The sequence below is a fragment of the Corapipo altera genome, unplaced genomic scaffold (genome assembly GCF_003945725.1).
Source record: "Corapipo altera isolate COAL_440 unplaced genomic scaffold, ASM394572v1 2b, whole genome shotgun sequence".
NCBI classification, from domain to species: Eukaryota; Metazoa; Chordata; class Aves; order Passeriformes; family Pipridae; genus Corapipo; species Corapipo altera.
In genome coordinates this window covers 36437301-36579860 of record NW_020884874.1, presented here as the reverse complement: position 1 = coordinate 36579860, position 142560 = coordinate 36437301, and the positions used below count along the sequence as shown (strand labels likewise).

Below are 142560 nucleotides of genomic sequence, written 5' to 3'. Positions count from 1 at the left end.
TTATTATTATTATTATTATTATTATTATTATTATTATTATTATTATTTTGAAAAGGATGGTTTACATTTGGTGCTGCCCTGATCTAAAGATGTCTATCTCTTGTGAGCTGGTCCAGCTTCCAGCACATAATTAAATACAATCTAGCTGACAGCAATAGCATTGAATGAAAGCCTGAATCCTGCCATTTGAGTCTCTGCTGAGACCTCAATTGATCGTTCTGGCTAACTTTGCAGTTTTAAATGCTTTGGCAGGTAGCAAGCCACTGACACATCTGACACACACTAATATTCAGTCCTGGCCAACCAGACAACTCACACTAAAGAAAGAAAAGCTCCAGGCTTTAATGATATGGAGAAATGGATGAACTAAAAATGCATCTAAAAAGGAAAGCAGAATTATCTTAATACTCTTCCCATGTATCCTGGGTACATTTTAGGGTACTTATTTTGACTTCAATGCCATTGCTGCAATTTTACACACGTGCGAGAATGCTCTCAAGCATAGATATCTTCAAGGTTTTGGAAGCAGTTCTCACAGTCAGCATATGTTTTCCAGGTTGAATGGAAGCTACGAGGCTCTGAAAGGTGGCAGTACAATAGAAGCCATGGAGGATTTCACAGGAGGTATAGGAGAAATGTATGATGTTAAGGCAGCTCCTGACAATTTCTATGAAATCCTAGAAAAAGCCCTGAAAAGAGGCTCAATGGTGGGCTGCTCTATTGATGTAAGTAAATGGGATCTGTATTTCTCAGTTTAGTTTTGGGGATTTTGTGTTAAAAAACTCTACTTTTTAAAGACTGTTAAAATGAATGAAAAGTAGATGCATATGCACTTAACTCTTCCAATAATAGCTATGAACTGGTATATATGTAATATTAATGTAGTCCTTAGTACAGTTTTTCAAAAGAAAAGAAAAAACTAATAAAAAACTAATATCTTTTCAGTAGGTGATGTCCAGTGTATTTAAGGCAATAATGACAAGCACTTGGTGGGAGTAAATTTTATTTTCTCACTACTTTGGTCACTTAGCATTAAAATTGGCCATAGCTTTTTTGAAGGCTTACTGGTTCCAGAGGTTACAAAATTGGGGGATTTTTCAGCCCTGAATTCTTCAACACTTGTCTTGAGTTCCAAGTCCCCACGACTTTCGGGGATCAGTGTGTTTGTTTGTAAACAGAGTCTGTGTCTTAGGATATTTCAGTTTTATCTCTCCAGTTACTAAAACCTCCAGCTTTCACAGAGAAAAAGTTGCTGGTGGGTAGTACCTACATAGGTTACTTACACTACTCTGCCAGTGTGTCAGACCTGGGGTAAAAGGAGCTGTCTACATGTCTTTGGCTTTCTGGTAAAAAATGCTTGAGCTGCTCAACAGCAAGAGTTTCTGTTCCTTGCTGACTGTGCTCAGCAGGAAAGGCAGTTCAGAAACAAGTGTGTGCCAGGCTTCTCCACCAGAATGAGTAACTGGAGAAAATGGTTTCTGAGCAAAGGCAAATTCCCACCAAGCACAAAATGTTTCATTTCCCTTTTGGATCCTTGTAACAAAGGCAAGGGAAGTGCCCAGGCTGGGGTAGAAGGAGAGAGGCTTTCATTTGCCCTCTGACCCAAAGCCTCATGATTGAAAATATGACCAGGCAGAAGGAGGCCTGTTATGTCAAACCCATTGTCTGCCTGATTGAAAGGACGGCTTTTCCACAAACTTGCTCTTTCACTCAAGACTATACCCTCAACTTTGGGCTTCAGTGTTTTCCGATTTGAATTTCACTCTTTCTCCAAAAGAAGCTTTGCTGCTTGCAAAGACTAGTTAAATATTTATTGGGATAGACAGAGAGTGTGATATTTGTCTGGGTGATGGGACCCTTAACCACCACCACTGTCCATCGTTGTCTTTGTACAAGAATTGAGACCATATCAACACTTGATCTCAGTCTGAGAGCACTTTTTCCTATCCCTTAGCTGGCACAAACTATATTTGAATGGGAGTTAAGGATGAGATCCTGGAAATGTAGATGATGCTGAAACAAAATCATGGGGCAGAGAAGGAATTCCACCCTGGAACCATCTAATTTTTTCTCTGAGTAAACAATGCTTTAAAAAAACCCATATCATTTCCTAAAAGGGCACCATTCCACCATCACTCCATGCACTGAGCAGAAAGGTTTCCTGCTCATAGTACTGGTTAGCCACCTGCTGCTTGAAAAGGACCAGGGGCACCACTTGCGATCTCACTCTGAAGAGAGATTCACATATTTTTCCCATATTTCAGACCAGCAGTGCAGCCGAGTCAGAAGCCCGAACCCCCTTTGGCCTTATAAAGGGCCATGCTTACTCTGTGACTGGCATCGAAGAGGTACGTTCAACAGTGTGGGGGGCAAGGAGAGACCTAGGGAAAAAATAAAGGAGTGTCTCCTCAGGTGACAGGGGAAGTTATGCTGGGGAAGTTACCCAAATTCCCATCCACCTTTCCCTCCCACATATCCTGTGGCAGTCTGCACCTTTTGCCCAGCTGTTAACACCACCTTGCCCAGCCTCTACATGCTGGGGAAGTCCTGCTCCCCAAATACTGACACTTGATATTTTCTCTATTTCCTTCTTCCTCAGGTGAGCTATCGGGGCCGGCAAGTGCAGCTCATAAGGATAAGGAACCCCTGGGGACAGGTCGAGTGGAACGGTCCTTGGAGTGACAAGTGCGTGTGCTGTCCCATACACTCTGGCCTCACGAAGGCCAAATCCCAGCTTCTGCTCCACACATAGTTTTCTGCAGCCTCAGCTATTCCACTGAAAATTAAATCAAGAGTTTGCACATGCATAACAGTATTACTGCCATTCTAACTTGTCTCCCTCAGCGTTTTCAAGGCAGTTCAACACAGGGATACTGGCAAGGTTGTTTAGCCCCAAAAGCCTAGCATTAGCACAAATTATACATTAATACAAGTGAGGTAAGTTAATTTTAATAGACTCCCAATTGTAAGGTAAAATATACGAAGTACTTTCCCCCAAAATGCCAAGGCAGTGGAAAGGTTTATTTTGGAGGCCAAGACAGTAAAATCTTACAAAAATCTCACAGTGCTACAGACAGCATCAGGCCTCAGAGAAAAGGCCAACCTCCTGTTCGCTCCTGAGCTTTATCATCCCTGGCCCCCCCCGACTCTCCTCAGGCTGCAGCAGCCCTGTTGCATTTCTGTAAGCATTATCTCTCTCCTCTCACATATCAGAGAGAGGGGCTGAGAACTTCCCTTGGAATGTGGGGGAAGGGAAAGCATCAAAACTGCCTTTGAGAAAGTTACCTTTTAGGCAGAAAGCCTTTCTAAGTGAAACTCTATCTCCTCGTATCAAAATCTTTCAAAAAAGAGTATTCTATCCTCACATCAATTCTAAAAATTATACATTTGGAGTGATCTTTTTGTTTATTTTTTACAAACCTGCTGCTGTAGTACTTGTAACACAACATCCGTACTTTGTGTCCTACTGCAAATAACCTGAAACTGATATTGTATTACCCCCTCTAAACAGCTTATGAGTCTCTAGTTGCATTTACTGTTTAGGGTTTCTAAACACATCGGGAATAAGCAGAAACCTGTAAGGTTTCTACCTATATATAATAATATGTGACCATTAAATGAGACCCTCTCCACGTGGTACCCACCAAAGTGGTGAAAGGACACAAAAACATAAAACAGGATTAGTCTGAAAACCAATCTGGTTTTACTTCCAAAGTTAAACGAAGTGCAAACAATACAAAATAAAAAAAAAAAGGTAGTAAAAAACGGCACTAAATTCCTCTCCAACGTACGCTTTCCAATATATTTTTAGGTATATGCGTGGCTTAATTTTTGTTTCATTTTCTTCTTCTGAGGTTTGTTTTATTCACACAGATGTAGAGGAGAGGAGCCGTAACCTGTCTGGCCCTTTAATATTCCTGAGACATGCAGTCATCTGTGGGACTACTTTGTATGTCCCTGTCCTTAGCATGACTCAGAAATAAATGAAATATGTCCACAGCAGCTCTGATTCTTTGTTATCGTGAAGAAAAATATGGATAATTGGCATATATAATGACTGCTTAAATCTGAAAAAGACACAGAGGTTATGATCAGGACAAGCATCTGCCAATTTGTGCTGTTTATTGAAAAGGCTGTCTCTGCAGAGTAAAGCTCTGACTCTGCACTTGGGAGGCCTTCTGGAGCTCAAGATGCAGAGGGGCTTGCAGGTCAATACAGGAAACTGTATTAACATTTTGCAGTGGTTGCTGGAATTAAAAACCTCAACACAAGGTGCCTGCTACTCTCTGTTATGTCAGATTGGAAATGTAGTAGGGCACTTCTGGTTTTTTAAAAAAGCTTTATCAGGTTATTTTTTGTTTTGATCTGCCACAGCTGGTGTTGTAGGGGTGTTGGGTGTGGCTTACCAAAATCTTGAGGTTTATGATTAGCCGTATTATATCCAACCTGAACATTTGACAGCAGTCCCAATTCTGAACGCAGGCAATAACTCATGTTAAGACTATTCTGGAGAAGCTTTGGGATCTTTGACCTGGTTCTGCTTCCAGCTACATTAGTTGGGTCTCTGTGACCATGAATGTCAGCAGGATTGGGAAGCCTCTTAAATGCATCTGCATCTGTGTAAGCTGTACAAATAAAATACATTTGGAAGAAGAACAGCCTGGTTCTATGCCCAGACAGTCATTCTGAGCCAGGAAAAACTAATTGCCACATACCTGTAATAAAGCTTGGTTTTGTTTTCTTGCAGCTCTCCAGAGTGGCGTTCAGTCAGCCCGTCAGAGCAGAGACGCCTATCTCAGGCAGCACAGGATGATGGAGAGTTCTGGTAAGCCACAGATTTTTAAAGTGTGTGATTCTAGTCAGAAATCAAGGTGCAAGTGGCCAAAACAAGCAATAAGGAAGAAGTCTCTGTGTGAGGAAATTCTGCCTAAGTTTCTGTCTAAGAGAGGGCAGGTAGAATGCTCACTTGGTTTTCTGTGTGTTTCATGTGTGCCTGTATCTATTTTAATAACAAAAGTCTTCTAAGCTCAGTTTAGTTAATGGCATTAGTATATTTCAAATACTCTGTGTGTCCCATGAATGTAGTACCCTTTAAATCCTTCCTGTGAACAAAGTCAGGCTATAAAGAAGGGAGCATTGTATTGTATTGTATCAACTATGAAATGCCTTCAGGGTTGATGCTAGGCATACACTGGCAGAGAAGGAAGTCCTGAGAAGCAATACTACTAATTGCAGAAAGTAAAAGAACACCAAGATATGTGTGAAATGATGGAAAAATTGAAGAAAAGATGAAATGAAAGCGAAAAAAACCCCACAACATGGTGGAAATTGCTTTAGAAGTGTGAAGTGTTCTTCATGCCAAATTCATGATCTCAGACAGAGCAGATGGCTGACTTGCACACGATCCCCCACTATATCAGCCACACTGTGCGCTACTGACAGTGTGTCTTATCACATCTTCTAGGGCCAGATGCTCATCTCTTTTACACAGAAGTAAATCTAGAGAGGAATGCAGTGCTGCTATTCCAGATTTGTCCTGCAAGTTAAACCAAAGTTCAACTTCAGGCCTGAAAAGTTATTTGAGATAGACAATGTAGCACATTAAGTCCTATACTGTAGCACATAAGAGCTGTCCCAACATTTGATAGCTCTGGAGGGAGGTAGGTAAGGTGGCTGCTCCATTACTGTATTTTTATATAGGATATTTTGAGTTACTTTGTTATTGACATTGCAAATGCAATAGGGCATTTCCGGTCTCTCCAGAAAGCTTTTGTGTTTGTTTGGGTTTGGGGTTTTTTTCATCTGTTTTTGACTTGGCTACAGCTGGAGCTTGTGGGATGAATGAAAAAGAGACAAAGACTTTACATGGAACCCAAGTAACTCCTGGAAGCCTCTCAATACAGAGCATAATTTAAAGCCTGACTCTGTAATGGAGGTAACAGTGTGCAAGTAGGCATCAAATGGACAATGAAATTCATGAAAAAGTCATCTATTCAATGGAGCTAAGCTGAAAGTTAAGTAAATCCTCAGAAGGTAAATAAAAATTTATAAGTTTGAGCTACCCAGACAAGTGCTGGCTTTCATCAACCTGCACCTCAGCCATTCAGATCAGAAACAAAAGCCATTGGGACTGAAATTTCCACTGAAGGGATTAAGTGGACAAAAATCATATGCAAAAGATAAGAAATGCTTCCAAAACCAGTCAGACAAGTGCAATATCAGTTAACCTCTCCACCCCATCCATCAGACTTATTTTTCTTAATGCTTTTTGACTTCTGTGTATTTCTCTAAGGAGTGTTTGCCTCTTTGCCCTCTCTAAGCCACACCTTGATGGTTTCTGCATCAGGCTTCCTATAAAGACTTTGCATAAGCAATAATGTGTCGTATCCCTAAAGACATTAAAATTATCAAATGAGGAAAGCGATGAACATGTATTCCTCTACAGCTGTGCTGCCTTGTTGCATTGACTGAAAACACTCAGATAATATGACACTTATCTTGCATGGGATAAGTCAGTCAAGGCAGGAAACATGGTCTGATAAGACGTTTTGTCCCTTTTTTAGTTTGGATTTGTGAGAACTGAAGAAAATCTTCATACTAACATGCTTAGGGCCTTCTGAGCTCATTAACTAACCCAAAGATATTTTGGCTACATATTGGCAGTTCAGATCAGTCTTGTCCAGGTGCTTCAAACAGATGCGAAGAGGTATCTTGCTGTTGGCTAAGAAATCAGCTTCTCACTCACCCTAGTCCCTTCCCTCCTGAAATCAGAGGGTCGGAGTCTTCTCTTCCTTTCATAAGTACAAACCCAGAACAGCTCTAGAGAAGTCAGAACAGGTGTTTTACCTCTTAGACATCAAATCTAATCTATAGAGTGCAACTCCTTCATCTGCTTTGCAGCACATTTCCAAAGAGCCCAGAATTGCATAGTGTGGCCAGGAAATGGAGCCACTTAGAGACAGATTTTACTGTGCTGCCCCTGCTTTAGTGTACTGAGCAGCAGAGTGATAATTAGCTGTGCCTGAGGCCAGCAATACATGGGAATCACTGACAAGAAAGAGGACAGAGATCAGGATAACAAACCCTGCTGTTTCTTCCCACACCAAAACAAAGTTGTAAAATGGCCCATAGCAGGTGTAAATTAATACCACCACAGACATATATTTCTTGTAAGGAAGAAAAATGAAACTAGCCATGTTTGATGAGCCACACTGGGGGCTAGCTGGGTTGTATCTGCCACTGCTGCATATAAACTCTGCTCTTGGGGGGCTTCTGCTCTCTTGATACTCCGTTGTTGTTAGACACTAGCCACAGGACAAAAAGGATAGTTATAGAAGTTTGTTAATGGGGAGATTTATTTCTGTATGTTATTTCTATAGTCCGTGGAGATACAGGGGTTCTTATTGATAGTGATTCAGAGCAGAGAACACATCTGGATGCCAAACTGCCCTCAGGAAGGTCTAATACCTCCACGCATTTACAAAGGGAAGTTCAGCCTACCAAGGCTACCCTCCGTCTTATAGCTTATGGTCCTCTTGTCCTTATAGTGCAAATCATGCAATCTGCTGTCTCTCAGACAGCTTCACTGCTCTGTTCCTTTTGCTCAGGGCTGTACACCGTGCCCAGTGGTGCCTGGCTCTGGCTGTCCCTTCTCTTGGCTGTTTGCTGAGTCCTGAACCAGGCTCATTGGCCAGCAGGACTGTTGGTATCTTTTTGCCCTTCTACTTTCTAGATAAAATCACATGGCTTATCTGCTTCTTGGCATGCTGGGCTAGTTTCAACCAGCCCAACCTAGCAGCTCAAAACTACCCATATTGTGACATTTGCTTCCTCCTTCCCATGGCCATGTATATGTCTCCACATTGGGTATAAAATATGTGTAGTGTAATCTACATGACACAGTAGCAGACAGCAGTGTCTATGCCACCTTCAAGGGCAGGTTGGAGCCATTTCTAAAGTCCAAACACACTTTATCTGTCATATTTGGTGTATGTTTTTGCTAGGACAACATCCTAGGCACCCACAGAGGAGGGGAGGGTGAAGAGTTTGAACCTAGGAACCTTAGCAGAGACGCAAACGTTACTTTAATTGCAGTGCAGACTGGTAATCATACCGTGGCTTGACTAATCCATCACCATGTGACCCTTGTCGTGCTATCATTGTGGCTGGCATTGAACACAGAGATGACTTGTTTGAAAACTTAGTTCCTGCACATGCTTGATATCCTTTGGTTGGGTATTCAGCTATACAAGTGCAGCCATTGAGGCTAGGATGGTGTTGGTGGAATAACTTGTGCCAGTGTCACACCCATTTCATCGTATACTCAATTGTAACTGAATAAAGTCAACAGAGTTATAGTATAGAAGGAAAAGTGTAAGAGATGCAGACAAAAAGGGCGCTTGTGCTTTACACCACAGTGAGTAAAAGCTAGTTTATGTCCTGCTGTATGCTGGCATATATCCATGGTCACCACAACTACTCTACACGAGCTGATGACCTGGCCCTAGAACTCTGGGGAGTAAATACTTCTGCTGGCATCCTTCACTGAAATGAATGACTGCCTGTTCCTTTCCATGTCTTTCGCTCAGGATGAAGTTTGAAGACTTCAAAGTGCATTTTGATAAAGTTGAGATCTGCAACCTGACTCCAGATGCCCTGGAAGACAACACTGCCCACAAGTGGGAAGTGACCATCCACCAGGGGAGCTGGGTCCGAGGATCCACTGCAGGAGGATGTAGAAATTTTCTAGGTAGGTAGACAGTAGTTTGAAAATGAGAAGCAGGCACGGAAGTCTTTACCCACCCTCAGTTACCTCTCCAGTTACACCATCACCAGAACCATTCCACCTCCTGTGATTGGATGATTTGGATGAACAAACCAAGAATGAGGAAACTCAAACCGTGGGCTTTATGACTGGGTGATTTGAATGAGCAAACCAGCAATGAGCAATGAGGGATAAATATTCATATGGTCTCACTTGAGACTTTGCAGTACAAGAGTTGCTTTCTTTGCTCTCAAGTTCATTGGATCTGATTTACCTCTCACTGACATTTGCAGGAGCAGGACCAGGTCCAAATAAGTCAGTTCAACTGCAGCAGTAAGTGTAAAATGAGAAAAAAAATCCAGCTCAGCCAACACGTTTATGTGGCTCTGAAGCAGTGTCATGGATCTGAACTGTGTTGCTGCAGACTGGCAGCAGCACTGTGGAATCATTGTAGCTATACACTTTTAACAAAATCCCATCTGACAATGTTATTTAAACCATGGTAACTTAAAGCACTGGGCGTAAAATCTTTTTACACCTAGTTCCATGAAGGACTTTGGGATTTGGCTTATTTTCTGCAAAGCTTAGTGGAAAGAAGCTAGTGGAAAAACTAAGTTTGAGTGAAACCTCAGCTTAATTGTCGTTTTTCATCTTTTTTTTGGTCTTTTTTTTGGTCATGGTGGTTTATTATTCTTGAGGCAAAAAACTCTCTGATGTTCTTTACATTGGCAGAGACTTTCTGGACAAATCCACAAATCAAGCTACATTTGACAGAGAAAGATGATGGACAAGATGACTGCACATTCATAGCAGCCCTGATGCAAAAGGGCCGCCGCAAACTCAAGAAGCTTGGCGCTGAAATGCTAACCATTGGCTACTCTATATATGAGGTGCTCTATTGCTTTTACAGTGCAGTAGCCACATTATTGGTATTCAAATCTTTCTCTGGGTTTTTATCCCTTCCAATCATCATGTATTTTTAGGGCCCTTGCTCTTAAAATAATCTTCTCAGTGATGTCAAGCCCCATGGAGGATGGAGTCCTCTCAGAGGAGGATTTGGGAGTCTGTATGGGGCCATGGGTTCCCAAGATAGACTCCTCAGGCCCACGATTCTGTTATTCCCTGCCTGGCTCACAGAGAGGGGATGTTGCTTCTTCTGAGCCTCTTGGGGCACATCACACACAAGGATGCCTGTCACTGAGTGAGACTGAGATTGGCAAGTCTGTTATTACTGCTCTGTGACACCCTGTCTGGGATGGTGACATTTAACGGCAGGGAATGTATAAGTAGAAAGACAATGTCCCAAAGTCATCTGAGACTGCCTTCTGTGTGGGAAAGCACACTGGTAATAGATCCTTGCTGTAAGGTGGGAGCTACATTGCTGTGAGCACCTGGGTGAAAGGATGAGAGTCAGGATCACAGTAGGGGGTGAGTGTCAGGCAGGGTTTGCCTTCGTGATTAGGAAAGGGGCAAGTATAGCCTCCAGCACACCCTGACCAGTGCAGCATTGCCTGTTGTCTCCTCCTAGAGCCCCGGCAGAGATGGACACCTGGGCAAAGACTTCTTCAGGTACCACCCCTCCAAGGCCAGGAGCAAAACCTACATTAATTTAAGGGAAGTATCCAACCGATTCAAGCTGCCACCAGGTGACTACATTCTTATTCCGACCACGTTTGAACCTCACCAGGAGGCAGATTTCTGCCTGAGGATTTTCTCTGAAAAGAAGGCCATCACTGAGTAAGTCAGCAACAAGCCCTGGGCCCTCCAGTGCTCCCTTGCACATGGGATTGGTGGCTGCTGGGGAGAGTCTGGCTGCTGGGCACCCAGCCCTACAGCAGAGACCTGGCATGACAGATCCTGATGGTTTGGGGGTTTTCCACATTTGCCCATTTTTCCTAAACCTGACTTTTTTTTTGAGAGGAGTTTAGGAGGTAGGGAAATAGGGTGTGTCATGGTGAATCTGCTGTAAGCTTGACAAGGAAGCATTGCTAACTGCCTGATACTGTTTGGGAATCTGTGTATGCAGCAGTGTTTGCTTCCTCTTTGTTTCCTCCCAGAGTTTGTCCGAAGGACAATTTTATATTAAGAGGGAAAAGTGTGTTCACAATGAATAAGGAATGTTTTTAATTCTTTAGCACCCTTCCTAAATCTTCGTTCGCGAAGCCTAGCCATGATGATGATGAATTCTTTAGCAGACAACATGCACAGCTGTGCTCTCTCGGAGTTGTGCTTAAAGTCTGTTTCAGGGGTTTATACTAAAATTTAAACAGTGCAAAAGTCTGATTGTCTGATGAATTTTATCTGAACTGAACCTGTTCAGTAAAAGAAACCGTTTTATCATTTACCTCTGGAAAATGTAATAAGCAAGCTTCCACCCCAAGGAGATATTGAATGTCTTCATATACCGAATAAGGTTTTGTTTTCTCCAGGGATCTAGATGAAAATGTTGCCATTGATCTCCCTGAGGTAAGTCTACAGACTGAAAATAGCAAGAGAATAGCTCAGCAGAAGCCCGCATACATTGCTTTTACTGTCTTTGGTTAAAACACGTTCATTTCACAGGAATGTTACACAATTGCCAGCTTCGTGTATGTCACTGAAGTATTCAGCTCTGCTGAATATGGTAAAAGAGCTGTAACAATCACAGTCATAATCATTAGCCTTCTGCACCCACTTCAAGGCGGTCGTGTCAACCAGCATTAGAGGTGGGTGTCAGCCACCATGTGTGCAGTGAAAGCACACTCATTAGCACTGGAACTACATTCCTTTTGTATACAAATAACTTTATTTTACTTCTCAGTATCTTCAGGGCTTGAGAGGGAATGCTTACACATGAACGTGCCTACTGAAATGAATAAATTCTTTTTGGTTTTGAATGGCTTGGTCTGCCTGCTGAGCACTAATTGCAGCTGAGTCTGAGTCAGCTCCTGTTTAAGAGTATCCCTGCAAATAAACCATTAGTTGTGGTGTGCCTTTCCGTGGAAACAAGCTAAGCCAAGATCTCGTTTGTCCCTCTTAAGTAAAACTCTCCTCCAGGGACCAGCTAAACAAGTGCATCTTCATTTCTGGGATCTCAGGGCCGTGTTCAGTAGCAAAATAAATCTGTTCACCTGCACCAGTGTCATTAAGGAACTGCATCCTAACTTGAGCATAAGGAAGTGGGGAACATACATACAGTCATAAAATGTGTGAGCATCCAAGCAGTGTCACCAGAGCGTTCTAGAGTGCACTAAATAGCACCCATGTTGCATCTTCTATGGGTAGAGAAAACAAAGCTCGATTCTTTGCCTCCTGTGCTGTGCTGTTACCTTGTTTTTCCTCTCTCTGTCCACATGGTCACCCCAACCATAGCAGTGGCTGTACACTATTCCACCTCTGTGTTCATTGGTGTGGACTGAAGCTTGGACTCTATGCTCTCACAACTGCACTCAGCTGGCAGCCAGCTGAAAGTGTTTCTAAGCTCAGGATGGTGCTGGGTTAATATGCTGAAGTGCAGCCTCTTCTGGCTGGTGCTCTCAAGAAGAGTGAGAGGTTCCAGGATGATGCCACTGGAGAGAACTCAGTAGAGCTGTGGTTGTTGGAGGACCAGGGAAACAGAATGGTGCAGGATTGGGATGAGAGGAGAGGTGTTTTCCAGGATGGGTGCTCTTGTTTTTGATATGGCTGAGACAATGGCACACTACACACTCACCCAGGTGAAGGAAACGAGGAGGTGAGACTCCTCTTGGGCAGCTAGATGACTGGGAGGCCTCAGACCTAGAGTCGTTCAGGAGCATATGTACCCTTATTTTAAGATGTACTCTGGTCCAGTGCACAGAGGGGCTACGTGCAGGAGAAATCTCATGTTTTACAATTCTCGTAGTAACCTGCGTGGTTGGTGTTTCAGCCTCTGCACCCAACACCAAGCCTGGAAGAAACTGAAGAAGAAAAGCAGTTCCGAGCACTGTTTGAGCAAATTTCAGGAAAGGTGAGTGCACAACCCTTGCGGGTCAGAACAAGATGTAGAAAGAGGGGAAACTTCTGCTCCCACATAGTGGCAGGTGAAACAAAACTGATGTTTTTTGGGAGTAGTATGTTTAGTTGTAGTGTGTTGTTTGGGCAGCAGATGTCATCATGTCTTAGGTCTAGGTGGAGAAGGGTGCAGTCCCTGGTGAGCAAGCAGGATGACCAAATCTAGAACTCAAAGTCTGAGGGAGCCTACCTGTTTTAATGTTCTCCTGCAGTTGATTTTTCTTTGAATCAGCAGATCTCCTGCAGACAGACTTATGCACAGCAGCACTCCCTGTATTTTGCCAATTCTTCAGTTTTTAGCCTTTTCTGGGTTTTGTATGGTTTTCTTTTCCTGAGTTACGATGAAGTACAGATGGGTGATGTTTGTGTTTTCTGAGGTTTTTGGTATGTTTGATTACAGAAACATTCAAGTAACAGATGCTTCACTTTATTCTTAATTTTTTATTTTTTTATGTTAGGACATGGAGATATCTGCAGAAGAACTTGAATATGTTTTGAATGCTGTACTAAAGAAAAGTAAGTGCTGATAACTTCTAAGTTAGGAGCTGTACAGAACTTTATAAAAGCTATAATTAAATTAATTTACAAATAGAAAAATAAAGGCTGTGCTACAACCCCTGCCTGATGTCCTCCAGCCAGCCAGGGCAGAGCCAGGAAAAATCTGGTCCATGATCTAACCACAAGTGTGCCTTGCCTCCAGCAAGATCCATGTCAGCTCTGTTGCACTACTGCTCTGCTGGGAAGAGACAGGCACTGACTGGGCTGCAACTTTTAAGACCTTGATGTAGTTCATGACCCTGCTACAGGCCCTTTGTAGAATGGGAAATCTGTTACTCTCTAAACCTTAACTCCTGATTTGGACAGGATGATATTTCCTGTCATGTCTTCTGTCTGGGCTATGACTTCTCTGTAGTGAGAGCTGTCTTCATCTTCCAGTGCACAGGTCCTCCTACAATGAGGACTGATAGTCAGCTATTGAACAGCTCATGAATCCTGTTTTCTACTTTCAGTTCATAAAAGACATCTTTGCCCAATGACTTCTTTTCCTATTATTGTTCTTTTTCAGCAAAGAACATCAAATTCAAGAACTTAAGTCTCATTTCATGCCGAAATATCATTTCTCTTATGGATGTATCCTTTCAAATAAGTGCTTGTGAGGCTAAATGAATACTGAATATAGTTGTCCATAGCATTACCTGTCATGGGTATCAGAGATGAATTTGGTAATGTCGTGGCAGAACATTACCCAAAGAAAAAAATATGTGAAAGTTATATCTTGATTTTTATTTTAGAAATGTGCAGTTAGCAAATTCAAGACAGACTGTTTTCTACTGCAGACTTAGGTGCAGATGCTTTAATGCTGAGCACCTTTAGAAGTAGATCTCAAGTTACTTCTGTATAGAACAGTGCACTTTTTCAAGCTGTGGTTTATCTGAAAAATGCCTAGAAGACATAATTCAAGTCTGTTGTCTGGAGAATTAAATTACCAGACAGAGTTGTGCATATAAGTTATGGGTCAGAAATTAAGGTTCAGCAGAGTGTTCAGAATTGCTGATATCAAAGCTGTGGCTTTTTTGACGAGTCTGAAAACTGGAAAATCTGGTCTTTCAGCTAGATTCTGGGACTCCAGGAAACAGACATGTGGGCGAGAGTTATCTGTCCAAATTTAGGCATTTGTGGTGTAGGTGTCTACATCTAAGCTAGCTTTCTAGTCTTCCTTTGTAGATAGCGAAAAGGATGGTGTAATTAATTGTTCTGGGTGTACCTAACTGAGGGATCCTAAATGACTAATCAGACATTAGATGAGATAAATCACAGCCCTGGTACTTCCCCACTAGATTCGTCCTTTGCAATGTTCTGGTGCCTGTTGAGTTTGCTTAATATGGCTTCTCCTCAGGTAGAGCTATTTTTGCAGTACGCTTTCCCAATAAACAATTTCGTTACATGTGAGACAAAACAGATATAGTCCTAACAAAGCAAGTATCTAACATTTGGTTTAGGTCTTACTTGTTCAGCTGAGATGTTCTTATCTTTTGATTTTGTTGCTCCAGTCCATGACAGAGGTAACATCCTCTCAAACATTTCTAATAGAAAATCAAAACAGACAAAACTTTATCCTGTCTGTAATATTAAAATTCAGTGCAGACCAGTCACCCTGCACATGCAGTGAGAAATGGGGGACCAGTCCTAAATTTCCTCCCTTAAAAACCAAGCCTCAGTAGGGAGCTGGTCCATGTTCACATCTCATCCTTACATGGTATTGGCACAGAGCCAGGGTCTGCACTTGACCCAGGAGCATGGCAGGAGTCCTAGGTTTAGTATTTAGGATATAACTAAATAGTTTCCATGATTTGCAATGCTTCCAAGCAAATTTCTGCATAGTTTTGAACAAATGGGGAGGTATCTCTTCCTCTGCTTTGGAAGCACAAGGAACGCAGACACAACCACCCCATTCTGGACATGCTATTTGGAGCACAAGGACAAATGCAAACCCAAGTCAATGCTGGCAGAGTCTCTTTTGTGTCACATGCTACTGAATTCCTTGGCAACAGTCACCATGTTGCAGTGAGGAGCAGGGACAGAGTTTTACATGACTCCAAGAAGAAAAGCCTGGCTGGGTAAAAAGACAGAGTCTTTGCAGAAGTGATAATGTTCTTGGGATCTGTGGGTGCCCTCAATAATGTCACTGGTGTAGATGCCTAAATAACAGCAGGCATTAACTAGACGCCACTTGACATGTTTTGACTTTTGTGAATGCTTGCTGAGCTAGTGTGCATCTGAGCGAGGGCTTTGTCCTGGCAAGATGGAAGAGGGAGGTGGAATGGGACCATTCATTATTTAGCATTTCAGAGTAGGTGCCCCGTCCTGCAAGTGAACTATGCATGGGGGACATCAGTAACTCAGTAAAATAAGTCACTCACACTTCAGGGAGGGGAAAGGCCAGCCAGATCTAATCACTATCTCTCAGAACTGCTATACAGACATTTCAGGTCATAAGGACTAGATCTCACCAACCTTACCCCGCCACTCCCATTAATTTTTGGTTGAGGCATTGTAACAGAGTCTGGTTTCTAGATAAAAATACTGAATAGCACACTGGTTGACTAACTCCTTTGGGTACAGTTGCAATTTGTTTTAATCAGGTAATTTAATTCTCTGAATCATTTATATCCCATTTACATCCAAAGCTGTTCTTGCCTTAGAACAATCTGTCTTTCTTCCTCCTATGAAGTCTGAATTGCTCAGCTGTGTTTTTATATCACATAATGTTCCTCAAGTGTCACAGCCACAGCCATGACTGAAGCTGCTGGAGCTGTACCTCATGAGAAATCACAATACTAATTTCAGCAGCACCATAGGCTTTCCAGTCAACTTTACATTTTCTGCTTGAAGGAACAATGTTGATAAGTTCAGACAGAATTTGGGCCTTCATATAACAAGTCCTTTTCCTTAGTTCAGATTACCAGACCAGTGGCAATGGGAAACTGGAATTCAGTGAGTTTAAAGTTTTCTGGGAAAAAATGAAGAAATGGATAGTAGGTGACATTATTAATTGTATTTGTTTCTTCATTTCATGAGTTACTTCCTGCATAGTTTATTATGTATGTGCAGACAAAAATGGAGACAAGAGTGTTTACAAGCCACGAATTTTAACACAAAACAAATGTTTTAAAAGCGTAGGGGCTTGTTTTGGATAGTCAAAGACATTCTTAGCTTTCCCTGATGCTAAACCATAATGGTTTTCTGGAAATAACACAGATTTTTGTAAGTAAATCAACTATGTTTGGGATAAAGAATGCAATGGGCGCTAATAAGCAAGCCAATCAAAATGAAACTTAAGGAGTTTCCATTACTGCTGTTGTACAGAAGAAGAAAGTGATGATTCATGACTAGTGGAAACAGTGATTTCCTAAGTCACTGCATTTTCATTACTGATCTCTCAGGAGTCAACTGTACCAAAGTCTGGGAAAGTATTAATTCTAATTTTAAGCACATTTTCACTGTATATGGCAGTAATCAGGCAGTATGTAGAATCAGGCCACAGACTGAATATTCAAATACAGACATCATAATTATTTCCTTATGGCCATTAATAGGTTTTTCTGAATTTGTGCTTCACCAAAGCATTCAAAATATGCAGTTCTTTGTTTCTTGTCTAGCCCATCAGAGAAGGCAAACACTTTTTCTGGGTACTAACGCCACATGTCTTTTAACAAAGGGCATATTGTTTTTTAACAAGGGGGCTTGAGAAATCCTTGGGTCCTGTAGGAAGATTTGCAAGTATATTTGCTGGAAAATTTTAGGCTGAATGTGACAACATCTTTAAATAACTCATATTCCAAAGGAGAGTCATATTTGTTGTCTCATTGAAAGGATGTAATTTAACTCCAGCTTAAAAATTCTTTAAAATTTAGATAAAAATTCAAACTGTTTGACTAGTTTTCTTGGTAGTACCATGAATGTGGCTACTGAGATCTTTTATACCTAGAAGTAAATGAGTAAGGGACAATCTTAGCTTCATGTTAAACAATTTGTCTCCAGTGTTCAGAATTATGGAGAAAAACTTAAAAGGAGATTAAGAGAATTTGTCAGTTTACAGTTAAAAGACAAAGAAAAATACATTCTTTCCAGATAACATCACCCTTTTTTAAATAATGAAATTTTTAATGAAGAGCAACTCATAATTTCTTAACTTTTGGATTTGTCAGAACTTGTTTAAGTCACAATGACCTATTCATATGACAAAGAGAATTGAGACTGAGATTTGCTCCTCAATTATAAAATCAGACTGGATGTAGACCTAGGTCTTGTCAGCTTTCTTAAATGCTTATACTATGCAGTTAGAGAGAAACACCTTGCCTTTCCATACCATATCTCTGTGCTCCCTTTCATATTCCAATACTGAGCTTCCCATGTGCTCCTTTCATAACAGAGTATCTTTCTTCAATTTGACTTCGATAAATCTGGCTCCATGTCCTCTTACGAGCTTCGTGGTGCTCTTAAAGCTGCAGGTGAGACAAGCACTGCATTTTATCTGGCAGATCAGCTGTGGGTAAAGGGAACAGAATTCAATTACAAGGCCAAGTGCTCCTGAACACAGGGGAGGTTTAGACTCCAGAGAGGACCTGGGCACATTGAGCAGACTAATCTTAGCCCAGGTATCCCCAATCCTGCAGGGCAGTCAGTCAGGGAAATCTTGAGCTCTACTAAACTCAACATGTGCAGGGTTATACTCTGAAACAAACCACTTCTCAGTCCATTTGCACTCAAGAGTTGAAGGAATAGTGAGTAAGATGCTTGTTATGAAGAGCACTCACTGAATTAGTATTTCATCCCAAATTATTTTTATTAAAGCACATAGTTTTGCAGAAATCCCTCCAAATTTCAAGAAGGCAGAATGGTCTCATACATCACAACAGGAATGGACTAGAAACTGCACTGACTGCAAAATTTCTTGTTCAGAGTTTATTACTCATTGCAAGCTTAAAGACTTTTGTGGTCAGATTGTTTTCCGGAGGAATGTGTGCCACAGAGTATCCTCCCACTAACTGGTTTTCAAGATTAGTTAACAGAGATCTGTTGATTCCCCCCGGCCTACAAGATTGCTCACTTTTTCTCTGTGCGTGTGTCTTTGGGAAGGGTACCAACTCAACAACTACCTGCTGCAACTCATTGTCCTCCGATACTCAGATGAACAGTTCCAGATTGAATTTGATGATTTTCTGAACTGCTTAATTCGCCTAGAGAATGCAAGTCGTGAGTATCTTCTTCCTCTGGAATTTCTTCCCCTTTGAAAGAAAAAAAGTTCCACTTTCAGCTGTTGTTGAGTGTGTTGCAAAATATCCAAAATGAAGTGTGTACAAGACTAACAGAAAGGAGCTCTGTTTAGCATTTGCTTTTAGGATGGCTTTTCTCCTGTAAAGTGAAAATGTTCTGCTGCTAATGAAAAATTTCCCCATGTGAATAGAGCTTGCTTCACAAACTCTACAGTAATGTAGAAGGCATGTGAAGAATGCTGGCAAAGTCCATGTTATAGCCCTTCTTGTGGCTCACTCGGGAGCTTAATTTGGGATCACAGAAGTTCAAGGTTCAAGTATTTCTTGTGCCTCATGTAAAGAGACAATTGGCATGCATTTGGGCAAGTATCTCCTGTACCTTTTAGATAACTTGTCCACTTTTGGCTGCAGATATGTTTCCCTGTACATCAAGGCACCCTAGGTCTCAGTTCATTTGTGCACAGGTCACTCTCGTTCCGGAGCAGCAGTAGTAGAGATAGGTAAAATGGCTGGATATATGCTGAAGTGATCATTATTGCAGCTCCAAATTCAAATAAAACACAACTCACTCTGAAAAGCAAAGGTCAACTTTCTTGACTGATTCTTTTTTGTTTTGTTCTTCTCTTTACATTCTGGTTCAATCTGTAGCAATAGAAGTATTAAGATACTGAGAGATAAAAATTAAATAAGATATATAAAGAAATGCAAATTGCTTCATTTGGGAGAATCATCTAAATCTGACTGTTTAGCACAATCAGGACACCTCTTCCAGAAAAGTCCTGAGGTGAGACTTGCACAAAGGCCTTAAGTAAGCAAGACATTTCCTCTTGCAAGGACTTGCTTTGTCAGAGCAGCTACCAGCACCACGCAATCCTAAGCAAGCCGCCTTTGCGCCAGGCCTTTCCTCTCCTTGGCATGGCCACTTGTCATTGTGGGATGGAGAGCTTGTGTATGAATATGAATGAGGTGTATTTATAGCACTGGTGTCCTGTTTTTCATTTCAGGAGTATTCCAAGCACTGAGTGTGAAAAACACGGAGTTCATTAACCTGAATATAGGCGAGGTATGAGCACAGATTCATAAACACTGACAAAATGATGGGGTTTCTATAGAGCTTTGTCCTCTTGTAAGAACTGGAGTATTTCTGCGTGACACTTCAGGTGACATCTATGTCTGTGGGAGTGCAGAGGGTATCAGCCATAGGTTTCAGCAGGGCTAAAATTTTACAGCCTACACACTGATTACATCTCCTCCTTGCTATTTCCTTCCTTCCTTGCCCTGTGGCATATTGACAGCTTCCCATGTCCCTTTCTAGATTCTCTGCATTTTTTACTTCCTTAGCTGCCAGGTTTCAGTGGGGGAATGGGGAAGGAGCAAAAGGGGAAGGGGGGTCTTTCACTCTCCCTGAATCCCCTAGGACTTCAGATCAGCCTGTCCTGTGCATATCCATCATCTGCTTCTTATACTGCTCAGCACAGGTTTTTTTATTTCCTTGTGCTCTCTTTGTCTCCCTGTTGTGTATGACCCATCTCTCATTTTACTAACTCAAAGCTTCCTGGGGTGAGGCACAATAAATTTCCAGGCAAAAGAAATGTGGGAGCCTGTGTGGACTGCTGGAATGCAAACAAAATCACTGCTGTTACCAGCATCTAGTATTTGGAGAGCTCTGCCTTCTTCCTTCCAAACACAAAAGTAAATGCTGGCTGAGGTGTCTCTTTTTGGCTGCGTGGGGTCAATTCAGAGAAAGGCACTGCTTTTGAATGTCTCTAATTTGGTGAAAGAGATGGGAAGGGAGAAGGGCCTGAAATCATTTATTGTACAATTGATCTTTCTTCTGATACTAGTTTATCAATCTGGCAATGAACATCTGAAGAAGTCTGACTTGGATGCCGGGAGTTTCTTGCAACATTGCTGCTCAGACTTCTACCCCAACAGCTGAGGTCCCCATTACATGCAAACTTTACCGAGATTTCATGCAGAGGAACATGCATGCTGCCCACCCTTTCTGATCTCCAGCCCTGTTGATGGGTTCAACAGTCAGATCACGTTTTTGTTTTTGGTAAAGCCTGATACTGGATTTGTCACTGGATAGGGCACACATGCTTCTCAAGCTGACTGAAACTGATGTTCCTGAGTGACCACAGTTTTTATAAAATAGGACTGTATTCAGTTTCAGCACAGCACAGACTACAGTGATTAAAAGTCTTTATTGCTGCTTGGCTACATTTTGCTGTAAGGTTCTTTTGAAAATAAAAGCTGCACAAAACTTTGTTCAGTTTGGAATTTATTTCCAGGCATACTGTGTGGCTGCATAATGAGTACCCTGTTGTAGCCATATGAATTTCAGTCTGGTGAACTGTGTATAAAGGAAGATTAGGGAATGTATGGGTGAAAACTCACCTTTGAGTAGCTTTGACAAAAGTCCCTGGTCCACACTTCCTTAGAAGAATGCTGGAGCTAAGATTTGACATTCATCACAGATTTAATTTAGGGAAAAGTTGTTGCATCTCACCTTTCCTTAGTCCTTCCTCTGCTAACAACAAAGTTTCTCTGCTTCACACTTTGCTCTGTGGCCAGAGCATGTCCCATAGGCCAGTCTCTGCAGAGTTGCACGCACATCGTCTTCATCTTCAGAGAAACACATGGCTCTGAGAGAGTGAGCTCTTGCATGGGACTATTTTCCTCCAAGCAGTCTGAGACTATGTCCCTCATCAATCACGCTCCAGAAGAGCAACTATAATCATTTTAGATTAATTAAATGTACCTGTTGGTAAGGTCCTGATCTCTGCAGCTATTGCTATTTTGCGTCTGTGACTTAAGCAGTGTCATTCATGTGATGTGGGTAGCCAGTACTGACTTAAAACATAACAGTAAGAGCAACAAGGAACTCAAGAGGTCTTCGTAGGATTTGTTTCCATGATTATCTTCGTAACTTATGTCTATTTTATAATGAATCAACTGTTTGGATTTGTTTTCTAGAACCTTTCTTGCAGTGAAACAAATGGCCCTAGGCTAGACTTGCATTCCCTACTGTCCAGGATCACTGAGACAGGCAGGGTTTTGTTTTCTCTACATTTAGACCTAATAAGCAATTCTGGAAGGAAAGTCAAGCTGCTGTAAAGGTGAAGTTCAAACAATGAAAAAACGTAGGAATCATGGTGTTTAAAATACCTATTTTCTTTTTTCTAACAATTATAATCTTCTAACTATGCAGAAAATACTCTGGAAGCTGATCAAAAGCTGATGGTTGCAGTATTTGATTAACTGAGGTACTCAGCCCCATGAGATATATTGATTTTCAGATGTGCTGATTTCATGCCTTTTTGACAGCACCAGAGACAACTGTCCAAATTTGTGAAAGTTTGGATGAAAATCTAGACTGTAAACATTCAGGCACATACTTGAAACAAAAAATCACAGATCCATAATTGGTTCATTGTGCAAGCTTAGGTGTGGATACAAATTTGTTGTAATATAGCATCGCTCACAAGCATGCAGAAAAAGAGGTGTCTCAAAACCTGGAATCACCAGAGTAGCTTTCTGTTCCTCTCCACAGAGCTGGGATTGTCTTGTGGAAACAGAATTGCTATAAGAATGTGATAAATATTGAGGTGAAAGCAACGAGGCACAGGCAAAATTTTCCTCTGCGTTCAAAAGAAAACTCATGCATTTAAGAAAAAAACCACACTGGAGAGTTTTCTGCCCACTTGGAGTAGTTGACTGCTGACTGTATCACAAGGAACTTGACAGGTAACATCTGAGTCCTTTAAGAATCAAGTGTCTTTCCTGGCCAGCTAGCTCTCTGCAGAGAACCAAGTCCCTGTCCCAACACCCATAGCCACAGCAGAGTTAATGTAAGGATGTTAAGCACATCGAAACCTGTACATACAACATCACTATCCCATGGCCACTCAGAGTCTGTTGCAGCAGAGTCCCTATCCCACAACTATAGGCTATAAGGATATTATGAATGCTCTGTGCTGAAACCCTTGCTAACATCAAGGTGAAGGACAGCAACTGCTCCTCATTGTCCTGTGTGCTAGAACATTTTCTTTCTGCATTGGAATGACACCCACCTTAAAAAGTAACCTTAGAAGTAAGTGCATGTGAAGATGGAGGATTACATAATCCCTGGTAAGGTGTTTTTTTCAGTCTGCTATTATACTGTTCATATGAGTGACTGAGTGGGCGAGCGAGACATTTGACATCACAGCCCTATCTGAACCTGATGGTCCTTTTCAGCACAGGACTCACCCAGTGTTTGAGCAGGAGCACAACTCAGTGCCCAGAAGCAGGAGTTTGGGCTTGCAGTTCTTTTTTTCCTTTAATCGAGGATTTTGGACTTAAAGCTAGATCTTGCTGCCTTCTCTGATGTGAGATGTAGGTATGTTTGGCTCTGTTGCATTATAGGAGCTATGGCAAATCACTTACGGTGCTCTGAAAGCTATGTGAGTGATACATTCCCTAATGTGGTACACACAGACCTTGTTAGCATGAACTCGCTCATGCTGGGAAGGCCTGCCTGTCTGCTAATAGCAACATTAATGGGGAACATGAAAGTCATTCATCATAATTATACTACTGGAAAAAACTAGGAATTGCTTAATTACAGGATTGCAATCTGAGCCTGCTCTCCCACTACCTCACAGAATGAAAAATCTCACTCTAAACCTGCTGCTAAAGGTTTAGCTAAACCTGCAGATGTTAGCAAGGGCTGGCTGCTGCCCCAGAACTGGTTGTCTGTGCCTTCTCAGCTACCTCATCTCCCCAAGATGTTGGGCAGTGCTCATGGCATGTTTCTGAGTTTATAGGAATAACGTCAACTCAAGCCTTTTGAAAGGGTATTCATTTGGAGTTTGCCCCAATCTCAGCCGCCTCCACTACCCTAACCACCCTGATGGTAGATTTGTCCATGGCATTTTCTTCTCTTGAAGTAGATTTTCTTCCCAACCTGTTGCTGAGGCCAGAAGGGATCTAGTTAGTGAAAACTACCATGAAGAACAGCCATAAAAATGTAAAGAAACTGAAAAACAGAGAAATTGCATTCTGCTATTTCTCCATGCAGAGACAGAAACTGTTGATAAACGTTTTAGACAGAAGCACCCCATGTTTCCTCAAAAACTCCTAGGGAGTGGCTCAGCAATGCTGCATCTTCAGCAGCAATAGTTGGCTTAGAAAATAATTTATTTTTTTTACAGGTCTATTTTAAGCCTCTCTAGGTCTTTCGGAGGCCTGCACACTCATCTGTGAGCATAGAGGATGCATGAGGCATTGTGGAGGGGCAAGAGGGTGGGAGAGAAAAAAAGGTGAAGTCTGGGCATCCCTCTGCTGCAAATCCTCCATATTGTGGTGCTGTGACATCAGGAAGGGGAGATGCTAAAAGTCATGCGGCAGTTCATCCCATTTACAACAGTTGTGGTTGCTTCCAGTCATGAAAATTAAATATTTGTGAATAGATAACAAGTTATCTAAATAATTTTCATTTCAACTGCATTATCTCCCCACTGCCCCCCTCTTGCCGCTCCCCCCCCCCCAAAATATTTGAGTCTTTGAGCTTTTTGACTTGTGGCAGTATATGTTTTGGAAGCACATCAGAGTGCTGAGGGCAGTTTGTAGTGTTCCCAGCAAGGCCGGAACTTCAACATTTTAAAAATTAATTATAAATACTTGCTGACTGAGGTAAACACACAAGCTGTCAGCAATTGCCAACAACTATCTTTTGCACGTCAGCCACTTATAAGGGCAAGTGTGTATCAACTGCTCTCCTAAAATCTCTGATTTTCATCCCTTGCCCTTTGCCTGACCCTTCAAGGGAAGTGAGCTCTGCTGAGCAGGATTTGGCCTCCTGGGTAGCCTGGATACCTCTTTGAGTATTATCTGCAGAGGCAGAGGACTCAAATAGGGTAAGGACAGCAGCAGGCATCAGACACATTCTTCTGGTCCAAAGAATATGTAGCCATAACTCTTTGTTGCCGTTTTTTCTAGTTAAAATGCCTGAACCAAAGTAAGATGGTGTGTTCATCCTCATCTTCCCCAAAAATATAGTCAGAAATGGTGGATATTTTCAGATAATTCAGGAGAATATTTCAAGTGTGCTTTTTTCTCTGGTCCTTCAGAGAGGAAAAGGCATTTATCTACTCCGATCTGAAGAGTGTCCATATTTCATCTGTCCCTGGGTTGCAAGCAGCCAGAGCAGGCAGAGCTACTTGCATGCCTTGCTTGCAGTGTGGCATTTGCCATGCATGAGGGCCAAATTTCCTCGCACTTTGAGAGAGCCCAATGGGGAACAAGGACAGGGATGGGGTCCCTCCATGAGTGCTATGTGGTCACCTGGCAGACAGCCCCACCAAGGACACAGTCCTGCCCCTGTCCTGGTAAGGAGGGCAGTGCCAGCATTTTGTGACAGTTTTATCCAGTTGCTAAGCAGCTAGGTCCCAGGGACACAAATAAAGTGAAAACAAAATGTCCCGAGGGAAAATGGCTGCTCTGGGAGGGCACTCCATACCTCTGACCCACATCTTCCGCTCCCCTCCTCGCTCAGCCGTGCACAATTTTCTGGGACTGTGCCAGGAGCAGTCTCAGGGCCTGAGTGAGGGTGATGGCATGTGCAAGACTTTGGGAAGGGATTCTGGTAGATAGGGTCCAAGCTGAGCTGGCCTCTGCTCAAGGGGGTGGCAGTCCTAGGCTGCCAGCAGAAGGCTGAGGGCACAGAGCTGGCTCTTCCAGCCCCTCAGTTGTGGCTGTGTCTGCACAGGGCAGCATAAAGCACTGCTGGGGCTAGAGAGCAAAGCTGTGTTCAGTTCTCCAGCACAGCTCTCAGGGCACCCACTGCTGGGACGCAGGTTCTGCGCCTCTTGATAGCTAAGTGTTTTATGGCAAATGTTCTCCTTGTCCTACTAGCAAGACCAGCAAATCATACTTTTAAATACTTACAGACTCCTTTCACCAATCTTGACCTCTCAAAGAACTGCTTTGTTTCAGCACAAACCAGGTAGGTCCAGCACAGGGAGCTGAGAAGACCCCTACCACCACACCTCAATGTGTCCTATCCAGTGGTTAGAGCAGAAATCAGAGATCGAGGTTCAAAAATCCTTGAGCAATTCAGATAGCATTTACCTTTCTCCAGTCTATTCTGGTTGTTAGATACTAAGCCTTTCTGCATCAGTTTAGCATCAAAATCCAAGGCTGTCAGCCATTCAGGAATTAATGTGTGAGACCTTACAGCTCAGACAGATTGTGGAGTCTTCCTCACTGGAGATATTCAAGAACTGTCTGGACACAATCCTGTGCCATGTGCTCTGGGATGACCCTGCTTGAGCAGGGAGGCTGGACCAGATGACCCACTGTGGTTCCTTCCAACCTGACCCATTCTGTGATATATCAGCAGGTATTTTAGGACACAATACAGTGTAGCAGAACCATTTATTGCACAAGGGGGAACCAACACAAGTCTTCAGGGATGCAGTCATATCGCACTACAACCCCCTTGGTCATCCAGCAGGCTGCCAGTGTGGGCATCTCAGCATCTGCTCCAGCTTGAAAACAGATTATCTGGTGCCACAGAAAATGGACTTATCATGACTGATCCCATTCATTTCCTAGAGGACATGCCAAGTGACTGAAATAGAAATGGGGTCAGCAATTAATAGGGTAGCTCTCAGTCACTGTCACCATATGTTGATATGATGATGGCTGGTTTATCTATTTACCTGATAAATAGCTTACTGCAAGTTTTATCAGGATACAGGTCAAGGATAATGGAGACAAAACTCTCCAGGCCATCATACAGAAACTGACATCCTCACATATTCCTTCTCCAACATTGAAGCTTGCATAAATATTTCTCCCGTTTTGGGGAAGGTTTCTTCATGTCCCTGGGGAAAGGAGAGTGGATAAGTCACAATCAGCTGCAGCCTCAGTTTAGCCTTCTGCCTCACCAGGTTCAGATGGAGACTCTCTGACTTTATTCCTTACAGGGACCTCATATATGCTGTGTTTTCTTGAACTGGAGTAGGCAAACTTTGGAGCACAAGAAAAAAAGCTTAAGGAAGCTGCCACAATGGCAGTGGCCAAGTTGCATCTTATGTTGGAGCCAGGAGCTCTCAGACATCTTTAGTCCTGCCACCACAAAGGCTGTTTAAGTTTCTGATCCTTATAATAAGTCCAGCCTTCTCTGCAGCTCATGCTTAATACCTCTCCAACAGAATCCATGGCACTCTATTTTAGAGAGATGTTATTCCTTCCTGAGGCAGGAAATTTCAAGCTTGTCAAAGCACTTTTCTGAGCCAACAAGAGCTACAGTAGAATAATTTTGATTGAAAACAGGTGCAAGGCTGGCTGGACAGCTGAAAAAGTTTTACTGTGCAGTTTGCATAAACCCTGAGGAAAAGATATGTAATTCAGTGTGAGGAAAAGAAACTGAGTGTGGGATGGTGAGTCTGCAAGGAGACAGTGATGGCTCCCTCAGCAGCTCGCACTGCGTCCGCAAACATTTCGTTGCAAGTCTGGCTTAACTGGGTGGAATATAGCTTGCCTAGACCACTAGGGAGCAAATGTGCTGCTCCCTTCTGCTGGCATCCTTTACAGTTGTGCTGTCAGTGACATAGAATTTCATCTTCTCCAGAAGCCTCTGAGAAAGTGAGATTTGTCAGCTTTTTTACTGGAAGTTTCAGCTTTTGTGATTACAGAGAATATCTATAAAATGGCATTTGAGCAGGCCTTAAGGCTTCAGAAAATGGAATACAAATAAAGATCAATCCCAATTTATTATTTTTGAAGTCTAAACCCTGTTAATAATTTTAATGGCCCTAACTCATGTTTTGTGAATGTCTTGATGTGTTGTTACTGCTCCTGACATGAAATAACCCTGTGCTGGCTTTGTTTACAGACAGGGATTTCCTTCCCTAATAAATGATTGAGAGTGTTTGGTCAATTAACTCTCCAAAGTTGTTAATTTAGTAGTCTCCTGATCACTAACAACCAGTTCTTGAAAAGCATTAACACCAAACTACCCCAAGAGTGGGAATTTGTCGTTGAGACCTTCGAAGAACTAACATTGGTTTTCTAATGCTGCATTGTTTAAGTGAGCAGTATTTCTTTCCTCTCTGTAGCCTCTTTGCTTTTGGGCACCTCTCAGATGCACAAACAAGGGAGGGAGATATCAAAATCTATTGCTTCAGAGGCATATCAATATGTGTGCTAAGTTAGGTTTATATACATTTTATAAAATATGTAATGTAAATAATTGTATATGCACACACACACAGGTATTTTCATCTACATGTTGGACAGCTTCTATACAAGGCTTCAGTAACAAACCCCAGTAGTGACGCAGCTCATCCCCTGCAGGTACTGATGGCCAGCTTTTGGTTCTCCATGCATGGATTATCCAATTTCACAGTTAACTGGGAAACCGTACCAAACCCCCAAGCCTGCTCTGCACAGACAATTGCCTGTAGTCACAGACTCACCTCTGTCCCAAGGGCAAAATTCTGTTTCTCCAATTACTCCGTAACATGGCAGGCAAAAAATTTCCTATGTGTTTCATAGACCTCTGAAGGGAAAGACATAGGCATGTATGTGTGTATCCACATGGGAACCCTGGTGAGGTGGCTGTAAGGAAGAGCCCCCTGTGGCCAATGTAACAAACCCTGTCATGACAGACCTATCAATCTTGCACCACTTGTTTTGCTCTAAATGGGAGCCTGACTTCAAACCTCTGAATATTAGCCAAGTGGTTGGGCCAAGCAGGCAACAGTGAATACAGAACTCACAGTAAGATGGTTTTTTTTTCCAGTTGGTCCCTTTGCTGTATAAGTGGTGAACGCCTCTAGAAGGTGCTTGGTCTTCTTGAAACAAGGAACCTCCTTTCCTGGCCTCCATCCATAGACCTGAAGAATGCTCTGCACCCTGCAGGTATTTGTTGCTTTTTTCCATGCTTTTAGCTTTCACCCTGCATATACATTGCACATGTAGATTTCTTCTCAGTCAAGTTTGCATCAGACAGCACAACAAAAATATCCCAGGCATTTTTGTCTCTTTTTTGTGTCTCGCTTAATTCCCAGTCCCTACAAGCCTCAGACACCCTAGGTAACTATTGAAGGCAGACACCTTCAGCTCCAGTAGAAAACATTAAAAATGTTAACAATTCCTTTTAACATTCAGCAGTTAGCCTTTCCCATCTGAAAGCCAGCTTTAGGCCAAGCAGCATTGACTTAAATGATTTATCAAGGTATGTGGCAACTCAAGAGGGCTTTCAGGGCTCTAGAGGCTAAAATTAGATGTGCCAGTTACACTTTGGCATTGTCAGTGCACGATGCTCCAGCTGGCCCTGCCAGCTGTCACACCAGGGTGACATACTCTGCAGTGGAGTGACTCCCAGAGCCCAGCAGTGCTCCCCTGAGCCAAGGGGGTCTGCTCTGCAGATTGCTGTGAAAGCTGCAAAACTGACCTTCAGTGGAACATCATTAGTGGAGAAACCTTGTTAGAGTCTCCGGGCAATGGGCAGGATATTTAGCTGTGTTTGCAAAGGAGGTTAAGAATAAAAAGCTCTAGATCCATGAGTAGGAAGTGCATCCAACAGTGGCTCCAAAGCTGGCCCACGTGCACACCATGACAGGCATTTTGGAGGTGCTACTTCTCTTTATGTCAGCCATCACCACAATCATGGGTGAAATGCCGTCTGCCTTCCCTTGGAGGCACAATAAGCCCGTTTTCCAAGCAGGAACACATTTCTATTTCAGGGCAGCAATCACCTGCCAGCAACACAGTGCATAGAGATATCAGGGAGAGAGGGTCCCTGTTCCCTTGCTGAGAGCTGGGAAGCCCTCCTCAAAAAAGGGCCACCACATATGCACAGATGGGATGTGCCAGATCCCTCATCAACTCTGTTCCCCACTATGTGTGAGTGTCCTGAGACACCCGAGGGCTATAGGAATATCTTTCTCAGGTATGTTTGACAACTGGGGCCACCTTTTCTGTTTTTAAGTGTATTTTGAATTTAAGTTTCTCCATAAACTGTACTGAGAATGAATTCCTCCAGCAAAGACTTGCCTTTATTGCACACCAGTGGGTGCCACTTCTGCAGGACACCTCAGTGTGGGAAATGCTTTTGGGTTCCTAGTGGTAAACTGGCCAGCCACAATTTCACAGCACAGCAGTATTCCTGTGCAGGTGCCGACAGGAGCCTATCACTGCGTGGGGACATTTATTCCACCTGTAACTTCATCTAATGTCCAGAAAGACATCTTTGCCACCACCTCAAGTGACTTACAAGGGTCTATTTCTTGCACTTCCCACCATGAGGCTGCTTCAAAGTGACTTCAGCTGATGTTTTTTGCAGCTTTTCAGGAGGTTAAAATGATGCTTTGAGCTGTGTGCACCAGCTGGAGGTGATGCCAAGATCAGAGCCCACTGCTTTCACTGGAAGTCTCACAACAGGAGTCTTGATGTACTTTGCATTATCAAGAGAATATCTGAAGGATTTCAGTGCAGAAAAGTTCTCTGGAATAACTTCAACACTGGAACAAATGATGTCCTGTAATAATAAAATTGGCAAGTTCATTTACTAGGCTACACCTCATACAGTTGGTTGAGGGCAGCTCTCTTTGGCACGGGTGCTCTCTTTGGCTCTTCGCAGGGAAGAACTGTGTCTGTGAGTAATTTGGGAAGGGGAAGACTGACATCACTATCTCACTGAGGCTGAGATGGGCCATGAGGGCCATGAGCACGTTGTCTTTATCATGGTTATTAGCAATCGCTTTGGGCAGGAAGTTTTCATATTCTAATTTCATTTTCTATTTCATATGTAAAAAATCTAATTCACAGGCCTTTATCTAGCTGGTCCTCAAAAGATGACAACAAATGTCAGTGTTACTGTCCTTAGACTTGTATGTGCTTTACACACACACACGTGACCAGCATCCCTTCAGGACAACCTGTAAGGGCTTCTCTAGATGAAGCTAGCAATCTGAGGACATGCCGAGTTTGCAAAGACTTGAGCAGAGGTGTACCATAAGCATTGCCTCAATCTCTGCAGCTTGGCTGTCCATGGCTTCCATTCCCAATCACCCCTTTGGCACTGGAGCAAGAGGAGGTGCTTCAGGGTGGAAGCCCAGCACTACTGCCAAAAGGGACAGTGAAGAGCTGGGCTATGCCACAATCTGCTTTGGAAACAATGTGACAGATGGAGCTGACTGATCCTTGGAGTTTTGCTGAAGGCAGAACCACTGGCAGTTTTTCAATGTTTCAGTTGCTGTTATTAAGAGTGAGCATTTCAAAGCCCCAGTTTCTTGAGTTTGAAAATACATGTATATACTAGTTCACATCCTGTTGACACTTGGTGTTCTTCAGGAGTGTGAATGCACCTTCCCTACAACCACCACTGATTTTGAGTTGTGCTGTCTCCTGCAATGACTGGGCATGGAAACGTTACACAAAAATGGATCAGCCATGAGGGATTTTGAACTGGCCACATTCTGTGGGTAGTTGGTTGCAAGTGCTGAGGCTGTTAAAAGCAATTTTACATGTGGCAAGAGTAACTTGAAGCTCATCAATTTTTAAACAGAGGAGCTCTGGGTCAATTAAAAATCTTTCAGTGCACCTCTCCAGTAACAAGTTGTTTACATGCCATGTGCTTTCCCTCTTTCTTTAACTGTGTTATAATCACTCTCCTTACAAAACTGTGTGGTGAATGCATTTGCATGTCTTGCCCACTCTTTTTGAGCCAGTCTGACAGCAGGAATCTGGTCCTCTTATTTCAAGAGAGTGACAGCCCTCACTGGGGTGGGTTTGGAGTGTCTCAGCCATGAACAGGCAGCTCAGCTGCAAGAGCAGAGCAGAGACTGAGCTCCATCACCTGAGTGCCAGGAGGATGCTGGAGCAGTTGGGTCCTTTTTTTTTTTCATTCAAACTGTGAAATATCTCAGCCCTATCTTGGGGCAGAGGGAAGCTCTGAAGTGCTGGATCTTCCCCTTTTGTGAGGCAGGAACCTGTTTTGCTCCTCCACTGTTTCAGAGCTTGACCTTCGTCTCTCCAAGGTGGGTGAGGATGTGGGGTGAGTGCTGGTCTGGAAGCTGAGACACTGTGGGTAGTGGAAATCACCTCTCACAGCTCCAAGGAAGCCACTGGCAAATGCAACTTCCCTGAAGTCCAGGTGTTTCAGCAGAGTGCTGGTCAGTCTGGGCTGCCTGTCCTAGGAGTACCCAGAGAGACAGAGCTCTGGTCCATCATGGTCTGTGGGCTGGTAGTGTTACAGGGACAGGGAGAAGCTGCAGAAGGGACAGGATGGATGGGTGCTGCTGGCTGGGTGCAGCAGCATAGCTGAGCAACCACTTCAGAGTCCCTGTGATGGATGTAGCGGGGAGGCTGCTTCTGAAACACTGGGAGCAATATATCCTACAAAAACATTTTTTAATTGGAAATTTAATAATTTCTTCTCTAAGTATTTCTACTGCCTGGCCAAAAAAAAAAGTGTCTAAAATTAGCTTTCCCAGATAAAGACATTTTTGTCATATTTGGTGCATTGCTATCTGAACACTGAAAGCCAGCTGTTTGGGCTGGGTTACAGAGAGAAATCTGTTTGTAGCTATACTGATCTGGCATTGTTAGCCCTAGAATTAATAGCTTTTTTATCTTTCTACATCCTAGGCTCATTTTTTCCATACTAAGAGAGTGCCAGAGGAAGCATTATAAGGGCTATATAATTAAAACCAGAAGAGTCTCCCAGTGAACTTAACTGTAAATGCTAATGGCATTTCTAGCAAAAGTAATGCCCTGAGGGACTCATTGCAAATGAAATAAAAAGGACTCAGTGCTGTTGTCTTTATGGATTTTAACTGAATCTGTACAGTTGAAATGAGTCAGGATTTGGATTTTTTTCATGTCAGTTGAAGTCCTCTGTAACTGAGGTCACCAACTGCTGGGTAAAACCTGTGAGACCAGATTCAGAAGCCACCCTTGATGTTTTTTATCTTCATGTAACTTGCCTTACCAGGACATTACCATCACAACCCAGTTTTTCCATCTACTCTTCTGGCTCTGCACTGGTGAAAGTCATTTGGCTTCAGGGAATGGAGTGAGAAAAGAGCTGGGCTTCAGTGTGAGGAAAAAGTGGAGGGAAGCTGGTGACCTGGCAGTTGGGCTGATGCCAGCAGAGGGACCAAGAGCTGGCTCTGAACATTGTAGGGCTCTGCACCCATTAGGGAGTAAAAAAAAGATGTAGGGAGAGACGAAAATAACATATTTGAAGAATGCCCACAAAAATCCAGTGGTCTCTTAATGTCCACGCTTTGCAAATACTTCTGTGCCTGATTTTCCAGGCACATGTGAGAAGCTTGCACAGGAGGGTTTAAACTGAGAGTTTTAGGAGACTTTGCTGTACTGGTGAAGCCTTCCTGTGGCCTCTCCACCGAGGTGCTTGCTGCAGGGGTGGGGACTTTGGGGGTAAGGCAGTAACAGCTCAAAATGAAAAGTTTTGAGCCAATAACAGCTCAAAATGAAAAGTTTTCTGCACTGAAGGTCAAGGACGGCACCAGTGGGCTGCAGGTGGGCTCTGGTGCCTGACTTATGACCTACTGACAGCCAAATGCCTCTAAGAAAAAGTGTCCTGTCCTGGCACAGGGCCTTTTGCTAAGCTGCTGCTGCAATAACAATCTGTACTGCTGGGGAGTCACCTCGCAGCCTGAAGGGGAAAACTTCCTTTAAAAGGGCAAGCCCAGTGCTGAAGCAGGCTGGGCTGGAGGATGGCAAGCTAGTGCCCACCTTGCCAGCTCTTGGTTCCTGCTCCGTCCATCAACATCAACCCTCTCCTTGAGCCCTGGAGAGCCTGGATATCCCAAAATGGACAGCTGTCTACTAGGAGTGACCTAGACCAGTGACTGTCTGGGCAGGGAGAGGTCTCCATCACTGGCTGTAGGTCTGAGGGACCTGGCTTGGTGCTTTGGCACATTCATGCCGTGTTGGGAATGGGGAGAATGAATGTCATTCCTGTAAGAGAGGTGCTGGATGCATCAGAAACACGGAACTGCATGTGGTTACAGGGTAGAAGCTGGTTCATCTAACTCATAAGCAAGATTTGCTTGCTCCCAGCCAGGACTGGTTTTGAACCAGCAGGTGGAAAGAACATACAGGAAGGTACTTTGCTCTTCGCTAAGCTTGTTCCTAGTCATCGGTGCTCCTGAGGTGTTACTGGGAAATCCTAGTGATGAAAAGCTTCCTTGGGACTGTTGTGGGATTTCTGTAGAGTCAGTTGATTTGACACCAAAGTTATTGGGTTGACTCAAAGCTTGTGTTAAGGCTGATGGTAGAGATATGGTACAACTTGACCAAAGATTGGGCACTCAGAATTACTTGATCTGGGATTTTTTCCCCCCTTTCTCAACTCCTTTTGAGGTTCTTGGAGGAAAAGCAGCCAGGATCTTCATGAAATTTAACATGCCAGGTGTGCCCCAGTGAAAGAAAGTCCCTGATGCCTAGCTATGTTATTAAAATGTCTTGCAACTTCACATTTTCTCACTAACAAAACACTTCATGACATTTCATGACCGCAAAACTATTGTCTTGGTGAGATGAGAGCCAGAGAGATGAAACAGAGGACAAGCAAGAAGCAGTACTCCTGTGTTGGCAGGACAGTGGGCCAAGAAACTCTCACCTCTTGGTACTTTTGCAGTGACTTTGGCCAGACAGTTTATGGAGCCAGCTCAGTGTGCCTCAGACCGCAGGTCACTGGTCACTGCCTGCACTGCTGCCAGCCTGGTGGGAGCTTCTACGTGCCCTCCTAGGTGCCCTAAATCACTGACAGCAGCTCAGTTTCTCCAAGATGGAGACGTTAAAAAAAAAAGCTGTAATTACTGACCACAAAATTTGCAGTATTCTGTGCCTTGGAGGAACTGAGCTGCAGCCAAACAGGGGTAGAAATGAAAGGGATCAGTGCAACACTCGGGCCAGAGCAGGGTTTCTTAAACATAAGCTTATAGGCACACATCAGAAGTTTCTTTCTTGGCAGATGTAAGCTCTGAAAAATATGGCAAGGAGAGCAGGATGTTCAGTCACGCTTTTAATAACAAACAGCTGTAATAAAGTTCAGGCTTCCTCCAAGGCAGAATAAATTTTGCCACCAAGCTTAGTGGAGCCAGTGCTTCAGCTCACATAGCTTGGAAATGTCAGAGTGGAGAGGACCCACATGGTGAATTTTCTCCTCCCATCTGAACTTTGTTCCTTCTTCTGTCACCTTTTCTTCTTCTCCCATCACCCCGCCACCACATCTTTTCACAGCAGCTGTCATTTTACAGCAACAAAACCAATCCTCATAACATAATTAACACCTATTACAAGTGGGAGATTTTCAAAGACTACCTTCAGCTCTGGTTATCAGGCTTCAGAGAACAAGCTCAAGAGACAAATGACCCACTGAACTTCAAGGTCACTGGCACTCTTTACACTTCTGGTAAGAAGAGAAACTAGGGCTGAGGTCAGGCCTTTGTGGAAATGTCTGGTAAATCACTGAAGTTTAACTGTCCAAAAATCACAGAAGACTCTTTCCTTCCCCCATCAATTTTTTGTTCCATTCCCTTGTTCGTTTTGGAGACAGGCATTACGGGAAAGCTACAGTAAGCTATTTTCAGGGCAGTTACATGCTTTTTGATTTGTTGGCATCCCAGTAAGGTCCTGACCTACCAAGAGCATTTAAGCCTGTATCTTGGTCCTGTATGAGGTCCAAGTTTCGTAGCCATTAGGCAGCAGAGCTCACAAATGCCGTGATTTAGAGGTTGCCTAATGAAATCTTTTGCACCAGAAGACATTCAGAGTAAAATCCACACTGATGCTTACAGAAAAATGGTAAGCTTTAAAGGTAAAGTGTTGGGTTGAAAATGAGTAGAGACATGGCTGCCATTCTTCAACCAGGTTTGATTGTTCATCCCAATAGCTGCCCTAGTAGAATGTACCTTTACTGTGCTAAGCACAGTAAAGAACTTGTCCTGTAAAGAAAATCAGGCTGCTGGTGAGAAGCAAGATGAGCTTCACCCTCTCCCTTTGTCATCTTCAGTATGAACAGCAAAAAGAACAGGAAGGAGCAATGACCCTGGTAAGGAAATCTTAGGGGACCAAAGGATCTGTTGAAGGAGAAAGATGAGATGGTGAGGTTTTCTTCTCTGCTCCATTTATGGAATAAACTTGGTCTCAGATCAGCATCTTTTGGGTGCAGTCTGCAGTACCACTGGGGAACTGCAAATTAGGGATTCAAACAGATCTTGTGATCATCTCCCACCCCACATTCATTGACTTGAGGTGCTGTCAAGGCTCCCCAGATGGTGGGAGGTCAGATGAAGATGTAGCTCTTTGTGGTGAACTACTTGGTTACATTATATGTTGAGGGGTAAAGCCCACTTGTGGAAAGGGGACAGTAACAGAGACCTCAAAAAGAAGCACAGAAAGCACTGTTGAGAAGAATTGGCTGTGCCTGGCTTACCTGCTCTGTAGAGGCATTAGCTCATTAACTCACACATAGGACAGCCAAATTATGGTTTTGTCCTCACGGTAACATGAACATACTGAATTAAGTGGGTCATGAGCCTGGGGCCTTGTCTGTAAATAACGCCTACAAAGTCAGGTTTGTATCTCAGGGAAATGACTTGTGAGCTCTTTGGAGGACGCTGTTGCCAAGTGATCAACAGGACTCTGCCTGCTGGGTGCTGCTCCCATACCCACAGTCATGACCTCAAAGACAGCCCTGTGCTGTCTGAGCACCCTCAGCAATGATGGCTAAAGTCACCAATAAATAAAACAATCGCTATCCTTTGACAGGCAACCAAAGCGTCTTTTCTACTCTGCCTTTACAAGTCTTCACTCAGTAATGAGACCTGCTGGCTCCTTATGCCAAGACAGTGCACAGATGCTGTGGATTCGCCTTTATTAGAGAGAACTTTTAAAAGTTGAGATGGAGCTTAGACAAGATTGAAGCAAACTACATGTAGGCCAGATCCTAAATATAGTTGGAATACCACCCCTTAATTGGCTGTCGAGTCTTTCCAAACCAAATTCTTCTTCAAATGCCTTTTTAGTTGTTGTTGGAAATTCAGCCCAAGTGTAAACCAAATTGTTTTTCAAAATACATTTTTGTAGATGTGAGCAAGCAGAAGAAAAACTATTCTTGTAGCTGCACATTTCACTTTCTTACACTTTGAGAACTTACTTCATAGGACAAAAGGCAGAAAGTGAGACTACCCAGTGGCCTCTGCTAGCACCTTCCTTTTTGTGACATGCTTTTAAAACCCATACATAACCCATTCTCTCCCCCATCCTGCTTGGGGGAAGTGAAGAAACAGCTGTGTGGTGTTTAGTTGACAGCTGGGGCTAAACCACGTTTAGAGTTTTCAAATTGCACCTGCAATAATGATCCAAATACTGCTTTGGATTACCTGAAGATATTGAGGGGAGAGTGTGTGTTAGATTTAAGTCTATTACAGTGAAGTACAAATAGATTTTAGTCTTTCCAAAATCTCACCTTGTCCCCAGCTGTCAGATGAAATAATACAGCAAGGATAGTTTCCCAAAAGATTCACTTAACACCTTGAAAAAATAGCTGAAGTGTGTTGATTTCTTTTATCCTGACCTAAAAAATTCAGCTTGTAAGTTCTAGATCAAATCATTCTTGGCTGCCTCTCAGGAAGATTCAAGATGCCCCAAACAACTCCAATGGCACTGACAAAAGCAGAGTATATGGGACATCACACAAAGCACCGCAATAGCCTCGAACATTTTATTTAAAGTGACTTTATTAAAACACTGTTAATATAAAATGTGACCAAGTACAATTTTTTTGTAAGAATGTTTAATAAAAACATATTCAAGAAAGAAGGAGCATCAACTCTTGTTAAGCACAGAAAAAACCTACCAGGATAAGTAAAAAGTTCTGCAGCATGTTCTACCAGCTGGTCCCAATGTGTCTTAGGGTCAAGTTAGCCAATGGAAGAGACAGGCAGTCAAGGTTCTTCCCTAAGAAGCTTTAAGGTATTTATCAGAGATTTAATGTAACACTCCTCAACAGTAGAAGACTTCATTTTCAGATCTCCTCAAATCACAAGAAGATTAGAATTTGCATCTTCATTTTGGATTTAGAATTTTCAGCAGCTCAATGTACAGAAAACTAGATTCACTGGTAACTGTAAACTGCAAGATTAACATTTGTCAGCTTTGAAAAAAGGTGCGAGTCAATGCTAATTATACACCTAAAGAATTTGTGCTAAAGTTGTTCTAAGCTATATTAGAGCTGGATGCTTGTAGCAAATGCTAAAAAAGTGCAGCTAATTAAAAAACAGCAGAAAAGTCCAGGATGGTAACAAGTACTTTCTGAACTGCTGAATGCAGAGATAATATCCATGAATTACAGGAGTTTGTACAACTCAGGAAGAATGTAAATATGCTTTCAGAAGTCTGTAAATAAGACTATGCAATGACTTCCACTCTGTGGCAATCTTCCCCTTTAGCTAAGAAACCTCTTAAGAAAACACTAGAAAAACTGGAAGGTTTGGCCTTGGTGGTTCAAGTTTTTGGGGGAGTGAGGGGTTCGAGGAGGAGTGGAAGGAGAGACATACTTACAGCATTTTCCTTGATCAACAAGTAAGTTTTAATGCTCTATCAGCACACTCTGTTTGTTCAGAGAAAGCAGCACACCAATTAGAGGTAAAGATTCTTCCAGGACATTTCAAACTCTTCCTGTAACAGGTAGAAAGAAGTCCTGCTGCATCCAATTCTGCACATGTAACTGCCCCTGGCACCAAACCAAATGTCAATTGCTAATCCATGAGAAGCCTAGCACAACTATGGTCTAGGAGATGGTGACCTTCTTATAGCCTTGGCTGGGACCATTTAGAGCCCTGTGTTTTGCCTTCTACCCCAAACAAATGCTATGGGACTATTGCTGAGGTAAAGGGAAAAGTCAAACCTTTGGCATTGGAGCAGACCAGTCACTGGCTGTGCGTAGGGGAATTAAGGCTTCAAGGTGAGGTAAACACAGTGAGAATCAGTGTGTAAATCATGCTGCATTTCAGAGACGACAGATTCAAACGACAGCTACTCTTGTTCTCTACATTTTAAACACCAAAGATCATTCAAAAGCAGAACTGGAGGCAAGACTGCTGAGGGCCACCTTGAGATGCCTCTCTGCACCTCAGGAACAAATGTAACCCAGATGTTGAACACTAAAGAGAATGTACCCACAAGGAGGAAAAAGCACCAAAGTTGATGAGTCCTTGAGACGATAAGCTGCTTAAAAACAAAAAAGCCTTACGCTGCTATGACCTCCCATAAACATAGTGGTTTCCTGACATAAAGGTAATCTACACTCCAGAAATTCTCCAGTGCTGTAGTTCCAGCACTAGTATTATGAAGAGTTATGCTCTAGTAAGGAGGCAGTGAAATTGTTAGGCTTGTGTTCCCTGAAGAATTTTGCCAATTCATTAGTTGTTGTTCCATTCCCCTCTACCCACCCCCAAGTCTTTAATCCAGAGAGCAGAAACACCTGTCATTTCCACATATCATTTTTCTAACACTCTTATGTTATTATAGCAGATTTGTAGGGTACAAACACAGTGCTTCTTTGGATCCATCATTTTGGCAATGCCTTTGCCCTCTTCAGAAGAAAAGTGTTTTCAATAAGTGGTACAAAAGTAACTTTCAAACAAAACAAAATCTATAAATCAATGCAATTCTGTATGTTTGTTTTTCGTACTACTTTGGTTAGCTATCTGAAGTATGGAATGATTTTCTTACTTGGAACCATTGCACATGCAACACTATTTCTTACAAGCCATGCTAGCAAGGTTTCGATTGAAAACAGCAATCTGGTCCTGCAGGTTCCATTTGTAGGATACAGAGACTCTCATTTATGTTTCTTTAACATGTGTATGGTAACTTCTCCCATTCTCTCAATACAGTAGCTACCAAAAATTTTAAGAGATATTAAAAAAATATCCAAATGAAACCACACTTCTATCACTGTTTAAAAAACAAAACTGCATATGGTGTTACAAAAGTATACAAAGGCAACATTTAAGAGTTTGAAAGTTACTTCTAGAAAAAGACACAAATTCTAGTAAATTAACATACAAGGAGAAAGGTATTCCACTCCTTCCTCAAAATTGGTTTGATCTGTTTTGAAGTATCTTTTACCAGTTGTCCAGAAAATCAAAGCCAGTCTTCAAGATAACATTGCTTGTACTAGTCTGGAAGGGGAAAAAAAGAGAAATAATATGTAGTTGTTAATTATGGTATTACGAACTCAGTATTTGACTGCCTGTCTACAAAATAAAATTTAAAATGTTGTCTGCCAATATGTCAAGGTCTTTGCCTTGCTCTAGACACCTAAAAACCTACACCATAAAATGCCAGACATGGAAAAATACTCACAATGGCCATTTAAAGGCAATTGCAAATAAAAACAAAATTCTTTTCATGGGCTACAGGCAAAAACTTATTTTTTTCCTTATGGAAAAACTCATAAAGATCAATCTTTTAGACCAGAGTGGGAATTGCAGAGAATGAAACAAACACAGAAGAGAAGCATCACTAATTCAACAGATTGTCTGTTGCAATTATAGTCAGTTGTTTCCAGGAAACTACACAGTTTAAACTTTGATGACAAGTTATTTACTAGGCTATCAAGAACATGCTCACTCCTGCAGTGTTTCACTTTTAGCCATGACATTTGAAGTGATTTTAGTGTTCAGGAAAAGTATTCAAGAGGCACAGGTGAGTCTCTGCATTATCTTCCTAGAGCATGGCTTCCCAGAACAGGGAAGATAATTCAGAGAAGAGGAAAGGAAGAAAATTCTATAATACATAAAATTCTCTGATACTCTGTTCATATTTTGACATGGGGTGTGTGTTTCTCCACAGAGAGAAAAATCAGGCTTTTCAAACTGTTTCAGTTAGCTTGAAAAAATTCCCAAAGGAATTAAAACTAGCAAATCATTAATTTGTAGGAAAACAAGCTAAAGCCTTTAATTAAATTAGAGGACTACCATGGTCACAATTTGCAGCAGAACAGCTCAATAAGCATTATCTCTTAGCTTCAGAAAAAATAACTAATCATAGGGCTTCAAATACTGAAGTGGTTTAAGTATTGTTCTCTCCTAAGTGCTGCCACTTCTCTTGCAACGAGCTACCTCATTCTGTATCTTTCTGACCTTACATAATCTTGTTCAGAATTTAAATAATCACAGTTCAGAAAATAAAGTAGAGAAAAAGTTATGCCATGTGCTGAAGATGTACAGTAATGTGTCAGGCTATTGCCAGAGTGATGCCACAGATTACAAACAGAACTGCACAGTTCTGTTTGAAGAACCGCTCCTCTTCCCTACTTCAGAGTTTTCAGGCTTCAGATCTCTTTCTTTTCTTTCCTTCACTATGTCATATCCTGCTGATCCCTTTCTTTTCTCACAGATCAGCATCTCAGCATCTGCTTTTAAAATAGCTTCAATTGGCTATTGAGCTGCTTAAGGTTATTTTTTGTTGTTGGGTTGTTTGGGTTTTTTAAATAAAAAAACATTCAGAAAGCTAATTCTGGAAGCTCACTCTATTTCTATTTTGGACTTTAAGAGAAAACACATTTGAAAGCAGCGCAGCTGCCTGGGACAAAGCACTGGGAAGTGGCTGTCAGGCTACTGCCTGAAACAGCTGAGAAACTAGTTCACCATTCACCACTATGCTGTGTGCACCAATAAAGTATCCTAGCCTAGACTCCAGCTTATCTACTTTTCAAGTTAAAAATTTATTCTTTCCATTAAGTGTTTTGCTGTTTCAAAAAAACCCTAAAAGCAAACCAAACCAACCAAACAAAAAAATCCCCCACACTCAACCAAAAAAAACCTGCACAACCTCTTTTACTTTATATAGCACATTACTAGGTAGCTTGCTGTCAATTAGCCACTGGGTGCCTTGTCAGCATTTCTGGTGTTGTATTTAAATTACGCCTTTATCCTATGTGTTAAAAAATATTTAATTCAAGTTAATGTGTTAAACTTTTAAACAAAAGGTTAAATAGACTCCTTCACATTTGAAAGATAAAAAGCCATCAAGCTTTATGGAGTCCCTCATCTTTGAGAGTGGCCCTCTCAGATTTTAACGTACTATACAGTTTTTAAATCTAAGGACAGTGGATATAGCAGTACTTACCTGTCCAGGCATTTGTGGGTCTGTAAGTATAGTACCATCAGTATCTTCCTTGTTTGTCCTAGATGATGCCAGATCCTGTGGTGGGTCAGGAAGAAAGAAGTCATCTAGAGAACTAGTGGGGAGTTGAGTAGGTCGAGGTTTCTCCCATTCGAGAGATACGGAAGGTAGGCTGGGGGCGACAGACTTCTCTGGTTTAGTTATGCTCGGCTTCTCAGCTTTTGTCATCTCCTTTGGAGTAGACTCTTGTCTGTAAAAAGAGGGAAGGGGTTTCTCTCCTTTCTCCATGGACTTGATCTGGCTGGGGGTCAGGGACTGGAACTCAGACTTGTCTCCTTCAAACTTTGAGCGCTCTGCATTTATCTTCCAGAAAGAGGACTCCTCTTCCTTTCTGGGTGCTATCAACCCATCAGAGCCAGGGGTCTTATTGGCCTGAGAAGATTTAGGGACTTGGACGCCAGGTGCTGCTTTAACAGGCTGCCTCTGTTCATTTTGCATCTGGGCACCACCTTGTTCTTGTATGGACAGAGATGCAACGCTGAACTCCATCTGACTCTGTTCAGGGTTAAAGAAAAACAGTATTTCAAAGCCCCTCACGAAGACAGTTTTGACCTTCCGACCTTGATGCATATAGGTAATACCTTTGCCCACAGTGAGGCAACTCCCAGACAATAGGTACACAAAGCTAACTTATTTTCTCAATAAATGTCTATTTTTGTAGTTTCATAAAAATAACAATTTTTAAAAGTCTGAAGTGCAAGCAAATATAAGAGTCCTAGACCTGCTGCAGATTAGTCAGAGAAAGCAATCAGGCAATCATATTCGAGTTACTCAGTGCATGCACAGCACTAAAACATTAGAAGAGTGACACTAAAACATCAGAACAGCTGCAGATGTATTTTGAAAATCATAGATGTTTTACATGAAAATATTAAGCAAAAAAGCTTTACAGTGTAGTTTAAAAGACAATCTTCCACTACAGCCTTTGAAATAGTTGGCTACAATTCCACCTACTTCCAAGATAAAGGATTAGATGTAGTGAGTATGCACAGGCAAGTCATTTTACAATTCTAATGCGCCTCTGAAGGAAAAGAAACAACTCCAGCAGGACCAGTTCTTCACCTATTCCAGAACCTTGTTTTGTTTTTACTTGCAGTGCAAATAGCTAGTCCTTTCTGATAGGTAACACTGGGTCAAGGAAGCAAGTGTCCACAGTTGCATGATACAGATCTTGCAAAAGTCACCTGAAAGCTAACAGTACTTCAAAATGTTCATTTTACTTACCACCACTTCAGTAAAATGATTGTCAACTAGTTGCACACTCTTTAGGCTAATAAAAGTTAAGCCTTATTTCACTCTGAGAAACATGTAACCATCTTTAGGAGCACAGACAGCACCATAGCAAGTGCCAGGAAAGAACAACCTAATGTCTAGACTTTTGTTTGCAAAATGGAACAAATAATGCAAAAAAAAAAAAAATTGCATTTACTGTTACAGCTATGCTGTTGCCTGACTGGGTTTGAAAAAACTCAGACGAGTTGTAGCTTTTCCTACAAATAGTTAATAGATACTTTAGAACTTCATTACAGATTTGTGATGTTTTTCCCATTCTACTTCATTACCCAGCCTTTCTGAATAAAACTTCAATAGTATGTATGGGCCTGATTCTAAAACAAGTCCCAGTTGCATATCATTTTCACTAGAAATGTTTGATCTCGAGTCCTACATTATTGTGCATGTTAAGTTCAAAGGGACTCTAGTTCTAGCAGGTCTCACATGACTAGTAGTTAATATTCTGAAACTTCTCATCCAAGAGCAACTGTTAACCCAGCAACTGATTATTTATAAAACAATTTTTTTGAAACAGTCAGCAGCTGCCTACACATAATTTGACTCATAGACTTACTTCTGACCTTTCTAAAGAATTAGATATATTATTTTTCAAAGGTTATAGGCAAGGAAGCACCAAGCTCCATGTTTTCACTAAGAATATACTGTTATCAAAAGATGCAGAACATGAATAAGCTGGAAGTAATTATAGCTCAGCTAGAGTAAGGAGTGCAAGGATACACACAACTCTTACCAAACAGCTCAACACCCCATGCTGCCTGCAAAAAACCTAAGAGGAAAACCGTGGTGCTCCAATTTTTTTTTTCAACAAAAGTCATGACGTAAACCTAAGCGCAGAAGATTTATCCTTAGATAAATTTTGCATAAACAAATTATAGATGCACTGGTGTTGAGGATTATTTACAGTGACTGCCATTCTTTACATTTAAATATAGGGATTTATTTGCCTAAGCTCATTTGGCAGCAGTACTGAATAGAGATTTATCACCCTGAAGTTAAGACGCTTTACGACTTTAGAAATGATAAAATTCCAGCTTAAAAAACCCATAACACAATATAAAATAGACCTGCACTTCTCTACTATCCAAAAGAAAAAATAAAAGACAGATTAAAAAAAAATTCCATCTTGGAAAGCCTAAATTGTGTAAGACTTGTCATGTAGGAATTAAAACAGTGCTACTTTTTATCCTTCAACAGTCAGCTGCCTTCTGAGTAGACTGTGCCAGGGCTCACACTAGGGATGACAGTAGCTAAAGGCCAGTACAGCAGGAGTCACTTTCAGTAAAATGATTCCTTCACCCTCCAGCCCAAGAGAGAGGGAAGGTCAGTGCCCAGAGGGCAGAGAGGCTATCACAACCCCAGATCCACCAGGACAGTGTTGGAAATAAAACCCAGCAAAAACACTGATGGAAGGGAAGCAGGGGTCTGTTAGAACAAAAATCAGAAAAAGTAAACCAACAAGATGCCTCTGCATTTCAATGTCAGTAAGACAGACAAGCAAAGCCAGGCCTCCTGAGAAGTTCTTAGACTGTGGAGCTAAAGATATATTTTATGTTCTTTTTTATGGGTCCAAATATCAACTCAGACGTCTGGTTTGGAAGTGGCACATCACTTCTAGAGTAGAGTGTGGCACTGCAGCACAACTTCAAGCAGTTGTGCCTTTCCAACGTGCTCATGGATGCATGTTCTGAAGAAGATGTCCTTTTTGTCCTCTTAGTATGGAGATCATGGAGTGTACCTTTCCATTTCAGAAGACAGGGCCACCTGACATTTAAGGTTGCATACTTGTATCATGGTATGCTTTGGAGATCAAACAGTTCATAATCTGACATGGAATAATCCAAATTAAAATATTTCTTCAGGAGTTCGCGTTCTCCCACAAGGAAGGTAAAGAAGATAAGATTACCCTGACAGGTTCTGAAAGCACTGCATCTCAGCATGATGTAAATACAGCTCCGTGAGGTCAGATGTATAATTCTACTTCTAGCATTTAGCTCAAGAAGCCAAGAACTTCTGTGGACCAGCCGCAAGATATTCTGTATTCCTTGAAATATATAATGCTTCTATTTGACTTTTGAGGTTACTTAACACAACTAAGCCCCTAAGCTAATGAAAGAAAATGATTAATAGGCAGTATCTTTCAAGTAAAAAAATCGGCAATAAAACACCCTCCCCCGCAAGATAAAACAAACCAAATAACAGAACAGCATCATAAGTAGGAAGATAATTTCACATAGAGATGGAGAAGACCCATGTGTGAAACACCCTATGCTGACATCTAAGTAATGAATAGTGCTGTACACTCTAATGAGTCACTAGACACTACAAATGTGATTTTAATTAGTGTTCTGCTCTCAGTTTCTTACATCAGATTGCAAATTGGCAATTGGTTGCGTCAGCAGGAGAAAAAAGGAAACAATATTTAAAAGACAGTTACCCCCTGAAAAAAGCATTTCCTTTTCCTTAAGGCTTGCCAACCATGAGAGTAGCATCTCTCCTGGCCCCAGTCAATATTAGGGCAGCAGCTCCCCTGTCAAGGGTCATACCATGCGCTCGCTTTCCTCAGGCTGAGGCACAGTTGCTGTGAGCTGCACTGGCATACGTAGCATTCAGCAGTGGAAGGGTGCCTGTGGCACTCTACTAGCTGCCACCCTGGGGAAGCAAACACTGAACACTGGGATATGCTTTCATGATCAAAAGTGAATTGTCATTTAGGCACTGTTTGGGATTCTAGAGAGAGGGTTTCTGTCCCCCGGTGCTTTCATAGATTTTGTATGACTTTAAATGAGCTGAAGTTTCTGCACTTATAATTCTCTACCTAAGGAATAAAATAAAATTATTTTCTTTTTCCTATCCTTTGTCCAAATTGTATTCCTGGGAACTATTCAGCCCAGAAACTCTCAAGAGTTTACAGACAGGCTAGTGAGGTCCCAACTGCAATTTCTAGAAGTTATCGGAATTCAAATAAAAGCTATTAACAGCAGTAGTATTTTCAAGATGTTGCAAGAGCAAATCTTTCTCAACACATTAAGAGAGAGGGGGGAGAGAGAGCATGTGAAAGCATGCAACTATGCAGTATTTTGAGGCAGAGTAAACCTGGAAGTCTGTGTTCTTTTTGGTCTTATCCCTCTGGTCCCAAACCACTGCAAGGGTTCAAATAAAGGATGCCCTGTCTTGATAATTTTTCTGAATAATAAATATGAATAATATTATAAATTGCAGTTTTTAGGAAGCTGTATATCCATCTTTCCTTAAAAATATGATATTAAAGTATTTAGGAATTTTGTTTATTGGATTAAAAAATTTAGACTAAGCTTCAGTCTTAAGGCAGCAATAATCCACCAAATCATACTAGTGGCTGTATATACTCATGAGAAACAATGTATTCTGAAAGAGAGGCACCACACACTGAGAATGTCATGATTTAATAATACTGTATAAAATCAGGTCTCAGTTCATAAGTCTATATTAAAAACAAGATGACCACAAAGAACCCAGGAACTTTTTAAGCATCTTATTCACTCACCAGGAATGTGTAGTATTTTACTAAGCAGTCACGCAAATACAGCCAAAACAAATTGTTTTCCTTGGCAGGCTGAAAAATCCAAATTGTTGAGAAAAAACTGCAGAAACACTGTCAAAAGCAACTTGTTTTAAGCACAGACTAATAAATGCAGAGGTAAGAAAGTCAACTTTAAAAAGATTTAGAAGATGACTTTGCTTTGCTGAATGGACAAAACCAAAATAAATATGGGACTCAAAGTAGTTGCAGTTTTTGCTTTATCTCCTGTGCACATCGTGGGTGTTTTTAGGATCTTTTCAGTCAGAAAGAAATCGTTAGGTCAGCAGAGGCAAATTGCAAGGGCAAAAAATAGAGCCAAGTACTCAAAACCAATCTAAGTAATTTTAGTCCCTACAGAAAGACAATGCCAAATATATATAGCATGGATCTCTGAAGAAATTACATTATATACTCTTTTGTGATATGAACTGCATTCTAGTCTGCCACTGCTACCATCTAGCTCAAGCCAGCTGATGCTGACAGTATCTGGTACATGCCTGGTTTTATGCCCAAAAAGAACTGTCTAAAGAGTGATCCAGGTAACTGAATCCTTAGCTGAGAACACTTGGCCATGCAGAATAAAATAAACATTGAACACAGCTTCTATTACCACAAGGTGGGTTTTTTTTGCTCAAGAACTAATAGTCAACAGTGGTCTTACAGCACCGTGTTTTAAATGTGTTTTAAAGGGAAGGCTAATCCCAAAACCTCAGGGATCACGCTTCTTTCCTTCCAAGGAAGCATTGCCATTTATGCCTGTTTGGTAAAAATAATTATGCCAAATTATAGTTTATAACAAACAATTTTAATATCAGGCTGCTAAGCGAAGGAAGGAAAAAACTCTTTTCTTGAACTTTTTTCCTATTTAAAACAAAACAAAATCCTCCACAACTAGGACTTGTATGAAGAAGGATACTGAAGTCTCTCTTTTAGTTTTAGATAAGGGAAACAGTTTGCAAACTGTGTTTCTTTGTAAGTGGAATTTTTCTCTTCCTAAATCATTGCTAGGATTAGATCACTTCTGTAGCAATATAATTAGGGAATTAAGACATGGAGGCAGCAAACAGATTATTGAAGGGATTGAAGCTTGACACTTCCTTGTTTTGCTTTTTTTGGTTTGTTTGTTTAAACACACCTTGAAGGCTTTTCTTTTCAACAAATAGCTGATGGTCTGTTGAAAATAGAAGAGAGCTGCCAATTATTCTACCTGTATCAAAAAAACCAAATTTTTAGATATGCATGTGTCAATTTCAAGCATTTGGAATAAAACCTGTTTTCATTAATAGCATGAATTAGAAATAGATTCCAATTTACTCCCATGCTGCTCAGGGCAATCAGTGTGTTAACTGAGGTGGCAGACTGAAATTATATTTTCTGCCCATTATTAAATTATTAAAAAAACCCCAACAAACAAACCAAAACCACAAAACCCACAAAGTTCTCAGTTCAGGAAGAGTTGCAGAGAAATTTTATTTCCAAACGCAGGCATGATTTTTGTTTTCCATTTATATCTTGAGGTCCATGCTGAGTTTCACTGAATTTTTACTTCAAACAAACCAAGAAACCTCAAAGGCTAAACTCAGCCAAAATGTTGTCTTTCATCTCATGTAAACCTGAAGCCATAAATAGAATGCCCTGAATTCATAAACCTGGCTAGAGCTCCATTTAAAAATGTAACCCACATTTCAAGACATTATGTCCATGAGGGCTCCACCCATGAACCAAATCACTCCCTCCAATTCAATCTCTGGTTTTAAAATGTCAGCCTATTTGCAGTGCCAAGAGAACTCATTGCTTCCTGAGTAGTTTTCCTTCCGAGAAGTGATATCATTATCTACTAAAAATATTATTTTTAATGCTGTCAAACAGCTAACTCAGCAACTTACATGGTATTTCTACTTTGATTTGTTTGAGGATTTAAAAATAAAAAGGTAAGACAAGAAATACATATCAAACTGCTAAAAATACTGGAGACACTCATGCAAGTGTTTGCTGTGATAAGATGACTTAAGCCGTATCTCACATTTGTGTTTAAAATGAGAACAAAGAAAGCTTATTTTTGACACAAGTGAAGTTATCAAGCGCTTCAACAATATTCTGTCCAAAATGACCGCAATTTAGTACACTGTTCTCTGGGTAAGTTTGACAGCCATGGAATTAGGGAATCCATTGCACTAGCTCCTGTAAGAAAAATTTATCCTTACCTAATCCTCTAGAATCCCCTATCTTTACCTAGAGTCCCCACTGGCATCACTGTAACACCTGAGAGGCTTCATCTTGGGAGAATACATGCTCTCTGCTCTTCTCATTACCCTCTTAGTTTCCCTCACGTTAGTTACAAATACTGATTTTGCTGCTTTATTTTTCTGACTCTCACTGTTAAAAAAAAAAAAAAAAAAAAAAAGCCTAGTGGTTTTACTTATTTACATCTTTATTTTGCTTTGCAAAAGCCACATTACTTTCCTTGGGTAAAACAGATCACATTCATGCACATTCAGGCATTAAAGTGAGATCAGGGGAAAGAATACTGTGGAAAGACTAACCCTTCATGGGATAGAGCTCATGGAATGGAAAGAGCCTGATGGCCTTAAATAACAGGAGGAACAGATTTGGCTCACAAGACATTACACGTGCATTACAACATATCAACCTTACTGAACAGCTCATTCAGGTTTCCTCACATGGGACCAGTTCAGCAAGGATACTTTTTCCTCAGCTGGTACCTCATGGGAAAATTGCCTTCCAGTATCACCTTATTAAAGTACTGGTTAGGGAAGAGATCAGAGTAAGCATGAAGCAAGATCTCCACCTTTAGAAAAGGAAGACTCAGCAGCTGAAGGATTTGGCTGAAAGACTGATACAATATGAGGCACCGAATTAAAACCAAAAGGAAGCACCCACAGAAAACAATCAACCCACACCCTGTAAAGCCAGACAAAACGGATTCCCTAGAGTTTTGCTAGAGAAAAAGGTCAGGCAACTTGTCAACCTACAGCTGAGGCACAGCTTTTATCCCTGGTCAGCAAGCAGGGAGCAGGGGAGAGGGAAGCACAGCTGCATCAGCCATGACGATTACTTCTAAAGCAGCCTCCTCCCCACCTCACTTCTTTTCAGCAGCCACACGGGTGTTCCCATATCATTCCATGATCCTCCATTCATTACAGTAAAGGATGAAACTAGCGCATCTATCCACTTGGGTCCCTCAGTTTGAAACAGTAGGATGACAGCAGAAATAACCTTAATCAGCAAGTGATAAACCACAGGCTGGGTTCACAAATCCTTCACTAGACATTCAAGATTAAAAAGAAAAAGAGTATCAATTAAAGAGAAAATCCATTCAAATGCAGATGCATCTCAATTTGGATCACCAGTCAGTGCATTACACGAAGCATTATCCTCCAGGAAGTTCAAGTATTCAGAACTTACAAAGTATTATCAAGACAGAGCATATAAATATGATTGCAGCTGCCATGTTCCCAAATCTGAGTTTTTGGATTCATACCGAAAAACAGAGGAGACACAACAGTGCTGTCTCCAACATATGATTTATTACACCTTATTGTCAATGAGGTCCACACTTTTCTCACAGCTTTTCCTTTCTTGGCAGCTTCACCCAAGTACACCCATGTTCAAAAGCCTCTTTGATATTATACTAAGAGCCAGTGGCTGTTTCTTCTGAAGATTCTGAAAGACAGGAGGGCTTGCCTGAGCTACTAGGCTTCCACTGCAGGAAATTTTCCACTGGTTCCTGAACCATCACAGCTTATAAGGGAATTTTAAGGCAAGTGAAGACTGGCATTGGTTTCTCTTAAACCCCGGCACTGTAGGCTGCCGGGACCCAGGAGCCACATCAAGTTAGAGGTCAATCAGCTTCTGCAAAGCACAGATGGGGCGCTAGCTACAGGCAGTGACCTTGAGCAGGGAGGGCGAGGGTCAACCAAATTAATTTAGTGTTCACTGGCATTTCCAAATAATTACTCTGCATTAGGCTAAGATTATATTCATAAGCTCATACATGATTATCTACATAGTTCAAGGGCAAAAAAAACCCAAGCCAAAACAAAATAAAAACAGGGAATAGGGCAGAAGCAGCTTTTTCTGACAGAGAACACAAAGTCTGAAATGTATGATTAAATTAATATGTTCCCCATACACAGCTGAGAAAGGCAATGAGCTGTGGTTTTGCTCCCAGAATTTCTTCAACAAGAAGAATTAAGCTTGATTTTCCACCACAAACATGGTACAACCATATTTCCTCAAACTGCATGTTCAGAAAGATGGAGAACTCTGGCTCCATGTTAGGCATATGAGAATCCCATCGTAAATAATACTTTAACAAAATACCAGCAGTAAAGTGAGAGGTGAAAAACAGCAACACAACAACTCCCAAACCAACTCACCACAGAAAGAAAAAAACCCCACCACATTCTTTTTTTAAGGAGATGCCTTTTGGAGATGTAATAACATAATGCTTGTATCATAGCCTCAGGTCAACAAGTTTCATTACATTTGTTGTAGGACCACATTCTAAGTCATAATAAAAAGATGAAGCATAAGACAGGCCTTAAGAAAAAAATCCAATCAAGTTACTAGATACCTGCACCTTTCTCACCCCATTTCCTAGTTAGTTTACTCCTGCCTGCCAAAGTGAAATATGGTTATATTTATACAATATCTGATAAACATGGAAAGTTGATTAAAAAGTTTGCCATGAAAAATCAAATAATTTGTAATTAATCAGTTTTACACCTGCACTTGAAGCCAGAAGCTTAGTTCATGAAGTCCCATTTTGTGTTTCTGTTGATGTAAATCAAAGTACATCAGTTCTGTATCATTTGCAGGATAGTCACTTTACACAGCTCTCATAGAATAAAGGTGATAATAGTCTATCAAGTATAAAAATGAAGACAATAAATGCATAAGGAAAAGTATAAAATGACAGACCAACATTAAAAGTAAAATTGCTGCATATTTACCTTCGTCTCCCAGGAGAATGGAGCTGAGTGTTCATCTTGCCAAGTTATGTCCTGAAATAAAATTCAAGAATGACTAAAAATCAGAACAACAACTTTACCTGCTGAGAAGCATCATACAGATGGCATTACATTACACTGCTGGAACTGTAACAACTACTACCACACAACTTGCTAAAAAGTGAAAGCCCTACTTGAAGATGGCGCTGATTACATTTTAGGACTGACTGAAAGCAAGTTCTTTGAGGGGAAGGTTATCAATACTATACCAATTTAATCTACAAAATATACGAAAGTTTAACCTGGTCTAAACTACTTGAAATGGCTTCTCAACAAATAGCTTTAAGATGTATCATATTTCCAGTTTTCTACTAGGCATTTCTTTGGTAGCCACTAGCAACACACAGGGATAGAAAAAAACAAAAGGAGAAAGGGAAATAAAGTCCCATTTCCTCCCCTTGGCAAACCGAAGAGCATGTGCACAACCAGGCAGTCACGTGGCAGTGAAACAGCTGTGCAGCCATCAGGACAAGCCACAGCTGGATCCAGCCCTGACAAAACACATAATCATGCCACTTCAATGACGGCTGGTCTGAAGTAAGAATTCAGTGGTGTTGAAAGAGCCACACGACATCCACAGAGTAAAATCCCAATCTGAAATCAATTCTTTTAAGAAGGTATATTTCTGAAAATAATCCCAATTTGAGAAATTTAAATAATCTCTTCATACACGGCATGCCCTCCAGAAATACATGACCCACATTGAAAAAAGGAGGAGTGAAATAATAAAAAAAATTACTGTATTTCATATTTTTTTAAGACTTAAAACAAAACTATTGCATTTCTATTCCTAGTCATGGCTGGGTCTCACTGGTACACTGGACAGTCATGCTGGCAGAGGCTGTGAGTTGCACCCTCCATACTGAGTATATCCCTGTTTGGCCACCCCAGTATATAAGAAAGGAATGGGAGTTGGAATACCATATGGAAAGAGAAAGGCCAGGAGTAACCATGCAGGACTTTCATACTCCTGCTGTTCAGAGAATAACAGAACTAGACCGTGTTTTAAGACAACACAGGAACCCCACATCTCACTGTGACTGCTCTTTTCTTCTTATTTGTGATCTCTGCCTTTATATAAATGTATTTCTCAGACATCTGATAGCATTCTCTTGATTTGCCATCTTATTTCACCCTAGGCAGATTTTGCTGGCCAAGAGCTATGAGATCACAATTAAAAATGTCTGAAACCACGTCCTAAACATGAAAACATGTCATTCTCCAACTATTACTCATCTGTGAAGCACAGGGTTTCTCACAGCAAAGCATTTGCTCTTAGATCCCATGTACTTAGAAAGAACTGGGCTGATAGAGATCATCTAAGAGGAAAAGCCTGGACTCTGCTGGATCCCACATTCTGGCCAAAAAGGAAATTTGGTAAAGGAAATTTTTGCCAAGAACACAAATGTAATACCAGGTTCTCTCATTCCAGGAAACAGATACTCAGATGTACTAACATTTAAAGAAAACAAAGGCGATAAAAGTCTGCTTTTTAGTATCTATCAGTATTTGCACTGTGCTGCTGACCGCATGGGCATGCCACACCACTCAGTGTGTGATCCCTCACAGAAGGTGTATCAAACTATTTCAAACTCATTTTAGGACTATACCATTTGCCTCTGAAGCACATATGACATGAATCAAAGTCTGAAAGGGAAGAGAGATGGGACAACCCAACCACTGGATTGAGTCTCACACACAAGGCAGGACTATAACCCTTCTGTCCACATGGGGTCTGGAAAAATCAGTACTTGATTTCAACCACAAGGACACAAATGAAGTTCAGAGAACACTGTAACACTCCTACATGCTGTCACAGCACCTTAAAGCTCCAGACATGTAGGCAGAGCTGCCAGTGGGTTTTACCTTAGGAATTTAAAGGAAGCTCTGTCTTCTTGCCATTTACAGGACAAGCAAACCAGCTGTGGACCAGTTTTAAACTTGGGTGCAAGCCAAGGCCATCCTTGTCCTTGATGCAAGACATCCAATTCTTTATTTTCCTGTATCTGAGGCAAGTGTAGACAGCACTGGGAGGGACCTCTTCACCCAATGCTCTCTGCACACTCTCAACTCAGTGATGACACCACTGTTGTGAGGCTGACCACAGAGGGATAGTAAAGCAGCATGGAAAAGGCAGAGTGAAGGTATGAGATCATCATGCAGCAGGATACATCACTCCCTACAAGGCAAAGCAAGTCAGCCTCCCATTTCATAGAATCTGATGTCTTCTCAACCATCATTGCACCTGTTGGAACCTCAACTTGTAACCTCAACCTCCAGCATAGGCAAGCAAAAAGCTCTTGAAATGAATTAACAGTATTTTGGTACCAGTTGTTAAAAAGTTCAGGTTAGAGATAAAATCTAAGACTTTCATAGACTATTTCAAAAGATGGAATTAGTAGACATTTGTTAGGCATGAGCAGTTCCCTAAAAGAAGAGGACCATAGATTTGTTTTTCTTAAAAGGATGGCTCATTGTATCTTGGACTGCACAGCCCAGCACACCTCAGAGCCAGTAAGTCTGAGGAGCTCTGTCCACTTTCAAGAGATCTTCCATAGGACATAGCAAAGAATAAAATAGGATAAGACATGGTTTGAGGATACAAACCTTCAAGGAGGTGATGTCTGTGGTTATTTGACGTGTACTTCAGGGTAGGATGAAGGAGACAGTTGACGAGTTCTGTCCATTGCCAGGGAAGGGAAGGAAGTTTGTGGCCTCCACCTCTTGTGCCCTCACACAGAGGACATGAAGAGGAACAAGTGAGAAGCCAGAGATTATACTTCAGTAGTTGCCTACCTGAAGTGCCTGATTCATGTTTGTCATCAACAAAATATGAGAAATAACTTCGATGTAGAATAAACAAATTCTTATACATTTGAAAAAACTGGAAGCAAAATAATAAACTATTTCGATATTAACAAACGAGAATTATGAGTGAAAATTCTAGAGAAAAAGGCCTCAAGGCTATTTATCATCAACATAGATTAGGAAAGATCCATATCTGATCAGCTTTTGTTTCCAACACACAACAAAGCCTTCTTCCAGAAAGAAGGCAAATAAATAAACTTTTGTTCACCAGTGTTAAAGAAAGAACCTATTTGTAAGAAATGGGGCCTCATGTAACATATTTCAGAGCTGAAAAAGACAAGAAAAAAAGAGAGAGAGAGGCAAAAATCTGGTCATACACTTGACTTCAACAACCAGCTGCAAAATATATAAAGAATCACAAACTATATTTGCTGTATGTAGGCAGCTTGTTGCAAAACAGAATCTGAATTTCAAAATGGAAGACACTGGTAGAAAAATGCCTGCGTATCTGACATGACCATTGCTCAGTATAGCTGTCAGTAAGTGGGAAAGTCACAAACCCACCAACAAATGCATCTTGGAAGTATTATCAGAACAGGACTTGCTGGTTTTCGGGGTTTAACTGCACTCAAAAGCTGCCCTGCATTTTTCGTTTTTTAAAAAGCACAACTCTCTAACAGGCCCAACATAAAAGTTTTTGCTCTATTGACTATTTGTTGCTTTAAAGCATTTTTAAGTAGGGATGTAAAAGGGTTGATCCTTTGCTTGGTGCCAAAGTTCTTAAGGCTAAGCAAAACAAAATACCATATCTGTCTTCAGGTAGATTAAGTCAAGCTTCCCTATTAAAAGACAATCAATGAAGCTAATCGAAGTCTCCTACCTGTCTTTGCTCCACATGAAATGCTTACTACTTCTTAAAGCATATGGCATTTACTTCAATGAAAAATTTAGTTATTTCAAGTCCAACTCTTTGAGCTACTGAATACTGCTCAAATATTGAATATCCATTTAAAGAGAAAAAAAAATTAAAAAAAAGGAAAATCAGACCTTGAATCCATGCGAATGCCACACACTTATGGATAAAGAGGGACAGTATTAAGAGAACAGTGAGAACTTGTTGTAAACTACTATCTAAACTTTCACTGAATCAAACAGAGGATCCAGTGGCACCAACTAACACCAAACCAGCCGCTTAACAAAGGCTGACCACTACAGCAGGCAAAGGGTGGTAGCCTCTTATACACTCTGGTTTTCCACTGGTTCCTCTCATAACTTATGACACATTTCAAAAATAATCAATTTTTATTACATTCATATTCAATCCTGGTTTCTATTTTCAGATTTTCCTCCATTCAGTTAACCTTCTTTTCTACCGCTGCGGGCATTAGACATGAATGGAGAAATGCCAGTAATTGGAGGCTTGTTAGGAAAGAGGAAGCTCTGTTTGAAGGTCGCAGCCTCCAAAAGCCCTCAGTCAAGAGGTCTAGACTGTCTAGATACAGAAAATTATGGTGAAGCAACAAATAATCTCCTGGTGCTGGGCTCATGTGTGATGGTAGCAAGTCAATCTTCAGGAAACAGTACAAAACTTATTTCATGGGGGTGTTAAATGACGCTGCCAGCCTAGAAGAAACGAAAAATATGACCTAGACCAGCCAACTCTAGAAAACCGAACAAGACAGAGAGGTAAGGGATGTTGGATTTTTCTAGCAGGACGTGTTAGAGAACACCGGGTCCTGCGACCCCATCAAGGTTATTGAGCTGATGTATTCTGGGGTTCATCTCAAACAGAAGTCTTAGCTTGACACTGTGAGGCTGACGGTGGACATGTAATGGCTGGTTAGTGCTTGCATGCACCCTCACCACGACAGCGTGGTGCCCACAGGTACAGCTGCCAAGCAGAACTGGGTGCCACCCAATCCAACTCTGCTTGAGAGAAATGCTGCTTGGGGAATCAGGGAGCCTAACTCCTGTACTTCAGTTTCTTTCATCAAGCTTTTTGAGACTTCTAAAAATACCTTCAGTTCTTTGACAGCAATATGGGAGATTAAAAGAGCAGCTCTGGTGTCCTGGCACAAATAGTCTTTGGGACCTGCTTTCACAGTGCCTGCACAGCTTCAGTTATTAACTCCATGGCTGGTGATGCTGCAATGAGCATACGATAACAGAAGAGAAGAAGCAGTGGCATTCAGCTGACTTTAGGCATTTGCTAAGAGTCACACATGGTGCTGCAGTGCTCTAACATTACGAAATGACTGGATCATGGCTGCAGGATGCCATGGTCCTGTTACCGCACATCTACTTTCTCTAACACCCTTCCCACACAGCCAACATACTGAAAGGTGTTTTGAAAATGTAAGAGATGCTTATAGTTTGAGAACTTACAGTCCTGGGCTATCAGTTCAGGAGATAAATTTGGTGTTAGAAAAGATATATGTGAAATGGTGGGAGCGAGAAAGAGAGAACCAACTGTCCAGAGATACGAGACCACTACATATATCCTCTGGACCACCTTATGAAAGTGGTCAAATGCATGAAAGTGGGACTGAAATGGTGAGAGGCCTGGACGGGTAAATCAGTATCTTCATCATTCATCCTTGGTTTGCTTTCTCCCTAGACCTCTAAAGAACATGAGGTGAAAGAGATAAAATTTCCATGCTTAAGCAAGCACAGGTAGATCACTACAGATTTCAACATCAGTTAACAGGGAAGATGAGCTGTGGCTGGAAACTTGAAACCTTTGGAGCAGGTGTCAGCAAGAACATCACCAGATCAAAACACTCTCACTGAAAGTGCTGCAAAATCAACAAGTGATTCTGAGGCATGCAGACTACTCTCCATTTCCTTGCCTTGGGATACCATACATCAATAGACAGGGACAGCAGCCAGGACCAATCTAATTGCCCTGAGCAAGCGCTGGGTGACCACAGTACATGTAGCAGTTACATGTCTTACAAAGACAGCAGGAGCACAACTCAGTAAGCTCTTAGACCAGAAGACAAGAAGATAATAAAGCTCTGTAGACCAAGCACTTGTAAGCCTGGAAAGCTGAACTGAAATGGCAAGAGACTGGCCACAGTAGCTCTGCAACAGCAGGACAAGGAGGAACAATTAGTGAGCCAGGGCAAATGTCCAACAATCAGGTCGAATGCCAGCAAGGGAGCCAGGGGAGAGGAAGCTATCAGATGAAGAGCCAGGAAAGGTTCCAAGGCTCAATAGTGCAGTTGGAAGAACTAAAATGGAAATCGAGGATGCCAGAACGAGTGGAATCTCTTTTCTTCAGAGAACCGATTTATATTAACTTCTGCTTAGAAGTCAAGGAGGAAGTCAGTTGAGGTGGATCCTTCCAAAATGAAACACTTTGTATCAAGTATTTTAATGAATTCTTTGATTAATGGCAACAGAAACACTAATACTATGCATTTTGTAACTGCATTTGGGGAAAAGACGGGAAAGAAAACAGCTTGCTGAATTTCAGATGGACTCTCTAGCTGTTTTGTCAAGTGGGAAATTATTATTTCTACACAGTACAGCACAACAGCCTACAACACGCTTGCTTTCCTTCCAGACCCACATAATTCAAAGCAGAAAGCATACCAGAGCTCTCTGAGACTGGGAAAGCTGAACGTATTTACAGTCATTAACCTAAATTCTTTCACAACTAACTTTTAAATTTCCCTTCAAAGTTTGTTTGCACAATCAAATTTGTTGTCTTGTGTTCTTCTATACCTCTCTTTCACCATTACTATCAAATATTTACCTAGAATTTTGGGTATCACAGACTAAACAAAACTGAGCTTGACCCTGTGTTCTCACACCTTCCTGACAGGTGAAACACAGGGAGCAGTCTTCTAGCACAAAGCTCCTTGGGAACCATGATGCCCAGAATCAATGTGCCTCATATGCTTCCTATAGATCCTATTGCAAGGGATACTGGAGAGGAGGCTAAAAGTAGCACTGTTCTCTTTAAATTGGATTGATGATTACAAATGCAGAAGCAGATTATGGGGTTTTTTTTCTGGTAGAAGCCACTTGAGTTAATTAACAATAGGTTGCTGTAAGTTATTATACGAACATAGGGAAAGAGACTGGCTCTGTAATCACACAGAAATGTAAAAGAAAAGAAAACAAAGGGAAACAATACACAGAATAAGAGACACAATATCTGAAGAGCACTGTCAGGTTTCTTCAAGCATTATTAGACTTTCCTCTTTAAGGGATCGCACTCGGTAACATGACCCACTGCTCCAGACCGCGTACCCTTATACCTATGGATTTCCAGAAGGGCTGCCACGCTTTGCCATTAGATAGACGGCTCTCAAAAGGTTCGAAATCCATACTTTGTGCCATCTATCTTTCCACACCCTTGTTTTTCCTGGCACGTGACATGGAGCAGGCTGCATTTTTTTAAGGTGTCAAACATGCCAAGAGCTGGAATGTTTTCAGTGTTGTATTTTTAACTGTGTCTAAAACTAGAAACAAAAAGGAAGAGACTTAATTCAGCCTATATTCCCTACAGCCTATATTCAGCAAGGGACTATGCCCAGTGCCAGTCAGGGCCATGCCCCGCTGTCGGGGCAGCTGGGACTGGCCTCTTCTCCAAGTCTCCGCTCTGCAAAACCCACTCCAGCGTTACCGTCGCTGGCGCCTTCCCTGCTTTTACAGTGTGACCGAGTCCCCCCGCGCGCGGCGTAACATCCCGCCCTCGCGCACAGCCAGGGAGCCGGGAAAGGAATAAACCTCATCACCGGGACAACTCCCCCCAGTGAGGCGAGGAACACTCGCGACCCTCCGCAGCCCAGCGCCGGCGGCACCGGCGAGCAGGAGCAGCGGCAGCCGGGGCAAGGCTGCGGCCGCCCCGCCCGGGCGGCGGAGCCATGGGTGGGGAGCGCCGCTCGCCCCAGACCCGCCGGCGCCCCCTCCCCTCGGTGCCCTGTCGCGGCGCGGCCCCCGCGGTACCTCGTCTCCGAAGCGCACCACCTTCTGCCCGGTGTTGAGGCGCAGGCTGGGGTAGGAGGGGGGCGGCGCGGGCGGGCGGGCGGCGCCGCGGTGCGCGGCGTAGCGGGCCTGGACGTGCGGCTCCACCAGGCACTTGTCGATGATCTCGTCCTGCTGCCGGGGCGGCAGCCGCTCCCACTCGGGCCCGTAGCGCTCGCGGATCCGCTCCTTCTCAGCCATGATCTTGCGCGCCATGGGGCTCAGCGAGGAGAAGTAGCTGAACCGCTTGCGCTCCCGCTCGTCCAGCGGCCGGTTCCCGTTCATCACCGCCGTGCGGGAGGCGGCGATCGCCGCCGCCATGGACGCCATGGCCACCCCGCCGCCAGCCCCGCACTCGCACGGCGGGAATAGGAATGGGAAGAGAACCGCCCCCTCCGCTCCCCTCCGGCAGACGCCGCCTCCCCTCGCTCCCTATAAAGCCGGGCCCGGCCACCGCCCCGCGCTCCCCGCCCCCCGCACGCCCAGCGCCGGCGGCATTCCCTGCCCGCCTCCCCCGCGGCGCCGCCCGCCGCTCCCGGGTGGGGGGAGCCGACCTTCCTCCGTCTGCCTCGCAGCCGGCCAGGGACAGAGGGAAGCGGGGAAGCCACCTCCCGGCCTTGCTTCGGTCTCGTTACCGTCGGTAGCCTGGGGCTGACCGGGCCCCGCTGCCCTCAACTGCTCCTACCGTAGCGCTCGTCTCCCACAGCCCTTCCCCTTCTTTCCAGAGGAGACAAGTTTCAGTATTCCCACGCTGCCAGGGCCAGGAGCACCAGGAAACGATTTGCCTCAGCTGGCAGAGTGGGCCAGAACCAAGAACCTGCCTTTCCTAACTTCTGAACAAGTATTACATGTTTCTTAACACGATAGAAGGGTGAGCAGCTGCTGTCAGAAGGGACATGATGCCTGGGATGAGCTATTTTATCCAACTCAACAGGTTTAGGGAGCAAGATGGTCTAAAGCTTCTGTATTATTTTGATAATACAAAAAATTGCAGCCTAAGTGTAACAAGTCCATGCAGTAAGCATTAGTTATACTGGTAAAACAGTATAACTGTACTGAAGTAACTAGGTTTTCTGGTCTCTTCCTTCACTGTACAAATGCTCTCTTTTCCTGTAACAAGTCCTAACTTTGGCAAAGCATTCACAGAGGTACCACACAAACTCACAAAAGACGTCCAAAGTCTCCGGGGGTGGGGACACATAGTTCCTCTTTCCACAAAAACAAAGCAAACTTACCTAAGACAGGCAAATATGCCAGAAGATTTATGTGAGGCTAAATCTATTTTGATTTTTGGCCTAGGTACTTGCATGTGAATTTGTACTATCTTCAAAATAGATTACACAGTCACACAAATATTATGATTTAGATTAATGGTTTTTCATTGCTTAGCCAATTTTTTTTCCTCACTAAGCTTTCTTTGACATTATTCTTAATCGATAAATGGTTGGGACTGCAATACATTAATGTTCCCATTTAAGAGTTCAAATGATATCGCTAGACCAGCTGTCTAAGATGACACAGAAGAGGATGGAAAATGATAATTAGATTTTCCACATATTTGGTTCTTAGGAGGTAATTAGTTCCCCAAGTCATCACATACCAGCCCAGTTATATAATCCTGTTTTGTTTGTTAAACTTGTTTGAGAGCACTTGACTTGAGCTCGCTTTCTTAGTCATCTGCATCACGCCCAGAGAAACAAGCCTTTGAAACACGTATGTACACACACACACATTCACAGTGGTGTAATCCATGTTACACCTACCCTTCTTTGATGTCCCATCAATCTTTTCCTCTGGCATCAGGGGGTGGGTGTGAAGTCAGTCACAGGAATAAGAAATGAGGAGAAGGAAACCCAGACATTGGTACATGCTTTGTTTGCCCAGGCAATTTTTTTCTTCCCCACCATCCTTTCTCCACCTCCTCTGGTCTAATCCCTAAAACAAGAAACCTCTTATTTTACAGTTCCAAGGACTGTCTGGTCAAGTGCCAAAGCTGACTTCCCCTTTCTCAATGAGTAACACAAGTTGTAAGAAAACTTACAGCCTTAAAAGAAAGATCACACCATTAGAATACAATCAAGGCATAAAGTTTGGCATCTCTTCCAGGCTACTGAACCCATTTCTCCATTAGATAGGCAGAAAGTAACAATTCCTTTTCTCCATAATTAAGTCTAGTAGAGGTTTTTGAAACTTCTGGACTTTTAAACAGAAGAAGGAAATAGTGCTTATTTCTGGTGGGATAGAGGAAGGTACTCAAGCAACAAAATGGTGGAAAAATACCTTTGTCACATTTGGAAAGCAACCCAATAGTTTCAATCAAAACTGACAAGCCTCCTTTATTCTTACTTGGAATGAAACACCTACTTTTGTCCTTTACAGAAATTCTGATCAGGAAAGTTTAAAATGCATGTTCATTAGTACCAGCCAGACAAGTGGTCAAATTTGCTTTTATTATGGCTTGGTTAATGAACCTTAGGTCTGCATAGGAAATTCTGCCTTTTTTTTTTTTTTTCTGATGAGTTTTACTTACTCAAAATTATACCTATCCTTCCAAAAACATAGCAGTGTTACAAAGCGCATTACTGCTCACTAATGGCAAACAACTTGGATTCCAAACAGGTGTTTCCCCAGTTTTCTAGATTTCCTTGTGTTTTGGGCACTCAACTGTTACACATCCCTGATCAGATATATGTACCTGAACTTAAAAAGCAAACAAGCAGGAGAAGAGAAAAAGAGGCTTTAGGGAAAATGCATTTAGACATGGGCACAGCATTTGCTTTCTGATATTTGCAAAGCAAATGTTGATTTCTACACTTCGAGATATTGCACATTAGATCATTCTACCCTTGGCTGGAAGTTGGGTCACTATTTTTTAATCAAATCTAACCATGTTATTATCAGTGCAGCTCCAGTACAGTCCATGCAAATTTTGAAATAGATTCTAGAGCTACTCTCAGACATACTAGAATCAGGACTAAAAACACTGAACAAAATATCTTCTTCATACAATGTTACTTCTGCTGTGCTTACAAGTCTGGTAACACTACTGCAGGTCAGCATGGCAAGAAGTTAATACTCTAAGAGTCTGTTCTTAGAGAGGAAGAGTTACTACATAGCAACATTTGTTTCAAGTGGAAGGAAAGCATGTTATTTCCCTACCATTTTGTTTTCAACATACAATCCTAGAATATGAACATTCACAAAAAAAAAGTTCTCAGAGGTACATACACACTACTGGTTTAATTTGAATTGGGAGCACACTTGTGAAGCAAGTCTCTCATTTTCTTCACTTGCCACAATTTGGTTCCCAGTGCAGAGAGGTAGGTTTCAGAATACCTGTAGTTTCATCCAGTAGAAGTCCAAACTGGAAGTTGCATTGCTGATGTCCTTGCTATATCCAATGAGCAGCCAGTTAATAAACTAGACCAGCAGACAAATGTATAACCTCTAAAACGCATATCACGAGGGAATTGAGCTATTCACATTGGGTGGGATGCACTGCTTCCCAATGAAGACACATCCACCTTCTGAGATTTATTTTCTATCTCTATGAAAATCCTTCATACAGAAACTCTCAGGCCTCTAGCTGCCCATAGCTGTCCTACTCTGCAAATAAAGTAACAAATACTGAAATCTAACTTGAAACCAACATGGCTTTTCATACAATGGACGTCAGTATTCACCGCAGCTTCTAACTTACTTTATGGCACTTCCATCCCTGAACTCAAACACACACACACACACACACACACACAGAGCCCCCTATGAATCCAATAAATAATTCTGTGGAATAATCAAGAAAAGATCCTCCGTTCCATAAATCCACCCTATTATAATCAGTCACCTGTATCAACATTCTTGATGCTTTGCTGCATTTCTTTCTTCATTAAAGAAGGGATTGAGATTGCACTGTGCTGTAAACAGAGAAATGCAACTACACCATTGGTACTGGCACACTTTGGGGCATGCAGGATGTTTTTGCCTCTTCCTTCTAAATAACTTTAGTATATCTCATGTTACACGGTTAGGCCAGGTATTTGCCAGTGCCCAACAAATCCCTAACCTCTGGAAAACTGAAAGAAGCTAAGTAAAGAATACAGTATTTGTGTAGAAGAATCACAGCAACAGAATCACAGTTTAGACCATCAGTATTATAGAATTGAAAGCTGTATCTGAAACAAAACAGTTCTGTGGTTTTTCTGAGATACTGAATATTCAAGCAGGAAAAAAAGTTGATCAAAGCTACTGAGGAAACCAGACGTTTGACCTGCTTGCTGTTCCTGAAATCACTTAAACCTGATAAAGAGCTCTGAAGTCATGGAGCTCAAGCTAAAATGTGTGTAATTCAGTAAAGACTCACCAGAAATATCATAATCATTATTACAATCAGAAATTGGTTCATAGTATGGTCCATGTTATTTGGACTGAAAGAGCCCTGCCCTACAGGAAGTCTGCCTTTCCAAAACGCTGCCAAGCCCATCCAACAAAAACAACTGAAGGAACCCTAGCTAGCTCTCCCAATATACTGTAAACCCACTGATAAGTTTTGCCAACCACCACCACCAATGGGTACTTGGAAAGGGAGATTGCTGAGTTTCTGACATTTACTCACCAAGAGCCTAACTCCAGATGTGTAATTTGTTTGGTTTTGTTTCCAGATGATGTTTCCCTGTAACCCATTCTTTTAAGCTGACATCTGTTCCTTCACTGGACTGCATTACATGAAATACCTATGTATTCACCAATTACTCACATAGGTACAGCTCAAAGTTTTCCCCGCAGAAGTCAGAGGCTTTGAAAAAAAAACAATGGGAAGTAGTAGAGTGGTATTTCCAACACAGATTACTTTTCTTTCCTTTTTTTTTAAATAAATTTTCACCTGCAGTATGTTTGGTTCATAACTGTGATCCAGTTTCCTGCTGCTCTTCAGTTTGGCCCTGAACTACTGTATTTCTGTTAGAGTGTGTCTTAATATGAAAAATCAGTTATTCTACTTCTTTTTTCCTCTTCAGTATTATTGGTCACAGACGGATTCCTTTTACTCTAGTGCTAAATAGTCAAGTAAATTTGTTATATTAAAAAAAAAAAACAAATCAAACTCTTTTGACCATAATTTGCCATTCAAAATAATTTATGAAGCGGTACCTCTTGGCCTTTTATTTATATAAATTATACAACAACTATAGTTTTTTTTAGACAGTGAGATGAGTCTGTGTTTAGTACTTCAATCATTGTTCTCAGGGTTGGAAAAGTCTCTGATACAGACGGTAGGCTCTTGTAAGAAGGTGAAATACTGAAAGAGATAAAAAAAAAACCCAACAAAATTATTTATCTTTTGATGAATTCTATGATTTACCAGAAAGTTAACACATTAGCTTATACTTCATCCCTTTCTCCAACACATTTGGAACCTGAAGTCAACAATCGGCCCCAAGCAATGCTACAGGCTTGGGGCAGAGTGACTAGAAAACTGCTTGGTGGAAAAACAGGGGGTGCTGGTCAACAGCCACTGAACATGAGCCAGCAGTGTGCCCAGGTGGCCAAGAAGGCCATTCACATCCTGGCCTGTATCAGGAACAGTGTGGCCAGCAGGAACAGGGCAGTGATCATGCCCCTGGGCACTGGTGAGGCCGAACATCGAGTACTGTGGCCAGTTTTGGGCCCCTCACTACAAGAAGGACGTTGAGGCGCTGTAGAGTGTCTAGAGAAGGGAATGGAGAACAAGTGAAGGGTCTGGAGCACAAGTCTTATGAGCACCAGCTGAGGGAGTTAGGATGTTTAGCCTGGAGAAAACGAGGCTCAGGGGAGACCTTATCACTTGTTATAACTACCTGAAAGGTTGTAGCAAGGTGGGAGTTGGTCTCTTCTCTCAGGTAACAAGTGACAGTGCCAAAGGAAATGTCCTCAAATTGTGCCAGGGAAGGTTTAGATTGGATATTAGGAAAAATTTCTTCACCGAAAGGGTGGTCAGACACTGAAATAAGCTGCCCAGAGAAGTGATGGAATCACCATCCCTGTAAGTGTTCGAAAGGTGGGTGGATATGGCACCTGAGGACATGGTTTAGCGATGAACACAGTAGTGCTGGGTTAGCAGTTGGAACTCAATGATCTCAGTGGTCTTTTCCAACCTTAATGATTCTGTGGTTCTAAGAATCTGCTGTTCACAACCAGCTCTTGCTTCTCATAACTCCTCAGTCACTATACAGAATGAAAACAATGACTATATAGAAGAGCTTTTAAAAGTAGCAGAAGTTAAAGAAACAAATTATTGCTTTAAGTCTTCCAGCCTTATTTACCGTACCCACTACAATTCATCTACCACAGACAAATTAGCCACTCAGGTTAATTACCTTCATATTATTACATTAAGTCCTTTGGGCTGTAGTTCTTCAAATGTTTTTCTCAGCATCAAGCAAAGCCAACTTTAGCACTTTCTCCACTGGCTCATTTCCTCACCTATTATACTTCTCTCACTTGAGCCAGCAATACTTTAGGTGGTACCATGCTATGAAATGGTCTTGATTAAAAATAAATTTTTATTTTGGTAAAGTTATTTTTAACACAAATGAGTTGCCTGATGTGGTTTGATATGGGTCCTACAAGTTTCAATGGTACAACTGAGGGAGTCGGAAACACATGGATAGCACTGAAATGGCTTAAACTGACTTTGCTCTCAAGAGAGAAGTTTCTCTTTGGTAATGTCTTAAAAAAAAAACAAAACAAACACAAAACCCAAAACCAACATGAACAGAAGATTAATAAAGAAGTAGAGTACATAAGTTGGGAGATTTACAGTAGAAAATTATGGGAACCATAAATATTTTATATTTCCAAGGCAAACATGTCACAATATTTGTGCAGGCTACTTACAATAAAAAACACTACTTGCTACTCTGTAGTTTAAAAATGTCACTCCTTAATGAATACTGAATTTGACTCATTTACAAGTAGATTTTTAGCCTGAGTTTGACAAAGATGTCCTCGAGTCTTCTTAATAGCCTTCTTCATTTAGGAAGGGATTTTACATTCTAGTGAAACTCACCAGGCTGAGAACCCCTGATAATGAAGTTAAACAACACTAATCAGTATGCACTATTTGGCACTAAGAGCAGCCTGCAGAGTTCCTCAGGCTCTCAGAATAACTCAGGTTGGACCAGACTGCAGGAGGTCTGTGATCTAACATCCTGCCCAAAACAAGGTCAACTGAGTAGTCAAACCAGGGTGTTAGGGCTTTATCCTGTCAGATCTTGAAAATCCCCAGGGATGAAGAATGCACAGCGTCTTTGGGCAGTCTGTTCCACTGCTTGACTACCTTGAGAATGAAAAGATTATGCTCAGTCTAAACTAAAGCACATTGTCTTTTGTCCTCTCACCAAGCACTGCCTGGCTCCATTTTCTCACAGGTACTGCAAAGCTGCTGTTAGGTCAAAGCCTCCTCTTCTCCAGGCTGAACAAGCCCAGCTCTCTCCTGTTAAGGTTTGTGCTCCAGCCCCCTGGCCATCTTGGTGGCTCTTTACTGAATTTGCTCCAGTTTATCATAGTCTTTACTCCAGCTGTATTTTAGGTGTGGTCTAAAGCGCTGAATACCACCTAAATGGGAGTATCCAAACATCCTTTTAATCCAGCTAGCTGTCCATTCATCCAGACCATAATGTGTGATCTTGACATGAGAGTATTGTGGGACTCCTTGCTGAAGTAAAAATAAACAACATTGATTGCTCTCTTGTCATCCCCAAATCCAGTCGGTTTCTATCAGAGAACAATCATATTGAGTCACACAACATTTGGTGAGCTCATGTTGACTGTTTTCTGTCACCTTCTCCTTCATATACACTGAAGTGTATATGAAATGCACTTTATGACTTTCCCAGGGACCAAAATGAAGCTGACCAGCCTACAATTTCGCTAGGCTGTCCTTTTGGCCTTCCTGAAGATGAATGCAAGATTTCCTTTTCTGCAATCAGCAAGAATGTTCCCTGATGTGCACCACCTTTCTGAGATTACAGAGGGCCCTGTTAAGGACATCGGCCAATTCTCTCAGAACCCTGTAAGTGTCTTGACACCGACTTGAAGGATACCAGAACTGGTGTTGTCTTTGATTTTTAGATTTTGTATCGGGAATAACCACTAAGGGACAAATCAAATGCAGCAGATTCATAGTATTAGTTCCTCGTCAATGTATTCAGTATTCAAAAATCAATTCATATGCAAATCGAAATTTTTAAGCATTGCACAAAAGCCATGCACCTATACTAAGTAATGTAATTCAGTATATTCAAAATGTCCATCTACTTTGGAAACACTTATTCTCCAGATCAAATCAGCACTAAAGGATAAATAAATGACTGATATTTAGTTTGAAGAGATTCATAAGAATGAAAAAAATCAAAATTGCCCCCTGCTTTGTTGACTCATTGCCAGATTTACTAATGCTAAAAAATAATAATAAAAAGGCAAAATCAACCGCTGGACAAAATAAAGACAATATTAACCCAGATAATTTTCTCAGAGGATAACACTCACAATAAGTGAATATGTAGACTACTAACTACTCTGCTAGAATAGAAACACACTACTGTGTGTGTAAATACAAATCTTGTCTTATCAATTCCTAAACAGTGTTAAAAAAACCACTGAATCATTTACTAAACTCATAATTTCTAAAAACCATTTTTAGTGCATATTAAATTTTATATTTAAAGTTTTCCATGTTTTATTTATCCATTCCCCATGTGAATAAAAATATTTACCTTTTTAGATTCATCCAACTCCTTGCTATTTTGCTAAAAGCTTCAGACCCTGGTGCTGTCATTGCTTCAAAATCAACCAGCTGAAAATGCAACAAAATAAAAAAGATATTAAGAAATTACAGAATTTTTAAGTTCTCTAACTTCACGAAGAGCTCTGAGAGCATGCTACCTATATTCTTGGTAAGACAGGAGTAAGCTTACTAACCAGTCTGTGCCCAGCCTACTTTGTCCCTCATCATCAGTTTGGAAGTCAGCACTAAACATCTCTCTGGGTTTGCACACCCCATCACAACCAATACTGGAAGCTACACTGGCTGTGGCTACTGCCTACCAGGCAATAACAGGACTCTTGACTACTGTGCATCTTTGACTTCAGAATAGTCTGAAAATGCATGTTGTCATAAGCTAAGGACCAGCCTAGCCCTTCCAAGGAATCTGGCAAAAAAGCTCATTCAACAGGGGAAAAGAATTTCCTCCAGGTGGTGAAAACTTTCAAAAAAAACCATTTATTCCAACTCAGCCACTCTGTTTCAGGAAAAACTCTCAAATGTAAAGATGTCTCAAGTGTTCCTGTAAGTCAGAAATCCTGAAACTCTGCTTGCCTGCCTAAACTCAGTCAGCAAAATACACCACCCTATCAAGTCCTAAGTAAATGCTTAAGAAACCCACATAAGTGCTTTAGGTTAGCTTGAATGCCCGCAGAATGGGGAAGATACCAGATTAATGGTATACTGAAAAGGAAGCTTTCTGGCTACTAAGCAATTGCAGTTTGCTCTTAAAAGTTACTAGGAGTTCACTGTACTGAAAGCACAAACCTCACTGTTTTCAGGGCCTTCTAGATCAAAAGGGAAAGTCGCCCTTTCTTCAGTTATCCATGCAGGATATTTTCTTCAACAACTTGGATTCTCACTGCAATTTTACTGATTTTTTAGACAATACTTTAAAGAGACAGAGGTGTTCTCACTCCTTTCATGCTGAAAAGGTAACACAGCTAAGAGCCCAACAGCTGAAGAAAACAAAACCCTTTATTGAGCAAGGTGGTATAATAATGAAATGTAGTCACTAAAAACTAGGACTTACCTTAAATTAAGCAGAATAAAAAGCGGAAGGAGAAATCAAGAGAAGTCGCAAATACATTTCTACTTACCAAGCCCTAAATGCTCTAGAACACAGTGAGAGCAGAGACAGAAAATTTCTGCTGTGTGCCAGAAGCATCACTAATTCTGCCCAAGTATTCTCAGAACCCTTCTCAAAGAATGCTGAAAAGAACAGCTCAGCACACCAGAAATGCTTCAGTTACAAATATGCAATGCTTGTGGGACCAAACTGCTACCATTTCACTAATGCAAATTATTGCACATACTATCTCCAAACCTCACCTGCTGTCAGAAGAGCGATGAAATTTTCAACACTCTCTCAGGCTGCCAGACATTATAGTTGCAGCTAAACCATCTCCAGCAAACAAGCATGCAGTTACTGTTTAATCTTACAGCTCCTTCCTCACACTTACAAGAATTACTTCCTCCATCAAGGCTGAACCAGTGTATTTCAATATTTTTGTATTTTGAGATATTTTGATACTTGCCTTTCCTTTAGGGATTTTTCCTGACACTTCTTTTCCACTTGCCATTAGTGCTCCCATGATCACTGAGTAAGCTATGACACTAAAAGATTAAAAATAAAACCAACAAATGAAGTAGAAGTCTTTCCATGATGTTAAACTACAAAACAAATAGAATATAGTACTGTTTCATAGAAGGCTAGTAAAAACTAATGTTTTAGTTATTTTAGAAGCAAAACCAAGCACAAAACACTTAAAAAGTGAAATCACTGTTACTTTCCAACACCACTAAAATGAAGTTATGAACCTATGGAGTGTAACTACTGTTTCTACATTAGTTACAATCATGATTTCAGACTTTGGAGTTCTTAAGACTCCAGAGAGCTGAAAACAAAGGAAGCTCCTGTTCCCAAGAAGCTTAGCTGCAGCCCAGAAGAGTTTATGAACTCTACTGCAATAGAGCTAGAGGGACTGTTAAGCTATTGAGTGACTTTTTTCTTGATTTTTTTTTTTTTAAATTACGAATCTCAGACAGAATTTCTGTTAATTCATTCTGTAAGATAAATATAAAATCTGACTATAAAACTCTCACGGTTTTTTTTTTTTGGTTTTTTTTTTTTTAATGAACTGTGTTTAGTAATAAGCTTAAAGATCTTAAGTGCTTAGTGGAACAGAAATTCATAATAGTCTTGAATGTAATGAGGTTTGCATTAAAACAGAATCTCAGTTAAAGAGTTCTGTGACATATGGAACTTTATACTACAGTTTCATTTGGTGACCCTAACAGTTGCAATAAATTACTAAAATATTTTAGTGTATTTTATTAAAATAAGTTAACTCAAAGTATATTTCATCTTAAATACATGATTCAGAAAGGCCTCCTGAGTGAGAATACAGTGGGGTAAGACAATATGGATTAGGAAACCAAGCATTACAATTTAAAAATGACACTTTTCAATCTGTGAGTTGAAGTCTAAAAATACAGACTACTCAAAATTTTAAATATACATGAAGCTAGGCATAGTTACCATCAGAAATTACAAGCTAGCTTTTAAAACAGTACTAAGTCACTTCCCATTGTCATGACAGGACAAAAGGAGAGACTGTACAGGACACATAGCTCAACCCAGAGCTTTTTTATACTTAAAAAAATACATTAAGATACAGCAACACATGGACATTTTACTACACGCATCCAAGGTAAGAGACACGATGAATACAAACACTAACCTAGATCCTCTTGAAAGTGGCATTAAATTATAGAAGTAATAAACTAGTGACAGGATCAAGTTGCAAACAGCATCTACTTCCTAAGGAAAAGAAAAAAGAAAAGTGAATTAAAGATAATTTAATAGCCAGGTAATACCTTCTAAAGGTACACTTATTGCAAAGTCTTACAGTACTACTACTAACTTTTTTTTAAAAGAAGCATTTAAAATGTGAAAAACATCAAGCTGAGAAGTTGAATTCTGATTAAAGGATATTTAAACAAACTATTTTGTTGTATCTTTAAAATGTAGGTGAAACATAGTTCATCTACTTTGTATTAAGGGATGTAAAAGGAAAAGCACAAGCTCAAATGTCGTCAGATTCTCACAGCAAATCAAATCAACATAAATACAATTTTAGTGCTTTTCATGAATTCATGTTACTTATCTTACATGTAGCCATCATGAGCCAAATCCTAAACAGTACTTATAAGGATGGTGAAAAAGTTGAACACAGACCCACGAGAAAAATTAAAAAAATAACGAGAGGGAAAAAGAAAGAAAAAAAAACAAAAACAAAAAAAAGGAGCACACTGTGATATCAAGACCTTGCCTGGACACCCTCTATTACTGCAGGCAAAGCATAGCAAATTTTTAAGTAACAGAGAGAATTATGGTTACTTCTCATGATATTGTCCATAATTAGGTTTAAATAAGCAGTCGATTTTATTACTGAAGAACTCTGTCAAAAATTATTAGAACAGTGACTGTTAGACAGAGTATAAAAACATACTAGGATTTTACCAATGAATCAATCATTCCACTAAAACAGCCTTACCCCCAGCTCTGCAGACAGAATCAGAATTTTTCCTTTAGCTGTTAGATCCTTATATAGTGCATCTATTTCTGCATGATACAGCTGTGTTCTCTCTTCTGTTGTCTGAGTTTCTACTGAAAATAGTATGTTCCCCACTCTATCAAGCAGATGGAAAAAAAAAAGGAGATATATTTTTTTGAACAGAACTTGATGCACAATCTAATATCCAGGGTAAGCTACCTATGTACTACAGTTACACATCACATCACTTTTTTTTCCATCATTTTTCCCTAAGCAAAAGATTATGGGCATTGCTTCCCATTTAATTAAAAGAACTCCAAAAATCACTGAATTAAAAATGTTACATCGTGTTGTAAGTCTGAAGATACATTAAGATTGCTGTCTAATCACAGATGAAGTATTTTATTTCCATTGAACACTACTTGACAAGCATTAGCATTTTGCTTAAAGTGTGAGCAAAAAATAAGAAATATGAAATTTTAAAATATTTTCATGGGCTTAAGACTTTTGCATAGAATGTATGTAAAGTGTAGTTTCATTAACTTCTAAACCACCAAAATGAAATTGTTTTGGTATAAAGCATGGTTACAAACTGTGGATCAAAACAGTCTGAGTGATACTGAACAAAGTTTGTGCAGAACAAAGACCATTTTACTGACATCAAAATATTTTCCTCAAAACAGTGAGGCCATACATTTAATGCCATTTCACTGTATATATGCCTATGATTTACAATGTGAAATGAAAAACCATGAGATACATTAACATCTTAGCAGAGAAGTTTGGCTTCCATGCCACTCATTGAAAGCACACAAAATCTGGGAAAAATTCCAATGCAGAGAATTTTAAATTTTTTAAATTAAAATGAAATTTTTATTTAATAGTAGGACAGATCTTCTGAGCTTCAGAGTAATGCTCATATTTCACAAAGACAAGGAGTCAGAATCCATAAAGTGAGAAATTTACTAACTCACCCAGAGAGTGACCCAAAGACCCCTGGTTGTATTCTCATACATTCAGTTACTATTTAAATTTTCATTTGCAGATAGAAGGTTTGCAAACATCTCAAAAATAAACATAAAAAAGGTCAAAAATTCAAATAGAAGAGTCTCTTCCATTCTTAGACCACAGAAATTTCCATTCCATTCAGGACTTCTCAGTCAACACAAGAGACAAGGTCTCACAAGAAGAAATGTATTTTGATATTGATAAAGACTGAGATGTTTGAGATTTTTCCCCTTTAGGCATTTTATAGCCTAAGATGAAAAACAAGGTCTTTCTTCGTGTTTGTGCTATATGTTAGAGAATCAAAGCAAACAGACCTACGCCATTAATGTTATCCCTATCCCCATTTTGTCAGGGAACACAACAGGAATCAAGTTCTCAAACAAATACATTTTAGTTATTTACAAAAATGTCACTAGTGAGAAACAAAACCCACTTTATGCAAGTAGAAATGGCATTTCAGACAATTAACTGTTAATACCTCATCGTTACTTAGTGTACCCAAACCCCTGAAAATGGCAAACATACTTATCTCCTGTTATTGTAATTGTGAATCCATCATATTCTTTCCCTTGATCCTTGAGGCTGGGGACTTTTGTGTTCACGGTAAATCCATCTCTGGTTTTACTGTTAAACTGCTTTCAGAAGGAAAAAGCGTAATATTAGAGGTAACAGAGGCAGACTGCCTAGCTATTGTTTTCAAACACTTAAAATACAAGGAGCAGAAGTAAAAATGAACAAACTGAGGGAGCAGGACAAAGTTACTGTTGACTACATTATTTCATTTATCCTTTATTTCCTACTGAATGGAAATCATAAATACTGAATGAAGCATATTGGCATTCAACTTTATATAGTGAATAGAAAGCAGTACTGTTTATGAAAAGCAACCATACACAGCAGTTCCACTCGTACAGATTGTTCCCCAAGTTGCACCCTGACAGTAACCTTTTGGTGCAACAACGTACATACAAAAGCAGGAATTTGAGATCCCATTTTATGTTTACAGTAAGAAGTGGCTGCATTAGTCTATGTGTGGATTCCAGAATACAAATCAAAGGAACAGTTTCTTAACTGTGATTCACTTTCAATTAATGTTTATCCTCATCAGAAGGAAGATATCACTAGGTTTAAGAATTTTACAAAGCTACATTGTCTAAGAGTAACACTGTAGCCAGAGAGCACTATAAACCAGGTAAAACTGCATTTAAGTAAAGCCAGAAGCCCAGCTTTTGACATACAGCATTCCCCAGCTATCCACATGACCAAACTACATCGCTATTAGCAGACATTCATTTTATACAGTCACTGTTAATGACTATTATGTACTAGTGTTGAATGAATTACTCAGGGAATTATTTGTTTTAACAGAACTTGTGATCCAGATGTGTTGTTTGAAGAGAACCTGGATTTATTTTAAAGGAACTAAAAGCCTCTAACGAGACAGCATTTCACTTTGATACAGTTTGGAATGGGATACAGGAGACTCAAACCAGATCAAAACGTACAGGTTATAGAAACCAGGAAGAACATCTGCTGCCGGTTGACGCATTTATTTTGAAATAAGTAATGTATAGTCCACTATGTTTATATATTTTCATCATTCTTCTGGAGTAACCTATACTTTTAACTCCATTAATAGCATTTTTTCTGGCCTACAATTCAACAGTGGCCATATCAGGTGCTCTACAGGGCCCTACTTGCACATTTGTGTGGCAGTATGGAACAATCAGTTGTCCATCCACCCCAACATCTACTAACTCTTCAGCACAAGTTTTTGTTTAAGTTCAGTTAGTATCCACTTGGCTTCATCTTTCAAGGGCAAGAACAAGACAGTAATATAAAAAGGACCTCCAAAATTATGGTATGTTCTGTGAAGTCACTTATATTCACAATACATATTACAAAAATCCATAGAAAAATTTAGTGCTTAAGCCATGCAGCTCCTGCAAAGATATCTGTAGTGCACAAGCGACTGAGCACTATTCCCGTGAACAAATGCAAATCCAGAGAGTCTTTCAGCAGCAGCAGCAATGTAGTTTCAGAGAGCCCTGTTTTATGGCAACCCGCCAACTCTGCTTAGATACAAAACTGCAATGTGGACACACATGATAAGAAAGCAATGAGTTTGTCTCTATTTAGAATGACTTATTTCTTCCCAAATTTTATTCTGTTCTAAAATTCTGTCCAATCCTTTAAAAAGACATATTTTGTAACATTCCCCAAACCCAAATATTTACACGCTGCTCATCCTAGATTAATTTAGAGGAGAGAGGGAGAGTGAGAAAACCTTTTACTTAAACCCAGCTCAAGGGTAATAAAACTCAATTTGAGATAAGAGTATAAATAATTTTGCAAGTCATATATCCAAGGCCTTTCTACAAAGACCACCATCAAGAAAACCTGCAAGTTTCTCCAATCCTTTTCAGACAAGTCTTCCAAAGCTCAAGAACATTATTCCAGGATTTCATTTCAGCTACCAGTCGCTAAGGGCAACTGTTCCCCCATTCCCCCCTGCCAGCCTCACCACATACCAACCTACACCAATGAACCTAAAGAAAAAAGAGCTTCCATATTCTTAATCTTTCAGACACTTACTTCAATTTTTTTCCTTCCTTCTGCACAGGCATACAGTGAGTCCACTGTGGTGAATCTGTTCACAAACCCTCTCGGCTAAGAAGGTTGACTTCAAAGAATTACATTCAACAATTTGTTTCCCCATAATTTTGTTACCAGTTCACAGTTAGGCCAAGGATTTCAAATACTCATCACCCACCTGCATATATCAAAGGGAAGGTCCAACCCTTCATACTGTAGATTTAGAATAACCTGAGCTAGTATTTCCACTTACTCATTTTAAGTTTACACACAATGCTTTTATTCTGAGGAACTGCATATCTCCCAGAACACATTTCATTATTTTTATCATATTTTCAAGTTTTTCTTTAATTTACCTTCATTATGGGAAGAAGATCTTCTACTTTATGTACCTTTTCCAAAGCTTCTCGGACCTCTAACAGTCCTTTTGGATTATTAGCACTGGAAAAAAATTAAATATGGAATACAACAGTTGAACACATAGCACTTCTGGAAATTCACCTACTTTTAACCTAATTAGCCATACTGAAGTAAGTTATTGAAAGTTAATTATTTCTTTTCTGAAGATTAATTCCTTTACACTTGGCCACATGGTCTCCTATTTTTCAAAAAGTAATCTCCTATATCAGCTCAAAATAATTTTTTTCAGCTTCAAACCTCAACTTCAGTCTTCAGGTTTATCTTACTGTAATTTACTACTCTATCTTACTCTAAAGCATTAAAGAATGTGTGTAGACAGGGGTTTCTAGATAAGGAAAGATGGAGAAGAACAGAGGTAATGTTAAAAATATTCTTCACAAACTATGTGCATCTCGGTGGCCTCAAAGGCAAGTAAATACTCCAGATGCACACACAGCTGGACCATGAAGAAACCTGTTGAATTACTCCCAATAGAGGACAGACTTCCCAGGAACTACAGAACTTATGTACTTTCAGCAACTATCATAGATTTCCTAAAACTTAGATGTTTTCAATAGTTATAAAGATTTTATGCACTCAAGTTTTTTTATATTTAAGTAGAATAATGAGATTGAAAAATAGAGCTCCATATTTAATATGGGTTACAAGGCCAAAGAAAAAATAGAGGGTTTAAAGCTAAAAGGGTTTCTTAGTTTTTAATGTTATCAGAATACTGAGCCAAGAGATGGGACAGTCATTTTTGCTCACAAAAAACTTTAAAAAGTTTGAAATAGATGCCAATATCAATTTTCACATTACTTTTTGTCACATTCTTTTATTCAAAATTCTATAACTGCCTTCAGTTCCAGGACAACATCTACCAACCCATCTATGTAACACATAGTAAAGATTCTCTGCTCATTTAAAACTACCAGAAGGAAACCAAACATCTTTAATAAATCATATACTTAGAAAGAACTGAGAAAATCGATCATAACAAAACTGTGGCTACAAATTCAAAACAGTCATTAGTTTCTAAGTACACTGTAATGCACAGTGGTTTTTTTCCTATTAGTTTAAGTTTCTTAAGGTGGCAAAAAATAGCATTTTGCACCTTTAATAGGAAATTATCTCTATAGATAACTAAGAAAATTAGAACTTCCTAAAATTAAGGAAAAAAATCTCTCAGACTTTCTCAAATGACTATGATATAAATTTCAGGTGAGTATTACCAGGGGAGTGAAGCAGAGGAAAAAAAAAAAATTCAGTAATTTACCCGTGATAAACAAGGATCCGGTCTTTGATAAAATGAAGAATTTTCTCAAAGTATTCCAGGTACCGCATGTTAATGACCTGCCCCCTACAAAGAAGAGAAAAGTTTTTTTGAAGACTTGTTTTTCAACTCAACATTCCAGGGCTAAAACACAAATATTACTCATTAATACTTGACATAATTTTATGCATAGATGCTCTGTTAATAAAAGGAATGAACTAGAGTTTTATCTATGTGGTCATTTGCCAATTCCCCATTTTAAATATAGATTACATAGTGAACTTACAAAACCTCATGTATCATTACTATTGTTGTTCTCTGATAAACTACATTTCGATACATATTTCCCTGTTTTCAATGTACCCAACTGCAGTACATCTTATTTATATAATAAATATCAATTTGCACAACGATATAATCTTCCCTAGACTCGTAGACTGCAGAATTAGAATTCTCAATCTGTGCATTTATTTAGAGAACCAACACTCTCCAGTTTACATATTTAGCAATATATATGTTGATCTGCTCTGACAGTCAACATACATTTTTCCTTATTCACCTATGTCCCTCTTTATTGAAGTAATTTTGCTTTGACTCTTAACAGTGACAAGTAGTAACTGTAAAACAAAAGCATTAAAAAGGTGTTGCCTTCTCCCTTGGACTACTAAGGAAAAAAAATTTATATTAAAGTGTGGTAGAAACCTGTTAGGATTATAACCACTCTGAGAGGAAAAATTACATACCCTTATTGCATTTGTAGGAGTCCTTCCTCTTCTCCCAGTCTACAAAAAAAGATTTTATAAAGCAAACGTTATCGCTCTCTGAGGAAGCAAAACCACTGTCAATCACAGGAAGGCGTGTACTTCTAGCCTTTTTTTTTCCACTCTAAGCGATTTTTGGCAGCTTAAGTCCCTCTCTAATGTCTCACTCAACAGTCTCACGCCTTACTAGGCCTAGTCTCAGAAAATCAGCAGAATCAGTCTTTAAAAACTGAACAGAACTAGAACACACACACAAATCTGCAAACAGGAAAGGGAGGTAGGGAAAGTGGAAGGATGAAGACAAATCTATATACATAATTTGCCCTTGTTGTACGTCCCATCGTTTTCCATCTGTATTTTTAAAAAAAAAAAAAAAGTGTACAACAGGCAGTAGCGTGTCAGTATAAGGAACTGGATTTTCCTTTAGTGACATCTTGGAAAATATGTCCAAACCAGACCTATCGTTCTATCAGGCCAACTAGAAGTTGTAGTACCAAGAAAGACTTTTGGTGGGTGGTCAAAAGTGATTTGTGTTTATTTCTACTCTTTCTCCTTGTTTACTAAACACTACCACCAAGATTTCAAAAGTTGAAGTGTTCCAGAGTGTCCTTTTTTTTTATAAAAACATTAAGTATATCATTAATGTTTAGCTGATCCCAAATCCTTGCTTTGCCTATAAAAACAGCTTAAGCTTTCAAAAACGTTTCTCTACTTTAAATGAAACTTGCTAGCTTTGATCATTTAAGCCAGAAGGAGATAAGCCAAAGTTGTCCTTGTCTATAGGCCAACAAAGAAAGTGACAGCTGATACACTTGTGTCTTGAGTACATTAAGATCTGAAAGCCTATGAAACACTGTGAAGTGTAAGATGTTTCTTAAATATCTTTATAAAATGGTCTCCAAATTAACTCAAAACCAACAAAAAAAAAGTATTTGTTTTCTGACACACTCCAAACATCCTGCCATTCTGGAAAAGAAAAAAAAATTAATTCAGCAGTTAGTGAATGCTAGTGCACCATGACAAGACTCACTTGACAGGAATCACTGAACAATAATGGACTTCCAGTGCAAAGAATTCTAAGTAAAGAAAAAGGTTATGCTAGCAGATATCTAATCCAAGTATTTTTGTCCACAGAAATTCCTGCTGTACAATTCAGACCAAATAAAACCTAGATACAACTTCAGCTCAACATGACTAGATGTGTTACAAATACTAGAAGAACACCCAACTGATACTGTTACACTTCTTGACTGAACAGCTTTTATCTTTGTATACCAAATAATGATGAAGTCTGCTATTTGTCAGCCTAAATCTATTGTTACACCTGGTTTTCAGGTAGCCATTCTACAGAAAGAACTCAGCCTTAGTCATACAGGTATCAGAATAACTTTCAAATCATAACTCAAATATAAAGCAAAATATATATTCCTGAAAGATACAGAAAAGATCATAAAGTTATCTTACTTATCAACAAAAAGGTGTTAGCTCTGTAGCATATTAGCGTCTTCAATCAGCAGCCATTTTACAAGCTAAGTAATGTAAGAAGGAGATTATACAAATCTGCATAATTTATTAAAAGGAGATTGCGATTTAGAAATCATACTGAACTAGAACATGCTTCAAAAGTATAATAAATTTAAGAAAATCCTCATTACCACATAATATATTCATTTCTTTTAACTCTCACATCATCTTGAAATCATCAAGACGGAATCCAAAAGAAACAAATCACAACAGAAAACTGACCAAGGAAAGCAGTTATTGCTTGGGATGGAGAATAATCAACAAGCACGGGTTTCCAGAATCAAAAAGAATGCAATCACTATACAGTACTAAAGTATGATCAACTCCTAAGGCAGCAGTAATTATGCTGCTTCAAATCTATTGTTTCTTCCAAAAAGGTGCCAAGTCAATAATTTTCAGAGAATCACTACCTAGCTATTAAGAAAGCACAACGAAATTGCTGATGAGACCCCCAAAATCCAAGGCTGAGCCAAAACAAAAAGGTTAGAATTAGATTCACTGCAAGCCTACAATTCTGAATGATCATGAAGTTTATTTTAGATTTCTATAAAATTACCAAAACAGCTGGAACAGTACCTCATGAGTTTTGCTACTATTCTCTGATGAAACGAAAACAAGTAAAGTGTTTGGCCACTGCAAAACAGAGTTCCTACACAGAGATCTTGTTGTACAAGGACAAATTTCCCCAGATTAAATGTTCAATGTTATTTTCAGGATGTTAATTAAATGTTGTTACATGAATGCCTTTCTGCCAGCACAGATCACCTAGAAATGAAGCTTTTAGTCCCCCATCTAAAAATAAAACCAGGAAGAAAGAGATGAGTTATAGAATGGATCCCTGTCTCAAGGTACAGATGGTTGTGGTTTCTGCTGCATCGTATGTGTGAGAAGAGAGAAACGCAGCAACAGCAAAGATGAACGTGGGTTGAAGCCCAAACGTAACACTTGGCTTGAAGGAAGAGAGAAGCCTGAGCATAAGACTGTTCAAGAAGCAGCACATCCTGCAAGGCAACTACTGATCTGCATTGGAGTTTAATGCTACATTAACCACTCTATGAAGTAAACCAGAGGCTGCTAGGGTCCATTTCACAGAGTGGAAGGAAGAGCAAGGAAAAATTCTCATTTGCATCTGCATGTGAACATTAGAATATCACTGTTTTTCTCTGCCTGAAATAATTCCTGAGAAGGCTTTGTTTCCATTACCCTCCTTTTTCAATAAAGCTTCTCGGAGAAGAAAGAGATAAAAGAATGACAGATCAAAGTATTTCCCATGAGGGAGTGGAATAAGATGAAACCTGGCTACATATTTACTTACACAAACACACTCTGCTCCTGTGATTGACAGTGATGCTGCCACATCGAGTCTCTCTGTCATGACTACATGTCTTGCAGCATGGGAGAAGATGGAACGTACAACAGTGGTTGAATCTTTTAAATTTTTCCTTTATTTGAAAGTGCAACTGTTACCCCTCAATGTTTACTGATTTTGTCATTTTTGCTTTACTTTGACCTGCTCTGAAAACAACTAAGAGAACTGTGTTTTTCCTCTCTACTCAAAGCTGGTATTAAAGGTAATGAACAGCATTGTTTCAATACCAATGCCACTACTTTTGAGAAGCAGCATTTGAAAAAATTACAACTATGATGAACCTAATCAAATTTGTACGTTTAAAGTAATTTGGGAATTAAAAACAGCACATAAAAATATGTGTATTCTGGATCCTTGTTAGATCTTGCTATAACTCAGTTGTACAAGTGAAATTCAGGAAAAAGAGGAAATATCCCAAGGGAAAATCTGAGGTGCACAAAACCCAAATGTTTCATTAGAAAACATAAAATAAATATAAAAGTAAAACAATGAGCATATATACATTCAATACTGTAAGATGCTCTTTCACGAATAGATGGTAAGTTTTTGTACAATCCCTTAGTGAGTGTGGGAATGCTGTTTGGTAAAACTCTCATACCTGATTAAGTTAATGTGATTATTGAAACCTCTGCTAAGGCTTCGGGCAGGCATTTGGTCCAACCAAAGCACAGGCTGGTCAGGGTCAGCTATCCTATAAAGACAAAGAACATTAACACTGGTACATATTTCACTCCATGTAGTACTTTTAATAAAGCTTTCTTCACAGACAGAACAATTTCAGGCAAAAAACCAGAATTCACAGATCACAAAAAAGAATGTTTTATTGAAACATAGGTTTTTTCTTATGAAAACCATACAATTCAAACATTTTACGTTACTGGAGTTTGAAAGTCTTAGTTTTTGTTTGCCTTAACTGCAATGGATCCTGTCTTTCACAGTTTTGCTTCAACCGGCAAAAGCTGTTCCCAACTCTTTCCCTCCTTTATAGAAAAATGGAGTATTTTCGGAAGCGCGCTCCTTGTACCTAAACCATCCTTGTCTTCTATCAGAACATCTCCTAGTTACAGAATGGTAGCAAGTGTTCCTTTTCTCCTCCATGACTTTGGTTAGCTGGAGCATGCATCATTATTACAACAGTATAAGGCTCTTTTACCATTACCTTCGCCACTTTACAGCAATATCAAACATATCTCTCCACTGCATCAGTCTGGTTTTCCCATTCATCCGAACTTTTGAGTTTGCCCAAGTCCGCTGCACAGCTTGCATTACTTCTAGAGTGGCCAAACCCATTGCTGAGGTGAGGGAAGAGAAGAGAGGGACCAACAAGAGAAACAGAAAATCAATTAGAGCTACTCACTTTTGTACAGATAGGAAAACTGAAGAAGGAAAGTAATGTATTTACAGGAAAAGAATTGACAACAACAATAAACTCTGGAAGATCATGACTTCCAGTCCTCAGCTAGGTCAAGAAACTGCTGACATAATGATTATTTTAATTTTAAACTTTTTAAACAGAGCATAAAACTAATTTGCAGATAGCAAAAGGTATAGCATTCAATTATCACCACATTGATTTTCTTTCCCCACTCAAATTTACAGAGAATTTTCAGTATACCTCTATGTATTCTTTTATTTGGAAGAAATCCTGGTGTCTCATACTGCATCATTGAACCCAGATGATCAGCTACACATATCAGCTCTTGCACATCAGGCTTATAGCTTTCAAAATTCTGAAATAACACATCTCTTACAGAGAAGAAAAACACACATCAGACGTAACTTGGCAACAAAAGTCCTGGGAGCATTAGACAAACTAATCTGTGTTTTACAAATCAATATTATTTGTGTGAGAAACACTTAAAAGCAGAATGAAGAACGCTCATTCCACCTCCCAGCCTACTGAACATACACAGTACGTGACAGTTACACTCAATATCTCAAATTAATTCAGTCTTACTGAGATCTTATTATTAAGCAGATCCTATTACTGTCACAACCAGAATTTCACCTTCAGATTTGTTCATAATAAGTGATACTAAATAAAGTTCACAGGTAATACATTATTCTTCACTGTTACACTCATCCTGATTAACTTATAACTACATAAGAAAAAGATACGTATAGACCCTGGAAGTCTTATTCCGTTAACTTATCCCATAATTCCGTAAAAGCTTCTTGTGCTAAAAAGGTGGATACTATTCCACATACACAAAAGTCAGAAATTTTTAATGGAGCAATGTTTTTACATAGACAGAGTGAATACCTGACAATATATCTCAAAACTGTTTTACAGCAGGAGAAATTGCTATCTTTTCTTTAGTTACATAATTTTGAAGTCTGTTTTAATAAATCCCCTACTTTGTTGACTGACATTACCCTCCTCCTAAAATACTGGTTATCTAAGTTACTCCGGAGAATGTTTTCCCAGTGCAACCCAGCAAAACCCAGCTGCCATTAAAGATACAGTATCTAGAAATTACATCTATAACAAAATAAAACCATAACACACAACAAGAAACTGTAATAAGGGTACTACCTTACACTACACTGAGCATCTCAGACTTATGTCTTAATATTAATTCCAAGAAAAAAAATAGAAGAGTTAATCAGTGAGGGCACAGAATATGAAAGAACAATATGTGAATATTATTATGTAAAGACAGAAGTGAAGAAAATCATCCTAATATTAATTCTTCCTCTTTTATGAGATAAACCAACTCTTATGATCTACTAAAGGATTTAAACACTCAGTGGAATTGTACTTTCATACAATATTAAATATTTACGCTGTGAGTGCCTCAGAATGGCACTTTAAAAAGTCAAACTGAAAAAAAACAAATCACATTTAGAGTAGGTTTAAAAAAAAAAATTCTCACTTTATATGTGGCTGTAACCCTGGTTGTTCTTCATAATTTTCTATAAGAAAAGGAAGATTTTTGGCCCAGTGGTCCTTGAAATTTCCAGGAAGATCTATGTCAGTATTATACTCTGTAAGAGGGGTATCCAAATGTGCATGCAAATACCTAGAATACTCTGGAGGAAAGAAATAAAATTAAATACTATCTGCATAATCAATCTACTTATGTCATTACACAAAACCAGTAACCAGATTATATGTTTGTCAGTTAAACAACATGACTTAAATAAGTCATTATTTTTAGGCAATATCATTTTGCTATTAGCCAATTTCCAAAACAGAAATTAGTCTTTTTCAACTAACCATTACAATATGCTTTACCATTATACAGAAACATGTATTTCATTTTTGGTCCTAGTTTTTAACGATATGAACAATAAGAACCCGTGTATTTAATTTTTTTTAACAGACATACTCAACAGTGCTCATGAGAATATACACTGGTTTCTTTAAAATGGCCAGAACTACAAGCAAGCAAGCTTGCACTTTTAAGGTTCTTGAAGCATTGAGGAAAATTTAAAAAAAAAAAACACAATTCCAACTTACCTCGGAGGTATTTCACTTTCAGATATTCTGGGCTGGCCTTCTGTCCTGGTAGTGGATCATTTAACATAACTTTGGTCTGAGCTTTTATGCCTTCATAAAACTGTCCCATTGCAACATGGCTAAGACCTTTCATGTACTGGCACACTTCATTGTACGGTTCTAGCTGTAGACATCTCTAGGAGATTAAAGGAACAAAATACCCATAAATCAAGAGAGAGAAAGAGTATCTTCAAATAATCTAACCTGTCTGGTCAGAAGACCACCTGAAAAGATTTCCTGATTATTAAAATCCACTTCCATCACTATTTTCTTTCAAATGATGCTGAGCACTTAAACTGCGAGTAAATGTAAGAAAAAATATTTTCAGCTTTATTAAAGGGAAAATAACCCCCTGCCAGTGCAAATGTGCTTTGCACACTTTAATTGTTATGAAGACAGATCATATTTGCTCTAACAATATTAGCACTACAGAAGTGTCAATGTTAGCTAGATGAAATTAGAAAAAATATTCTCCTGACAGTATTAGTAATGTCATTTTTGGCTATTTATATATATATATATATATAGTGCCATTTCTTCCATTCATCTCTTCACTACCTCATACATAAGTACACTTCTGTGGTAGTCAACTATTTACTCTATGTCCACATCTCTGTCTTGGAAGTTGAAGTATCTTTTTAATTACACCAGTATCTACAAATTATATCACGTGAATATTTATTATGTACATAAAGTGTTCTCCTTCAGATTAACACAGACTCATTTAGAAAGAGATGGAATAGTTTCTACATCTTATTTCACTCCTTGTTTTAAGGATATCGATATACAATTAAAATGTGCCTTTATTGTTCTATCTACAAAATGAAGTAGTTATTCAATGCCAACAGAGATAGGCAAGACTTTGTTTACCTATGGCAACAGGAACATTTTTGCAAGCTCAGTCAATCGCAACATATTCTGAATTTTTCAAAAGAAAATACTCCAGAAAAATTAAATAAACATTGAAACTTATTTTACATTTAAAATTCCAAAGACTAGTACATTTCATTTTTCACTAGATATGAAAAAGCTTTAGGTTTCAACTAGAACTTAAATGTTAGCAAGAACACAATTACCAGTTTAAAAAAAATACATAAAACATTTCAACCAGAGTTTGGTTTTAGACATACATAGAACAGTTAGAGAAACGATCTTAGTTTAGTCAAAATTCCATTTTTAATTAAAAACTGTAAAGTGTTATACATCATTTACGACAGACTTCACCAAAAATAATTTTCGTTTAAATGCACACACATATTCAGAAAGAAAAACTTTGACATTTCTATATTTTATTGCACTCACTGAATACAAGTCCTTGTTAAAACATTTTAATTTGGTATTTACTTAGGGCCTGCTTACCTTAAAATTCTTTAGTGCTTCATCTAAACTGCCATGATGATAAAGCATCATTCCTTTGAGCTGTAGCGTCTGAACATGATTTTGATTTAGCAGTAAAGCCTTCTGGAAGTTCTCTGTAGCAGCATCAAAGTTGCCAAGCTCTCTAGGTGATTCCATAAAGTGGAAAGTGAAAAATATAGAAGGCAACAATGACAACAAAATTACTTGTTAAAGGTTGCTTTAATGTGTCCAAAGGGGATATCACTGAAGAGAAACACAGTACTAACAGAAAATTTCTATAACAAAAGCAGTAATTTTGCAACCATTCTTCTGTGGTAGTAACAGAACAGCTGCACAAAGTTTTGACTCCCAAAAATATGTGCTCTGAAATACAACCCCACAAGACCACAAATCTTCACAATCCTCAGTAGACATAAAACTGTAAAAACACATACCTATGGCATTTCTTCAGAAACTAAAATAAATAAAACTTCCCCAGAAAGCATCCTTGGAAAGCGCTATCTTTGACAGGTCTTTTTAACTTCTTAGTATAAACACATATTTAAAAATTTCCTAACTACTTAAATACTGATGAAGAAGAAAGCATATGGTGTTTGAAAGCTGAAACTAACTAAAAATTTATTGACTGAAATTACTCCATGTGCAGGACAGATGTACATGTAAACAGACAGTAAAAATAGTCTTGGAGAAACTGTCATGAGAAAATAAAAACAGAAATAGTACACAATTTAAATTATCTTAATTTCTTTTTAATTCAGTACACTGACTTCTTTAACTTTAAGGTTACAATATTCTTTCCACATCAAATTATAATAGACAAAATTAATCCAAACAAGAGCAATACTTGAAAAAAAAAAAACAAAACCAAGATTTACTAGTTTTAAATACATTTGCCAAGAAGAATTTTTAGGCAGAATAGTGATTAACCACAGATCTTTGGTTCAAAACGAATGCATGAACACTAAAGTCACTACATTTGAAGCAGGATTTAATTGGCAAAATTTTGTAACTCATATTTCACAGAAAGGTAAATAAGGCTAAAAATTGTCTACTTTCACTTAGAAACAAGTCTTCAAAAGGTATTTTTACACATTGTATTTAAAACTTACAGAAGAAAGAGAGCATGAACTTAAGATGAAACATTTTAGAAAGAACTTGATGACTGAAGTTAACTGTGGAGAAATGAGATTATTATTTCTGCCTGTTTTAAGATCAGAGTGTTCATGAGGAAGTCATTCAGACTCATGGTAGTTAGTCAGTAGTTACAGTGTACTCAGCTATTAAAACAATACTCTATTCAGATTCTGGCTTCTCTAACTGCTGAGCCTATAGAAGACTCAGCAGTAACTGCGCTTTGTACATTAAGTTCTTAAAAAAAAAATTAAAAAAAAAAAAAAAAGGTAGTTTCTCTACACTCCTGCTTCTATTATTTCCTGAGGATCAGAGAACTTTGGAGGCATGGGACATTGAGAGGGAATAAAAGCAACAAATTTTAGCAGATTAGATCAGGTTAAGTAACTTTTGGGTTGTAAAACAACCATGCAGTGCAAAGTGAGATATTTTAAGGCTTGCTTTTTTCTCTCTTTCAAAATAAAACTTATTCAGATTAAGGTTTCTTGGGCACAGGGTAGAACAGCTGATCAACTAGAGAGGCAGTTCCACATCCAAAAAACAGAACAAAAAAGTTAAAGCATTTATTGAAAATGTAAGAAAGCAACTGCTCATCTTTCAGACTACATTACTATCATTTAGCACCTTGAAAGTACTCGCAAACCACAATAAGTATCACAGAAAAACTCACGAGGAAATCAGTGATTCTACATTATGTTTTAAATTATATACTGTGGTAAGTCAGGCACAAGTCCACAAACAAAACATTTTCTTAATGAAAACTGCCATTTACCTAACCTTAGGAGGTTTGAAGACTGAATTAAAAATACAAAGCAAAACTAGAAATTATTTATATTGAATATATCCTGATATAGCCGTACCAACTGCAGGACATACCAAATACACATTTGATTCTGCATAATTTTGTAACAAGTGTATAAAACTTTAAGAGCGCTTTTTAAAGAACACAATCAGATAGAAATCTGACTTTAAAACTACTTCTGAATGCAATTACCTGTAGGCTTGCCCCAGACTTTTATATGCATCTATGAAGTCTGCTTTCTGCTTCAGAGCTTCTTTGAATGATTCAATGGCTTCCTACAGAAAGGGACCAACAAAATAATTTATCACTTACTACACTGATTAAATTTCAGCATCCTCAGTAATTCCTAGCCATGGATTTACAGTTATTCAGCAAAACCTTTGGAAGAAACAAACAAGGCATATCTTTATTACAAAAACTACAGAGTAATCATCATATAACAAATGAAATACTGAAACATTCTTTACAGTAATTACAGATTTAGCTGGAATTCCTTAGTCTAATATCCCATGGGAATGAGCAGTTCTTTTAGCATTTTAATAGAATTCAGAGACAAAATCCCTTCAGAACTGGCTTTCAAAGCTCCCTATGGCAAAGCAGTCTCTTCTCACAGTCTTCCTTCTTCATTCATAATACACCTCTTATTTTTGGAGTCCAAAAGACTCCTTCAAATCAGTACTCTGCTTTTAGTTGTTTTATTGCATTCTTTGTTATTTGCACAGTTAGCAAACAGTCTCGAGGGATTACAGAGTAAGTGATCACCTTCACACAACACCACATACTGTTGCTGTGAGGAACACAATGTAATAAAAATAAAAGCTAAAAATATATGCATATGGTTAAAGAAATCTTCTTCAAAGAATTTCATTAAGAACTCAGCTTTTCAAAACGTACTGGCTACACAAATTGGCATATGTAATACTGAGACCTAGAATTTAGGACGGAATAAATCAACTACTTTATATTACTAAGGAATGCCTGAAAAGTATCTTGAAACCTACAGTACAATAATTCAAATGCTGTAAGGAAAGAACCGCTAGTATCTTCAGTAGACTTAGAAATTCTTATTTAGAAAAACTATCAAATATATTTTGAGCACTACAACATGCACAAAAATATCTATTCAACAAAAAATGTAAGAAAATCACCTACCTATTATTACTTATTAATTAACCTATTAATAAAAAAAACCCTATTATTAATAGCCTCATGTCCTCTAGATAAGTTTTAAAACCAACATGATTATTCCCAAAAGTAGTGACCCAAAACAATCTCTTTTCACTCTGCCACTCTCACCCCAACTCTCAGTTTTCAGAAGATATGTACAACTTTCCTATAAGAAGAAGTCTGAACCTGACTGGAAGCTAAAGTATACCTGTGGATGAAAAGCCACTCAGTCATAATCTCTCTGAACTTGAATATTAGAGAGGGAAGATACTTCCTTTGAGGAGAGAAACTGGGGGAAAGGAGGTGATGCAGAAACGTGTTGATGTGCATATCAGAAAGAAGAAAACTTTGCTTCTATTTTGCAAATTGAGACAGTATTATTTTTTTCAGCTGTATTTTCACCATCACTTTCTGGGGTCTCTGTTGCCTACATCAAAAATCAGAAATTCAGACTGTTATTAGCAAGTAACTCATGTGACTGCAATAAAATACAGGCAGTAAGTTCAATGACTGCTTGAAGTTCTCACAGCATACACTGAGAGCATGGAAAAAATACCAGCTTGGGTACTAAAAAAATGAGGAAGTAGACTGCTAAAAAAAAAGGAAATACAAAGAGCAGTGATTGCCTATGAAAGATAGTGGGCTAAAACTCAGGAGTTCTGGGCTGTCCTCTGGGTTCTTTCAGGATTTCTTCATACAACTGTTAAAATCTCAAGGTATTAGCAGAGGTTTAAAAAAAAGCTTCCATTGTTGGAATTCACTGTTGGAATTTAGGAATCACACAGTTGTATCTTTACTTTTCAAACTGAGGATTTCAAAAAACTTATCTAATTACTCTCCCCTCTGAAAAATGGCAGCAGTATCTGTAAATACTTCACAAGCAAGAAAAGGGTGCAATATTACTACAGCTAAAACATAGAGAAGTTTTGAGTCACAAAATGGTGAAAAAGTAAAAAAAGCATGAGAAGAACTTACTTCCTTGATGATTTTCAAAACTGAGTGAGCACCTCTGTTCCCTCAGTTTAGATACCAGCATTCCAAAAACAAGATATAACTGAAATAAACATGCATAAATGCAGGCCTCTCTATCAGCAGTTTACTTGATTACCTTCTAGCTCATTCAAGGAGGAATTTAAAATTATTTTTTCTCTTCATCCCTTTCTCCTTCCCAAAACCTAGAGAATCTCCACTTCGTTTTGAAATTTTGAACATAACCATACAAATATTAGCAGAGGTTCCAAATACAAACATCTTTCAAAGCACTCCATAAACATGTCAGTTATCACTGATTTACTAACATCCACCTGGTCCAGTAAGACCAGCAGTATTTACATGTCATATGATGAAGTATTACAGTCAGCAATGGCACGTTTTCATTTTGGTTGCACTCTTTTGCCTTGAGAAGTCTTCCTTATGTGAGAGAAAATACATATATCAAAACTTATAGTATTTCTATTATTTTATGGAAGTAACTTCCAATAGAGGGTATTGTTCTATATGAACTATTGTTAATAAAGCTTTACCTTCAAAAGTCCTCTGTGAAAAAACGTTAAGCCTTTATAAAGCATAGCTATAGGCTGGTTTTTGTTCAGTTCCAACGAGTGCTGAAAATCATCATGGGCTGTTGCATAATCCTGTGATAAAGCAGATTTTAAATGACAGAGGAAATAAAGAGGAATACGTGCTTTTATTTTCATAAAGCAAACTACAGAACTTTGTTTAATATATGAAGTCAGCCTCAGTGCTAAGCAGCAATTATTATCAACTCCTAATCAGAACATCAAAGAATAAGGAATACACCACCAACTTCTACAGCAACCACTACATAGAACATAGTAAAGTAAGCGAAAAAGACAGCTGAAAACACAGCGAAATCAGAAGAATAAAGTGGGAAAACAGCTATTTAGTATTTACACAATCTTTGAAGACAAAGTTTTACACTAAAGTATTAAAAACAACACAAAAATTACACAGCAAAATAGGATGTTAGCATTTTTGTAGGGGTTTTGTTTGTTTGTTGTGAGAAGTGGGTTTTTTTAAGTACATGGAGCGCTTACTGCCTTGGCAATAAGTTTTTTCTTTTTTAGACTGGTGTTCATCAATACTAATTAAATGCTGTAGGTTATAAATCAAATCAAAATCTTTATCCATATGGTACTCCTCAAACACACAAAAAAATCTGAAATATGCATGCAAGATATTTGCACTTTGATTCTCTGCATTAAACAGATATGCAGATGAAATACTGAAAGAATACCCCTGAACTGTCAAAAAGTCAACTACAGGAGAATCAAGGCTTTTGGTGTTATATTGTTTGGGGTTTTTTTAACTAATTAGGAAAGAATGTAACAAAAGTAACAACTGGTACAAACAACAACAAAATAATCAACAACATCCCTGCAACCAAACCCAAACAGAATCCCCAAAATCCACTAACCTCAGATATGAAGTAAAGGGTACCTCTGTGCCTGTAGAGCCGTGCTGATGGTTGTAGCTGAATAGCTTTGGTGAGATCAGATAACGCTTCACTGATTCGTCCTAGTGGGGACAATATCTAAGAGTATAAAACCACAACACAGTTTAGAGCAAACAGAGTGAACAGATTTGTTTTAGAAACATGAAGATTTTTCTTTTCCATGTTCAGCTGTAAGAGTAACCATATTTGCTAAAATAGGCTGGAAAGTTCCACTATAAACTTCAGTACTTATCACTTTTATAATATATCAGTGCAAATGAACACCACCAATAACATTTGCAGAAACCTAGTACTGCGAATTAAAAACAAGTTGGCCAAAACAAAATACTCCATTTCAAGCTATTTCAACATACTCAAATGAAAATGTAATCTAAATACTCTCATAAAGCTAATTTTCAAAAAACACTCCCCTCAATGGAAAATGGCCCATTTTCCAATTATTTGAATGCCTTTCACATTTTTAGATCAAGATTAACACTAAAAATATTAAAACTGTGAATATTATGGCAGCTATCATTATACAGTATGATGGCTTTAACATTTATGCTTTTGATTTGTCTACAAAGCTGCATCTTGAAATCCATCTTCTGTAATTAATTTGGCAAAACAAAACTTGATGTTCAAAATAAAAAAATACATGTGAATCTGAACAATATTTAACTTATACGCACAAATACAAAACCAAAGCATTTCATTAAAAACTCATACTTTATAAGTTTGGCATTTTAACAACTAGCACTAATAAAACATTTACTAGGGTGATGGTAGGTGCAAATAGTAAGGGGTCAAGCGATATTTGAATCCATTTCATACCAAAAAAAACCCCAAACATGTATGATCTTGCTATACAGTATGTTAAAAACTGAAAATTTAAACGTAATATATGCCATTCTGTTGGCTATAGTAACTCCGTATGGTCTACGTTTTATTTGAAAAACATTCCACGAATTACAGTTAGAGTAAACACATATGTTTTAAAAAAAAGGAGGAATATTCACAGAAGAATGCAGAGAAGAGTTTTAGTCATTAAATCAGTGAAGAAATACTTGAAAATACTATATAACTGCAAATTCTCCAAAAGTCTGAAAAGAGACAAAAAAATGCTCACTTCTGCTCGCTGTTCAAATACTTCAGGATGATCTGGTTCTAAACTAATCACCCTACTGAGCTCAAACAGAGCAAGTTCAGCATTTTTCATATCCTGAAAAGGAGAAAAATGAACAAGGTGAACAACTGTGCATACTTAGATAAACAGACTCTCACGATGAAGGACAACTAGATTGGCTAAGTTTCTGAAACTGTATCAGTTTACACTAACGTAAAGATGTAGTATTCTACAAATAGCTGAAAAATAACACCTATCTGCTACAAACAAGGAAAATAAACTTTGTTTGTACACATCTCCTTTGTGTTCTACCTCTGATAGTTTATTAATATAACTGTGAATAAACATTAGATTTATGGCTCTGTAAGACCCTTGTCAGCAAAGCTGGCTCAAGCTCTCACATGAACTCCAACACATAGTTATACTCACACCCACCAGTGTTTTTGTCAGCACTGTCTGTAACTTAACCTAAGTAGTACTGGTGGTTGATTCCATCACCATCTTGCCCATCTAAATTTTTATATTTTCCTCAATAAATTGTAGGATGGAAGCAGTTACTTAATTAGAAAAAAAATCCGAAGTGGTTATACAGCAAGTTCTGTATCAGATTTCATTGATCTTTTTCTCCTTTTTCAGAAATTTTCCATGTGCTTAACACCACCTTTGTGTCTTGGAAGTGTCACTCACAAAAACTTTTATGAAATGAAACTCTGCCAACATCATGGAAGTAGGACAGCACGAAGACTTTGTGGTGTATTTATCAAGTTCTAATCAGTCTATCTATTCCTGTTACAGGCTCTCTTATAGTTTAGATTCAAATAATTCAGTCAGATACTAATTTAATTATTATCTACTTACATGTAGTCCTTTTTTTCCATATGCTATCCCTCGTCCATAAATTGCACTAACCAGCTCTGGTTCTTCCTGTTAAGATTCAAAACAAATAAAATATTCAGTTGTGGTGTGGGTTGTTTTGGTTTTGTTTGGGGTTTTTTTGTTGGGTTTTTGTTTGTTTGTTTGTTTGTTTTAAAGTTATCTTTCTTCAGTACATATTTAATTCTAGCTGACCCAATGTAGTAAGCAATGAACAATCACAGCTGCCAGGTAAAGAAATTCATTGTATTAGTCCGTACTTTCATATGTTCACAATTTCAAATTCAATTTAATGGAATTGTTCTGGAGTATTTGTCTGGTAAAAAAGCAAAACAGAGTACAGTTATAGTATAGTGCCAGTGACCACCTACCAGAAGATATGTACATCAACTCCACTAGTTGTTACCTTACTGGTAATTATATAACTTCTCTAATGTCACTGAACTGATTACAACCATACAATTCAGCCATTCAAAGCTTATATTGTACGTAATTTAAATTTCAGATTTAAAATTTGGACACAGGATATTGTGACATCTTGATGAAATTTATATTCAGGCAGCAACTAAAACCAGAGGTATTCTACCCAAAATAGTTCTGCAAAATTCAAACCAACCTGCCTTAAGTTCATGACTTTCCTACTTGGGAACTTAAGGGGGATGCATCTTACATAGTGAATCTACTCTTCTTGTTCAATGCTATTTACTCCAACCACAGTTTCCCATTCAAATTTCAAGAACTACACAGCAAAACTGTTTTCTCGACAGAACAAAGCCTATGCAGTCAGCTTCCCTGAAAACCAGTTGGGAATCACATCATCTTCACACCTGCAATCAATACAACTGTGCTACAAAAATTTGTAGCGCAGGTCTGGTCTTAACTGGGAAAACTGCCAAGAAACAAACTCTTTCCCATTGACAAAACAACAGAATACATGGCATACCAATGGTGGTAGCTTGCCAGAAGTGAGTTGATTCCAAGTCTACACTTGCCAACACCAACATCAGGTAACTTCCTACTTCTAACACTATGGCTAAGCAAAGCTGTTTTATTATTAAATGTTCTAATATTCACTTTATATGTATTTAAAATTGCCTTATGGAAGACAGAGTGAACAATCATGACCACTTCACAGCTTTTCAGGTATACTATGAGCATCATATTAATTTAAACTGAGATGTGTGCATTGCAGAGGTACTCTATTAGATACACACTTCTCACAATATCTTGCTATAGTCACTATATCTTGCTTATCTTCATATTAAGTTTTCTTCTGAATAAAGACAGGAAACAATATGTAAATCCAGTGATGTTGGAAGTAGGATTTCTCATTAGGGTAAAAAAAAAATCCTCACATTAAAAACAAATCAGAAATCACTGAGCACCTATTTCAAACAACAAAACAAACAAAAACAAAAGCACACAAGAAAAAAATATATTCTGGTCCTCAGATAAATTCCCAGGAATAATTCCATTAAATTGCCACACTTCCACTCAATTTAAATATGAGCCATACGACTTTTTAGAAGAAACACATTCTATTATTTGCAGTATTGCTTTAAGCTTCCATTTGTGTACTTCACCCAGTTTAGATGAAAAAATAGGTTCATGCTTCTGGCAGTCTCAGGTTTTTAGCCATAAAAATACAGTATATCAGCTTTAGTTGAAGCTTATAAACTTTTGGGGCTGGTTTTGTTTTAAAAGTGACTACCTCTTACTTAATTGCAGAAGATTTTGAATTCTTTATCTTGGAAAAAAACCTTCTTCAAGATTTTATCAGGAAAAACCCCACAATGTTGAAGTATCAGTTACGTTTTATTTATATATTAAGCTAAACAAATGCTTATCACTGAAAAAGGATAAACCCATCGTACAAAATCATTTATCATCATGAAAGCAATGCATTACTTGCCACACACACTGTCAGGGTTTTTTTCTGAGAGATGTTACTGGCAACATGCTGTCACCCCAAAAAATCCACATTAAAATATCTCAGCCTACAGATTAAGAGGACAATCTAAGGAACCTGAGCTTTGCAGAGGTCAGGTTGCTAAAAACATGTGACTTTTTTTTCTAAGTGACATGAAAACTTTATTTCTACAGATCAGGAAAATACCAAATAACCAAGATACTGATCACTCAGTTCTAAGACTATGTTTATGTTTGGATGGAAAAGAAAATGAACAAATATTGAATAATTACTCTCATTTTAAAATCCTTAATTGAATATTTGTTTCAGTAAAAGCCCCATGTTGCAATGGATAAAGTTATTTTAGGGGTCCAGACAGAAAACTTACCTGCAGCATTGTTGAAAAATGTCGTATAGCTTCATCATATAAGCCGTTGCCAATCAACACGTAAGCAATTGCTAACAAAACATTACAAAAGTAAATAAAACAGCAAAAAAAAAAATCTGTCTTTGTTTTTAATATATTTTACAATGGTTGTATTGCACTGAAGATTAAAGTAGACAGAAGATTCCTGAACTCCACCAAAATGATATGGCTTCCCTTGACCATTACATAGTATTCATTATTTACTCAATTCACACTGTGCTCTTCAGAGTTGTTTTGGGGGTTTGTGGCTTTTTTCTCATTTTTACAGGTTTTTCAGGAAAGAGTCTCTGTTTGCTACCAAAGTACTTAGGATCAGGAAAGGTACCATGATTGCAATTCAGCAGCCAATTCATGTTTTCTCAATTCAAAGTCATCTTGGCTATCACTGACTAACCTTTTTTTGGATAATTCCATTAGAGAACTTCCCTTTTTTGTACACATTTTGCTAAACCTTTTTAGCTCATAGTAAGTTTTTCCTTCATTTGAATTGACTAGAAATACCTCAACTAAACTGATTCCAATATTTATAAAAATGAGACTGAAAACCTGAAAAAGTACAGTGTCTTTACCTATGTGATAATTATGGAAAGCTTTTAAGATCTTGCATATCCACCCACTTCGAAGTAGAAGCCAAGTGTTTGAAAAAGAAACAGACCACTGTTTTAGAAACATGTTCCTGTAATCTCCACAAGATACAAAAATACAGTCAAATCACAAGACTGGAAAGCTGCGGTTGTGCTTGCATGACTGAAGTTCAGTTCTGACAGCTGAATATCTCAAGATTGTTTCATTTTGCACGTTTTAATCTCTTGCAGTTCTTAACTCTGGATAAAGCTCTGTTTACACTGCCCACAAAATCCAAGTATCTTGAAGACCAGAGCTATGAAAGTTAACGAGAACTTTTGCCCAGGCAGTTTTTTCAAACAGCTGGCAGTGGAACTAAGAGCAAGGATTCACCTTTCTCGTTACTTAATAATGTGTTTCAGCAGTCATCCAAAGAATGGAAGAGGCACCTGTTAGCTTAATTATTTATTCAAACACGAGAAGAGACAAATAAGTCAGCTAGAATAAAGGTATTTTTAATAGGACCCAGACACTTCTCTTTCATGCAGGCAGAGCCACATTGTTTTGGCAGTGTTGCTAAAAACTGGTCATTAAAGGAGGGAAAAAGTTAAAGGAAAGAAATAAGAAATGTATTTAATTCAGAGCTTGTCTCATTCTCAGAGCATTTCTATTATGCAGAAGGAAATACTTGTGTGAAATATAAGCTCTTTCCTTGATACATAAAAAGCTTTATTTGGTACAAATACATAGCGTTACCAAAAAAGGGAAAAAAACTAGCAGAGTGAACAACAGGTTGAAGAGCTCTTGAATTTTCCTCATTTCATTCTCCTCCAAGACTATACAGTTATTAGTATCATCTTAGGACTTCAATCCCAGACCACAGAAAAGCTGGCATGTTAAATAAAATTAACTCAAAAAAGTGGAGGAAGCAAGATAAAGAAGACTCATATTGTCACTCAATTGTCCTGTTCATAATTACTTAATTTTGTTTATCCAAGACACTCAACAAAATGCAGGGGATCATACACTATGTAAAACTATGGCAAGTGGTTGACAGCTAGTAGCTGATACAGTATCAGCTTCTTTTTAATTTTTTTTTTCATCTTTAATTAAATATTACAAAAATGCAAGTACAGTATTATGAAAAATCACAGGGTTAAAAATGGTCCATTAGCTAAAGTATTTGGGTACCAACATTGCTTTGGAATGCCCCATACACTTCCACTACTTTTCCTCAGAACAGTTAAAAGTAACATGCACAAAGAAGAAGGACCCAGGCTCCACTATGACATACTTGGAATAAAGTGGGTAGGTAGGTGCCAGCCTACATGCCAAACATGAGGACAGAGACCTTCTGGCATAGTTTTCCAAGTCTACAGAACAGTTGCTAAAAGCATCAGATATTTTCAGCTGAACAGAAGTCTGGTATTCCTTGCAGGATTCTATGAACGTAGTTAGGTACAAGAGGAATACGAAAAAAGACTAAGCTCTCAAATTTTTCTGGATAAATCTGTCAAGGCAGAAATTATGTTAGGAAAAAAACTACTTAATTGTTTTTAGTTCATTAGACAGGAAAAAAGTCTCCCTTCACTCTTATATAAAAGATTGTCTGCTGCCTGCCTTGACATACATTCTCAACAATCTCTATGCTGTCTCACAATACTGCTGCTTCCTACACAGGATACCAGTTTGGAAAAGCAGTGTAAGTAACTCCTTCCTTAAGTCCTTTGAGAAAAGTATTTCCTGTTGCTTTGTTTGAAATGTTTTCTTTCTTTTTACACTGACTGTGCATTAAAAACAAACGTCAGGTAGCAGCCTAGGATGTAATCCAAAAAGCCTTCCTGCTGCCTATAAGTGTTGATAGGTAGAAGGTGTGGAGAGGGGAAGACAGATCCAAGATCTATATTTGATAAAAAGCACATTGCATTGGTAAAATTTTCTGGATGTTTTATTAGTTTTAGTCATCAATAACAACAGTAAAAGGAAAGCAGGAAGTAGCTGAGCCTGTTTAAAAGGATTTATCAAAATGCTTTTTGAATGTCTGCTTAAGAAGACGTGGTGAAAAATTCTATTGCACAAAGCAGGAAAGACTTTTAGCAAGATAAGTATTTTCTTTGTATGACCAGGGAAAACTCACTGTATTTTCAGACTTATTGGAACACTTTAAAGTTAATGCATCTATAAGGAATAATCAGTTTATTTTCAAAATGTTGTACTAATAATCAGCACATCATTCACTTGCACAAACCTTATATAAGGCATCTTACCCAATTCTTCATTTGTGTTGTCATTATCAGTAGCAAATGGAAATCGTTTTTGCTCTGCAAGCAACTTCGCTTGGCTCTGTAAAACATCATGTTTTTTAAGTGTTCAGCAAACAACAATAAAGAATTTAATAGAAAATCCATGTCTTAAATCCTTAAGAGAATGCCTTAAATAGCAAAGTTAAGACTAATGTGGTTGCATTAAAGTAACAATACAAATTCATTCCTAGTCTTCCACAGGGAGAGAAACTACTCTTCAGTCAGATGCTGCTGTTTTCCTCTCTAACATAAGGCTAACCAAACCTTTCAGATGAAAGAACATTGCCAGCATTTTACCAGTGGTTGATATTTCTGCTTAACATGAAGTTTTGGAAGTCTTTCTAAGACACATGCTATTGCATACGAAAGTTTATACTCTTTACCCCATTAATTATTCCTTTGTCTCCTCCAAAGGGAAGGATACTGCAGAACAGTAAAACACTGAAAATAAACACTGAAAAGAGTATCACTCCATCAATACAGAAAAGTGTAACTTCACAATGCCATATGAAAGAGCCTGTCCTTTTAACAATTACTTTCTATCAGTTTTAGACTTTGTTCAGCCAATTGTAGCGTCATCTAGGATGTCTGTTCCCTAAATAATGCACCTACAGAAACCAATACTGTTCAAGACAACCCCTCAGAAATATAGAATTACTCTACTCTGTTCATTTTCACAAATATTTTCCATAGACAATTGTAAGCCTATGAGAGCAGTTTATGTTAGAAAAATAAAAAATATTCATATCATTAATACATCTTTCAAACTGTTTTAGGAAATAAGAAGGGGGTCTCTGTTCAGTTCTCTTCTTTTGCTTCAACTAAACAGCTTCTTTACTGTCTTCTTTTCATGTTTTTTTGCCTGTCTAATCAAAAGCAGTCATGTTACTTGTGTCCACAAAACAGATATTTCACTTATCTACAAGGTGCAAAAGTAACTGGTCAAATCCCATTTCACATTTTCTACCCCGTGCCACCTAATAACGAGAAGAAAGTTTGGTCTGCTTTAAAAACTTGAGCATTTTGGAGGGTATGAATGATTAGCAAATGGATTTTACAAACTTTGTTTTTAGTGCAATAAAAGATAATGTATGAGCTCTACATTACACCATAACACTCTGCAAATTGTTACTCCACCTACTGCTGCACTGCTACAGTAACAGAATGGAAAAGTTCTTCTCCTTTTAGAAAAAAGTAATTAAAAGCCAGCACAAGAATGAGCAGCATTCAACAGGTATAACAACAAGTAAAATAAATCTACGTTGCAGTCCATACACATTTACAAATCACACAGACTTCGAAACACAACCTTTTTATATCATCAATGGCCTTTGAGTAATTTCCAGAAACCCTAATTCAGAAAGTGATCTTTAACACTTAATTCTGCAAAACATTATTGTCCTATAATTGTCTTAACAGTAGGAAAAAAATCCACAACCTTTTTACTGAAGTATAACCTCTTCCTTGGCGGATTCACAAAAAAGGTCTACACTTCTTTGTCCGCAGACAAAGATATAGCACGATTCCACAGTGGGTATTGGGAAATAAGCTACAAGTGGTAGAATCTGGCATTACAGTAATTTCCTATGGATCACAGGCATGCATGTGACAGCAAGAGAAGTACCACTACCTTGCCTCTTTTGTCATTACAGAATAACAGAACAGTGGTTGGTTCTTGGGGTGGCAGAGAAAGAAATCCTTCTTCAACAAACTCTGAATTCAGGTACAGGTTAGACATTCTGCAACTCTACATGCAAAATCTGTGAGTCATGCTGCCTTCAAGAAACCGGAGAAGAATTTTCATCACATCACCAGACCCCAGTAGATTGAATTGTTGCTCTCTTTAAAATAACTTTTCTTTTTTTGTAACAGGGAAATGTCTTACAAACTAATATACATTTCACTGCCTTAGAAAGAATTGCTGCTGTTGTTGGACTAGACTAGACAGAAGATCTGGCCAATATCTGATGAAGTAATGTCTAAGGAGAATATTCAAATTAAATAATTGGCTTGGTGCATTTGCTGTAGAATAGTTTTATTTCCAAATGCCACCTTTGGAGAAGTTGTTTTCAATTATAATTTTGTTTCCATGCTCCTCTATAGCAAATAATTCCTACAAATATGCCAAGGCTTCTTTATATATTCATATGGGAATTATTTCAAGATTTTCAATACCTCTGACTACACTGGACTAAAAAAGTAACATCAAACCTGTGCTCTGATGTAGACTGAAGATTATATTTGTTCAAGATCAAAAGGCTAACAGCAGTGTTGCAAGAAAACTCAAATTACAAGATAATCCTCTTGAAATCTCTCTACCAAGAAATGCTCTTTTTCTGTTAGAATATTCCCCACATGCCATGTCTGTATTACATTTAGAGAAATATGGCCTGAAGCCTCTAACTCTCGTCTTTGCACAATGTTATTTCTGTAATGCTTGCAAGTCATTATTCCTGTAATTATACACATTTTTGTGGTAAAACTCAGGAAGCTAATCTGGGTAAAAAATAATGTACCTTCCCCTATTTCAGGTATAGCCCCTGCACCCCTAAAAGCAAACAATTAATCACTTGACTAATTGAGGTGAAGGTTAGCTTTCAGTGAAAACATCAGTCTCAATTAGCTGACAGCCCTACAGACTCGAGATGGAGCACTACAAAGTAATACTTTATGAGCAACATGAGTTCATTCATACTTAAATCTTTTGGGCACCTACACCTACTGATTAATAGATTATATTTGTAGTTACTTCCCTGAACTTCATTCTAACTGGTTAAGGAGCAAAAGTGATCTGCAACTTCAACAATCTATTAAAATTGTTCTGTACGTTATATTCTTGATAGCATACCAGAATTTTCTCTGTGTTCAGAGAAAGCATAGATTCACAAGACGCTGACCCTCCTATGTCACAATCCGATTCATGGAAGTGCAAAAATGATGAATCTGGGGGAAAAGAAAGAAAATATCTTTAGGAATACCTTACATGTACGTTCTATTATCACATCTCACATCTCCTCATGTTCAGCTAAACAGCTTCCCCACTGGGCACTCCACTGGGAAAAATTTTCATGAAGTGCTTTCTGCTCACAGCACTACATCCACACAGCCAGGGAAGCAATAGTTTACATTCCTGCTTTTATATAGTTAGTTTTCTTCTACTTGTGCTTCTGGTTTTGGCTAAAAATAAATGAAAAAAAAAAGGTGCTAAAAAAGGGGGTGAAGGTAAAAAAAGGAGGATGCTGAAAGCAACTAACAAAACTTTGGGGTAGACATGTCCCCTTTTAGCATTATGATTCCATTCTCTGGCCCCAGAAATAACAAATAAAATTATCACTGCAATCTCAGAGAGGAAATAAATGGGATGGACTGTACAGAGGCAGGGAAAGAGCTGCTGTTGGAGATTCAGAAAACAGAGATATAAAGACTAAAAAGCAGTCAGAATAGTAAACTGTAATTGACTGACTATATACAAAGGGCATTACAAAAAGGGTAGGATTGATTCAAACCTATAAAAAGTCAAACACAGCTTGTTGAGAAAAAGTTCAAGACACCAAATAAAAAAGTAATAATAAAAATCAACAATCTCCCCCCAGATTGATATACTATAGAAGTCACTACTTCCTCTATATGGTGCTTTAATTGCAGAATTGGTACCTCTAAATCTTCAGGTCCTAAAGCTTCTATTATCTTGAAATATTTCAAGAGTAAACAAGAAAAAGCAGATATACATTATTATCTCTTTGAAACCATGCCACAAATACCAAATTTTATCATCTCCCCTAATGTTTGTAAATATAAGCTTGAAGCTTAGTTTGAAAGGCTGGGGGGGCAGTGTGCTCTTTGACTTCTTAAGGATTGCAGTTAGTTAATTCCCTATTTCTCACAATCACAGAGCTATAAGAGAAAAAGAAACAGTCTCCTTATAAAGAGAAGTCAAAATAGCATCTAAAATAATTTCCTGTAAATAGGAACTTGGAGCTATGTTGAGCCATAAATGATAACCAGTAGAAGTTTTACAACAGCAGTAAGAGTGCTAAAAAGCAGAAGGTCAAAGTACAAAGTCAGAAAGTCCTGTGAGAACAGTGGCTCGCCACCCATAGTTTCCAAAAAGACAGCAGGAGGTTTCAACACTGCCCTTTGTTCCTCACGTTGGCCAAACCCTCCTGTGCTATGGTAGCGTTATTAACATGTTACTTTTTCCTTGTTGGTGCTCATAAATCAGTGACAGTTAAGAGTTTTGGCTGCAGACTCAGAGTAATTTTCACTTTAGAAACCAAAACAAAGAGGTGCAGGTATGGCCTACCTCCACAATAGTGTTCTGCACAAAAGCAAAAATTCAGTGATGGAATTTTTTAATAAGGTGGCAGGGAACAAGAACAGCCTACCTATTACAAGCTATAGTGCGGAAAGGACTCCTAATATCTTGCAGTTTTGGGGGCAACAAACTGCTTTACTCACAGGGAAGAATGGATCTGCCTTTGTCTGCAAGTCAGATACAATCAAAACTGTACCACACTAACAACTTTATGAAAAACAAGAAACACGAACCAGAGCAATTACCCAGGACCTCAAGTACTTGAAACAAAAAGAATCTCAGCTTCTGTGAAAGTTGTACTGAAACAAAAGACCAAGAGCTAAAAGGAATTTTATAATGAACAATTTATTTAGTCATGCTATTTAAATAGCAAGAAGTGCATTGGTATACAGCTATTTTAAAATAAGTATATTGTTTTGTAATTAAGGTACCTGATGATTTCAGCAGAATTCCTGGTATCAATCCCAGATACACTGGTCTCTAAAACAACATGCACCATTAAATCAAAATCTCATCTTTCATATACACCTCTGAAGGAGTATCCTGAGTCAATCATTCACGTCAAGTTTACTAACAGATGTAATCAAATGCTTTGCCATTTATTAACTTGTATGGTGTACAGATTTTGATCTCAACACTGGGTGAAAGTCTTCTTGGCTTTATGCTTAAACTTGAATAAAGTGTAGCAATGGTTATCTGAGATAACTTTCACAATCTGATTTAGTGTTTACATTCTGTGGCTCTCAGCCACTGCAGCCACCCACACCCCCCAAAAAAACAGTGACAAAAACTAACCGAAGAACTATATAATGTGAAGACAAAAGTACACACACAAAGGGCGGGGGGGGGGGGGGGGGAAGCACAGATGCAGCAAATACATAACGAGGTATTTCTACAAAATCTGTAATTCAAGTGGATTACACTAGTTGTATATTAGTTCTTAGGGACCATAGGAACTGTTGATGTGAGCACAGGCTTCATGAAATAAAGGGGGAAAAATCATAAAACGGTGCTGACAGCTAAGAAGTCATGACACATTACTGATTATTCTCCAATAGTGTCTACATTCCAATGAATTGATAAACCTTTTTCTTCATCTGTACTACGTGTACATTGTGAAGCAGACCGGTATTTTTGTACGGTCTATTCACACCATGCTCACAATCAACGATCACAAGAGATTAAGCCACATGCTTCTGATGCAAAAGATATTGAAATACATAAAAATAGTTTTAACTGTGCCTGTATTACAATTAACTTGAAAAAGACCAGAAGACCTGCTACCCAAACTTCTCATAAAGAGAAGCACCCAGTTCGCCAGCAAAATACACGTAACTGTGGCCAAAAATAAATCAAGCCATCCAACTTACAGAACCACAGAATTCTTAGGGTTGGAAGGGACCTCTGGGGATCATTTAGTCCAACTCCCCTGCCAAGACAGGGTCACTAGAGCAGGTGACACAGGAACAAGTCCAGGTGGGCTCTGAATGTCTCCAGACAGGGAGAACCCATGACCTCTCGGGGCAGCCTATTCCAGTGCTCTGCCACCCTCAACAAAAAGTAAGTTCTTCCTCATGTTGAGGTGGAACTTCTGCTTGTTTTAGTTTATGGCCATTCCTTCTCGTCCTGCTGCTGGGCACTGCTGAAAAGAGCCTGGCACCACCCTCTTGGCACCCGCCTTTGAGATATTTAAATGCATTAATGAGATCCCCTCTCAGACTTCTCTTCTCTAGACTAAACAGGCCCAGCTTCCTCAGTGTCTCCTCATAAGAGAAATGCTCCAGACTCTTAATCATCTCTGTGGGCCTCCACTGGACCCTCTCCTTGTCTTTCCTGTACTAAGAAACTCAGCACAAAGTGCTGGCATGTCCCCACGCTCCTGAGTGCAGGGATTAAAAAGCAGGCAGAGTCCAGCTGCCAGGCTCGGGAGGTGAGTGGGGCAGCAGGAATCCTCCAGTGTGGTACCACACGCCGCACGGTTTCTCCGTCCAAGGGGTGAGAGCCTTCCCTGTGCCCGGTGCCGCAGCCCCCGCTCCGCGCTGCTCGGGGGTGCCGCTCGCACGGGAGATGCTCCGGGATGAGTCAGCTCAGCGGCACCGGCGCGCACAGCCGAGGGGCCGCCGGAACCCCGCACCGCCCCGGGCCGCCCACCACCACCACCACCCACCGCCTCCCGCCGCCAGTCCAGCGGCTCTGTCACCGCCGACCCGGCACTGCGGGCGGTCACCGCGGCGACGCCCCAGACTCACCGCACTCGGCCGAGTACTGCTCCGCCCACTCCCCCGCGGGGCCGTGGCGCTGGCGGTGCCGCTCCTGCTGGAGCAGGGACAGCGCCGGGTAGCGCTCGGTGAGGGTGAGAGCGGCCCGGGCCAGCAGGGCCAGCAGAGCCACCGGTACCCACGGAACCCGCGCCACCCCGCCGGCAGGTGCCATCTTCACAGTGCTCATGCGCGCTGCCGCGGTCGGGGACACGGGGCGCCCCCACCGCCCCTCCCGCGGGGCCGCCGCCGCGTTGCCCCCTGGGACATGGAGTTCTTCGCTGGAGGGCCCCAGCCGGTGGCCATGGCGAGAGAACTACAACTCCCGAGATGCAGGGCGGCGCGGTCCGGCTCGGCTGCGCCCCCGAACGCGGAAGCGAGGCGGCGGTTTGGGAGCGCTGAGAGGGCCGGGAGGTGCTGTTGCGCGCCATGGCGGCGCTCGGTGCGTACCGCTGCATCGAGTGCAACGGGGAGGCGGCGGAGCTGTACCGGGATTACCGGCGCGGGGTGCTCCGCATCTCCATCTGCGTGAGTCAAGTCGCGCCCAGGGCGGCGGGGCGGGGCGGGGCGGGAAGAGAAGGGAAGGATAGGATAGGGAAGGATGCGCGTGGGAGGCTCCGACGCCCGGAGCGATGGCACGTGGTGGAGGCCCCGCCTGCAAGCGCGCTGCGGTCCCTTGGGGCGCCCCCTGCTGGCGGGGTTGTGGCCGTTTTCCCTGAATCCAGGTGTCTTACGAGGAAAGGCTGAGAAAGCTGGGCCTGTTCAGCCTTGAGAAGAGATGATTGAGAGGGGACCTCATCAATATATGTAAGTATCTAAAGGAAGGGTGCCCAGAGGATGGAGCCAGGTGGTCTTCTCAGTGGTCCCAACCAATAGGTCAAGAGGCAGTGGGCAGAAACTGATGCACAGGAAGTTCCACCTGGATATGAGGAAGAACTTCTTTACTGTGCAGGCGACCAAGCACTGGAACAGATTGTTCAGAGAGGTTGTGGCATCTCCCTCACTGGAGATATTTAGGAACCATCTGGATGCAATCCTATGCCATGTGCATAGGAGGTTGAACCAGATGACGCGCTGTGGTCCCTTCCAACCTGACCCATTCTGTGATTCTGTAGGTCTTACATCTGCCCTACTTCCCAGTGTCATTTCTTCCAGTTCCTCGAGGGCATCTGCATGGTAGCACTGTCCCGACTGTCCTGTGCACTCCTGTACAGGGCATGCAGTGGGTCTGCTGCTGTGTGTGCTTGGCTTGGCTCTTGCTAAGGGTGAATCTGAGCATGGCTATGTGGTTGGACATAGCTCCCATACCATTGGACCTAAATGTCACAGTCTGACTGATGATTATTCAAAGAGACCTGGTCAGTGACAAGTTGAATATGAGTCAGTAGTGCCCTGGCAGCCAGGAGGGCCAACTGTGTCCTGAGGAGCATCAGGCAAAGCATCGCCAGCCAGTCGAGGGAGAGGATTGTCCTGCTCTGCTCTGCACTGGTGCAGCCTCACCTTGAATATTGTGTGCAGTTTTGGACACTGTAATATAAGGAAGATATAAAGCTGTTAGAGAGTGTCCAAAGGAGGTCAACAAAGATAGTGAAGGATTTGGAGAGGAGACTTCATTGCAGTCTACAGCTTCCTCATGAGGGGAAGCAGAGGGGCAGGCACTGATCTCTTCTCTGTGGTGGCCAGTGACAGGACTCGAAGGAATGAAGTTGTGTCAGGGGAGGTTTAGGTTGGATATTAGAAGAAGGTTCTTCACCCTTGTGAAGAGGTCGGTTGCACACTGGAAAGGCTCCCCAGGGAAGTGGTCACAGCACCAAGCCTGACAGAGTTCAAGAAGCATTTGGACAACACTCTAAGGCACACAGTGTGATTCTTGGGGATGGTCCTGTGCAGTGCCAGGAGTTGGATATTCCACTCTGGGAATAAATTTGCAATGGATACTGAAGAAACTAAAGGAACCTTCTTCTATAAAACATGGAAGTCCACACAGTACCATGAAGCTTGAGTTGGAAAGGCCATATATTTTTTTAAGAGCTCTGGAAGATCGCTAACTGCTACAAATTCCTCAAGTTCCATAACTTCTTTTTAAATCTGTTTTGTTTAATCAAAACCAGTTTCAGCAGACGCCTAGCCCAGACCTCTGGTATTGCACGTTTATTCTTGCTCAAGATTCACATTTAGTGGATTAACCTTTTTCTCATCCTACGTATCCTTGGCTGTGGAAGTGCCATTACAAGAGAAGGTGGACTGTTGCTCCTTAAAAAGAACTTAAAGGCACCTAAAAAAGAGATAATTAAATCCTGAGCAAACTCACCTCCTCGGGAAGACCTGTTTAATATACTTTTTTCTCAGCATGAAAACTGGGGAGTGGCAGGAGAGGGTGTAGGGATGTGCAGACATGTTAGGATTGCCTCCAATGAAGGTGACATTTGGCTGTCACTTTTCAGCTCATGGGTCTGGTTTTAGTTCTAATCTGTGAACATAGTGATGTTTACCCTATTCTAAATGAGAAGCGATGATGAAAGTAAGCCTATATGGTTCTTTCTAGGTAAGGTTTTTGTTAATTATTTTGAAATCCTTAAAACTTAATTCATCTGTAAATAATACAGCAAATCTTCACTGAATATATTACAAACCAACCACTACGAAGAGTTAGAAAAAAATACTGCTCAGATAACATTGCTACTATAAAATTAATACTGGGGCAGGGGGTGGGAACACATTCGGATAACCTGGAATAAGTTCCGCAAAGTGCAATGAATATAGAAGGAAATTAGTAAACTTCACTTTCTCAGAAATAGAAGGAAAAGCATGCAAACTTTTTTAAAATTTAGTTTTCAATTATATATATGTTGTTGTATTTAAAAATAAATTGTTAAAATCATTCCAGACCCTAACAAAGGGGAAAAAATTATTCATTGCAATATGTAGAGCTCAGTCAGGATCCCCCTTGTGTTTTGTAATAAGAAAGCCAAATTGCCTGAGTAGTGCACACTTCATTTATCTTTTCTGCAATTAAAAAATAACTGAAAAGCTCTTTTATTGCAGCAAGGTGGAGAGACTGTAAATGCTTTGAATGCAAAGCATTTATATGGTAAGGTAACAAATCTGTCAAGAGTACAAAGATCATCCTGGAAAATAAAGTATGCTAATTTTACATAACTGTTTACAGACCAGCTCTACTGGAAAATGTGTCATGTAGGAAAAAATTATAAAAGAATATTTTTAATTTGTTTTCTGAAATGGAATGCATCTGAAACCAGGCTGTTTCATTTTTCAGCCTATTATGACACTTAATTGCATCCCTAATAAAGAACCCTCTCCTGAAAGCAGCACAGCTAATTACATTTTACTGTTTAAAGGGGCAATTGAGATTAAGGGCACTCTCACAAGAGGATTGCTCTGTGCTAATTTGCCCTATGAACCTATGTAAATGGACCTATGTTCATGTCAAAGTTATGTAAATGTTATAAAAATTTGCTGTATGTATAGTCCAGCAAAAAATTGTAGCATATTTTTGTCAAACTAAAATGAAACTGTTTTGCTGATGTTTCTTATGTCCAGAGATTGGCAAACCTATTCCTGGTGTGGTTTTCCTGGTATTTTTATATCAGGATGGAGCTTGGACTCCAAAAAAGTAATGTTTAGGAACTTTATCCTTCAGAGACAGTAGGTATTTTCTCAAATATTTGTACACTTTATTGTACTGGGCATACATTTGTGAACGCTGTTTGCAAGTTTTCATCTTTGATGAACAACGAAGAGTTATGTCTTTTGAGTAGTGTTTTATAAAAGGTCATAAACATTAGAATTACGTATCAGTAATTTTACGTATGAGTACGTTTTTTGGTTATATGTAATACAACTCAGATGTTAAAATATATATTGCTTTCCCTAAATGTTTTGGATTGCTTTGATCAAAAAGAATCTGATCTACTATGCTATGAAGAACATGGTTGTACTAGCTTATTTTTTGAAAAGAAACTAAGTAAATTTCTAAACTATGAAAATGGAAGCGCTTTTTTTTTGTTTTGAAACAATGGACAAGCACAGTCAAATATTCCTAAATATTTGATTAGTCAAACAGTTCCTAAACTAATATCCATTTCAATTTATTAGAATATTGAAATACTTTCAGCACTCTTTTTTAGGGGACCACGGTATCTGTTGGACTTTTGTGTGTCAGTATCAAACTCTTGTAATTTTCCTTAAATTTACGAATTCAGAAGATGTATAAATAGAATTTATGGTGTCAGCTTTAACCTTTCCTCTTCTGCAACATAATCTGAAAATACTTTTTAGTCAAAGTAATGTCTGTTTTTTCAAGAAAAAATACCAGTTACTTCCTGTTTCTGATGTGAGTTACATATTTAAGGAAGAAATTGAAAAATGGCTAAAAGCATAGAGAAATCCAGTTACTTCTATCGCTTTAGAACTGATTATGATAACTGAGGCATTTCTTCAAGAAAGCCCAGAGAAGACTGAAAAAACTCAGGTTTGTTAAAGAATTGCCTTTTTCACGTATGCTGCCCAGGCCATTGACTACAACTGTGCAGAACTGCAATTGGGAATGAGACGTGAGCACCAGTGTTCCAGTTCACTCTAAATTGCCTGACTGAATTCTTAAAAGTAAGTGTGCAAGCAGTTCTCCAGAGCTGAGTTGCTCATACCAATATTCTCTGACAGTATTAGTGATTATCAGTGTCAATAAAGTTACATTACTTTAACTAGATAAAACTATCTGGTTAAACCTATGTGTACTTAAACTGCATCGGCCCTTGCTCTCATTGATTTCTGAAGTCAATGTGATACTGAAGTCACAGGTTTCCTTCCTAGGCGTTTAAGGTTAGCGTCAGATGTTTTAGTAGTATAGCCAGAAAAATAATCAAAAAGGCCAGGTCTGGAGAAAAATTCATCCTAGAGGGCATGTTAATTCTGTAATATTCTATCGGTATAGCAAACATCATCTTGTCCAATCAGTCTGTGGCAGTGCGTACGCAAGTCTTTTGCAGCAGAGGTGGTTTGTAGGTCTCACAAATCCCTGGATGAACTCATGCTGGCTAGGTGGCTGGATATGCACAAAGGACTTTTCCATCTTAAAACAGAGATTCAGATAGAAATAAAGTAAACTGGGAATATAAAATATACTAAGAATAGGGTTCTCATCTAGCTCTAGAAGACAGAAATACTAAATTAAACATGATTTTTGTAGGTGCAGACAATTTTATATTTGGCTGCCAGAAACTGTGGGGCAGAAGACACCATTATTTGTGTATTCACTTGTAGCAATCTCCTTACGTATCTGCAGTAGAGTTTCTGTATCACTGGTTTTGCCTGGAGGGTTGGTCTGATATATTTTAATGGTCTAAAATTCATGTCAGCTGTCAGTGAAAATTTTGCAGTACCTCTTAACTGCACATTTTTTGATCAGTGTTCAATTGGGATCCTCCGATTGAAAATACCATTCTTTACTCAGAAAGATTTTTGATCCTGGTCAAAAAATGTTCTGTTGTAGGAGAATTTGAGAGCATAATTAATCCAAGGGTATGTCAGATATCCTTCATCTAACCTTTATGACACTCGTTGTGTTGAAGAATAATCTCATTTTGTATGGACTTGTCCAGTGCTTGTGTGAATAAACCTATTAGAAAAATTGGACTTTTCCCATGCTCCATCAACCCAGAGATTTGACATATGTAAATTACCACATATAAAAATATCTGTTCATGATTTCCCAGTAGAAAGAAATGAAGCAGGACACTGCCTTTAATTAAAGGGGCAATTTCTTTTTCACTCTATTAAATCCTGTAGCTGTGGTCTTCTGTTAATTATGTCCTTTCTTCCATCTCACTCACTTTAATTTTAGACCTATCAAACTCTTGGTTAATTGAGTCAGTTTTTGAATTCATTATATCTAACTTGTGTACTGTCATACTCAGTATTTTCTTTTTTAATCCAAATGAATTGAATTTCTCCTTGAAGTGGACCAAGAAACACTGATTAGTGGTCGTAACATTCCCTAAACATTCTATTCAATGTATGTATTTGTTTTTCTTGATATAGATGTTGGACTTTTGAGTCAATTTGCTGATGAAATTTTGCATTCTCAGATTCTACAATAATAATTCTGTTAAATAGCAAGGCAAAATTAACTTTGGACTCTTCTTGGGTTTGGCTGATTTAATTTTATTCCTAGTAGCTGGTGCAGTGCTGTGTTTTAGATTCAGTATGACAATAATGCTGATAACACTCTGCTGTGTTAGTTGTTGCTCAGTAGTTACCCCACATCAAGAACTTTTCAGTTTCCTATGCTCTGCCAGCCAGCAGGTGCACAAGAAGCTGGGAGAGAGCATGGCCAGGACAGCTAATCCAAACTGACCAAAGGGATACTCCATACCATAGAATGTCATGCCCAGTATATAAACTGAGGGGAGTTGGCTGGGAGGGACCAATCACTGCTCAGGGACAGGCTGGGCTTCGATCAGTGGGTGGTAAGAAATTGTATTGTGCAGCACTTGTTTCTCTTGGGTCTTATCTCTCTCTCTATTCTTATCTTCCATTTCATTGCTATTATTACTATATTTTACTTTATTTCAATTATTAAACTGTTCCTATTGCAACCCATGCATTTTACCTTTTTCTGATTCTCATCCTCCTCCTATTGGGGGAAAAGTGAGCTAGCAGCTGCGTGATATTTAGCTGCTGTTTGTACCATAGACATAAGGAATCTATAAAACTGAAAAAACTTTGTTTCCTTTCCTGGGAGTTTGTCTGTAGTTGTGTGCTGTCTGATGCTGCATTTTTGACCGTTCAGCATTTCAGAAAGTGGTGTGCATACATGTCTCTTCTGGCAGCGCACAGCCATCCACTCATGAAAATGGAAATAGAGATCATTTCTAGGACTGCTGTACTCTGAGCATGGCAACTAATGCCAAGGCCCAGGGGAGCAGGATTAGCTGAGGACAGGTTGGAGGAGACAAGAAGCCAAACTGGAGGATCGGGAGCAGGAGAAAGCTGACCTGCAGGCAAGCACCCTTCTGCAAGTGCACTTGTTTGAGCTGAAGTGGTTGCTGCTGCTCCTCAGGTCTCTGCTAAAAGTTATTTCTCCCCTCAGGTCTGCTAGGTGAGCCTTTTGTAAGACTGTTATTTAACCTTCCTGCTCACACTTAGTGTATCAGCCTTTTGTTATCCCTTCTCATTTAACTCAAGGAGTGATCAGCAGTGCAGGTAGTTCAATAAAGCAGGAGGAGGTTGATGACAAGCAGTTCCCAGTGGTCTGGGTGAAATAACCTCTCCAGCAGGAACAGAAGCAACGAGCAAATGTATTGAAGAAGTAATGGTCTAGTATCCTACCACTGTTTAGTGGCACCTTCTGACTCTTTGGCCATAGCTGTGTATGAAAACTACATTATCAGTATTCTGAATATAATGATATTTGTTCAATAATGGAAAATCAGTTGAAACATCCAGACAACAGTATGGAATAACAATGCAACAACAAAAACCATTTACTGTCTTCTTGAAAGGAAGAAGAAGGTAGGATAGGAGGATAAAGCATCTCTGGAAAGAAGGAAGTGATAGAAGAAATTAGTTTTCTTTCCAAAAAATTACCAAAAATAACCCAAACAAAATACCCAGTAGATGAGGCATGATAAGTTAACCTTTAACAAGATACTGGTGCATTTCTTGAGTCTTGGGAAGGTAGTTTTATTTTTTGCATCTGCGGAGCACAAAATGATAACTAAGTCCATGCTTACATAGTTTATTATCAGTGTTAATCTGAAGCCTGTAAAAATCAATAGTGTACCTTTATGTTTTATACGGGAAGTCTGTGTGTCAACTGTAGTATCAAGAGAGGGGAAGCAATTTTTCTGCATGGATTCAAAAAGGTATTGAAAATTAAGGAAAGACTAAAAATAATTGAATAGCTAATTTGGATTTATGCAGTTGTGCTAAGATTATAGGAACATTTCATAAACTCTTGCTTTCTATTTTTTTTCCCTAATTCTTGATTTTTAACTTTCAGAAATCCTGCCAGAAACCTGTGGACAAATATATTGAGTATGATCCTGTTATCATCTTGATTAATGCTGTCTTATGTAAAGCACAAGCATACAGGCACATTCTTTTCAATACAAAGATAAATGTAAGTTGCTCTGCCCCTACTTTGTGACTTTTTTGGTTAAAAATATATTTAGATTTGGTAAGTTGATCGTAATAGTTATAAAATTTTAGAGATTGTTCTTCTCCTGCCCTTCCACAGATTTCAGCAAGCTGAACCAGTTATATCATGAATAGAACACATGAAATCTCAAGCTCCAGCTGTTACTAAGACAGTTTCTGTCTTCACAGTAGTGATGTCACAGTACCAGCAAATACAGCAGTCAGTTTACCCATTGAAGAGAAGGAACTGTATAGAACTGTTCATATGGTTCTCTAAACCCCCTAATTTGCCTATCACATTAATTGATGTTAAAAGGATGATGTGCTAAATTACATTGTAAGAGAAAGATCTAATTTCAAATTAATTTCCAAATTAAATTTCAGTTGGAAACAGTTCTTTCTGAAATGAGCTATAGGAGTAGAACATACCATATTAATAATACTGTTGCAATTAAACCTACTGTACTAATTTCTCATGAGTTTCTTCCTGATTAATAAACCATGCTCTCAAAGCTACAGCAAAAGATTCAAATGTTGTTGATGCAGAGTTACATAATCAACTTAGTTGGGCTGGCGAGGCTGTAGTGTACAGGTGTATATTTTCTGACAGAATTGTGTAGTTTTACTGTAAGGATTGATTTCCCAGGAGAGGGCAGCTAATCTAGAGCAAACTATCCAAGCATAAGTGTGTGCTGGGTTCATGTTGATGCCTCTTAGTCAATCCAGTTTAAGCAATGTTGATACATATACTCGCCTCATCTCTCAAGCATAAATCTCACTAAATATTTTTTATTAATTCGGTGCTTCTAGAGACTGGTAATGATGTTTACTGTGAGGGTTCTGGAAGAACTATTCTATCTGTGGAAATGTCATCTATTCAAATAAATCAAGTTGAATGTTAAACTAGCTAAGCCTGGGCATGTACATGCAATTGGCATAACTCGCCTCTAATGGAAAAAATAGAATCCATGCACAGAAATTGCATTTATGTCTTTAAATCTCTATGAAATCATAAATTACCTCACATACACACAGTTTATAAGCTGTTTAATGTGGGAACATGCTAACTTTGGGCCCTCACGACATCATTTTTGCAGTCACTTCAGAGGATATTTTTGTTTGGTTGTATTGCTCCATTTATTTTTGGTGCCTCACCCTTTACGAACTAAGAAATATTTTGGTATAACTACACTACCAGTTTCTTCTAATGGAGATTGTCCCAGTGAAAAACAAGGCTATATAAACCAGTTTGCCAAACGGGAGAGTTGCCCTTAAACTGGATAGCATAATTCTCCTAGCTGTGGCACAATTTTGGTTTTGCATTTGTAGATGAAACAGCCTTCCCAATTTTAGAAAAGTATGGATCAGGCTTTAGAAACCACAGTTATATACATTCTTCTGTATTGAACTGTTCATGCAGTTTTCTACATGTTGTAATTTGTCTGTTGACGTAACTGATATTAAAAGGATGATGTACTAAACTAGTGATTCAATAGAAGTAGTTTTGATTATATTCTAAAGAAAAATAATAAACCTATGGAGCTTGTTTGTGTAAAGATGTTGAAATATATTTTAAATATTGATTTCATACTAATGCTTTAATTTATGCTGCTTCAATACTAATGCTTTTATTATTTGTTCATATACTAGATTCATGGAAAGCTCTGCATATTTTGTTTGCTCTGTGAAGCTTATATCAGGTGGTTGCAGCTACAGGATTCAAGCCAAAATACAGATCCTGATGACTTAATCAGATATGCCAAAGAATGGGATTTTTATAGAATGTTTGGCATAGCTTCTTTAGGTAAGATTGATGATATGTCACTGTCTACTTTTTAAGCATTGCAAAAGTTCATCAGTCTTTCAAGCCCATGTTGCAAAAATACATACAGAATCAATGTTATGTCAAACCCAGTATGCTTACACTATTACACACATGCTCTCTAATTTGCCTTCATTTAATTAAATGCCTGTTTTGATCCTGATTACAGTTCAAACTGGTATGTTTAGCATTAGATATGAAAACACTGAAAAGTGACAATATTCAGAAATCTTTACCTGAATCTATTGACATAGTTTGAAGACCAATGTAGGTGTCAGACTTATTCCATTTTTGATGTAGACTTCAAGGTTTATTATTCATTAAGGTGATACAACATTAAGGAGCCTTACAAAAGTAAACAATTGGAAAAAGCTCTATCTGTTGGTTTGGGATTTTTTTAAACAAATGCGCAAAAATACAGACCAGTAAAGAGTAAACACATCTATGCTCTAAGACTACATTTGAGGGCAGGAGAGGGTTTTTGGTTTATGTTGGTTAATGCATTTATACTCGTACTTTTCAGGTGATAGTGTTTACATCAAACTTGCAGATTAAAACTAGTATTTCTCTTAGACATTCAGAGTTTAATTTAAATCATATATTGTCTAATGTTGCTTATAACATGTCAGTAAAAATGTTGAACTCATTTTTCAGTAGTAACTCATCTATTACAGTTGTTATGAGAGGGTCTTTGACATCTGCATTAATTCCACCATAACACAGGAATATGATGTCAAAAAAAGTCTAGTAGCTCAACGGTGTTTTCACCTTAGTATTTTTTCTTATGCTGGATGAAAAGGGTTCATTGCTGGTGACCTTTTCAAAGAAGACAAGTATTGATTTTGTTCTTAATTCTCTCTTTCCAATTCCTCTTATTCTCTTTTAGAACAAACTTCATTTTTCATTGGCATTTTTATTACCTTATGGTGGATGACACCTGAAATGCTGAAAAGAAAGTCTGACTTCATTTTACTTCTCAAAGCACTGCTGTTGTCCACCTATGGAAAGCTTTTGCTAATCCCAGCTGTTATTTGGGAACATGACTACACACCTTTGTGCCTTGCGTTTATAAAAGTGTTTGTCTTGATATCAAACTCTCAGGCAATTAGAGGTACATTTTTGCTTTTTTTTATTTTTATGTGTTAGAACGTGTGTGAAAGACTGCAGGTGTTACAGAAGTCATTATTCTATATTTTTAATCAATATCAGATATGTGACTGACAGATCTAGTTTAAAACTTTAGACTTTAATAGAAAGTGATTGAAACAAAAAACTTTATTGAAAAAAGAAAAAGCACCTCATCTCACTATCATCCCTTTGTATATGCTGTATTATATCCATTAGATCCATAATTAGAATTTGAGACAATTCATCATAGATCATTAAAACATAACATAGAATTCTTGGAGTTTCTGGAAAATCAAAATTTCATGTTAATTTTATGCATGGCTTTGGAATGCAGATCTGTGTGATTTCTTATGCATGCAAATGAATATGAATTCTCACATGGTTTCTGTGATCTTCTTAAATGGTACGTGATAAATATGTTCTGTTTTCTTTTGCAGTTACGTTGAACTTGAATCGAATACTCCCTTGGTTTGCCATCTTCTTTGGATTAATTTTGGAAAATGGTGTGGTCTGCTTGTTCCAGAAAATGGGATGGGATGTTTGAAATGGTCAGCCCAGATATGAAGAAATACCAACACTATGATTATCATTTTCTAAGAATTATCTCTGCCAGCAGGCTCTGAAGACACTATTTTCATAATGATAAAAAAGATGATAGATAACAAAAACTTGGGTGAGTTTAGACAGTTTCAGGATGAATTAAAATGAGAAACTTCAGAAGTTTGGCTCTTTACTGTGGTGAGCCATAAAACTTCAGCCTTAGCTTGTTTATTTTCTCATTAAAAATAGGAACGTGTCACCATCCTAATAATTTTATAAATCTGCCTGCATAGCTATGGCTGTTAGAAAAGAGGTACACTTAAAAACCCCAGCACTTCTACCAATCACTACATTTTGGCATTAAGAGGAGGATGAATTTTTCCCTTAAGAGGAAGGGAAGCAGCGGAAAAATGTAAAAGCTAAAATTTATATTTCCACAAAACCAGATTTTCAAAGAAACAAGTGAACATGTGCAAACAGTTTATTAGAGAAAAGGCAAGTATTGCACAGTAAAACTTCAGTGGGAGAACCAAGAGCATTCTCCGGAATGTTTATGTAACACTCCAAAATAATAAAATATCTAGTTCTAGAGTAATCTCTAGGAACGATAGTTGTAACTGGCTTGAAATTTTGTGTGATCTCATAAATGCTCCTGCTTTGTTTTGAAAGCTGAAAAGACAGTAAAAGAACTCTGATCCCCAGCATACATGGTTGTTCAGGATACCACTACTTCTGCATTTAATATTGTCACATCCCCCACACCCAGCCCTCATCTGGCAGCAGGTTTAGCAGAAGCAAAAAGTGAAATATTAGGCTGTTCAGCAACAGAGTAGTACTTTAAAAAAACAAACAAATGAACGAAAATGTTTAGGCCTAAATTAGTGAAGAAACAAAGTTTTGCACCATTTTCATCAGCAAGCAAAGAGAGGGGAAGATGGCCCACAAAGGAGCTGGCAGAATGAGTTTACAGGACAGTAATTAGGGCACAAACCCACTTCTTTTGTGCAAACTAGTTTCCATTACGTTCCATCCAATGTTTAATTCTCCTGCTTCAGTTCTGGAAGGCTGCACTATCCATAGATATTACTTCCATTCTTTGTTTTCCTCAGATACTGTCTCCGGTCTCTGTTTCGCAAAATGAATCGAAAACGTTTTGCAACAAGCTAATTCCCGACAGGTTTAGAGTAAGTCTAGATTATGACCATAGAAGACATCAAACATCTTTGTCAGATGCAACTGCCTGTGCTATATAAGTTATTTGGTCAGAAAAGCAAATGGTTGCTGATTCTGTTTCATTAGGTCAGAGGCTGACAGCACTTGTGTCATTTGTGTTACACTTTACAGCTTCCTGGGCATGTAAGAGAAGGCAAAAAACCCCAAATTGCAACCTTTTAAAGTATGTGAGACTCTTGATTGGTAATAAATTAAACTAATTTCCCGAAGTTGAGTCTGTTTTGTCCATGAAGTAACTGGTGAGTGATCTCTCGCTGTCCTTATCTCGACTCGTGAGCCTTTCCTCACATTTTCTCTTCCTGCGCAGCTGAGGAGGGGAGTGATAGAGTAGCTTTAGTGGTATCCAGACAGGGTCAACCCACCACAACTCTGTATGTCTCTTCAGAAAATGTACATTGTTTCTACTGCCAATCCTGTTTTTCTAATGATGTAACAAACAGTGCTTTGGTTTGTTCTTCTTAGGTTAGATATTTATACTTTTTTGTTTTCATCATATGTGTCATGGTTATACACAAAAGGCGTTTTTTTTCAGACATTTGCTCTGGCACTGGTTTCAGTCTAATGCTGAGTGGATCCTATTTAAGTGTGAGTAATGCAAGTTACTACATGTAAATGTTACCTTGTCAGCAGCAAAATTATAAATACAATGTATATACATTTTACTTGGAGACAGTGTTCTTAAATTAAAGTTTATTTTGAATTTAAAAGAATTGATTTCAGGACATTTTCTGAGTTTTATTCAGAAGACCTAGAAAGGACATGAACATGCTCTGAAAGAAGAAATGTTTATCTGTTGTGTCACACAGGCTGATAACATATCAACTGTGCTGTCAGGAGCCACCACTGTCCTTATGCAACTTTGAGGGGGAGAAGACAATTAAGAGCTACAGAGCTATGGAAAAAAAGCAGGTGTCGTACAGGTTCTCAGTCTTCAGAGGCATCATTAGTAATGTAGGACATTGGGGATTGTTTGGTGTTAGAGCTACTCATTTACCAGAACTAACATGGCAAATACACTAATATTTCATAACTCTAGGGGGAGCTTAAGGACACCCTCTGTGTGTGGGGGCAGGTGTGTGTGCACTTTTTGTGCTTTTGGAAAAGTGTTCCATATGGTCCTTCAGAGAGAACCAAGACTATTTTAAGGTCCTGCCTGTTTAAAACAGTCATATCTCTCGCTTTTATTTGCTTTTGTCTTACGAGCTCATCTCTTTTCCATAAACTTTTTGTAATGAAACAGTCATCCATGCTGGAAGATGTATGACAAATTGCCTGCCCTTTTCTATATGTCTTCAGTTGCTTCATTAACTAATGGGAAAGGATTTACTTACAGTTAAAAATACAACATACTGCAAATGAACCCATGTAAATTCTTTGAGTTTTGCTTGGAATCGAACAGGATATCATAGCCTATGGAGCAAATTCCAGAACTCTGTTATATGTAATGCACAGAAGAACCAGTGATGTTACTGAGACTTGGGTTGAGCAATGATTTACTGATTGCACAGTGGGAGCTGGGAACTTCATCTGGGTCCATAGGTCGTGTGACAAGCATTTAGAAATTATTCTTTGCAAAACTGAGAATTACAGTGAAAGCTGGGAAGCATTAAAAGAGAAGGCAGGAGTCTGGCAGACTTCTATGAAATTAAAATGGCTATAAAACTAGGGGGATAAAATCTGTAGAAAAATATGTAAGAAAAGATGCAGTATAGACGTGTGTGAGTGTATCATTAAGCAAATATCTGAACATTCTATTCCCCGGTTTACAATGGATGAACATGAAGGAAGGATATTATTTATTGTAGACATTTTTGTAATAGTCTAGGTGATGACATGACATGGCAAAGGATGTCTTCCAAGCAGTAAAGTCTATGGCTTTCCCTAAAAAAGATATTAGTAACCTCATTCCTTCAATGGTTTGCAGTCCAGCCTCGAAAATACATTTTTATAAAGCAGAATTACCAGTTATACAGCGATAGGATTAGTCACCATGAATACAAAGCGCTGTGCAACAGCAGAGCTTCTCCCTTCATTTGGCAGTAGCGTGGGCTGCATTAGGCTTTGCTGGTGCAGGCAAGGGCTACTACCCTTGTGACCTCCTGCAAGTACAGACAAGCAAGTCCTTTCTTCCACAAATCCTATCTCAGGCATATAAGCTGCCATTTGTTAGCCCAGTCTTCACTGAACTGAAAGCAAAATAGGACATCTGCATGGAAAAACTCTTAACTGATTTCTCATAAAACAAGCAAGCCCTTGTTTTTCAGGGGCTTGCCTGCTTTTGCATTCCAGCAGCCCTCCCCAGCGAGGTGGTGTTAAGCACTGCAGTGCCATCTGGAGTTGAAAAGTAAAGCACTATTGCTTTCAAAAGTGGAAGGAACATACAGGCACTCTTTGATTAATTTTTGTTTCGTAAAATCACAAATTTAAAAATGAACATCCATTTTCAGTTTAGAGAAATGTCAGAATGAAATTAGTGATGAAAAACAGGTCACAAAATATTTGTTTTGGTGACTCAGTATCAAAGTCAATTCAATACATGAACCATGAAAGCTATAAAATGCAAATTTTTTCAGGACAACATCTCTGTAAGACCTAAACAGTCCCGGAAGCTGGGATTATTCTGAGTAGCCTTGCTGAGCTCTGAGAAAATTCACGTGGCAAAACACAGAATGAATGCATTCCTCCACTGCTAAAAATCAATAGGATTTTTGTTGCTGAATTAATTTGAAACACAGGTTTCTGCATTTACAATTTGCAGAAAGCTGTATATAACAAGATTCCCATTTTCTCTCCTGCCTCTTATAAAGCTGTTTGGACCTTCTTAGTCTTTCCAATAATGCTTACTGTATTACTGAGGTGGCTAGAAGGAAGACCTGAACATTAGGAGGTTTGTAAAATCTTTTTCCTGAACGTGATCTGCTGTCCTACCTTTGTAAAGCTTTTTTGAGCATAGACAAATGGCAGGTCTGCAAAGCAGCTAGGAAAGATTGCCAATGATATTTTAATTGCTATTCATAAAGAAAATAGATATTATTTGGGTTTGTTTGGGTTTTTCCCCCTGGGCAAAAATGTGATCTAAATTCCCTTACATTGTAGCATAAGAGTATGAATGCACAGAGTTTGTACCTGTGCTGGCTGCTGTTGCAATAAATCCAGATGACCTCCTCGATTTCTTACAACCTCTAACTGTAATTCTGAGGACATTTTTAGGCAAAAGAAGTATTGTCCATAAGCTGCACAGAAATGCGTGCCATAGCTATCTGAGCAGAGGACTGGGGACCTGAATTAAGACCTGAATCCTAATCCTGGCTTTAAGTCCAACAACGGCAGGCGACCTTGAGCAAGTCATGTACGTGGCTCCATAAAATGATTGTATGTCCACCATCACAGGATTTGGGGGCGGATTAATTTGTTCATGTCTGCTTAGAAAGATGAAAAGCTTTAAGTCCTTTCAGCTGCAGGTCAACATCACGAATGTCAGATATGAAACAGACATGCCAGGAGCCAGAGAGTGTGAATATTAAAGGTGACATGTTTAAATCTTTGTTATACTAAGGGAAGCTTTAATTCTGACCCTTGCTGGCACACAGTTCTATAACATACACATCTGAAGACTTTTAGGAGTATATACAGCAAACTGTTAATATCTTATCATGAATTTCAAGTTACTGCAGCTGCTGTGTGCCAAAATAAATCTGAAATCAGTTAAAAAACTTGGAGGAGAGGGAGCTGGCACATTAACTGATCTTACTTTCAGCTATCTGAAAGAAACATTAAGATGCCTTATTTGACAGTCTAAGTGGTTGAGGTAGAAAGCACTGGTAGATCTCGCATAAAATTAAAATTACAAACCATTGGTACCTTTAAAGTAAATAAATTCAATAATATTGCACAAACTTAAACAAGAAAACAAAACCTCAGCAACACAGAAGCACTTCTACTCACCTTGCACTCTTTCCTCAGAACTGCTAATTCACTCTGTAAGCATCTGTGGGTGTTACCTTTATAGTGATTCCCTGCCAGGCATGCTGCAGCCCATCTGATGCTGTCATACATGCATCACTCCTAAACTTTGATCCTTTCTTTGGTCTTTCACTTCCAGTATAAAGCTTTGGTTCTAACTTTCAAAGCCACATATATATCATGTCTTGGCTACAGCAGAGATAGCATCTCTTTCTCTCAGTAGGACTACAGGGTTCTTTTGATCACCAGAAATCAAAAGCCAACAGAAATCTACTAATAACTAGGAAGAAAACATTTTCCATTGAGAGCATCCACTGATAATAATGTGCCACATACCAGCACCAGAAAAAAAAGGCTTGGATTTTGCAGGCTAGGGAATGTATTACATTGACCCTACTCCTAATAAATCTTTCCAACAACAGGAATCTCTCTTTCCCTAAAAGAATATTTCTCTATTTAGTAGTGTGAAAATGGCTGATGGGTTGCACAGTAAGGAAAGCACAATCCATCTCTTACTCATTTTGTCCTGGGAGAGAGCAAAGTGAAAATAAAATACTGATGGTTCCTGAAGAATTTTTTCAGGAATGGTGGACAGATTATTCAAAACCTTTTCTCTAGAGAAGCGAATTAACTTTGGTGTAGATGAACACAATGGCAGGTATTCATTTCTTTACACAACCACATGACGACAGTTAGTTTGTATTAAAACACATCTTTTCAAATGTATTTTTACACTTCTTTCATTTTAAGTGGATTTTTCCCTAAAAAACTTTCCTGGTCAAATGAATTGTGCAATTTATCTAAATAATGTGTGTGTGTAGATGAAAGGAGAGGGAAGGTCAATCCTGTTCTTACAGCCTGTGCATTTTCTCTCTTATCTATCTATGAAATAGCACAGCTTCTGCCTGTTTAAAGGTCCTACACTGAAAGAAAAGGCCACCTGGGAGAAAGGCACCTTCTCCCCACAATAGCTTGATTACTGCGCAACAGGACAGATTGTATCAGCTTAAATAAAAGAGTCATACCCGCCTCTGATAAAACAGCATCAGAAACATGTAGAGAGCACAGCTCTCTTCCCTCATTGTTACTCAGCTACTTTCATTTAACAAAATGCCATCATGGTGATTCTAATCTAATTCAGCTGCACAAGCACTTTGATAGAAAGTTCAGAGAGGTGTTTTTAATCCTCTACAACATGTCCCAATAGATGGCAAAACAGGAAGCTCTCTCACGCAGATCCTTCCTCACCATAATGGCAGGGTGGAAGGTGCCATCTGTCATTTCATGCCATTATGTTGGAAAGTGCTGTCTCCTCTAAACTCCTTGCAGCAGCTGCTGCTGAAGGCTCAGCTCTTTGTCCTGAGCTGGCAGCTGCCTCTGCCACTCCCTTGGGAACAGTTTTGTTTTCACATTAATCAGACAGGGCTAGAAGTGAACTCAGAGGTCATCTGGTCCTTCCGCCAGCCGCTGGGATGGATAGGCACTCCTGACAGATGTTCTCTCTGGCAGGCAGAGATCCTGGCTCTGAGAGACCAAACTTAAGCTGCCTTTCCTAAATTAGGAGACCTGTCAGCTCTTACTACATGCAGTGGCAGTTTGATGCCCAGTTATTTTTCAACTATGACTATTTATCCAAGCAAGATGATTTTGTGAAAAAATTCCTCAAGTATTTTACTTGAGGAATCCATTGAGAAGATGGTGACCTGATCTTTAGAAAGTGTCCTCTACTTTTATCCTCCAAGTTGCATGCTTCCAATTCCCTGCTAACTCCTGCAACAGCCTTGCTAAGCCAGCAAAATGAAAATCCATCAGACAAATTCCTTGGCTGCAAGACCACAAAGCATTTAAGAGTTTTAAATAAGGCAGCCTGTACCTCTTCAGATCTACTGCAGGCTTCTTGTAAGGACATACTCACTGGTTTACACACCATGAAGCTGAAACAAAAATATGATTACTGCCTACAAATGAAAGCCTTTAATACAGAGAATGAGAGAATGGGCATGGTGAATTGAGATATCTGTTGCTGGAAAATTAACTCATCTGTACAAACTCCTAATTTGCAAAAGAAATTGTAAATTTTCATAGTCAGGATAGTTTTAAGCAGATGCTTACACAAATTAATATCTGTAGTAATAGCGAGATAAGCTTGGTTTCTCTAAGACTGATTGATGCGTTCTGTCCATACACACCCGCATTTGAAAGCACAGAAAAGAGTATTTATTCTCGATGAGAAGAAGGGACATTGAAAGCCTAGAACAGACCTACATTTGCAACAGAAACAGAAAGGACTTTTTGAATGACTGGCTAGTGATAAGTGGAAAAAAGTCCTATTGTGTACCCACATAAAGCAATGGAGACAAGACGAAGCTATTTACATATGAGAACTTAGACCTCAAGCAAATCCTATAAAAAAAGGACATGAGATAGGATAAAAGAAATGCATAAAACAGAATTCCTTCTTCCCCACAGAGATTACTGCAAATTTATACTTCTCTCATTTATCCTTAAGATTTAATCCTGCAAGCAACTGTGCAATGATGGTCTCCAAAATACACTAGAACTCTGTTCATAACTATCTTTCCTCTTCTAAAAATGCACACAAATAGAGGAATAAACTATACAGTGAATAGGTGCTATATATCCTGTTCTCTCTACAGCTTATATTTTATGATGCAAGGTATTTAAGGAAATGCTTCTCCAAGCTGAGCATTTCTGACTAAGTATCAGTCAGAAAGAGCGAGGGTAATTCAAATATACAATCCAAGGCTGTGTATGCTTTGTATAATACTAACAGAAGAAAAAGGAATATCAAGACCGTTGGAGAGAATATAGACATACTGTGTTCATATAGGATAAAAGAAACAAATGGTAACAGGGCTTTGATGTTCTAGTACTAAGAGAAATTAATTTTCACTCTAATTTGATGTATCACTTTTCTTTCAGCTGATTCTGATAAAATGTCCTTCCTCTATACCAAATTATTTTAATATTTCATTCATTTACCTTTTGTGTAACATAGCATATAAAAAAGTAATTTTGTTCTATGATACAAACAGCCTTTGATGTTGTTTAGTAGTAATGGAACGGGTTAAAATGTGGTCCTGTTTAAGCTTGTACTTCACCTGTTCAAAATTTTGCATCACTCCCTGTTAGCTCACCTCTGCATGCTTGAACTTTCCAATATCCATGAGGGTTTTCAACACAAATAATTAGTGCTACAGCTCTTCATTAAAATCCAGATTCAGTTAAACCAAAGATACTGTAAAGGGTTGAGTTGAGAGAAAAAAAACAATAAAATTTAATGTCCTTGGCATCCAGGTGCTTTTATAACTGAAGTAACAACCTTATTACATTGCCCTCTTGTGAATGACTTAAAATGGTTCTGCTGTTTGACAAGTCAGAAGAGTTTAAGCAAGAGCTGGTAGGGCTCAGACAGGCTACTTTATTGTTTGAGACAGTGCCTGGTATCCTGAGCCAAAAGGCGCTCACGAACTCTTACTCATGTGTCTAGTCAGATAATCACAGGGACTCGTGGAAGAAATGCTTGTGATTTCTGAAAGAGAATAGTTAGCACTGCAAGGAAGATTGAACTGCTAACATGAATTTAAGGCAGTGGTTTGACACAGGACTGAACTCACTATGTGCTAACAATTCCAAACAGTCTGCTTTGGTCACTACATTCTAATAATCCATGATTTGCATATGATTTCTCCTCCTGTATTAAATTGAGGAATTCTGAAAGACTACATTCTCTTAATGACATTATCTTAATAATGTCTTAGCACAAATGCATTTAAAACCTGTGGCAACAGTTCAAAGAAGAGATGAAATAGTCACAAGTCTGTGTATTTCAATAGCAAATGGCTTTGTCTTTTTAGATTGCATACCAACCTTATCTGAAAAATGTAAATTCTCCTGCTAAAAGCACATTCCTCTGAAATCAGATGTGGTCTTCATTACTCAGAGTTGGTTGTTTCCACATTCATCTAATTAAGTTTCCCAAATAGAAAGGATGAAAGAAAGGTGGCCAAAAAACTAAAGGAAAGAGACTTCTGCAGTGAATATTCATCCCCTCCAAAGCTCCTCTGTCATTTAAAACCAAATAGCCAAACTCACTACTGGTCATCTGAGTGAGAACCCCCTGCTAATCCTTTTCATTCCTTACAAGGCACAATTGCCCCACAAGCTGCATGAGCCAGTCCAGCACACATCCAGCTTCACCTATGGTTCAATCCACATTAATATGCCCTGGAGCATATCTGGATTCTGTGGGGCTACCTCTGCTCTTCCAGACCTTCTCAGCTCAGGAGAGCTTGTCTCTCTGCACAGACCACATCTGCATAGGTCCCCCAAGTCCTTTGAGCCACAGCACAAGCCTGGTGTTTGTAAAGCTACCTGCAGAGTTGGAGTCACCAGGATCATAGAACAGGCAGTTAGGAAGATCTAGCGCAACAGGGAGCTTTGAAATTCCCAGGAAATTTTTGAATCAATTGAAGATGACTTTTCAAATAAGAAAAACATTTTAACTACTTTGCTAAGAGAACAAACAAGTTATTTCCTTAGGTCACACAGTGTTGTCTAGAGCTAAATATAGCAACTTCAAATAAACCAAAGATAACAATGGATGGAAAAATGTACTTCTGAGGAGTTTTCTGAGAAAGTGAAGTTGGTATATGAAAAGGAACATGAACCTCAAATGCTGTGGTAATGTATCTTCTACAGGCAGGCATCACAAAAACAAGAGCAAATTCTTTCTAAGTGGCTGAAGGACACAGAACTGACACTGGAGAAAAGGCCTGTTGATAAGAGTTCCCTTTGGCATGTACCTGATTAATCCTCCCATTTCATATTCCTCTCCAGCAATCAGCTGAACACCACAGTGGGAGAATTAGTTCCCTTTGCCCTCAGAGCAATCTCATTCCTCAATCAAAATGAATGGCTTTAGCTAGGCAGCACAGCAAATAAAACACATTCTTTCCAGTTAAGCAAAAGCATGTACCTGCAACAAATGACTGTCACGTTAAAAATACATGACAAGCAGCATAAAACAGGTTGAAAAAGGACATGAAAACTCTCCCAAGCTGTCAGCAGCAGAACTAATGAAACATGGGATCTTAATTCGTGTCCCAGGATCTCAGTATCTCCTATCAGACTGTGCCAAACTCCAGCCTCCAGAAACTGTGATATCCCTTCCCATAACACTCCCCTTCCAGCATCCTATTTAGTCCTGAAGGCAACATCAGGGATCTTCCTGGGGCCCCTTGCGGTATCCCAAGTTTTCATCCTCAAGGGCCAAAAGATGTGCTGAAGACTCACCTCCTTCCCACACTGCCCGCTGACACCCAGCACTGAGGAAGATACAGCATGTGCCCTGGCTACTGCAATGCTGTCAGCAGCTGCCTGACCACACAGCCTTTGCTTTCTGGAAGCTGGGTGGCCAAATAGAAACCAATAGTGCTGTCATCCTGTCCATGGAAGGAGCAGTGAGTCTCTCTCCTTCTCCAGCTCCAAATTTTTACAAGGTTTGTAAAAACAGAGCAACTCTCCAACTTCTGTCCTATCAGATCTAGTCTATAGCAAACAGACTGACAGAAAATGCCTGGACAGAGTTGCTGCATAAGCATTGTTTCCTTAGGACGTAGGCTAAACATGACACAAAACCTTAGGTTTGTCAATAGATACTAAGTGGATCAACTTTTTCATAAAGATGCTGGGGGCTTTGCTACTCTCTTTTTTGCATTTAAAATTTTGCAAAATGTCTTATTTACAAGAAACTGTAAACACAGTTTTAAAAAGCAACTTATTTTAAAGGTCATGTAAAATGATGTAGTTACCTATGATTAGAAACTAAATTAATCACAAATACTATAATAATTTTTGCATCATTCTCCTAGTCTTCCAATTTCACACAAATACATTAAATATTGTATTAAAAACTCAACTTCAGCAAGCATCCAAACTACTCAGAGTGCAATTTAGCCCTGCCTTTATTGGAAAACTCTTTCTTTGAAGCAACACTATTACAACTGTTACAAGTTATTCTAATGATCGCCTCCTATGTTTCACTGCACTAAAGCAGTACCTTTTGGTAGTAGATTTTTAGTGTGTATTTGAGTCTCTCTTGTATCATAGCAGAGATACCATGCAGCTCTTTCACGGTCATGGAAACAAACAAGACAAAACAGCAGTTCTGATTTTGGGAAAAGATCCCTGCTTGGAAGTCCATCCCCACGAAAATCAATAGGACTGACAGTGAATTCACCTGGAGCTGAACCTAAATGCTCACCGGTTATGTCTGCCATGGTATCAGCCATCCATGTTTTTTGGCACCTACTTTCTCCAGAGTGGAGCACTTCTTCCAGACTCTTCTCTTTTTGTAGACTACTTCCAGGAGACTAGATTGTAATGTAATTATGGCAGCATGACTCTGCTGTTGTCATAGCAACAGAATGAGGGTGGTATGCTGTTAAAAACAAACAAACAAACAAAAACCCAACCTCAAATACAGCTAATGGAGACCTAGCAATTGTTTCTAACTGCTTTACCACATCTGTAGGCCCTTTGGAGAAAGGCCAGTGAAGAGTTACCCATGGCAGATTGCCTTTTGAACTGCTGTACTCAATAATTGTTTTCCATCTCTGCGCAGGAGGAGGCTGACTGCCCTTGTTTCCTTGTAAAATTGTCTTTTCCTGGGCCTGCTCATTACTGGTTGTGCTGTGTGGGAGTGGAAGAGTTCTGCAGTGTTCACTGGGTAGGGAACAAGAGTTTCTTTCATTATATCCTTAAAAGGTAGCTTAAAAAGTTACGTGTAAGACAAAGTGGGGTTATGGAGTAAAAAAGGGAAAGGTGCGTTGGTATGTGGTTTGGACCAAGGGTTGCAAGCTTTTGTAGTAACACAGCTTTGTTCCATCACACACAAAGCCAAACTCTGACTTGAAGCTCGTAACTTGAAACATGTAACAATTACTCAGTATTTAAGCTGTACTTTCCCACCGCGTACCTCTTTCAGAGCAATTTCCCTGCTTTGTGCTATTATAATGTGGTAAGAAGATACAACTCAAAACTGCAACACCAGGCATGGAAATCTGCCTCTGGAACAACTGCTTATAGACTTAATAACAAATTTCTTCTTTTTAAAACCTTCATCTGGCTAGCCAGCCTTCATGGCATTTGAATTTGCCTTAGGAATATAGACTGCAACTTCTCTCCCATGCAAGATGGTGTTATTAAAAGGGACAAGGTGCTGAAAACTTTGTAAGTCCTAGTAATCTATGCTGTTTTCCAGTCCAGAAGTTGTGGAGTGATGCCTTAAGACTTTTATGCTTCCCTTGGTACAGGGAATACCAGCTAAACATTCCATGTTGCCCAAATCCCAAGCATGATAAATCCTTTTGCTTTTTAACTTTATGTAAGAGAAAGTACTGAGAATTTTGCTGAAGTCTATTCTCACCAGTGAGTCTATTAATGAGTGGCACTGTCTAAAGATCTGTAATACAGAATCATTAATTCTAGTAGTAGAGATAGAATTTTCTCTGTTGAATTCAGAAACAAGTAAAATCCAATTAAGATAGAGCAGTAGGAAATTCCATTCCAAATATAGGTAGGTAGAACCTTTTCCACTGTAACTTAAAAATTGCTTGCTTTGGTCCAGGGGTGATGACTAGTCCTAGTTTTCTTATGGGAGGGTTGGGAAAGGGGGTAGGGTTTGGATTCACTGAAAAGGCAAATTAAAATACACACAACATTAAAAAGTTATGCTAAACATCATGCTTTTTATTTTTGGAGAAAGAGCAAGAAAACAGCAGTACTTCAACAAACTAGAAAAAGCCTCATGTAAATACCAAAAGCACAGCAAATTATATTAAAAGCTGATACATTCTTTAGTCAAAGCATAAAGTTGTGTATGTGTGTGTACATATACATGTATACACACATAGGCACACAACTTTTTTAAGTACAGATGTAGCTATTTGGATTATCTGTGTTTTCCCTATCATTCAGTTTAGTTTTGTGTGAGTGAAGTAATTAGACCAGAATTAACATTAAAAAAAAATCCAACCATCACCACAGACTAGATTAAGAACTTGTACACATACACAATTACAGCACAGTCTTCACTCTTGTGGCCTTTGAATTCCACTACAATAAGCCAGTTTTAGAGGAAAAGCACCCTAGAAGTCTCTTGGCTTTTATCACTGCAACATCCTAGCCTCTGCTAAAAACTGAGAGGAGGTACCCCAGAATGTGATCTCCAACTCTTCCTGTAAAATGTACGCATACCAGACATGAACCATGCAAAAACTCTTTGAGATTGAAGCCCTTAGTTATTAGCTTGTGTCAGGATTCAGGCACTGTGCTCTACAGCAATCTTTAGAATTAAAGTTAAGAAACGAAAATCGCGTTGGGAGTTGATTTTACTTAAAATAGAGAAGGGTGAAGACACATAGTTGGCAACTCTCAGCTGATTAAGCATTACATGTACACACTATGAAATAATAACAACTTCACTAAGTGCTTTAGTAAGTTCTGAAAACAAAAATAAGTTATACTTCAAAGAACAAGTTAGTATAAAAAGTTTTAACATATGCAATGTGCTCAAAATACTTATTTTGCATTTTTAAAAAGAGCTGTTGTCTACCTTACAGAAACAAAGTTCACCCAGTATAAAATATTGCAATTTGTCCCATTGTGTCATATGAGAGGTTTCCTTAATCTTCATATGATCGAGAACACTTGCACAAGAGTTCATGTTATTCCAAGCCACATAGTGGCAGACAGACTATGTTTGAATCTGTGCTTTTACTATGCAGTACAGTAAAAGCTAAGCAAACCATTTCAGAACAGTGTTTAGCAGGTCAAAGAGCTATGCAGATGCAAGATATCCAGAGAATAGTATAAAAGTTAACGCCAAGTGGCAGTACCAAGAAAGTGAATTAGATCAACAGAAAAAAACCCCTGCTGATAACATTCACTATCACATGTACAGCTTGTAAGCTAAGAATAAATTAGCCTAAGGAGAAAAAAAAATTTAAACTGTGTAAACAATCCACCCAGTACAAAACTGGATGCAGCCGGTAAGAGCAGAACTAGCTTAGTAGTGCTGAGGATGTGCGTGCATCCAGATGCCTGTTCAAAATGCATTTATCAATATCACTGACCCCCCCCCCCAAAAAAAAAAACCCACCACCTATAGTTATTTACACCACAGCAGAGGCTTCCCTGCCCCCTTACTAAGTTATTACAACTCAGGAAGTCACTGTTGTCTTCTACAACTAAAATTCCAGTTATAAGCTACCAATGCTTGTAAGTTGAAAACACCCACCTTGCAAATTAAATTGAAAACTCTTGTCAAGCATGTCTGAGGACTCTTCAAAAGTTAAGAGTACAGCACTTTCCTCAAGTGGTATTTGCATGAGTAACTTGTACTGACAGCCTGTTAAAATAAGTGAATTTAACACAACTCAGGATAGATGGGTGTTTCTCCTCAGGAAGAGGGATCCAGATTCCAGTTGTTCTTGCTGAGGTGTGTTACAGGGAAAGAAGGACAAAAGAACCTCAGTTCAGTCAGCCTGGAGGTCAATCTTTCTGCTTCTAGAAGTATTCCTCCTCTTCATCGAAAAATCCATTTTCCAGGGCATATGAGCAGTCCGCATTAGAGTCAGCTTGGCAGGCACCTTTGTATTCTTGAATTGATTCATACAGGGAGTACAGCTGACACAGCAATGACATATCCAGTTGCCGAAGGCCAACCTGAAGGGGGAAGAATTCAAACAAATAAACAATTATTATTATAATTGGTTTTTTACTTGCAGTATAATGTTATATATCTTTTGTTGCTAAACAAGAGTTCAAGCTTCTTTCCACCTTGAACAGTTATGAAATATGGAAGCAAAATTCATTTTCTAAGGTGACAGACACCCCATTTACATGGGATAAACTGGACAAAAGAACAAGGAACAATGGGATGCAATAGTGCAGAACATATGCAAAGCGTTCTTCAAAATGTTTCTGTATCACAACACCGTGCTTAACTTCCAATAAGCAATTCACTCCCATCAGCAGAATTACAGATAAATGAATGAAGTCTATATTTGTCATTATGCAAGAGAGGTATTTTTCCAGAAACGCTGCGTGTCTTTGACACCATCTCTCTCTCTCACATATCACAGGCACTCTGTTTTTGTTTGAAACGGCCAGGAGTAAAAGTTTTAAATAGGACGCTAACTGGTTTTCCACTTCCTGGCTAAGTATTTCTACTCTAATTTTCTTTTCTCTATTGACATACATAGGCATCTTGACAAGACCAGCTCTGTCTAGTGGAATACAGCACACTACTTAAAAGCAGCAAAACTAAAGCAGAACTGAGACAAGGACATATACTGTAGACTGCAAATCTTCAGAGTATTTTGCACGTGTCACTGAAGCATAGGCTTGATTTATATTTAAGCACCTAATATTTTGGTCCTCAAACTTCTCACGTTATTAACTCCACAGCTAACTAAACATTTGGAGCACCATTAAAAAAAGGTTACCTTGTAGCCTGCATCTTTATGTCAGCTACAAAACCAGTATGTTGCACTGGAAAGGGAAACAAAGTCAGTCATTTAACTCAATGTAGTCTCCCTCTCTGGCAACAAAATGGAGAGTTCACTTGATATTGTCACCTATACAAGTCAGATCAAATTAAATCTAGGTTTTGTCTTGCAGTAAATTAAAGCCACTACCCAATTTAACATTTTCAAGAAACAGCCATTTCTGCCTAATTTTTCAAGTAAGTGTTAAGCTGACAGGCTCTTCCCAGTAAGCCTCAGTTTTATCAGAGGTTTTTGCCACAACCCATGCCAAGACGAAAAAGAAAGAAATAATGTTAGTAGCCTTTACTGCAGCCTGAACATGAGACTCTGTTTTACCCAGAATGAGAACTCTTACCGCAAAAATCTCTCCTTGCATGTCTAAATTCTAAGGACAGATACACTCAGCACACAAGAAAACCACAAGAAGCTAGTATGAAGATCTTCCATTGACATTGCTGAACTATCCTAACAGCTCCTTTTTATGAAGGTGGGAGAAGGAAAAAAAAATTCCCATACACCACAATGCCACTCCAACTCAGAAAAGGAGGATACGGCATCTTTCAGGGACAGCACAAATTACTTGGTGAGGTCATGAAGCCAAAACATAAAGCACAGACTAACCACGAGGACTTTAGGACAAGACATGGAACACTGTGCTAGCTGCCAGGATGTTAAAGATAAGCCTTTCCACCACCTCAGATCTACACTACTTTTCTTACCCATCTCCATTTGCCTTTGTAACCTAAACAAACTGCTCACCTCACGTAAGAAAGGATGCTGTGAAACTGGACTTCATCATCATCATGGCTAGGCTTCGCAAACGAAGATTTGGGAAAACTGGACTTAACACTATAACATGTGAACATGAGACCCACCAGAGAGATGTGCCTCAGAGCTAAATGTTTGATGGACAAAACTGCAATGAAAAACTGTTCAAGGAGCAATTAAGAGTGAGTTGAGTCAAAAAACTCAACCTGGACACAGACAACCTTTGTTTCCCAGGAAAAGTGGGAGCATTTCCACCAGCAGCATTCCTGTTTCAACCCCATAAAGGACTTCTGCACTTTCTGTTAAGTTCAGTTCTACTGACTGCCAAGCGCAAACTTCAAGGCAGAAATAGCTCAGCAGAATTAACATAACAGGCCTTAACACCAAATGGTTATGTTTAATATCTTATTTTTCTGTTGCTGCACTAGTGTCAATGAAACAAGAAGTCTACTGAGAAAAATGCAAACTCTAGCTCTTCACAGCTTTCAAGTATGATCCCTGAGGTAGCAAAAGCCTGACAAAATTACAGCACTAGCCCAAAGTTTTTAACACCAGCCAATTTGCATTCCTGAGTCACAGTCCTGAAGTGACCGCTCCTTTCCTCCCTCCTTCTCCAAAGCATTCAAGTCCATCACTTTCTCAGCTTTAAAAACTTATATACACAGTTACTTGCTTGATCATGCTGGAAAGATGCTGCTATGCATTTCTTCCTTGCTCACTATGGAAAATTTAAAGTAAATGACTCAACAGAAATTCTGTCTTTGACTGCTGTAAGAAAGTGTGTTCAATATCAGTAATAAAGTGCTATTACCTTCTTGATGAAAGGCAACCTATTAGTAGTCAAGAGTCTTTCTAATTTGTACAGGCCATAAAAAGTCTTGAAAGTCTTTGATGTGTTCAGAAGTATTTTTTTCATCAGAAGTAGTTTATCAAATTATCATCAAGGATAACAGAGTATTAAAGAGGACATTTAAAGGGGAAGTCTAATTGTCAAATGACTTCGAGAAGTATCTCATTTGATTTCCCCTTAGGAAAAAAATAGATTAGAGTTTTATAATGAGTTATCTTTGCTTTTTTGGAAAGGCTTAAGACGACTAAGACCATATGTCCTCATTTCCCCCCACAGCATTGCAGAAGAAAGCCCCAGCAGTCGATACTAACCCGTCCTTCCTGAGCTTCAACGCAAACTGGCAATTCTAATACACAGTTCTAAGAATTATCTCTGTGTTTAAACTACTTGTTGAAACACTGGTGGCAGACTAAGATCTCAGCACACTACACTGTCCTTCTAAATTCACAGAAGGGACTTCCAGCAGAACTTCTTGTTTTCAAACACCTTTTTAGCCTGAGAAAAACAGTCTTGAACCATGCAGATTTTTGGCAATATCATATTTTATGTGCTTCACAGAATCACAGAATTGTTAGGGTTGGAAGGGGCCTCTAGAGATCGCCTAGCCCAAGCCCCTGCCAAGGCAGGGTCACCTACAGCAAGAGATACAGCAGTGTGTCCAGGTGGGTTTTGAATGTCTCCAGACAGGGAGACTCCATGACCTCCCTGGGCAGCCTGTTCCAGTGCTCTGCCACTCTCAGTGTAAAGAAGTTCTTCCTCATGCTAAGGTAGAACTTCTTGTGTTTTAGTTTATAGACATTGCTCCTCATCCTGTCACTGGGCATCATCGAGAAGAGCCTGGGACCATCCTCTCAACAACCTCCTTTGAGATATTTATATATGCATTAATGAGATCCCCTCTCAGTCTTCTCTGCTCTAGACTAAACAGGCCCAGCTCCCACAGTCTCGTGTCATAAAAGAGATGGTCCAGACCCTTTGTGGCCCTCCACTAGAACCTCTCCAGCAGCTCCTTGTCTTTCCTGTATTGTTTCTTCAGAATCCTCAGCACGCAAAGCTGAGGCTATTATTAGTCATTACAGCTGCAGCTTGCACCAACAAAGCACCAACACCCAATCAGTGTTTAATCAAAAGGTGTGCCAGGTCGCCTGGAAGAATTTCGCTGCTAATAACGCCGCGCTGCAGGATCAAAACAGAGTCCTGAAGAAAACTACGCCTAATCGCAGCCACTCGGGCCGATCGAATCAGTGCCGACACTTGGGCTGTTTTTGTTTTAACGACAGCCTTGTAGCGTGGATGCCAGATCCCGGTGGATGCCGGTTCCCGGTGGAGTGCCGCCGAGCGCGGTAAGCGGCTCTCCATCTGCAGCCGGGGCGGCCCCACCGCCCCCGGCCCCGGGCCGCCCGCGCCCACCGGGGCCGGGGCGCCCTTCCGGCCCGGGGAGGTGCCGGCGCCCCCCGGCGCCTCTCGCCACGTCCGCCGCCGCCGCCGCCCCGCCGAGACCCGCCCCGCTCACCATCTCCTTGCGGAGCAGGGCCAGCGCCGCGTCCAGGTTGGGAGGCTTGGGCGGGCGCGGCGAGCCCCGGCCGCCGCCGCTCAGCTCGTCCTGGATGCGGGACTTCTGCGCGTAGAGCCGCTCCAGGTCCCGCCAGCGCCCGCCCTGCCCGCCGCCGCCGCCCGAGGACGAGGAGTTGAGCAGCCCGCTCAGGCTCTTGGGCAGCGGCGGCAGCCCCGCGCCGCCGCCGGGCCCCAGCAGCCCCGGACCGCTCATGCTGCGGCGGCGGCCACCGACGGAAAGAGCAGCCCCCGCCCCGCCGCGGGAGGCACCGCCCGGAGCCCGCCCCGCCTCCGGGCCGGGCGGGGGCGGGGGAGCTGAGCGGGGCCGGCGCAGGGAGGGAGGGACGGAGCAGGGTGGGGGCGACGGGGGAGCTGGGCAGCAGGTGCCTGGTGGGCTCGGGGTCTGGCTTTGGGCTCGGGCTCGGCAGTCGCAGCACGGTGGCTTTGTCTGGGCCGAGGCGAGTCCCTTCGGGCGAATCCTCAGCCTGTGACCCGCAGAAACACCCCCGCGGCACCGTCTGCCCCCGGGTCATGGGAGGCAGAAGGGCCCTGCGGGAGCGGGGCTGAGCCTCCGGGCTCGGCCTAGGGGCTGGGGGAGGGATGGAACGCAGTGAAAGCTAGCATGAAAGCAGATTAACTGCTGCAGGCGGAGGGTAGCTATTTCTTCTCGTGGTGACGGTGTTACATCAGTTGCCTGATGTAACGCGATAGTGCTCTCCCCTTCCATCAAGGTGTTTCTTTTTATCCTGTTTTGGGCTGCGATGGAGTTAATTGCTTCTCAGTAGCTGGTACAGTGCTGTGTTTTTCATTCAGAATGATAGTAATGTTGATAACAGATCGATGTTTTGGTTTTTGCTAGGTCGCGTTTATCCTAAGTTAAGAATTTTGTGTCTGTGTGTGTGTGTGTGTGTGTGTGTGTGTGAGATGCTCTGCCACTGGCAAGGTACTCCAAAGAAGCTGAGAGGGAGCATAGCCAGGACAGATGACGTGAACTGGCCAAAGGGATATTCACCTTTTTTATTTGTACTTTGTTTTCAATTATTAAACTGTTTTTATCTCAACCTGCCAATTCTACTTTTGATTCTCATAGCCATTCCACTGGGGTAGGGGGGAAAGAGAGCGGGGTTGAGTGAGCAGCTGTGCCCAAAACTGCCATTGCAGCCACAGCTCTGGTACCACAGCAATACAATCCTCAATATGACAACTCTGCTTTTGTGCCTCTTATGTTTCCACACTTTTTCCTTGACATATTTGTATCTCTGGAGTCTCTTGAAAAAATCAGGGCAGTTTTGGATTATTCAAAATCCAAACCGAAGCAGGGTATAAAATTGGAGTTCTGGGAATGTGCTGCCATTGCAAAACCTGATTCTTTAAAGGTGCATTCCTATTGCCACAGCCCTGCTTTGTTTGTGGGGTTTTCTCTTCAAGAAATAACCAGATTTAGTGATTTTGAGTTAAGCCTCTACATATTTTCAGTTTTGTTCCTGGACTTGCATGGTTTTTTCATGGTTTAAATGTCATCAGACTCTGTGACAATTGTTTTCGAAGTGCTTACTCTGGAGGAAGCTTTTGTCAATTTTTGTTCATGTTTACACACCACTTTAGGGATTGATTTTTTGGACAACCTGATATGTTTTTTAGAGCTTTGTACACTGGATTGAAGAAGATTTTTTTCCTCCTGTTAGTCATGATGCCACTTCTGCCCAGGTTAATTGTGAAAAACAAAATTGTACTGATAGCTTTTTTGAAACTAAAGGCATTTTAAACCATCCCTATTGTAGATTAAAAGTGTCAACAAACCCCTCATCCTTCCAGGCCAAGGGTGCCTGACTACAAAAATACTGATTCGGTTTGCTAAGGAAGTAGGCACTGTATTATGTTCCTGCTTATTAGCAAATACATTTATTTGTTCTCCTTCCAAACCCCCCCTCCCCCCTTTTTTTTTTCCCAGATGTCAGCTATTTGGAAAAGCTTGTGAGTACTCTTATTTTATCTAGACCATCTTTTTTTTTTCAGTTTGCCTGATCTCATGAAATTCTGAGTGCATTTTCTTCACATTTGGGTCCTTTAGGCACCTTGTTGCCATATCTTTACTATTGCAGGAATCTTTATGCTGGCTTACTACTCAACTTTGTAATCTGAAAAATAAAAAAAAAAATTACTTTGTGAGTTTTCAGTGACCCTTCTCTCACTTGGCTACATTATCTAGCCTTCATTCATATTAAATTTGTAACTACTCTTTAAAATCTGAATCTACTGCTTTATTTAGTCTGACCTAGTTATAACATGGTGATAATGGAAGCTGGAGTCTCTTGCAGTTATGTCCCTTGGTTATGGAGTAAGGTTTGCGAGATGCATAAACCTCTTGGTCTTTGTTGGTTCCTAGAATTGCATCACAGAAATGTGTTACTTGTCTCAACTGATCTTTGCTAAGGACGTTACCTAAAAAAACCCTACGTTAAAAATACATGTAGTTAGGTCATAAAGAATTAGGAAGTGGCAGAAGAGCAGTGTTCCATACCATTTCCGGACAGAAATGCATTATGTCATATTTTTAATTTACGTGTTCATATGTGATGTCTTTCCTTTCCTCGTTCATTACGAGGTTACACAATACCTATGTATCTTTTTCCAAATGTGGTGATCTGTATGCATTATAGTGTACCTTGAACTGATACATTAAGACTATTCCCTACAGCCTTTTCTCTGATGCTTTCCCCTCTCATAACTGACTTATCTACAAACGTTAATGGAATTCTTATTTATGACAACATTATGATAGGAGGTGATATTGTTACCCACAGTGGGGCAAGGACAACAGAAAGCTAAAGGTAGGTCATGTTAAAAAAAATCGACTAATTTTAAGTGCCTGGTTCATTCCTAAGGGTGATTTTCCACTTGACAGAACCGACAGAAGGATGTGTGCCTCTGCTTCATGCTACCCTGCACAGACCAGCACCTTTGCTTAAAGCTACCTTCATTAGAGATTTAAAGTAAGACTCCACATATTGCAGCAATATTATCAGCTGTGCATCAGGGATATCATAAGACTTGCTAAACAGGATGCACCAGAGCTCATCTATCAATGTCCTTTTTGTGTTTGCAAGATGTCTCTGTTGGGTTAACTTACAGTCAGGATTGCTTGTCAAGGACAGATCAGGATCCAGATATCACAAACTGAGCATAAGTAAGAGAAATTAATAATTACTGACACGTGCTTTACTCTTCCATTTGCTCCTCTAGTCAAAGTGCCTGAACATTCTCTGTTTCTCGTGAGGTCTATGGTTTTTATCACTGATGTGGAGGAACAAAGATCACGCTGTTCTGTGGCTCTCTGGGATTCATAGAATCATAAAATAGCCTGAGTTGGAAGGGACCCACAACGATCATCGAGTCTGATGTGAAACTCAACCCTTTGGCTAAAGAGAATTTAGAAGATACTGGCTTCAATTGGAATCTGACATACAATGCCATATAGTGGCATATCCAAACAGGAATCAGGTTTTCAGCTGAAGATCATTCAATTCTTAGGCATCATTTTTCATCAGTTTTAAATAAAAATGGCTGAGTCCTAATTTTGACACTTTTTTTCCCAGCTATATTTCCATATCAATGCCTAAAAGGTGAAACTCCAATATATTCTAACACATATCACACGACCTTCCAGCTAGGTCCCTAGCAAAGTGGTATCCTTAGATCTAGAGCGAGGATCCTCCTATTTAAGATACCTGAGTAAACAGGAGCAGTAGTGGCCTCTTACCATTTTAATGTCTGCTACCTCATAGATACCCAAGAAAGACACCTCAGCCTTTGCAGGCTTTGGAATGAACTGCTAGAAACACAGAAATATGGAGATCTGGGGATCCAGGCTTGAGTTTAAAGTTCCTGATGAAATGTATTCCTGTGGTTATAAACCCACTTGCTCTCCCAGCCTGTTGTTGTAGCCCTTGTCCTTGTCCTGGCATGGACCCTATTCCAAAGCAATGTCCCCTACCTGTGGTCTCTGATGCCATAGTTCCTGTCCCTGCCTTTTCTCACTGCAGCTGCCACACACACATGCTTGAGCTGTATGCCTCTGGAGAGGGACCCTGGACAAAGTAATCCCGGGAACTTTATACCCCTTCAGTCGGTGCACCTGCTCTTCATGCGCCTTTCACACACCTCTTGGTCCAGTCACGATTTATGGTCTGGGGTCCTCTAACACTTCACTGGATTCTTTCTTCATGCTCATGTGGGCAGGCCAATCATTTTTCTTATCTTGGGGCCCTCCAGGGTCTCAGCCCTTATCTGAAGATATCCAGTCTTTCTCTATTTACTTCCCTGCTTAGCCATTCATGTTAACAAAGGCAGTTCATTTAGAGCTCACCTATGCTGATTTTTGAGCAGGGCCCACTCATGCTAAGCTCTAAGCAAGTTACAATTAAACTTAAGCCTACACAATAATTTGTAATATTGTATACATAAACTTATTTTAGTCTTCAGCACTCTTGGTGCTGCCTTCCTCAGCTTCTCTGCCATGTCTAATGCTGTCCTTTAGCCCTCTGCAGTGAAGACAGACTGCAAATTCTTCCTTTTTCATGAAGAAACAGAAAAAAACTGAAACAAATTTTGACAACAGCAGAGAAAGAATGTGTGTAGAACATGGGGGTTAGGCATGACAGAAAAGTGATTAGGTGATTAGGACTGGGCAAAACAAGGGCAATAGATTCAGAAGGAATCAGAGGTTACACAGAGGGACTGGTCTATAGAGATCTGTTAGTGTGTGTGAGTAACAGTTTCATTACTGATGGCATCTTCCAGCCAGTGATAATGCACATGTAGGGGTTTTTTTGTTTATTTGTTTGGGGGTTTTTTGTTTTGTTTGGTTTTGTTGGGGTTTTTTTGCAAGTGGCAGCTGCTCAAAGAAGAACTCTGATTCCTCTCTCCTATTTTTCAGTGAGCATGGTATGGATTTTTGAACTAATTTGTGACCAGCAATTAAAGCAGTGAGAAGTAGTATGGAAAAGTGAAGAGCATGTGCATGTGGCAAATAGGCAGTTCCATGTCTGTAATGATGAGTGATCTAATTCTTCTCTCTCTCTCACTGTATTTTTTTACACTGCCATCAGTTCCAAGTGCTGCTGGTTTGTGTTGTGAAGGAGAAAGAAAGACTCAAAGTCTGTACTTTCATATAAAAAATTATAGGAGGGATCGTGCTTAGAAGAAATAAGTACTTAATTTGCAAGTAAAGTTGATGGGACCTCCAGTTAAGGTAACCAACCCTTTATTTTCCTGATGATGCCAAAATATGGCTTGTTCATGTCTGTTTGACCTTAGATCAAATTATAAATCTTCTCCACAGTGCATCACTCAGTGATGTACATCACTCACTGCAACACTGGTTTTAAAATCTCCTTATTCTGTTCTCTCACTTTATTAAATTAGATGTCATGGTGTCAGTCTTTTTCCTACCTCTCCAGCCTCATAGATTCTTCCCTTATGTGAAATCCAGAAAAAGGAGTTGTCATTTAGACCACACCAAATTCATATCCCTATAATGTGTCCTTGTCTTCAGGGTTGCTGTTGTAATTAAGAAAGCAAGCCATTTTAGTATTTTTCATCAGTTGGTAAAAGCAAATGCCTCAAAATGAAATGAGAAACAATGGTAGGCTGTAGGAATTAATAATTTCAGTATTATGTGAAAATTCATAGCCATGAAAGAACCCAGCAGAGTTTTGTGAGATAACTGTGTAATAAACTAACATCATGCCCACAGCTTTAATGGCTCTGAACATCTTTCCTTCATCTCTTTTTACTGTGCCAAAAAAAACAAAATAAAAAAAGAACTTCAAAGTGCCTTTTGATATTTTTCCTCCCTTTCCTATGAGTTCAATATGGTTCTGATAAGCCTTTGCCTCTTCAAAAAGATGGCTCGAGGGGGCATTTATTACCACTGCTCTGCAGTGAGTTCAGTTTGTTAGCCTCACAACACTGCACTTCTTATACTCTTAACAGTGCCGACTTGACTTACAATAACAGCTTTCCAGAATCTGATTACTGAAAGCAGATCGCCAGGGGATCAGAGCTACAGGCTTTAAGGGTATTTGTCTTATTATCCCAGTGACACTGAGCAGACCCTTTCCTTTAGTGAGATCTACATTGGGGTCAAATCTGGAGGATGCTGTCTAAGCTGGGCCAAGGTCATCTGAGGTAAAAATGATTGGAGTTCTAAATCTGCAGGCAAAACTGCAGAGCAGAAAGCAAGCTGCTGAACAGGGATGGCTGCGGGTGTGCAGAAGTAGGAAGGATTTGTGCATGCCGAATGCAGCATATTGCAGATTCTCTAGCAATTTGATATCTGCCTTGAAGACTTTTTTGCATGAGGAGTAGTCATTGGTCATTTTCAAAAGAGAATTATTTATTTCTCTCCAAAATGGTGATTTGTAAGCAAACATGGAAGTTTCTATGTGCTATTATGATCAACTGATGTTAACAAACAGGTCATATTTCTTGTTTCTTTCTTCTGTGTTCTCCCTTAGAAAATGTACATAGGAGATTCTTTTCCAGACTGAATACGGAAGCCTGTTAGGTAACATAAAGTAGATGTAGATTACACTGCTCAGGAGATAAACACTTGTCTTCAGCTGTGAATGGCTATAATGCTTGCAGATGGGGCACAATTTTATATTCAGATGTACCTGTGTTCTTGTAAAATAACCCTTCCTCTCCCACAATGCAAGTAGACATAGTTGTGCCTGAACTGAGTTGCTGAATAATCAAATTCAGAACTGAGGCCGTAAAAAACCCTAGTTCATACACTTCAGTTCAGGTGGGCCAAATGCCATTGACCCATAGTGCCCTCCGCCTGTTCTGGAGTTCTACCTGCTAGTGCAAACAGCCTGTGCTCCTCTGCAGGCTCTCATAAAGGGAGAGTGATGAGCAGATTTCGGTAGGGCCTCTTCCTTCCAGCAGTTGGGGTTGCACAGGATGGATGAGGCTACAGCAATGTCTGAAAGCGCAGCATCCAGTAGCCAAATTAAGACCAGGCCAATGCTTGTGTG

At 39.7% G+C, this 142560-nt stretch overlaps 5 protein-coding genes and 1 long non-coding RNA gene across 9 annotated transcripts in view; 2 read left to right on the top strand and 4 right to left on the bottom strand.

The window, feature by feature from the left end:
* CAPN9 (calpain 9) overlaps window positions 1-20734 on the top strand; it is a 27288-nt gene extending 6554 nt beyond the window's left edge. Inside the window, exons 6-21 of the mRNA XM_027633513.1 lie at window positions 557-725; window positions 2265-2348; window positions 2600-2685; window positions 4748-4825; window positions 8589-8749; window positions 9497-9654; window positions 10293-10501; window positions 11194-11230; window positions 12651-12731; window positions 13234-13291; window positions 13842-13906; window positions 16243-16311; window positions 17709-17787; window positions 18416-18532; window positions 19557-19615; window positions 20397-20734. Coding sequence (XP_027489314.1) covers window positions 557-725; window positions 2265-2348; window positions 2600-2685; window positions 4748-4825; window positions 8589-8749; window positions 9497-9654; window positions 10293-10501; window positions 11194-11230; window positions 12651-12731; window positions 13234-13291; window positions 13842-13906; window positions 16243-16311; window positions 17709-17787; window positions 18416-18532; window positions 19557-19615; window positions 20397-20423 — 1537 coding nt within the window. The 3' untranslated portion in view covers window positions 20424-20734. The remainder of the gene's footprint in view (window positions 1-556; window positions 726-2264; window positions 2349-2599; window positions 2686-4747; window positions 4826-8588; window positions 8750-9496; window positions 9655-10292; window positions 10502-11193; window positions 11231-12650; window positions 12732-13233; window positions 13292-13841; window positions 13907-16242; window positions 16312-17708; window positions 17788-18415; window positions 18533-19556; window positions 19616-20396) is intronic.
* Window positions 20735-37307: 16573 nt separating this feature from the next.
* On the bottom strand, window positions 37308-59852 carry CUNH1orf198 (chromosome unknown C1orf198 homolog). Its single transcript, XM_027634156.1, has 4 exons — window positions 59434-59852; window positions 51610-51660; window positions 41725-42276; window positions 37308-39773 (listed from the first exon to the last, which is right to left on the bottom strand). The coding sequence occupies exons 1-4, from the start codon at window positions 59779-59781 to the stop codon at window positions 39717-39719; spliced, it is 1008 nt and encodes a 335-aa protein (XP_027489957.1). The 5' UTR covers window positions 59782-59852; the 3' UTR covers window positions 37308-39716.
* Window positions 59853-64581: 4729 nt separating this feature from the next.
* Window positions 64582-105118, bottom strand: TTC13 (tetratricopeptide repeat domain 13). 4 transcript variants are annotated; one of them, XM_027632085.1, is made up of 23 exons: window positions 104920-105118; window positions 101204-101298; window positions 98320-98395; window positions 95450-95520; window positions 93138-93203; window positions 92283-92375; window positions 91136-91252; window positions 90222-90332; window positions 87724-87806; window positions 85599-85740; window positions 84201-84375; window positions 83614-83770; window positions 82353-82483; window positions 81897-82029; window positions 81336-81428; window positions 77087-77170; window positions 75768-75852; window positions 73342-73451; window positions 71809-71944; window positions 70993-71072; window positions 69787-69865; window positions 68202-68281; window positions 64582-64744 (listed from the first exon to the last, which is right to left on the bottom strand). In XM_027632085.1, exons 1-23 carry the CDS (start codon window positions 105116-105118, stop codon window positions 64621-64623), a joined length of 2520 nt encoding a protein of 839 aa, XP_027487886.1. In that variant the 3' UTR covers window positions 64582-64620. The 4 variants fall into 4 exon arrangements, with proteins under 4 accessions (XP_027487886.1, XP_027487893.1, XP_027487897.1 ...); XM_027632092.1 differs by having other exon boundaries at window positions 73342-73448; window positions 104920-105113; XM_027632096.1 differs by lacking the exon at window positions 104920-105118 and adding an exon at window positions 103096-103217 and having other exon boundaries at window positions 101204-101301.
* A 187-nt stretch (window positions 105119-105305) lies between these two features.
* On the top strand, window positions 105306-118017 carry ARV1 (ARV1 homolog, fatty acid homeostasis modulator). The gene is made up of 5 exons (XM_027632113.1): window positions 105306-105456; window positions 112952-113071; window positions 114739-114892; window positions 115797-116021; window positions 116476-118017. Exons 1-5 carry the CDS (start codon window positions 105358-105360, stop codon window positions 116580-116582), a joined length of 705 nt encoding a protein of 234 aa, XP_027487914.1. The 5' UTR covers window positions 105306-105357; the 3' UTR covers window positions 116583-118017.
* An 11509-nt stretch (window positions 118018-129526) lies between these two features.
* On the bottom strand, window positions 129527-135818 carry FAM89A (family with sequence similarity 89 member A). The gene is made up of 2 exons (XM_027634192.1): window positions 135480-135818; window positions 129527-131524 (listed from the first exon to the last, which is right to left on the bottom strand). The coding sequence occupies exons 1-2, from the start codon at window positions 135732-135734 to the stop codon at window positions 131366-131368; spliced, it is 414 nt and encodes a 137-aa protein (XP_027489993.1). The 5' UTR covers window positions 135735-135818; the 3' UTR covers window positions 129527-131365.
* Window positions 135819-137048: 1230 nt separating this feature from the next.
* LOC113942806 lies at window positions 137049-138311 on the bottom strand. Its single transcript, XR_003526060.1, has 3 exons — window positions 138186-138311; window positions 137796-137902; window positions 137049-137658 (listed from the first exon to the last, which is right to left on the bottom strand). It is a non-coding gene; the product is annotated as an uncharacterized LOC113942806 (long non-coding RNA).
* Window positions 138312-142560: the final 4249 nt, after the last annotated feature.

Excerpts from the sequence above, each read along its gene's own strand:
- CUNH1orf198 (XM_027634156.1), bottom strand. The coding sequence starts at position 59,781 with ATGGCGTCCATGGCGGCGGCGATCGCCGCCTCCCGCACGGCGGTGATG. Across the intron at positions 42,277-51,609 it reads CATTCTCCTGGGAGACGAAG|AGTCAGATGGAGTTCAGCGT; the intron begins GTAAATATGCAG and ends AACCCTGAACAG. Across the intron at positions 39,774-41,724 it reads ACCCACAAATGCCTGGACAG|ACTAGTACAAGCAATGTTAT; the intron begins GTAAGTACTGCT and ends TTCCCCTTCCAG.
- ARV1 (XM_027632113.1), top strand. The coding sequence starts at position 105,358 with ATGGCGGCGCTCGGTGCGTACCGCTGCATCGAGTGCAACGGGGAGGCG. Across the intron at positions 113,072-114,738 it reads TTTTCAATACAAAGATAAAT|ATTCATGGAAAGCTCTGCAT; the intron begins GTAAGTTGCTCT and ends TTCATATACTAG. Across the intron at positions 116,022-116,475 it reads AAACTCTCAGGCAATTAGAG|TTACGTTGAACTTGAATCGA; the intron begins GTACATTTTTGC and ends TTTCTTTTGCAG.
- TTC13 (XM_027632085.1), bottom strand. The coding sequence starts at position 105,118 with ATGAGCACTGTGAAGATGGCACCTGCCGGCGGGGTGGCGCGGGTTCCG. Across the intron at positions 81,429-81,896 it reads ATTGCTGTAAAGTGGCGAAG|GATAGCTGACCCTGACCAGC; the intron begins GTAATGGTAAAA and ends TTGTCTTTATAG. Across the intron at positions 71,945-73,341 it reads ATTACAATAACAGGAGATAA|AGTGGGGAACATACTATTTT; the intron begins GTATGTTTGCCA and ends TCTGCTTGATAG.
- FAM89A (XM_027634192.1), bottom strand. The coding sequence starts at position 135,734 with ATGAGCGGTCCGGGGCTGCTGGGGCCCGGCGGCGGCGCGGGGCTGCCG. Across the intron at positions 131,525-135,479 it reads CCCTGCTCCGCAAGGAGATG|GTTGGCCTTCGGCAACTGGA; the intron begins GTGAGCGGGGCG and ends TTCCCCCTTCAG.